At 39.0% G+C, this 144,179-nt stretch overlaps 4 protein-coding genes and 3 long non-coding RNA genes across 11 annotated transcripts in view; 2 read left to right on the forward strand and 5 right to left on the reverse strand.

Moving 5' to 3' along the window:
- Window positions 1-8,500: 8,500 nt before the first annotated feature.
- Window positions 8,501-11,627, reverse strand: LOC309476604. 3 transcript variants are annotated; one of them, XR_014198294.1, is made up of 4 exons: window positions 11,563-11,627; window positions 11,186-11,338; window positions 9,891-10,087; window positions 8,501-9,698 (listed from the first exon to the last, which is right to left on the reverse strand). It is a non-coding gene; the product is annotated as an uncharacterized lncRNA (long non-coding RNA). The 3 variants fall into 3 exon arrangements; XR_014198295.1 differs by lacking the exon at window positions 11,563-11,627 and having other exon boundaries at window positions 9,891-10,093; window positions 11,186-11,451; XR_014198296.1 differs by lacking the exon at window positions 11,563-11,627 and having other exon boundaries at window positions 11,186-11,450.
- Window positions 11,628-16,245: 4,618 nt separating this feature from the next.
- Window positions 16,246-88,381, reverse strand: LOC309481316 (uncharacterized protein). The gene is made up of 6 exons (XM_082146193.1): window positions 88,099-88,381; window positions 87,768-87,885; window positions 87,601-87,692; window positions 87,376-87,493; window positions 86,980-87,098; window positions 16,246-16,453 (listed from the first exon to the last, which is right to left on the reverse strand). Exons 1-5 carry the CDS (start codon window positions 88,255-88,257, stop codon window positions 87,013-87,015), a joined length of 573 nt encoding a protein of 190 aa, XP_082002319.1. The 5' UTR covers window positions 88,258-88,381; the 3' UTR covers window positions 16,246-16,453; window positions 86,980-87,012.
- Window positions 17,072-18,901, reverse strand: LOC309481310 (uncharacterized protein). The gene is made up of 5 exons (XM_082146178.1): window positions 18,773-18,901; window positions 18,336-18,405; window positions 17,907-17,998; window positions 17,556-17,767; window positions 17,072-17,236 (listed from the first exon to the last, which is right to left on the reverse strand). Exons 1-5 carry the CDS (start codon window positions 18,872-18,874, stop codon window positions 17,134-17,136), a joined length of 579 nt encoding a protein of 192 aa, XP_082002304.1. The 5' UTR covers window positions 18,875-18,901; the 3' UTR covers window positions 17,072-17,133.
- On the reverse strand, window positions 83,100-86,232 carry LOC309473888. 3 transcript variants are annotated; one of them, XR_014197129.1, is made up of 4 exons: window positions 86,168-86,232; window positions 85,791-85,943; window positions 84,496-84,692; window positions 83,100-84,297 (listed from the first exon to the last, which is right to left on the reverse strand). It is a non-coding gene; the product is annotated as an uncharacterized lncRNA (long non-coding RNA). The 3 variants fall into 3 exon arrangements; XR_014197130.1 differs by lacking the exon at window positions 86,168-86,232 and having other exon boundaries at window positions 85,791-86,066; XR_014197131.1 differs by lacking the exon at window positions 86,168-86,232 and having other exon boundaries at window positions 84,496-84,698; window positions 85,791-86,066.
- Window positions 88,382-88,399: 18 nt separating the features above from the next.
- On the reverse strand, window positions 88,400-92,217 carry LOC309481302 (uncharacterized protein). Its single transcript, XM_082146169.1, has 9 exons — window positions 92,083-92,217; window positions 91,637-91,706; window positions 91,207-91,299; window positions 90,865-91,075; window positions 89,539-89,719; window positions 89,052-89,284; window positions 88,781-88,959; window positions 88,566-88,693; window positions 88,400-88,442 (listed from the first exon to the last, which is right to left on the reverse strand). Exons 5-8 carry the CDS (start codon window positions 89,633-89,635, stop codon window positions 88,591-88,593), a joined length of 612 nt encoding a protein of 203 aa, XP_082002295.1. The 5' UTR covers window positions 89,636-89,719; window positions 90,865-91,075; window positions 91,207-91,299; window positions 91,637-91,706; window positions 92,083-92,217; the 3' UTR covers window positions 88,400-88,442; window positions 88,566-88,590.
- A 22,453-nt stretch (window positions 92,218-114,670) lies between these two features.
- On the forward strand, window positions 114,671-125,222 carry LOC309481279 (uncharacterized protein). Its single transcript, XM_082146153.1, has 5 exons — window positions 114,671-114,800; window positions 115,115-116,252; window positions 121,853-121,933; window positions 122,696-122,894; window positions 124,310-125,222. Exons 2-5 carry the CDS (start codon window positions 115,947-115,949, stop codon window positions 124,399-124,401), a joined length of 678 nt encoding a protein of 225 aa, XP_082002279.1. The 5' UTR covers window positions 114,671-114,800; window positions 115,115-115,946; the 3' UTR covers window positions 124,402-125,222.
- A 13,826-nt stretch (window positions 125,223-139,048) lies between these two features.
- LOC309481421 overlaps window positions 139,049-144,179 on the forward strand; it is a 6,627-nt gene continuing 1,496 nt past the window's right edge. Inside the window, exons 1-2 of the long non-coding RNA XR_014200010.1 lie at window positions 139,049-140,995; window positions 141,580-144,179. The exon at window positions 141,580-144,179 is cut by the window's right edge and continues 1,496 nt beyond it. This is a non-coding gene — a long non-coding RNA (uncharacterized lncRNA). The remainder of the gene's footprint in view (window positions 140,996-141,579) is intronic.

The following is a 144,179-nucleotide window of genomic DNA, read 5'->3' on the forward strand; positions in this document are numbered from 1 at the left end:
AAATAACGATATTAATATAACGGACGAGTCGTATTAGATCACTTTTATGATACTTTTGTGATGTTTTTTTGTCTTTTATTATTATTATTTGCGTGACAGCCCCCAGTAGGCTAATGTTACTCATTCACTTTCATTACATCGACAAGAAGAGTCTCCATTAGGCTACATATTCAAAAATGTCCCTTTGTCTTCCACGGAAAGTAAACTTAAGGATTTGCACATGAAGGTGAGTAAATGACGGCAGAATGATCATTTTTGGAAGAACTAGTCCTTTAATATTCATTTCAAGGCTGAGATTATGCATCGTCTGCAGAGCTAACGTTAACGTTACTTACACAAAATAACATCTAAAGCGCATGTGACGAAGACAATATCTTTATGAACTTCAGAAAAAATATTTATTAGATTTAGGTAGGTATTAACTAACAGACAGACAGGCAGTTATATTCAAAACAACCCCAAATCTTACTAACTTACCATGATAAAGTGCATTTAAACAGATCCAACAATAAAATGAAGACAAAACATTATCTGTCGATATCTGTCTGTATAATGTTGGCCACTGAGAATATAATGTAAATATAATTAACCACAAACCAACATGAGACTTCAAGTCTTTTAAATAAATGATTCTCTCTTCTCTCTTCTTTTGGTATAGAATAAAATACCAGTTCAGGGTTCCTCTTTTGGCTGTTGTTGCAGCCAACTGCACAACATATTGCAGGCATTACTGAGACCGGCGGTCGCAAAGATGGCGGCGTAAAGCTACAGTGACGTCATGTGAATCGAATGAATTAGTCGTTATATTTGATTATTACATGGCTTGTTTGAATTCTAATGTAGAATGTGGTCTGTTATTTCCAGACCGCTGCTAAGTATAACACAGCGTTGCCATGGACGCAGGATTTAAACCGTAGAGACGGAACAGACTATTTTCTTTAGCGGAAGCAATATAAATAGTTTTTAAATCAATAAACTCCTTCTTAAATTAATATTTTGTGTCAAATTATTGATTTATTTGGTAGGTAGCCATGTAATAAGCGGGATAATGTATAGCGAGGCGGTTGTTATAGCGAATACAACCCCTTCAGGCTGATTCAAGACGGGCTCCTAATCAGCCTGTCGGGGTTGTATTAGCTACAACAACCACCTCGCTACACATTATCCCTTAATAAATAATTAATTTTATTAAAGGATCAATCACATCGAAACATTTTACAATCCTACTAGCTTTTTATTTAGATTAAAAACCACTCTCATTCATTTGGTGAGGAACAGCGTTTTGAGCAGGATTTGCAGACCCTGTCAAGGCTACGATTAATTGATCGTTAATTTAAAACGACGATCGATCATGGGAATTTGTGAAAATTGACATCCCTATACAAATCACAACAAATTTACTTAAATTCACAATAAAACCTAAGCCACCTAACCCAACCACAAAAGGCCTAATTTAACACTATATAACAGTTACTGTAAGAATGACAGCAAAGTAGTCTGTATTCTTTTTTATAATTATCTGTAATAAATAATTTTATATTATAATATATAAACATTCCTGGCAACACCATAACGCTCTCGGTGCAGTATTTTCTTGCAGTATTTTAAGGTGCTTTATTATTGGAAAGCTAAACTGGAAAAGAAGAAATTTGGGATAAGTAGGCTCAGAAGATGCCACTTAATTAATGGCTATATAATATTGAAATAATTAATATTGAAATAATTTTAAATATTTTATAACACAAACTCCTTTCAATGCAAGTCACGCTAACATTGCCTTGCATTTGTCTTTGAAATGCCTCTGGGCAGCTATTTTGACTCATGCAAACATGAAAAAAAAAAAATCATCTGCAAGAAAAACTGACACAAACACGGTTTAAATTTGGTCTTTCATATTAAATCAGCCAGTACTTGTGCACCTTTTACATGCACAACACTGTACATGTCACGTCATATACCGTTATCATTTTGAGCTTCAAAATTGGTTTACACTGTATGGACTAACAAAAGAGATATTTTTCTGAAAATCAAAAAAGGCACATGCATTCGGAATGTCATAAGGGTGAGTTAATGCAAATTTTAGTTGGAAAATTCTTAATGAGGATAAAATGCAAGTCAATAACATTAGATGGAATTTACTCAAACATCCAACATTAGTAATTAGTATTATCTATTATAGAATAAATTACTTAAATTAATAGAAATTACTTACCATGTAACGTTATAGCAAAGTGTCCTCAGTCGTCAAATATAAAAAAAAAGCTTTCGGTTCTAAGGGGAGAAAAATTTTGTAAGTTAGTATTTAAGTGGTAGAAAATGGTTTGCTACAGGTCAAGTAATTAATTAGTTGTGAAAATACTATTTCTACAAAAAAGAAATCATAATTTTCTACTAAAGAAAACCCTGACATTATTTCCTGGATGAAGCTAGCACCACGAGCTATAGGCAAATGAAGCGGGTGCGTCTCAGGCCCTGTTTACACGAGAACGCTCGCGGGTGAAAACGTAAAAATATTTGATCAGATGTGCCTTTCGTTTTTGGGGCTTAAAAACGCAAAAAAGTGAAACCACCCTCCAGAGTGGAAATCTTAAAAACGCTCCACCGTCGCGTTCCCGTCTAATGGGCCTTTCGCTGCGCACACCGCGTCCTGTGTGAAAGGCCCATAAAGGGTAAAAACGCAAAAGTCTGCTAGACAGTGAAGGCACCGATCTGCTCACGGTGGCTCTCGTCGCGAACGTTTATTTCACACACTTTTTCGTCACCATATGCACGCAGATTCCCCCCGATGGGCTGACTCCCTGATCAGTGCCCTTGATTGCTTAACTAGGGAGCTGATTGAGACGCACCCAATGACTTTCATATTTTCTGGACGAAAAAAAATGTATCGATGAATAAATCAGAGCTAACGTTTTCAAAGACAAATAAAAGAACAGACAAACATTACTTTAAAAGCATACTCAATATTTTACTGCAGGAAATCAAATTCGAGCATTTTATCCCGCTCCCCGAGCACTTCCCGCCCAAAGTAACTTATTCCAATATCTCGCGCGGCACAGACAACCGTAAGGAGGCATCAATTAAAAAAAAAAAATATTATACACACACTCCCAAGATCCAAACTGAACACATTTTTATCAAACAAACGAGTAAATGCAACATATTGTATACATAGACGATATAGAGCATGTTCAGTAACGCTATATCGCAAACGTACGTTCAAAAATTCGGTTAATTACGATTTCGTTAGTATTCATGTTCACAAACAACATTAATTAACTCATAAACAACTAAAACACACGTCCAAAAGTTGCATTTTCGATTATATTAATTAAAATAAACTTCCAACCTACCTTTTTCATCCGAGTCCGGAGAAAAGAAAATGGCGGTTGTCAGTTATATAAGCAACAGAAGTTGAAATCAGGTTCGTGCGTCATGACGTCAGAAAAAAACGTCTGACGCGGAGATCCTTTTAAAGGGAAATTATACTTTGGGTGAAAGTGAGATATTTGAGTGTCTGTGAATTTCTATGCCCTCAAGTTGAATGAGTGTACAATAATCAATTACGATTAGGAAAGCAGAAATACTAAGTAAATAGACTCAAATAGTTCTAGTAATCCAACTTAGACACATGTTCACTTTTTACAGTGTATACTTATTGCATCTAATTCTGACATATTTATAAGTGGCAGTTTATTACATTCATCAGTTGGTAAAACAAACATTTGCAGGCCATAATTAAATAATTAAACATAATGTTAAATAAAACTTTTTTTTTTTTTAAGTCGCTCTTTGAAGGGTAGCATAACTCCCGCCGACAATCTTGAATTCATGTCTACTGTAGCCTACCAGCTAAAACCACAGATTTGAAGTCTTGGCGATTTTTTATTTTTTTTTATCCTAATCATATATAAATATAACATAATGTATGTTTCAGCTGTATAATGTATGTTTCTTAATATAGAATAGTAAAGACACATTTTTATAACATTATTCCTGGTCGGGAAACCAGAAGAACTACAAGTATATGGTGACTGATTTGTACACTTTGTAAGAAGTTCAATGGCGCGTCTCTCGTGGGAATTGTAGTTTATACAGTTTTTTTCCCAACTGCTTACACACAAAATCTTTTTTATGTCACACGATTTTTTGAAACCTCTCACTCAAAGTGCAAAACTTCACACCACATCTCCAAAAACAATAAACTATTTCTCAGCCTTTGACTCAGTTTTCAATTGCATAAAACACTTTTTTTCAAAACACTAGGCTACACACAATTTTGTGTGTGCAGTTTTGGGAAAGTTTTGAAAAAAGGTGACATAGTTTTGAAAATGTGTGCAAGCAGTTGGAAAAAAAATGTAAATAGTGTACATTGGAGACGGCCCTGATGGTTGTTCTACAACTACAATAACAGTCAAATATACTCAATGACCTGATAGCCTCGCGATTTTTTTCATCTTGATCATTTAAATATAGTATAATGTATGTTTCAACTGTAGGAGATTGTTGATATATACACTCACCTAAAGGATTATTAGGAACACCATACTAATACTGTGTTTGACCCCCCTTTCGCCTTCAGAACTGCCTTAATTCTACGTGGCATTGATTCAACAAGGTGCTGAAAGCATTCTTTAGAAATGTTGGCCCATATTGATAGGATAGCATCTTGCAGTTGATGGAGATTTGTGGGATGCACATCCAGGGCACGAAGCTCCCGTTTCACCACATCCCAAAGATGCTCTATTGGGTTGAGATCTGGTGACTGTGGGGGCCATTTTAGTACAGTGAACTCATTGTCATGTTCAAGAAACCAATTTGAAATGATTCGAGCTTTGTGACATGGTGCATTATCCTGCTGGAAGTAGCCATCAGAGGATGGGTACATGGTGGTCATAAAGGGATGGACATGGTCAGAAACAATGCTCAGGTAGGCCGTGGCATTTAAACGATGCCCAATTGCCACTAAGGGGCCTAAAGTGTGCCAAGAAAAAATCCCATTACACACCATTACACCACCACCACCAGCCTGCACAGTGGTAACAAGGCATGATGGATCCATGTTCTCATTCTGTTTACGCCAAATTCTGACTCTACCATCTGAATGTCTCACCATTCTTTGTAAACCCTAGTAATGGTTGTGCGTGAAAATCCCAGTAACTGAGCAGATTGTGAAATACTCAGACCGGCCCGTCTGGCACCAACAACCATGCCACGCTCAAAATTGCTTAAATCACCTTTCTTTCCCATATTCTGACATTCAGTTTGGAGTTCAGGAGATTGTCTTGACCAGGACCACACCCCTAAATGCATTGAAGCAACTGCCATGTGATTGGTTGATTAGATAATTGCATTAATGAGAAATTGAACAGGTGTTCCTAATAATCCTTTAGGTGAGTGTATAGTAAAGCTACAATTTTATAACCCTAAAACTGACCCTACTCTGGAAACTGGAAGAACTTCAAGTATGGACGCTGATTTGAACGCTTAGTAACAAGTTCAATGGCACGTCTCTACAGGGGGGAGCGTGCCTATGTTCCCACAGCCCTATGTTCCCAGAGCCCCAAGTGCCCACAGCTCTTTGTTCCCACAGAGGGTTAGGCAAGGCAAGGCAAGGCAAGTTTATTTATATAGCACATTTCATACACAATGGCAATTCAAAGTGCTTTACATAGAAGAAATTAAAATAATAAAAAGAAACAAGAATAATTAAAACAGTTTAGAAAAATCAAATGAAATACAATACATAGAAGAAATTAAAATAATAAAAAGAAACAAGAATAATTAAAACAGTTTAGAAAAATCAAATGAAATACAATACAGTACAGTCGGACGAACAGCGGCACAGTGCTCATTCAGTAAATGCATAGCTAAACAGAAGTGTTTTGAGTCTGGATTTGAATGTGACCACTGTAGGAGCACATCTGATCTCTTCTGGAAGCTGGTTCCAGCTGCGGCTGGCATAATAGCTAAAAGCAGACTCACCATGCTTAGAGTGAACCCTTGGTATTTCTAGCTGATATGATCCTAATGATCTGAGTGATCTGTTGGGTTTATATTCAGTGAGCATATCTGCAATGTATTGAGGTCCTAGGCCATTGAATGATTTATATACCAGTAATAATACTTTGAAATCAATCCTAAATCTAACTGGGAGCCAGTGTAAAGACCTGAGGACTGGTGTGATATGTTCATATTTTCTGGTTCTGCTCAGAATCCTGGCGGCAGCGTTCTGTATGAGCTGCAACTGTCTTATGGTCTTTTTGGGAAGGCCAGTGAGGAGACCATTACAATAATCCACCCTGCTGGTGATGAAAGCATGCACAAGTTTCTCTAAGTCTTGTCTGGAAACAAAGCATCTAATTCTTGCAATATTTTTCAGATGATAGTATGCTGATTTAGTTATTGCTTTGACATGACTACTGAAACTAAGGTCTGACTCTAGTGTCACACCAAGATTCCTGACTTGATTTTTAGTTGTTTGACCCCTAGAGAGAAGGTATGCGTTCACCTTGAGAACTTCATCTTTGTTTCCAAAAGCAATAACTTCAGTTTTGTCTTTGTTTAATTGAAGAAAGTTTTGACACATCCAACTGTTGACCTCATCAATGCATTGGCACAGGGAGTCAATGGGGCTGTAATCGTTAGGCGATAGGGCTAAGTACAGCTGTGTGTCGTCTGCATAGCTGTGGTAAGCGATTTGGTTGTTTCTCATTATTTGGCTCATTGGGAGCATATACAGGTTGAACAGGAGTGGCGCAAGAATTGAGCCTTGAGGGACTCCGCATGTCATGGATGTCCACTCAGACTTATGGTCTCCTATACTCACATAATAACCTCTCCCATCTAAGTATGACCTGAACCATTTTAGGACTATCCCAGAAAGCCCCACCCAGTTTTCCAGCCTGTCAAGAAGTATGTTATGATCGACAGTGTCAAATGCAGCACTGAGGTCGAGTAGTACCAGCACTGATAATTTGCCTGAATCAGTATTTAAGCGAATATCGTTTATTATCTTTATGAGCGCTGTCTCTGTGCTGTGATGCGGTCGGAAAGCAGATAGAAAATTATCAAAGTATCCATTCGAGCTTAAGAATTTGTTCAGCTGATTGAAGATAACTTTTTCAATGATCTTGCCTATGAAAGGAAGATTTGAGATCGGTCTATAGTTGCTTAATATGGTCTTATCCAGATTGTTCTTTTTCAGGAGGGGCTTGACAACTGCAGTTTTCAGGGAGTTTGGAAAACTCCCAGAGAGAAGTGAGGCATTTACCACTTCTAGAAGATCTGCTTCTAAACTGTTTAACACACTTTTGAAAAAAGATGTGGGAAGTGTGTCAAGAGCGCATGTTGATGTTTTAAGGTGCTGTACGGTTTCTACCAAAATTTTGCCATCAATTTTTTTGAAATCAGACAAAGTTACTACTTTTTCAGGTGGTCTGATCTGTCTGACCCCAGCACAACTCAAGGATGTGCTGATCACCTTTCTGATATTATTGATTTTGTCAGAGAAGAAAGAAGCAAACTCACTGCACTTGTTGTCTGAGAGCATTTCACTGGGAATCTGGCTTGGTGGGTTTGTCAGTCTCTCTACAGTAGCAAAAAGAGTGCGTGTGTAGTTTAAATTGCAGTTTATAATTAGGGTTACCCTAACCCTAAACCTAACCCTAACTAGCTGTAGCAGTGTAGAATAGCTGTAGTGTAGACTAGCTGTAGTAGTATAGACTAGCTGTTGAAATTATAGGGAAATGTATGAACACAATACTCAGTTTTGAAAATGTCCTAATGTGGGATCATAGAGTTCCTGACAGATTTCTCCTGACCTTTTGGTGACTTGGCGCTTCTTGCTTACAGTAACTGTTTGGGGGACAGGGGAGGGTTAAATGTGGTAAGAAAATTACTTGACTTAGAGTTTCATTTTGAGAAAAATCTTTGAAATTTTAAAAATATTGAGAGAACATAGGACTGTAGGAACATATGGTTGTGGGAACATAGAACCTAATTTTCAAAATTTTCAGTAAAAAAAAATTCTCAGAAATGTGGGAACATAGGGCCGTGGTAACATAGGGCCGTGGTAACATAGAGCTGTGGGAACAGAGGGATGACCCCAACTAGGGAGCTGGCACAAATCTCATCTGAGACTGCTTGTCTCTTAGCCCTTTCCCTTTCTCCTCCCTCTCTCATCTTATCCGTTTCATCGATCTGTTGAAGGTTCTGATTGCTGTGTGATCAGTTTTGACTCTTTGTGTAGTGCTTTCTAAATTACAACATTGTGTAGGCAATGATAAATGGATAATGTGTGTAAAGTTTTGCAGTGAAAGTTTAACAAATCTGACTCATGTGTCAAAACTGGGGAGTAGTGTTTATAGTTTGGGGAAAAGGGTGTGCTTTTTGATAAACGGTGTTGTGTTTTTGAAATTTGAGTTCAAATCCATAGTTACAGTGTTTCAGCAATCGAGAAAAACTGTAACATATACACCTAACAGATACACATTACTTATTATGATAGATCTTGTTTAATTACAAACAAGGTTGATTGTTTGAAAATAAGTAAAAAGACATGCATTAAAGTAATTAATTAATAATGCAGTTTGATGTTAAACAGAGTTTAAACTGTTAAACAGTTTATCTGTAAACAAGATTCCACAGTGTGATGTTTTTTTTAATCAACTATACAAATACAAAATATTGTTTTTCAATAAAGTATGAAAAAGTAAAAACAAAATATTCATCTTTTGTCTTTCACAACAATACCAGTAAAAATACACCAAATGCATATTTGTCAAACAAGCCATAAGGCTGTATTTAAAAACATTGGAATGTGAGGTTATTAAGTTTACTTGCAAAAAGCTCCAGCAGAACAAAGAATTAAGTCATCTGTCAACTGTAATAATATACAATATAAATTAGAATCGTAAAATAAAAAACGGTGTATTTTTCTGTTACATACTATAATGCATCTTTGCAGTAATATAAAGTTACACAAGTTATATACACTCAATTAAGTAGTGATCCATATAGGCAGCCTCCTCTGGGGAAAAACAAAATGTCATAGACTGACACAGACACTGCTGCTGCACCACAGAATAAGTGAATATTGAGAAATGCAATCAAGAATGAGTTTTTACATTAAGGCCTAAATGTGATGATAGAGGAATTGTCATGAGGTCACCAAAGTCATCATGTGCTTACAAGATTTCATGGCAATCTGCCCAATTAGACAATATTCAATTTGACATTCTGGTCTAATGATTGTGCTACAGGGAATGTCATAAGGTCAACATGACATGATTCATTGCTCAGCAAATTACAGAAATCGGTTCATAACATTTGTTGTATGCAAGTCAAAAGTTTGGCCTAACGTTGGTGCAAAAGGAAAGGTCACAGGGTCACCACAATTAAGGGGAGTCTCTCTTAAAAGAGTATACACTACCCTAATATCATATGAGCCCAGTAATTACATCTGGTAATATCATACATGCAAAGTTTACATTTTTGGATAAGATTGGTGCACCTATACTGAGAGGTTTGTGCATTTTCAATGAACTGTGCAATGTGCTTACTAAATTGCTTTGAAAATCTAAAGACACAGTTTGAATTTTTAACAAGATTTTGATGTGGTTAATCAATCAGCATACTAATAATACACAGATATAGGGCAAGTCCATTTCCTTCAACATAGTCCTTCGTGCAGCTTCCATCTGGGGAAATACAGAAAAACAAAAAAGCAAGAATTAGGATAAGAGGGTGAATTTCAGCTGTTTTAGAATAAGTAAGGTGTGTAAAGCATTAATAAAACACACAAATAAATTATTAAGAATAACAGTAACAGGGGGTTATTCCAAAAAACAAACAAACAAACATAATAATAATAATAATAATAAATAAATTACCTAAATTGTGTTTTCCTCTTCATCCTCACTGGTGTCTGGACTACTGAGGCCACTTTGATCTTCCTCTTCAACATGTAGAAGGACAGAGGCCTCAGGACCTAAGGCAGTCTTGTACTGTTGGAGGACCACTTGGAACCTTTCTGACACCTCTGACAGTCTTCTTCTCAAGAGACAGCAAAGTCCCTCATTTCCCTGGTCTACGTCTCAAAATACAAACGAGATTACATTAAAGACAAACTATATTAAAGGTTGTATCAGTGATTTCAGGCCCAAACATAAAAGATCACATTCATCTAATCTTTCCTAATGATCCGCTAGCATAAGCAAGCCGTCAAAAAACGCGTCTCTGTAGGCAGCCTAGGCTCTGAGATCTGCACACAAAAACAATTGCACTCACCACCACTCAAAACCAAAACAAATAGTGTTCCAACCAATCACCGACAGGGGTGGGTGTTGTGAGGTTTTCGCGTGCAGCCGTCATAGGCAGCCTTGCACGAGCGCAAAACCTCACAACACCCGCCGTGATTGGTTTTGAGTGGTGGTGAGTGCAATTGTTTTTGTGTGCAGATCTCAGAGCCTAGGCTGCCTACAGAGACGCGTTTTTTGACGGCTTGCTTATGCTAGCGGATCATTAGGAAAGATTAGATGAATGTGATCTTTTATGTTTGGGCCAAATAACTTAAATGGAGTAAAAAGATATCACCAATTCAAATCTACATAGCAGGATAATTGGCATTTTTATGTGTATCGCTGACATGGGACCAGGCTAGCTTCTGTATAAAACAACTTAAGGCAACATGGCTCACTGAGGTGACTTTATGGAGGGAGGCCCAAAGCAGCATATATATGTCTGATAGCTGTTTTAAGTTAACAGTTTTCTTCTTCACTACAGTTGTGCTGAAGTAACACATTTTGTTACTTGCTGACCAGCAAGGTTTTCTATGTTGACTGGAGGAGATAATAATAAGATTAATCTTGATGTTATGCTAACCCCATGTAACACACCAGGACACAAATTCCAATGTTCAAATTCTTTTGTTCATTTCCGCTTTCCAGTAACAGACATAGTACAACAAATCTGCACATCTTTCAAGCAAATGTGAATCTGTATAGCCTTACTGACTTGTTACCATAGCTACAGTAACAACTTTAATCCCCATTTTTTATGTATATCCCAAAGGACCACGGCAAAGAGAGCCATAACCGTTCTACTCCATCCAAGTTCTGTGACTGATGTGTTTTTTTGTATGTTTTTTTTAAACACATTAGATGGACAGGGTTTTAATTAAACTTACCCTCCTCAGCCAACTTGTTCTTGAGAACCATTGCCAGGCTCTGCAACCACGTGCAGTGTTGTGCCATCTCCAACACCAAAACGCTTGTTTCCTCATGCAGTCGCCTTGTTAACATCACTTGGTCGTGCACTCGTTTCTTGATCGAAATGTTTGCTAAGAATCAATAACAGTTATATGTATACATGAGACAATCTTGCATAATCACTAAAACATTGACTTTTTTTTTTATCAATTGATACATAAGAAAACTGAAAATACACCATTAAACTAAATTAATATTACAACACTCAATATGTAACATGCATGCCTTAGTTCAGTATACTCTATAAAGCAGAACTGTATATAAATTCCTGTGAAGCATCTAAAAACAGACATACCACTGCCATGAACCTCCCACGGCCATATTTGAGACACAGTACTCTCTCCAATTAGGGAATGCTCCACTACAGCTACGTCAATGGTTGTTGCCGATTCTAGTACAAGATCATTGTATTTCTGTTACTGTATCTCCTGAAGAATGAGTTTTTTGTCTTCTGCCAGCTTCCTTCGAAGGCGATGGCGAAACTCGCTGCTGTCTAGAAAGACATGAAGTACAGAGGCAGAGGTTTTTGACAGAACTCTTCAACAAGAAAAAAATTATAGCACCAAAAAATTGAAAAGCAAAGCTGCAGTTATTGAAGTATGTGAATATTATAATGTAGACTGACATGGGAAACAAATTGTCCAGTGTGTAACATTTTGGGGGGAACTAAATTAATATTACAACACTCAATATGTAACATGCATGCCTTAGTTCAGTATACTCTATAAAGCAGAACTGTAAATAAATTCCTGTGAAGCATCTAAAAACAGACATACCACTGCCATGAACCTCCCACGGCCATATTTGAGACACAGTACTCTCTCCAATTAGGGAATGCTCCACCACAGCTACGTCAATGGTTGTTGCCGATTCTAGTACAAGATCATTGTATTTCTGTTACTGTATCTCCTGAAGAATGAGTTTTTTGTCTTCTGCCAGCTTCCTTCGAAGGCGATGGCGAAACTCGCTGCTGTCTAGAAAGACATGAAGTACAGAGGCAGAGGTTTTTGACAGAACTCTTCAACAAGAAAAAAATTATAGCACCAAAAAATTTAAAAGCAAAGCTGCAGTTATTGAAGTATGTGAATATTATAATGTAGACTGACATGGGAAACAAATTGTCCAGTGTGTAACATTTTGGGGGGAACTAAATTAATATTACAACTAGGGCTTGCATAGACTAGTCGAGTAGTCGATAGATCGACTACTTCAACCACTAGTCGACGCTGTCGGAAACAATCGACTACTCGAGCGTCCATTAACCATAAATGAATTAAAAATGGCGAACGTCACCAACAGACGCCACACGTCAGATGTGTGGAAGTATTTCATCAAGGATGACAAAAATATTGTAATTGGCCAACTCTGCAAGAGGCCGTTCACATATTGCGTTTAAAAACGTGTGGAAAGCGCGGCCGCTGTCTCCTACAAGCGCTCGCGCTCCCATGGCGTCTGTCGGTGCTATGCAACCGTGAACTGCGCTCTCCATGATGACGATGAAGAAGTATCAGCAAAGGATTAATTGATTTCTAGCCCTTGCATTAGCTTTACTACTAGATATATTTCTGGAGATGAGAAGGAAAAACCCGCCTGGAAAAACTAGCGCACCACGTTGTTTCCATGAGCGCGCTCGCCGCGCTCCTACATTTGAAATAACGACCTTGAGCGCGAAAAAGACGCGATATGTGAACGGCCCCTAGAAGCAGACGTCTGAAATGAAAGGCAAGAACGGCTATTTATTTGGCTTTAGACTGTTACATGAAAATTTAAAAATGAAATGTCATAATTATAATGTTTTGAGAGTTTACTTATGTAATTGTTGCATTAGGCTATGAATTAATAAATGTTTATTGATAAGATCTAGCTATTTCATGTCTTTTCATTTAAAGTAGCATGAACCACGAGTAGTCGAGTAACTCGAGTATTGTTTTGATAAGGAATCGACTAGCAGAAATCAGTAGTCGTGCAACCCCTAATTACAACACTCAATATGTAACATGCATGCCTTAGTTCAGTATACTCTATAAAGCAGAACTGTATATAAATTCCTGTGAAGCATCTAAAAACAGACATACCACTGCCATGAACCTCCCACGGCCATATTTGAGACACAGTACTCTCTCCAATTAGGGAATGCTCCACTACAGCTACGTCAATGGTTGTTGCCGATTCTAGTACAAGATCATTGTATTTCTGTTACTGTATCTCCTGAAGAATGAGTTTTTTGTCTTCTGCCAGCTTCCTTCGAAGGCGATGGCGAAACTCGCTGCTGTCTAGAAAGACATGAAGTACAGAGGCAGAGGTTTTTGACAGAACTCTTCAACAAGAAAAAAATTAAAGCACCAAAAAATTGAAAAGCAAAGCTGCAGTTATTGAAGTATGTGAATATTATAATGTAGACTGACATGGGAAATAAATTGTCCAGTGTGTAACATTTTGGGGGGAACTAAATTAATATTACAACACTCAATATGTAACATGCATGCCTTAGTTCAGTATACTCTATAAAGCAGAACTGTAAATAAATTCCTGTGAAGCATCTAAAAACAGACATACCACTGCCATGAACCTCCCACAGCCATATTTGAGACACAGTACTCTCTCCAATTAGGGAATGCTCCACCACAGCTACGTCAATGGTTGTTGCCGATTCTAGTACAAGATCATTGTATTTCTGTTACTGTATCTCCTGAAGAATGAGTTTTTTGTCTTCTGCCAGCTTCCTTCGAAGGCGATGGCGAAACTCGCTGCTGTCTAGAAAGACATGAAGTACAGAGGCATAGGTTTTTGACAGAACTCTTCAACAAGAAAAAAAATTATAGCACCAAAAAATTGAAAAGCAAAGCTGCAGTTATTGAAGTATGTGAATATTATAATGTAGACTGACATGGGAAACAAATTGTCCAGTGTGTAACATTTTGGGGGGAACTAAATTAAACTAAATTAATATTACAACACTCAATATGTAACATGCATGCCTTAGTTCAGTATACTCTATAAAGCAGAACTGTAAATAAATTCCTGTGAAGCATCTAAAAACAGACATACCACTGCCATGAACCTCCCACGGCCATATTTGAGACACAGTACTCTCTCCAATTAGGGAATGCTCCACCACAGCTACGTCAATGGTTGTTGCCGATTCTAGTACAAGATCATTGTATTTCTGTTACTGTATCTCCTGAAGAATGAGTTTTTTGTCTTCTGCCAGCTTCCTTCGAAGGCGATGGCGAAACTCGCTGCTGTCTAGAAAGACATGAAGTACAGAGGCAGAGGTTTTTGACAGAACTCTTCAACAAGAAAAAAATTATAGCACCAAAAAATTGAAAAGCAAAGCTGCAGTTATTGAAGTATGTGAATATTATAATGTAGACTGACATGGGAAACAAATTGTCCAGTGTGTAACATTTTGGGGGGAACTAAATTAATATTACAACACTCAATATGTAACATGCATGCCTTAGTTCAGTATACTCTATAAAGCAGAACTGTAAATAAATTCCTGTGAAGCATCTAAAAACAGACATACCACTGCCATGAACCTCCCACGGCCATATTTGAGACACAGTACTCTCTCCAATTAGGGAATGCTCCACCACAGCTACGTCAATGGTTGTTGCCGATTCTAGTACAAGATCATTGTATTTCTGTTACTGTATCTCCTGAAGAATGAGTTTTTTGTCTTCTGCCAGCTTCCTTCGAAGGCGATGGCGAAACTCGCTGCTGTCTAGAAAGACATGAAGTACAGAGGCAGAGGTTTTTGACAGAACTCTTCAACAAGAAAAAAATTATAGCACCAAAAAATTGAAAAGCAAAGCTGCAGTTATTGAAGTATGTGAATATTATAATGTAGACTGACATGGGAAACAAATTGTCCAGTGTGTAACATTTTGGGGGGAACTAAATTAATATTACAACACTCAATATGTAACATGCATGCCTTAGTTCAGTATACTCTATAAAGCAGAACTGTATATAAATTCCTGTGAAGCATCTAAAAACAGACATACCACTGCCATGAACCTCCCACGGCCATATTTGAGACACAGTACTCTCTCCAATTAGGGAATGCTCCACCACAGCTACGTCAATGGTTGTTGCCGATTCTAGTACAAGATCATTGTATTTCTGTTACTGTATCTCCTGAAGAATGAGTTTTTTGTCTTCTGCCAGCTTCCTTCGAAGGCGATGGCGAAACTCGCTGCTGTCTAGAAAGACATGAAGTACAGAGGCAGAGGTTTTTGACAGAACTCTTCAACAAGAAAAAAATTATAGCACCAAAAAATTGAAAAGCAAAGCTGCAGTTATTGAAGTATGTGAATATTATAATGTAGACTGACATGGGAAACAAATTGTCCAGTGTGTAACATTTTGGGGGGAACTAAATTAATATTACAACACTCAATATGTAACATGCATGCCTTAGTTCAGTATACTCTATAAAGCAGAACTGTATATAAATTCCTGTGAAGCATCTAAAAACAGACATACCACTGCCATGAACCTCCCACGGCCATATTTGAGACACAGTACTCTCTCCAATTAGGGAATGCTCCACCACAGCTACGTCAATGGTTGTTGCCGATTCTAGTACAAGATCATTGTATTTCTGTTACTGTATCTCCTGAAGAATGAGTTTTTTGTCTTCTGCCAGCTTCCTTCGAAGGCGATGGCGAAACTCGCTGCTGTCTAGAAAGACATGAAGTACAGAGGCATAGGTTTTTGACAGAACTCTTCAACAAGAAAAAAAATTATAGCACCAAAAAATTGAAAAGCAAAGCTGCAGTTATTGAAGTATGTGAATATTATAATGTAGACTGACATGGGAAACAAATTGTCCAGTGTGTAACATTTTGGGGGGAACTAAATTAAACTAAATTAAATTAATATTACAACACTCAATATGTAACATGCATGCCTTAGTTCAGTATACTCTATAAAGCAGAACTGTAAATAAATTCCTGTGAAGCATCTAAAAACAGACATACCACTGCCATGAACCTCCCACGGCCATATTTGAGACACAGTACTCTCTCCAATTAGGGAATGCTCCACCACAGCTACGTCAATGGTTGTTGCCGATTCTAGTACAAGATCATTGTATTTCTGTTACTGTATCTCCTGAAGAATGAGTTTTTTGTCTTCTGCCAGCTTCCTTCGAAGGCGATGGCGAAACTCGCTGCTGTCTAGAAAGACATGAAGTACAGAGGCAGAGGTTTTTGACAGAACTCTTCAACAAGAAAAAAATTATAGCACCAAAAAATTGAAAAGCAAAGCTGCAGTTATTGAAGTATGTGAATATTATAATGTAGACTGACATGGGAAACAAATTGTCCAGTGTGTAACATTTTGGGGGGAACTAAATTAATATTACAACACTCAATATGTAACATACATGCCTTAGTTCAGTATACTCTATAAAGCAGAACTGTAAATAAATTCCTGTGAAGCATCTAAAAACACTCGTCTGACGGCTTAAACCCGTACCAAGTCCAAATAATGGATGTTGCACCGATCTTTTTCACCAGCTTTCACTTTCAGCTGTGTTTACTTAAGATGACGACGAATACGCGTTGCAGCCGGGTTTACCTCGCGGCCGCGGGTAGATTGCGTCATCATAGCTTGTGTAGTATAGAGCCATCTCCCAACCCAATTTGGAGAATAGATTAACGGCGATATTTTTTTTATCGCGCGATAAGAGTCTCGCGTTAACGCAGCACGTTAACGCCGATAACGGCCCACCACTAATATATATATATATATTTTTTTTATTTTTTATTTTTTTTACCATTGATGGTAATTAAAATCACTGGTTTGCCTGGTAACACAGTGAAGTTTGTGCCTCCACAGGAGCAGTCTGGCACCTTCACAGTTGGCAAACGCATTCCCTGTTGTGGAGTGGATGTTTTTTGTGATGCAATACATCACAGTCCCCACAGAACCACTCCTCAGGAAGACACTCTCTGCACCTAAGGAGAAAATAAAACAATATTATAATATAATACATTATTTCAGGTGAATAACTTATATAAAGTACTGTACACTCTATTTAAGCTATTTCACTTTTACTAGGTTCGATTTTATTGTAAAGGATTGCATAGTGGCTCAGTGTTTAGCATTGTCACCTCACAGTAAGAAGGTCCTAGATTTACTTTTCTCATTAATGTGTTTTTTATCTGGGTATCTAAGTCTTCTCCCATCCCAAAAGACATGTATCTTAGCCTATGAAGCAGGGCACTCAGCAAACCCACCCTGGGTAATTGAAGTTTGGTATTAATGAAAACCAACCTAATAACAGCAGGCTCGTTGCAAAGGCAACACAGGGGATGACCAACAGCCTCTTTTGAAATAAGGCATTTTAGGTGGTATGGTCTTGCTTCCTTCCAGCGCTCTGAGGCTTTCTGCTGCCGAAAAGACCATGATGATGCAGAGCTACTTTGAGGCTGAGCAGCAGGAGGACATGACGCCAAAATATCAGAGAGCCTCTCCATATTTTTTTTCTGTAAAGAAAATCCAAAAATAAAGCAGTAGGGGGTAATTTAGATAAGGAACAATTAAAAGTCAACTGATCAGTATTAGAATGAACACTTTTTTTATACTGTACATGCATAAATTCATCACTGTGAATTACCAAATTACATTTACATTTTGAGGATTTAGTTTTGTTGAGGTTGCAGTAAGTGGAACCTCCACACTGGATGACAGGGAGCACTCAACCGTGGGGTATGTGGCTGTAAAACAGCACATAGAAGAATAAGAAAAAAGTTAGGCTATCACACTCTATTCTTGTTCTTCTTTTCAAACTATATACTAAACAATTTATGAAATCAGACATTTTTTTGTTAAGTTCTTGGAAATATCTTCTACAATAGCGTCACTGAAAGGTTTATCTACTTTTTAATGTCTTTTTAGATATTTGAATATTTTAAACTCTCAATAAACAATTACAGTGTTCTAATTTGAGTTGGTCCAACATTGTCATAGTAAATTCCTACAAATGTCAAATAATTCAGATATAACCTGTGGCGGAGGCTTGGCGTCGCCCTCCTCGCCTCCCCCTCGGCTTACCACGTCCTACAGAGTCCCTTTTAGAGGTGTGTGGAGGGTCTCGTATACGTTTCCTCTCATCAGCTGCTCTCTGTGTATTGGAGTGAATATTTCTTGTAAGACTGATGTTGATAAAAGTAAGGTAACCAAAAGGCAGGTAACTTGTGAAAGGAAAACACAACATAGGGTGTTAGTAAGGTGTTGAACAGCTTAAATGAGCCTTGGAATAGATTCTCCAAGTATCTGTAACTCAGAGGGATGGAACTGCATATACTATTATTATTATTATTATTATAATATTCCCTTATTAACACATGTCACAGAGCATGGCAGGATGCATCATGCAATATACCTGTATTAAATCTTCTGCACTCATCATTCTTACATATTCCTCATCACATTTTACTTTAATTTGTTATGTTTGTTATAAAATGATTGAGGTGTACAAAAACTCTAACCTTGGCTTCAGCTAGAATGTGTTCATGTTTCAGCTCCAGAGCCATGCGTCTCCCCTCTTGGTAGTGGGGATCCTTTGAATCAAGTTTATGCTTGGTGGCCATTGCAATGCAGTCAGATACAGACAGACAGACAGATACAAACAGACAGTCAGGGATGGGCAGTATTTCAGATACATGTATTTAAAATACGTATTTGAAATACAAAATACTATTTTGTATTTTAAAGCCTTTGGAAAAAATCAAATGTAATTTGTATTTAAATACATTTAAGATGAGTATTTTTGTATTTTCAAAATACATAAAATACTTTTTGCCAGTCAACCTCTTTATCAGGGTATTGATTTTGTGCATCAACTAGTTCAGACATTCACTAGCTCAGCATTAGATCAGTGATTTTTTTAATTTATTTTTTTGGAATAAGGTGAGAATGTCATGATCAATTCTACTTGTTGATTAAAGTTAAAATTAGGGGTGTGAACCGACACTGGTCTCACGGTTCGGTTCGATTATGATTATTATGTCATCGATCCGGTTCAATTCGATATCACGATGCATCACGATGCACCGCATGTGCTCGCTTGTTCGGGAAGTTGCAGTGACAGAAAAAGTGACATTCCAGTTTAAGTTTCAAGGGATTAAAGCTTGTTTATGACACTAAGAAAAGGAAAATCTGTCAAATAAATTTTGTTTTAAAGAAATGTTCATTTAAAAGCAGCGCTCATTAAGCAGTGTATTATGTTACCATTAAAGATGCGCGCATCAACCGTCGCCGAGTCCGCTGTTGAAAGTGATGATCATCCATTTATAATCACGCGTAACAACACAGAATAATTGTAATTTGACCATCGGGTGCGGATACTTAAATCAGAGAAAGTTATTGGGGCGGGTGGGTGATTTGTTTTTGGCTGCGGATTCGGGTTACGGAGCTCATCCACTTACTCTAAGCAGTCAGACTCTGCCGGGCGATAACAGCTCGGGGTGAAAACGGCTAACGTGGTTTATCAAGTTAGTGGTATTACCTCCTGCATATTCTATTTGTGCGTGACATGAGCGCACACAGCGCGTGTCTTCTGCAGGTTGTGCTTACCACGTTGTTCATAAAAGCCGAAATGTGGCCAGATGTTGGCTTTTAAAGTAGTTGGAGCATTTTTAATTTTCTCTCACTCGCGTCTCACCTCCCTCTGCCATTGTATGCTACCGCAACAAAGCACGTACCCGACAAATGACGTAAGAAAAGCGTCAGTACATTATAACCGGTTATGGTCTATTACTGAACCGATACCGAATCGTCCTTGTCTGCATCGCGATGCATCGTAGAAACGATTAATTTTGACACCCCTAGGTAAAATAGTGCATTATTCACTTCAGTTAACGTGAAAGAATAAAAGAGCAGAGACAAGTGGGAAAATAGCGTAAGCCAATCAGTCTTGACCGGTTGTTTATTTTGATCAACTAGCTTGTCAAATGTGTTTAAAGCATTACTGCATGTTAGGGCTGGGTGATATGACACTACGGGCCCCATCTTGCACCCAGCACAATTGACTTTGTACACCGATGCATGTATCATTCCTATTTTGCACCCGCGCTCAGTAGCCTGGCTAACGTCAGACCAAGTCTCATTTGAGACTTGGTCTGGGAACCACATGTTCATTTTCTCGTATTTGAGGCGTGGTTTACGAATGCCCAGAGCCGTTTATTGGGCGCTATGAATGTCTATCAAATGCGCCTGTACGTAGCTCATAGCCAATCGTTTCAATTATACCAGATGACATATGTAGAGTGACAGAAATTCGACGAGGAAAAAGACGATGGGTCAAAGATTTATTTGTACACGATGGCGTTTAGCGAATATTACCGTTTGTGCAAGATAAACATGAGGGTAGAGGTAACGTCGAGTCTGATGCCATGTTGGATCCATAGATATAAACAAACTGCTTCGGTGTCGTCATCGTCTTGCTGCTCCCTCCCCGTTCTGTGATTGGTTCCCCTTTTCAGGGGAAAATCTGGTCCATGGTGTCCAGGCTGCCTTGCAGCGTGAATAAAATCGCGCTGCGAGCAAGGCAGCATCGGGAAACCCAGGCTACGCGCTCAGTGGACTTCAGGGGAAATCATTGTTGTGTCCATGAAGATGTGAAAAAATAGGCATAAATCTAGCTTACACATTTACCCAAATTATCATACGCCTGTTTAACCGAAGCTAATCTGGGTGTGTTTCTCCATCCCCAATGTCACTTCTCTGTGTTTTACGGCCCTGACGAGAACGTCGCTCTCCTCGGCTGTGAACCGCTCCTGGCGTGCGTCTAGCAAATCCGCCGTTATAATAGCAAATCCGCCATGGAACAAGCGCGCCTGCTCTTAAAGGGAATGTGAGATGACGCTCTGATTAATTATTTATTTAAAAAAAATCAAAAGAGTTTGAAATTCAGTCTATGCTGTGGAATCAAAACTGATATGGAGAATTGTGAAACCATGATATTGTTACAGTGAAGTAAAATTGAGATTTTGGTCATATCCAGGGCCGGCGCTCCGCACACGCACATCACGCACTGCGCGTAGGGCACCAAGTGCTTGGGGGGGCACCAAAAAATCTGGGTCGTGAAAAATCATCACAATAGGGTACTAGTATAAATAACAAATAAAATATGTCTAAAGCATGTTAATATTGGGTTTAAGTGGTCGTTCAATGAGGCCTATTATATGTTGATCCGACAAAAATTATGTGTGTATTTAAGTGGTCCAGTGGTAGAATTTTTGCCAAGCGTGTCAGAGGTTTTGAGTTCTAATCCGCACTCATATAGTTTTTTTTTTTTTTTTTCTCATCAAAACCGATTATGTTTTTTAGTGGTTGTATATCAGGCAGGGACACTTTTTGTGCTTTTTGTTTTCTAATTGTACCGGAGCGAATAGAGAGTCTCTCCACAACGGATTGAAACGCGCGTCTGAGTGAAGGCTGTGCGCGAGCCAGAAACAAACATAGTATCCGCGCCACTGATCGCTCGGCAACGAGCACTTTGATCAGTTGATTTAAAAAAACAACACATTTCAGCGCTAGATCGACTCTTATTTAAAAAACGAATGAAATGAATGCTCTGCTGGTTAACTGGAGATGTTTTGTTTGTTTGTATTGGTACATTCGTGCCGCGAGATGTTTCAAAAGTGGTGGGAACATGTCCTACCCGCAAATTACGCCTATGCGTATGCATGTCCAGGGGCGTCGCTATAGTAGTGCAAAAGATCCGGGGCTTTAGCCCTGCATGGCTAAAATCTTCTTTTTTTTTTTTTTTTTTTACTTTGAAACTGCAATTAGAAGAAAAAACCCCCCCACAATCTCAGTGTTTGTATATTTTCATATTCACAGAGTTGTCAAATTATGTACAGAATTATTATATTGTGCCTGACCTTTGCACTTTTAACTTTCTGTGTTTACATTGTTCAGTTCCAAATCTGTGTTTTTAGTAATTGTGGTGGTATTTGGTATTTATAATTTTAACCTTTATATTATTTATTTCTTTTCATGTTTGGTGCCATTGTTAATGTAAAATTATTTATTTGCAGCAGTTATTTTGGAAGTAAAGAGAACCTAACTAAGAAATTCTGAATGGTTGTTATTCCCTTGGTGGGTGGTGGGGGGGGGGGCACCCCCAAGCATTTGTGCTTAGGGCACCCAAATGGCTTGCGCCGGCCCTGGTCATATCGCCCATCCATATTCTTTGCTAATTAGCAGAAAAGGTTCCCACAGTTTTACATACAGTATGAATTTTTTAATAGTGTTCACCACAAGTAATAGACTACATTGTAACCAGAAATAAGTATATAAATGGCTGCTATTTTGCATAAGTTTATTTGTAATTGAAAGAAAGAAAGAAAGAAAGAAAGAAAGAAAGAAAGAAAGAAAGAAAGAAAGAAAGAAAGAAAGAAAGAAAGAAAGAAAGAAAGAAAGAAAGAAAGAAAGAAAGAAAGAAAGAAAGAAAGAAAGAAAGAAAGAAAGAAAGAAAGAAAGAAAGAAAGAAAGAAAGAAAGAAAGAAAGAAAGAAAGAAAGAAAGAAAGAAAGAAAGAAAGAAAGAGAGGGCAGAGATGAGGTTAGGAATGATAAGTCAGTAGGCCTATGTAGTTTCTTCATTCACTGTGACCTATCCCTGCACTGGATGGCCAATTTCACAAGTATTTTGTGTATTTTCAAAATACAAAATACTGTATTTGTATTTAAATACATTTTTCCCCACAGTATTTTGTACTTGTATTTTAAATACATTTCCATGTATTTATGCCCATCTCTGCAGACAGTCAGATACAGACAGACAGACAGACAGACAGACAGACAGACAGATACAAACAGACAGTCAGATACAAACAGACAGACTGACAAAGATGGGTAAGACAGACAAGTAGACAAAGACAGACAGGGAGGAAAGAAAGAGCAATAGATAAAGACTGTGAGATAGATAAAGATTGAGGATGAAAGAGAGTAACAGAGAGGATGTAAGATATAGAAAATAATGAAGAGATAGAGGTTGGCTCTTAAAAAGTGCCTTTGGGTTTTGAAAATCAGGTTCGGATAGGTTCGACAGGTGATGTTTGACAGGATCTGCAGGGAGAACAACATAAAATGTTAATTATGTAGTGTTATGTTGATATAAGATTTAAAAAGTGTACTCTAATAGTGAGTGATTCCCATTTTCTTGTAAATTCTTAGGATAAATAAATACAGATTCACGTTGTTCCTATTTCCTGTGCTACTGTTAAAAGTCGCGTAACATTTTTTTTTTTAATGGCGTGTATGTGTCTAGGGTTCGCCATCCCAGATATAAAGGCAGCGTTATGTGCAGTAACGTTATAACGTTAGATCAAGTGATAATATTATTACGACACATTACAGTGACGTTGTGTGTGAACCACGATGATCGAGAGAAAATTACATCATCTAGATGTCCCCAATTAAAGTTACTATTCCCCCAATAAATTCTCAATAAGCATTTACACGTCAAAAAAAAAAAAAAAAAATGTTGATATATATATATATATATATATATATATATATATATATATATATATATATATATATATCAACATGTTTTTTTTTATATACCTATATATACATATATACATCTAGAACCTATATCTAGGCTTAGAACATGTTTTTTTTTTTTATAAACTCGTAATTTTATTAATTTTGGACGTGTAAATAATGCTTATGAATTCATCTTGCTTATTAGGCTGTTGTAAGCGACTTACCGTGGTGGAATCGCGCTGGGCAATGGTTTCTGCGATGGTCACACACACAGTGACGTGTTGCACAAAATTGCGCCAAAATATCAATCATAATTAAAAAGTACAGTCTTAATATTTTATATCCGTGCTAAACATTTTAAAGGGGTCAGCATAAATGTCCAAGTGAAGGAAACACGAGTATGTAGCCATTACATTTAAACACATATCACTTCCCAGAATGCATCCATCTCTTTGCCAAAGGATATGTCCATATAAAGTAATTTAAACATTTCTGCAGTAGGCTATATAATTAATTTATTACAACTTCATAATCAGTATTGAGATGAAAGTTCTATAAAAGTAGGCTATTCTTTTTTTCTTTTCTTTTTTGCAAAAAAAAAAAAAAAGCAAAGTAGGCTCACTATAAGCCATTGCAAATTGAAATACCATCGACAATTATAAAATATCCCACAATAAATTAAGGCATGTTTTAAGCATATAGAAAATATACCGTCCTGTAATTATGTAATTTTAATGTAGCCCAAAATTATATAAAAAAGAGAGGAAAAATTCAAAGATGAGGGATTTGCACTCAAATCTATCGGACGACCCTCTCCGTTGTCAAGTGACGAATAGGGGGGTACCCTCAACGTCGGCTTTGGACGTGAGGGGGAAATGACCAGACGGCATAGCCTATGTGACGAATAGGGGTGAGACGATGTTGCAAAGAAAGACGTGGTGCAGGCACGAAAAATACGTCCCATTGAAATACATTAGATTGGAAGTCGTGTTGTGTGGCACGAAAAAAAGAAGGAAATTCGTGCTCATAGACACGAATCAATTCGTGTTGAGTAGCCTACCGAATATAAAGCAATACAACAAGGATTAAAATCTCCTGATTAAATCTTGAGTAATGTAGCCCTTAAAGTTTGCAAAGGGAATAGCCTAACATTTGAGAAAAAACAATAGTGTGCTCTCGAAAGAAAGACGTGGTGCATATCTACGCCCCATTGAAATACATTAGATTGAAAGTCGTGCAGAGTGACACGAAAAAAAAGAAGCAAATTCGTGCCCATAGACACGAATCAATAGATTCATGTTGAGTAACCTACCGAATATAAAGCAATAAAAACGAGGATTAAAATCTCTTGATTAAATGTTGAGTAATGTAGCTCTTAAAGTTTGCAAAATGAATAACAATTGAGAAAAAACAATACTGTGCTCTCGAAAGAAAAACGTGGTGCAGGCACGAAAAATACGTCCCATTGAAATACATTAGATTGAAAGTCGTGCAGAGTGACACGAAAAAATGGGGAAATCAATAGATTAAATTTCGTGACTATGTCACGAACTGCCGTGAGACTGGGTTGAAACATGAGTGAGTTAGAGCCAAAATGGCGACGTACATGTAAAACACGAGGATTGCTTGAAGCAAAATGCAATATTCATTTGTGACAGTTCAAAAATTAGAGTAATGTCTCGTGAATGTTATTGTGATGTGAAATACATGATATTCGGTTGAAAACCCTGTAAAAGGAGAATGTATCTCTGAAAAGCCTTGATTAAAATGTATAAAATCTCTATTGAAATATGTTAATGTTGTTAATGCATTGAAATGAACGGAGTCAATTAAATATTGTCGAAGACTGCAGCCAGTACTCCAGTTTTACAGCGTCTCGTTATTATTTTACAGTGCTGGCCAGTGTTGTACATTCAGCTTACTCTCTCAGGCTTCCGAGACTTGAGGAGGGTAACATTTACATACATACAGTAATATGATATTTTTTACACAGGAAAAAAGAACCTACAAGGTTGAATATCTTAATATATATTTTCTTAAATAATTCATTATAATACATTTAAAAAATGCATTTTTTGTTATTTATAGGCCTAGGCCTGAGGGATGAACAAGAAAAAGAGGAAAACATAAAGCAATAAGCCACTTTTGCTTGTGGATGAAAATGTTTGGATATAAAATAAAGAAATTAACAACATATTCAAGAGATGACAACTTTGGGATTTCGTAATAAAAATAAATAATATCGTTAAGGATAAAACGGTGGGTCACATTAGTAAATCAACCCTAAATGTATTCACAAAATAAATGGGCAGCAGTTTCTTCAAAAAGACCACAAAATGAGCAAGTTTAATCAATATTTCCAGCTGAAAGTTTTCGAACAGCTTCAGACAGTTCTTTCAGCTGAAGGCCAGAGTCAAGTTGTTTACTCTGTTCATCAGAAAGTTTCAACAAGTCTTTATGCAACTCCTCAATGCATCCGATATCACATTGTCCTTCTCCAAATAAGTCTTTATAAAACTCCAAAGCAATATTTCTCATTTCATTTGGATCTGAAATGACATTCCCATTTACATCTTTCAAGTGCAACAATTTTTTTTTCTCTTTCTTTCTTCTCTAGATTAAAAAAAGGAGGAGCTTGGTGCATCCATTTCTCTCAACAATGCAAAGCGAGCTCTAATTAAAGCCCCTTTTGCTTTCTCGTGAAATAAAGAGGCTAAAGCTTCTCTTTTTTTCAGCTTCCCAACTGTCACAACATCTCCAACAATTAACTCTCTTTCAGTCTGTTTTATCTATTTTTCTAGTTCAAAAACTGTTTTTTTTATCCTACCATTTGTTATATAATTGACAAAATATTCTAATTTGTGCTTTTCCTATATCCCACCACTGAACTATATCATAATTACTTTTTTGTTTTTTTCACTCCATCCAAAACACATTAAACTTTTCACAAAAAAAGCATATCATGCAACAATTTCGCATTAAAATGCCAATATTAGCTATGACTTTGTGACTTTCTTACATTTATTTCAATTATACATAAATGATGATCAGAGAACCCATTTGGACAAATTGTAGATTTCAAAATTCTATTACTTTTACTCTTATTAACATAAAATCGGTCTAATCTGGCAGTACTAATATGATCATGAGAAACCTTTACCCACGTACTGTTTAACTGTAGGGTGTTGCGGTCTCCATCAACTAAATTAGAATTACTAATAACATCATGTAAAAATTTGGCAGAAGAGGGATGAGGTTCTTCTCCACTTCTATCTAAAGTAAAATGTTCTGTACAGTTCCAGTCACCCACTAAGACCAACCATACATTTTCATCACAATTTTGTTTTAAAAACTCATATAACTTTTTAAATATTTGTATCCTCTCTGCTCCAGTATTTGATGCGTAAATGTTAATAAAAACAGAAACAAAACCATTTGCTTGAACAGCCAAAATTCTTCCTCTTTCTATTTCATCAACAGACACATTGGTTATATTAATCGTATTTGGAAATAAAATAGCAACTCCTCCACTAACATTTGTACCATGACTCATATATAAATCACTTCTCCATCTCATTTCCCATTCCACTTCATTCTTCACATCACTATGTGTCTCTTGTACAAATATTGCATCCATATTCTTGTTTTATATATTCATTTAAACATGCTCTTTTCCTGTAATCTCTTCCCCCATTGATATTTATGGATCCTATTCTAAGGCTGTCCATGAAAAAAGAGGACAGAAAAAGAGGACAAGACAAAAAGGGACAGATAGTTCACCACTTGTGCTTCTTTCATAACTAAACTATAAAGAATTTAAGAACTTTTTCTTTTCTCAGGTTTGTTACCATTTTTTTCCAATCTGAATCTCTTTCTTCAACTTAATTCATAACCGGCAGTCTTTTGTATCTTGATCACTGAAGCCAAAAACTTTTTTCACATCAGGAAAAAATTCCTTTACTTCAGCTTTTCTTCCAAATTGTTTCACCAAGGAAATCGTTAATCTCTTTTACAGTATACAACTGATCCTCATCATAGTATGAGGGAATATCTGAGATTTCAGAAAGACAATCATCATCAGTCATGTCTTCAGTCACATCAGTGCTTTCAGAGAGCTGAGACAGAGGTATATTCTCAACAGTATGTATCCGAACTTTCAAGATGAGATTTTTTGGCATCACTTGTCCCTGCTTCTTCAAAATTCCTCTTTTTTTTCCTCCATCACAATTATAATTTTTTTCCTTTTTTTTCCCCTTGAGTTCTTTTCACCCGATTCCTTCTGGCCTATATTTTCAGTAGATTAATTTTGTTCACGAGTATTCGATTCACTCTGTTCTTTGTCGGTTTCATTACCTGTCTCTGTTTCTTTATTTCTTTATTATTGTAATGCTCTACTGGGTGATTGCCCTGCACGCTTAATAAACAAATTACAGCTGGTCCAAAACGCAGCAGCTCGAGTTCTTACCAGAACCAGAAAGTATGACCATATTAGCCCAGTTTTGTCAACAATGCACTGGCTCCCTATTAAACATCGTATACATTTTTTAATCTTGCTGATTACTTACAAAGCACTAAATGGTTTAGCTCCGCAGTACTTGAGCGAGCTCTTAACGCATTATAGTCCTTCACGTCTATTGCGATCTCAAATTCCGGCCAGTTGATAATACCTAGAATATCAAAATCAGCTGCTGGCGGTAGATCCTTTTCCTATTTAGCACCAAAACTTTGGAACAGTCTTCCTAACATTGTCCGGGAAGCAGACACACTCTGTCAGTTCAAAGCTGGACTAAAAACACATCTCTTTGACCTAGCATACACATAACACATTATAGACTTCTATAATTCAATGTTAGGCTGCATAGATTAGATCAGCCGGAACCGGGAACACTTCCCATAAATCCTGATGTACTCGTTACATCATAAGGAGAATGGCATCTACGCTAATTTTAGTGTCTTTGTTTATCCCGAGGTTTTCCCGCAGCCTGCCGGATCCAGACCTGACGAGGACCTTCGCCTGGACCCGATGACAACGCAGCGATGAAGTGCCAACTAGTCTCTCCCTATGGAGGATCCCTTTACCACTCTTCAGATAAAGCGTTGTCGGGAAAATTTGTTTCGCGTACCTACCCCGAAGTGACAAAATCTACATTGTTAAAAGCACTATATAAATGAAGATGACTTGACTTTACTTTTATCCACATTCTCTACTAGGCCTACTTCACCATCGACCGCCTGTTCACTTTCATGTGTTTTGTTGATATCGTCTTCAACTTGTGTTTTCTGCGGGCATTCCATTTTTTTATGTCCGATATTACCACACTTGAAGCATTTCAAATGATTGGTGTTCGCATAGATCATGATTTGTCTTCATGTCTAACCCGAAACGAGATATCTAACGCCGGCGATTCTAAAACCATAAACAGCTGCCGCCTAAATGACAGCACATGTTTTAAGGCTTCCACCCCAGGTGGCCCCCCTATAAGATGTCTTGTGATTGGTTCATTTTACGACCAATCAGTTTTATAGACTCTACTGAAGTTTGCTTCAAAGAAGTGCAGCGCCAGATAAACAACGGTCGTCGCAGACTTGGACTTTTACTTTATCAATCAAGAGTGGGAAGTCAAGACACCAAACAAAGAGCTGCCAGTCACCACCGAAACAGAAGTTTTAGTTCCAGCTGTTTTAGTTGAGGTCTGCCTTTTTCAACTGTTTTCCTCTATTTCTGCTACTGTTTTTACAGTGCTGCTGCCAACTCTCACGCATTCACCGTGAGACACGCAATTTTCATACTCTCTCACGCCACACAACCATTTTCTCACGCACAGAAAAATCGCAAAGCAAAGAGGACACGGAGACCGACACACTAGACAGAACAGGTTACTTATGATATACAAAAATCTCAGCTCTCAGATTCTGTCAATTTTATTACGAAATTCAAACAATAAATACCGTTTTGGCGCTTGTAAATGTTACGTGACAGATAGTAATAGCTAATAGTAAAAAAACTTGAATGAACACTGAAAGATACAGTACAACTTACCGAAATGTATATTCCTCATACATAATATAGAAAAATCTGTGTTTTTCATCAGCGTGAAGAGGTCAATAACATAGCAGAACAATTGTCACATTTACCTCAGGAAAGCCATTTAATGAACATAATATAGGCTATAGCACATAGTTGGCAAGAAAAAAAAATAGCTATAGAGAGTATTTAGCTAAATATGTGTTCTATATTACATATTTATTATATTTTTACTTATATCATTAAATAAAGTTGTTATTATAATAATAATAAAAAAACGCATTATATTTAATTTGAGTTATTTTTAACCTTAAATAATAGCCTACTACCAGCTGATAGGGCAGTATGTTTACAGCATTAGGTGAGTTGTTTTTTTCTTGAGGAAAAATAACGCCTATCTTGTATAGCCTACCTAATATTTATCCAAATGAGTCAATATTAAATCAAATCACAATAACTGAATTGAATTGAAATAATAAAAAAAGCGTAGCTTACCAGAAATTACACCATGTAAACATTGTAACATGTTGTCACTAAACTTGTTAGTGACAATGTTAGTAAAATGTTTTTTGTATTACTTATTTTTTTGTCTATTTATTTATTATTATTTGAAAGAGATTGTGAATAAAACTACTGTATATTGTAATGGCCACACTACTTATTAAAAGAAAATAATTGACATCGTTTCTGCTTTTGCTCATTATTAAAAAAATATATATATTTTATAAACTTGTTAGTTTTATGAAAACACAAAAAATAATAAACACTGGCTCTCAAATTTAACTTAATGGATATATACAGGGATAACAAAAAACTAAATGAATCAAAATGTGCTTTATTACTACATTTGTTTACAAGTAACTTTATTCAAGTAAAAAAAAATAAAAAATCAATAGGATTTACGTAATATACTGTAGAATTTAGCTCTTTTTTTTTTTGGGGTCACTGGCGACCACCCCGTTTGGAGGCAGTGCCCCAGCATGGCCCCCCCCCCCCACTGAAAATGCTCTAGACACGCCCCTGCCACAAGCACGTTCTCGACTGTCACACTAGCGTCAGGCATATACACCTGACTCCATGGCGGAGCGACACAGATGAGACCTCCATCTCAGCCCTCCGCCACGAGGAAAAACCTTTTACCTGGCGACTATTTTTCCTCAATTCTAAAAAATTCGAAATAAACCTATAACTCAACAACAACAACAACAAAAAAATGAAAAAAGATAAAGAAAACGAGAATAGTAAAGAAAAACTATCCCCAGAAACGCTCCTCTCACCTGTGAGACGCTCACATTCCCCAAACTCCCAGCATGCACTGAGAGAGAGAGAGAGAGAGCTGTATTATTACATAAAAGGGCATTTCTCAAATGGGGTGTGGGCAGTTATATATAATTTGTAAATAAAGTTATATAAATATTAGAATATATATACACATACATATTTACAAGTCATTACATGTTATCAATCCTTTCTGCCAAATATGTTTATGAAATTTGTTAAATTTGTTTTACATTGTGTGTGTGTATATACACAAATGGAAGCGATCAAACATGCCGGTCCGTACCGACTGCTGTCAGGGCTCGTCGTTGGCCTGCAAAAATTTAAATACTGGCTACCAGTTTGTCAGCTATTTTGGACTTAAAACCTACATAGTGGGGGACTTCCGGTTAGGCGAACATGTGAACGGTAGGGTGGTCTCGTCTTCCCACAAAGTTATTTCGAAAGTTTACTTTTTCATTAACCCTAATAGTCTGAAACAACATAGTGTGCTTCATTAAGTTTATATAAGCTGGCAGGATGTCAAAATTAGGGAAGAATGTTAAAAAGAGCACTGAAGGTGAAGCCTCAGCCGCATGCAACAACACCTGCGTTGCTAGCATCGCTAGCTTACTGGAAGACCATAGAGCTAGCATCTCCGCCGATTTCAAAACCACTTTTGCGGCTTTAGAGGCGAAATTGGACTGCACACAGGCTGTGGTGACGGAGCACGGTCAACGGATTGACTCTTTGGAGTCCGGAGCTGAACTGCAGGACCAAAGAATTCATGCTCTGGAGGACAGGTGTGCGGCATTAGCCGAGAGTAACGCTAGACTAATGGCGAAGACATCAGATCTCGAAAGCTGCAGCCGCAGAAACAACATCAGGATAATCGGGCTCCCTGAATCTATCGAAGGTCCGCGGCCTACAACCTTTTTTGCAGAACTCCTTGTCGAATTGCTCGGCCAACAGACCCTTTCATCACAGCCTGAACTGGACCGAGCGCACCGTGCGCTTACTGCTAAGCCACAACCGGGGTCGCGGCCGCGGCCGGTAATTATTCGACTCCATCGGTACCAGATAAAGGAGATGATTGTACGTGAGGCCCGCAAGAGACGAGGCGATCTACAATACCGAGGGTCGCCGGTACACATTTATGAAGATTACACACCGGAGGTCCTTGAGCAACGTGCTAAGTACCGTGACGTCATGTCAACGCTATACAACCGGGGCCTCAAACCATCTCTCCTATTCCCGGCCCGCTTGCAGATTACGTTACCCAACGGAGCTAAGAAGAGGCTAGCTTCGCCCGAGGAGGCAGCGACTTTTGTGTCTAACTACCAGCAGAGACCAGACACGGATGCCGATTGAGTTAACGGATTCCAGCGGGGCTGGCTGCACTAGCTGTGTTGACTAGCCTTTTCCTGGGACAGATCTAATGTTACTCCGCTTTACTGCGAGTTATGGACCCTGAGTCTGGGTTGAACTGAGACAATGTACAGCAGGTGAGCCCCCAGCTAGTTTTTGAGTTAAATGGCTGATATTTAGCAGGCTAAAGGTCTATGCGTCACAGTGGATGACTCCATAACTTGGAGGGGTAAACAATGAAGACGTCACGCTGGACCAGAGACACAGTAAACGGAGTTTGTAGTGCACTCGGACACTTTATGTTGTTATTAAGTATGCCTTTTTATTTATTTATTTTTTATTATTAATGGTGTTGAGTTGATGTTTTTGTTTCGCTGCGGTGTTTTTCATTTTTATTTATTTTATTAGTATTATATTATTATTTTTATATAGCTGCGAACTAATGTTTACAATCCTGATCGTGGTGATTGACATATATTATAGGCCCTCTTCAGATGCTGGGCCAGAGACTGTAAATTGAGTCTGTAGTGCACTCAGACATTTTATTTTGTTAAGTCTGCCGTATTTGTTTTTTCTTTTCCTTTAATGCTGCTGGGTCAATGTTTTGTTTTTGTTTTTCTTTGTTTGTCATTTAAGCTGTGGGCTAATGTTTACAATCTCGAAGGTGGTGATATGTTATATTATCATATCATATTACAGGTACCATAGTTTAGCTGCCTGCACCATATGCTGCAGTGAATTTTTATATTCACTTTTGGACGAGTTCAATTAAAATTGTCTGACTTCTTAGCCTTATAATTGTATTGTATATATATGTCCGCAAAGCTACGGGATATTCCTAGAGCATACTCTGATATAGTATAGTGTATACAATGGCTGACATATTATTTTGGTTATTGGGGTTTTAATTAGAGATGTGGGTTTCGAGATAAAAAGAAAAGGAGATTCGATATGGAAAGGGAAGTGCGGATGAGTAGAGTAAGTATGAAAGGGATGATGTGGGCGGGGAGAAGAGTTGGGGTGGGTCAAGGTGGGTACCTAGATTTTTCCTGGACATTGATCTGGGTGGGAGGAATGAAACAATGTGGGAGAGCCAGTGTTTTTTATTTTGGGAAACTTTTGTTTATATTTTTATTATTTGTGAGGACTGTTTCAATTATTTGTTTTACAGTAAAGTATGTTGTTTTTGCACAGCTAATTCTTTTTCTCTCTATTTGCTGCTCACACCGTAGGATGTCTCTGATACGTTGCAATTGTTCTCTGCGCCATGGCTGGAGTGACTAAAAAGGGGGCAAATGGTGGGCAGGCAGTGAGGATTGTTTCACTTAACACTGGTGGGTTAAACGTTCCGGTGAAACGTACTAAGATCATGACGCATTTTAAAGACTTGAACGCCGATATAATGCTTTTGCAGGAGACACACTTGTGTGATTCTGATCATCGGAAATTAAATAGGCCCTGGATCGGACAGATCTTTCACTCTAAATTTAATTTGAAAACGAGGGGTACAGCAATATTGTTAAGATCTAGGATTGACTTTGTACCCGATACTATAATTACAGACTCGAATGGCCGTTATGTTATTGTCTCGGGCACGCTTTACTTTACTGGTGCTGGGAGGGGATATGAACTGCGTCATGGATCCGGTACTAGACAGATCTAATCCGAAACCTGTCCCGCTCTCGAAAATGGCAGCAACTCTTTCCGCCTTCATGGACCGGTATGGCTATGTTGACCCCTGGAGGCTCTCATACCCCTCTACTAGACAATACTCTTTCTTCTCACATGTGCACCGTACATACTCGCGTATAGATTACCTAATAGTAGACAGGGCATTTATCCCATCAATTTCCTCCACCCAGTATTCACCGATAACGGTATCAGACCACTCAACTGTTATTCTGGACCTTCATTTTGACCACAAGCCAAAGGGATTCAAATTTTGGCGCCTGGATCCTCTTTTGTTAACTGAGGTGGACTTTTGCAAGTATCTATCAGAGACTATTAAACTTTTCCTAGACACCAATCAGAACGATGAGACTTCACCTTCCCTTCTCTGGGAAACCCTTAAGGCTTTTGTTAGAGGCAAAATTATATCATTTACATCTTATGCAAATAGAGCTTGTAAGGCTCGACAAGTAGAACTAGAAAAAGCTATCGCGGACTTGGACATTTCACTTTCTACCAGCGAATCACCTGACTTGCATAAAAAAAAGGATGGTACTTCATACTGAGCTTGACCTCCTCTTGACAAAGAACGCTGAACAAAATCTCCTTCGTGCACGGGGATATATGTACGAGCATGGGGATAAAGCCAGTCGCCTCTTGGCCCACCAACTGAAGGCCAAGATGGCCTCAAATCAAATTACACAGATAAAAGACGAAACAGGCTCCCTTACATCTGACCCAGAAATGATCAATGATATTTTTAGGAAGTTCTACTCCCAGCTATACAAGTCAGAATGCTCCTATGATGAAGCTCAGTTGTCTCAGTTTTTTGAAAAATTGGCCATGCCCAAAATATCTGATTGCAACCGTGAGATGTTAAACGCTCCTTTGCAGCTTTCAGAAATCAAAGAAGCAATACAGTTAATGAACAACGGTAAATCCCCGGGACCCGATGGGTACCCAGTTGAATTCTATAAGAAATTCTCAGACCAACTGGCCCCATTATTATTAGAAATGTTCAATCACTCATACCGCCTGGGCTCCCTGCCGCCCACCCTCACACAGGCTGCGATTTCTTTGATCCATAAAACAGGCAAAGACCCCCTGAATTGTACATCGTACCGCCCGATCTCGCTCTTATCCGTAGACGTTAAAATACTTGCAAAGGCTCTGGCCCGCAGAATGGAGTCGGTCATGCCCTCAGTTATATCAGAAGACCAGACGGGATTTATAAAGGGGAGGCACTCGTTTGCTAATGTCAGAAGACTTCTCAGCATCATTCACACACCGCATTCTCCTTTAGAACCGGAGGTTGTTATATCCCTCGACGCTGAGAAGGCTTTTGATAGGGTGGAGTGGGCCTACCTGTTCTCCTCCCTTCAACAGTTTGGTTTTGGGGCAGGTTTCATCTCTTGGATTAGGTTACTCTACTCCTCCCCCTGCGCATCAGTCTGTACTAACACCCAGCGCTCGGGGTACTTCCCTCTCTTCCGCGGGACTCGACAGGGATGTCCGCTTTCCCCACTCTTATTTGCGGCTGCTATTGAGCCACTTTCGATTGCTTTGAAGGCAGAGGAGGGAATCAAGGGGATTCAGAGATGGGGCACAGACCACAAGGTGTCGTTATATGCCGACGATCTCCTTTTGTACATCCGCGACCCTCAGTCCAGCATCCCACCTGTTCTCTCAGTTCTGAAGTCCTTCAGCGAGTTCTCCGGTTATAAACTAAACATCTCGAAAAGCGAGTGCTATGCTATTAACCAATTAGCTGTGGAGCTACCCCCGTCTTCAGTCCCCTTTAGAATATCTAATTCAGGATTCAAATATTTAGGTATTACAATCACAAGATCCGTTCGAACATTACGAGAGCAGAACTTTACTGCCTTAACGACAACAGTCAAGTCCGATCTGCAGAGGTGGAACCGTCTACCGCTATCCCTGGCCGGAAGAGTACAGACTGTTAAGATGAATATACTTCCTAGATACCTATATATTTTCCAATATCTGCCTATTTTCTTACCCAGGTCATTTTTCACTGCCATAGAAGGTATTATCTCCTCATTTATTTGGGCTGGCAAATACGCCAGAGCCAGTAGATCACTTTTGCAGAGGAGCAGATCCCTTGGGGGTCTTGGCCTGCCTAGTCTTATTGGTTATTACTGGGCTGCAAATGCTCATAAGATTATGCTATGGTTTACCTCAGCTCAGAGCAACTGGTGTCAAATCGAGGCCAAGTCATGCTCCTCCTCTTCGCTCCAGGCCCTGGTTTGCAGTAGCCTTCCTTTTTCCCCGTCACTTTATACATCTAATCCTATAGTAACTGGCACTCTGAAAATCTGGGCACAAATTAGACGCAACTCCGGCTGGCTCACCCTTCCTCAGACAACTCCTATTTGCAATAACCATTTATTCCTTCCTGCTAAAATTGACCCTAGATTCAAGGTTTTTGCTAGGAATGGCCTCCGATATTTAAGCGATATGTACGTTAACGATTGTTTTGCTAGCTTTGAGCAATTGCGCACAACTTTTAATTTCAGCGGCTCTGATTTCCTAAGATACTTCCAGTTACGGGATTTCGCTAGGACCCACTCCCCTCAATTCCCTCAAATCCCACCCCCTAGTGGCATAGATCTAATTATTAAGGCTGAGACTTTATCCAAAGGCCATATTTCTTACTTCTATAACCTACTTTCCCCATCTTCTGATTCTGTTGTCAATAAAATTAGGACCAGCTGGGAGAATGAACTGCAGATTTCCCTGTCGGAAGACTTTTGGGAAAAAGCCTTGCGAGCAGTCAATTCTTCCTCCAGCTGTGCTAGGTTTAGTCTTATTCAATTTAAAGTGGTACATAGGATTCACTTTAGCAAGGCCAGGCTTGCCAAGATTTATCCGGGTGGCCAGGATGAGGGATGTAATAGATGTTCTCAGACCCCTTGTGATTTGACCCATATGTTCTGGTCATGCCCCAAATTGTTAAACTTTTGGCAGTTATATTTTGATGCAATCTCAAAGATTTTGTCGTTGAGGATCTGTCCTTCCCCCCATATAGCGATTTTTGGCAGACCTCCGGACGGACTCAAATTGACAACAATTCAAACGAATGTTATTGCTTTTACCTCTCTAATTGCTCGTCGGAAAATTCTAACTCTATGGAAGTCACCCTTACCACCGTCGTTTAAAGCCTGGTTAAGTGATGCATTGTTTTTTTTTAAACTTGAGAAGATAAAGTTTATTCTCAGAGGCTCAACTGATAAATTTTATTCTCATTGGAAACCACTAATAAATTATGTAAACCAACTCTCTGTTAGGGAAATGTCACTGTAGTGGCGTATTTGGTATCTGTCTGCATAGGTTCCTACCTCGACATACCTCACTGTCTGCCCACCACACACTATAAGCTACTTTATATGGGAAATTGAGCCAGAGCCCTCATGATTCCTGCTGATTCCTGCAAAAATGACTTTTGTTTTGAAGAATTCTGAAATTGTTCATTCACAAAATGGAGACTTATATTGTATCATGTTGCAAATATTGTTTGAACGCTGTATCCAATAAAATATATAAAAAAAAAAAAAAAAAAAGAATACCCATAACTCATTTAAAGGAAATACTGTAACAAGTGGCACTATGATCCTAGAGAAACAATCATTTGTCTGTTCTCCAGAGTTTGTGTTCTCTGTTGACGCCACTGATGATTTCCTGAAAAAACGTGTTCTGAATCTACCCGAGACTGTTGTAGAGGGAACTTCCTACACCCCTGAACAGTTCCCACGCCACTTGGCCCGTTTCAGAGAGAAACGTAGAGGATCAGACAGTGCTGAACTTCTTTGAGGGCCTAGAGATTCATCCTGAGCACTTAGAGATTACAAGCAATGATGACAATGACTACTTGCTGGTCACTGAGAAGATTTGCAAAAAAGTAGGCAAACCAAAGAACTACAGGCAGATCTCAGAGGAGGTGGAGGAAGAAGAGCGACGGCAAGCTGAAGAGCAGCTAAAGAAACAGGTGGCACAGAGGGCCGAGGCAGAGCGGCTGGAGGAAGAAGAGGCCCAACAGAGAGATCAGCGTTGGGGGGAGTGGAATCAGAACCTTGAGGAGGTGAGGAGACAAGAACATGACTTGTTGGAATCTCAGTCAGAACCTTTCAGGAACTACCTGATGAGGGATGTGATGCCCACTCTCACCCAAGGCCTCATCGAATGCTGTACACTACGTCCTGATGACCCCATAGACTTCCTGGCTGAGTACCTTCTCAAAAATAATCCTGAAGCGTAATAAACGTGGACATTTTTGTGCCCTGGGTTTCATCAGCAAGTATAACTTCTGTTGGTTTGTTTTGTTCTAGACAGTTTTATTTCAGTCTTAATGTTAATTTGAGTCCAGGGAAGACTGGAGGACAGCCAGGAAAGACTGGATGGCAGCAGGGAAAGACTGCACTGGGAGTGGTTGGCTAGTTACCTAACCCACTAGTCTTTTGCGAGAGAGACACCCAAACCTAACTACAAAGAAACATAATGAGAAACAACCCGCGGGCCCTCCGAGAGGTGGGACGAAAGATGGGCCCAACAGGACAGACCACACGGTGACGACGGCAATGAACATGGACAACGAGAACACCAGAACTCCAGTAAATGAGGAGAAGATCCTCCGAAAGTGTGCATGTGGATGGGAGAAAGTGACCACGTTTAGAGGCTTACGGATCCACCAGGGGAAAGCAAGGTGTGGACAGAAAGGCCAACAGCAACCTTGCACTGTGTTAGCAGGTGAGACAAGAAGGACCAAAAGCCAGGGAAAAAACCACAGAGCCGAAGGACCTAATGTTGCTGAAGGCATGAGAGTCACAGAGGAAGGCCCCCTGGTGGAGGCTGAGCCTCCACGTGAGCATGAAGGCCCAGTCCCCAACACGTTAGACAGAACAGAGCCAAATGCAGAGACCAAAGAACCAGCCAGAAGGAGCAAGCTGAAATGGCCGAAGTCAAATGAAGCAGAGGCATGGCGCAATTTGGACTTGGACCTGATCAAGACCCTAGAGGGATCACTGCGTGGAGGGGCAGAGACTAAGCTTAACCAGATTGGAGACATAATATACCAGACCTGCAAAGACAGGTTTGGCGAAATTGTCCCCAAACAGAGGACCGCCAGGAGAGAGAAGGGAAGGAGGGAAAGGGAAATCCTCCAACTTGTGCAAAGGCGTCGGCAACTCCGCAAGAACTGGAGGAAGGCAACCCACGAAGAGAGAGAGGGTCTGAAAGTCCTGTGGGAGGAGGTCCGGAAAAGGCTAGCCGGGCTTCGCAGAGCTGAACGCATCCGCAAGCGCAGCCAGCGGAAGCAGAAAGAGCGAGCCAATTTCTTCAAGGATCCCTTCAAGCATGCCAGACAACTACTGGAGGAAAAGAAGAGCGGCAAGCTTGAAACTACCAGGGAGAAATTGGAACAGCATGTCAAAGAGCAGTACAGTGATCCACAAAGGAGCGTCCCTTTAGGAACTCCAGGATACGTACCCCAACCGGCAAAGCCAACAGCTGAGTTCAACATCATGCCCCTCAAGCTTAGCGAAGTCAGGCAAGTCGTGGAGAAGGCAAGGTCCTCTTCCGCACCTGGGCCCAATGGGGTCCCTTACAAGCTCTATAAGAACTGCCCCAAGGTACTAGAGCTGCTATGGTATCTGATGAGAACTGCCTGGAAAAAGCAAATCATTCCATCTGAGTGGCAAAGAGCGGTAGCAGTCTTCATCCCCAAGGAAACGAACTCCAAAGACATTAGCCAATTCCGAAACATTGCACTACTGAACGTAGAAGGAAAGATCTTCTTCTCAGTGCTAGCCAGGAGGATGACCAACTATCTGCTCGAGAACGGCTATGTTGACACCAACTGCCAGAAGGCAGGAGTTCCAGGTTTCCCAGGATGTGTAGAGCACTCAACTATGATCTGGGACCAGATCCAGAAGGCCAAGCGGGAGAAGACCGACCTGCATGTCATCTGGCTTGACCTTGCCAATGCGTACGGATCAGTTCCGCATCAGCTGGTCAACTATGCCATGGAATTTTTCCACATGCCCACCTGCGTCAAGAACCTGGTAGCTCAGTACTTTAGCAACTTGCAGATGTGTTTTTCCCTCCAGGATTTCACCACCGGATGGCAGCGGCTCGAAGTAGGAATCGCGATGGGGTGTGCCATTTCTCCAATACTGTTTGTTGCAGCCTTTGAAATAATTCTCATCGGGGCAAGGCAAATGGTTGGGGGGATCAAACTCCCAACCGGTAAGAGGCTTCCTCCACTGAGGAGTTACATGGATGATGTCACCAGCCTCCTTCAGACAGCAGCATGTACATCAAGACTGCTGAAGAGGATGGACGAATTGATGTCATGGGCAAGAATGAAGATCAAGCCCTCCAAGTCCCGGAGCTTGTCCCTCAGGAGAGGAGTCAGAAATGACAATACCATCTTCGTCGTTGGAGGGGAAAAAATCCCACTCCTATCAGAGCAACCCATCAAAAGCCTGGGGAGGCAGTACACTGTAGATCTATCTGACAAACAGATGGGGAAAACTGTCATGAAGCAGCTCTCTGACGGATTGGCAAGGATCGACCAAAGCCAACTCCCTGGGAAGTATAAGGTCTGGTGCTACCAGTTTACACTCTACAGGAGGGTAATGTGGCCCCTGAAAATGAGTGAGATTCCCTCATCAACCGTAAGTAAGATGGATGGAAAAGCCAACTCATTCATCCGAAAGTGGTTGGGGCTGCCACGGTGCCTATCTGAAACCGGTCTTTTTGGAAAAAACATGCTGCAGCTGCCACTGCAGTCTATACAGCTGGGCTACATGCAAGAAAAGACCATGTTGGTTCTCGAGCTGAGGGAGTCCACAGACGAGTCAGTAAGGAACGCAAATGCCAAGGTTCCTACTGGCCGCAAGTGGAATGCCCAAACCGAGGTCGATCAAGCTGTCGGTCGGCTACAACACCGGGAGATCATGGGCAGAGTTCAGGCAGGAAGAACAGGGCTAGGATGGGGAGAGACGCCACGCTTTTGGTCCAAGGCCAATCGCAAGCAAAGGAAGGAGATGGTGGTAGCAGAGGTGACGAGGATGGAGGAAGACCGCTACAAAATCAAGGCCGTGTCGCAGGGTCGACAAGGAAGCTGGACAACCTGGGAGGGAATCATGAACCGGAACATCAGTTGGTCAGACGTGTGGAAGATCCCACAGGCAAGACTTAGCTTCCTCATTCGTTCAACCTACGACACGCTTCCCTGCCCTCGGAACCTCCACCAGTGGTTTGGGAATGAAGAATCCTGTGCACTCTGCAATGCCCCCAACGCAAGTCTCCAGCACATATTGTCAGGCTGCAAGATTGCTCTTTCACAGGGACGCTACAGATGGCGCCACGATCAGGTCCTGAGAAAGCTAGCCGAAGTACTGGAGGAGTGTCGACAGGGTAGCACACAACTACCATCAGCAGAGGACCCCATCATCTTTGTGTCGGAAGGAGGGGTAAGGAGAAGCACTTGATCAAGAGAAACAGCAAGGCCCTTCTCCCCCAACCAGGAGTGGAGCATGAGGGTTGACCTGGACAGGCAGCTCCGGTTCCCCACGGAGATAACCACCACATCTCTCCGGCCAGACATAGTGGTGTGGTCAACCAAGGCAAGATCGATGTACCTCATTGAGCTCACTGTACCACTGGAGGAGGGGATTGAGGCCGCCTTCGAACGGAAGAAGGCGAAGTACTCAGAGCTCGCTGCTGAGTGCCGGGAGGCTGGCTGGAAGACTACCATCTACCCAGTGGAGGTCGGATGCCGAGGTTTCCTCGGGTTGTCAACCATACGCCTCTTGAGGGAAGCAGGAGTGACCGGAGGGAGGCTAAGGAGGGCAACAAAGGAACTGGCAGAGGAGGCAGAGAAAGGTAGCTTTTGGCTCTGGCTGAGGAGGAAAGATAGGTGTTGGGGGAAGAACATCTAACCCCAGACAACAGCTGCAGGGAGAACAGCTATCAGCTGCAGGGGGTGACAGGGAGACGTCCCTGTCACTGCTCCGCCACCAGGAGACGTTCCAGAATTAAAGGAGCGAAACGTTGGTGAATGGTGGTTTCTGGCTGATGACCCTGCAGCTGACCCATGGGCACTGGAGGAGGTGCGACAGGCAGCAATGCCCAGCAGGTGGTAACATCTTCCTGTGCAATTACTAAAATCTGAATCTTTAATATACAATCCATGGTTATGTATAATAGCATCAAATGGAAAAACTAATTTCTTTCACTGTTTATCTACTTGTGCATTTAAAATGTGAAAAACATCATAATAAAATAAAAGCTTGGTAGAATGAAGCTGTTAATAAAAATAAAAAAAATAATAAAAAAAAAACTACATTCTAGGCAGCCTACATGTGGTCTAGGTAACCAGCTCACTATATTGTGAGAGTAGCCTATGAACTTCAGCCCATATGCTGTTTGTTTGCTTGTAGGTAGCCAGACTACTATGTAAAATGTCCAGCATAGGCCTACTATGTGTCTAGTTTACTTGTGTGATTGCAGTGCTCATTGTGCAATGTGTCTATTATTGCATGTCAGTGAATCTGGATATTTAATCGGTATAGATCCGTTACCCATTTTTAAGGAGGGCATCCAGAGAGAGTCGTATCTTTATGTTTGTGTCCAGATTAGTATTTTCAGAGTTTTTTGTTGAATGTTATTAACTGACCCACATTAGCAGATCTGTTCTGGTGGTCTGGAGTTGTGCCAAGTACACCATTATAGTGATTTTATGAAAACCCTTTGCTTCTGACCCACAGCATGTGACCATGGAGGACTAATGGACTTAATTGGGCAACTAATTTATTGATCTGCATCTCAGTTGCTGTGTGTCAAAGGAAATATGACACTGTCCGGTATTTATCTTGATATTTGTGTCAATTTCCTGAAATTTCTTAAAGCAACACTATGTAACTTTTCAACCTTCATAATATATTTCCAAGATCCTTGTGATGGTACATCAACTTACAATAGGTTGAATGACACGTCTGCCATAGCCTGACAGGGTCTGTATCGCTTTTACTGGCACTATGTAACTTCGGGGTTCGGGTTAGAGGTCTTCTCGGGTCCTAAAAACTGTACCCGACCCGAATCGACCCGAATCACTACTTACCCGAACCCGACGTGCATAAATTATTTTTTTTTAAAGAAAAACCCGACCCGAGACAGACCCGATAAAATTAGACCCGAGTCCGACCCGACCTGACGCCATTTCCTTTAGAACCCGACTGGACACGAACGTAAACGGCATTTACATTGTGCACAGCCTGCAGCCCTGCGTTTCTCAAAAATGCACTTAACATAGACGCGCAAAGGCCTACGTGCTGAAGTGCTGAAATGTCAATCACACATCACTGTAACCCATTACATCCTATAAAATTTGGCATAATGTTATTTACCGGACCATACGATGATTAACATTAGAACCACCACAGGGTAAAATTTACCGATGGCTGTTTTTCAAATGTAGCCTATAACAGATTTTCAATAAAATATCCAAAGTCTCCCAGTCATTGACTTTTACTAAAATGTTCTTATTTAGCCTACAATCCCGTTGTTAAAAAGTTGTTTAGATAAAACCAGAGTAAAAACAAGGCAAGGCCATAGAAGATCAAATACCATGTAGGCATATGTCTTTATTTTTGCAACTTTTCTTTATTTGAGCAACGTGTCTGCTTACTGTAAACAGTCACACAACGCACGTTCAAAATAAGATGTTTTAGCCTACTCATAAATGTTCAAACTTTGGATTAATTATTAAAACAATTTTTGCAATTTTTATCATTTATTGTTTGCTGCTATTTATTCAAGTCTGCCAGTTTCCTGAAGAAAATTCCGATCTTTAATGTAGCCTAATGAATAAAAAAAAATTCTGATTACCCCAAGTTTATTGGGGTTGTTCACGTATTCAAATTATAAATTATATAACTAAGCAAATTAATAACTGAGTAAATAAATGCGGAGGCAACCGTGCTTATAGCCCATTGCACGTAGAAGCGCGGATTCGCTCTCTCACTTAGAAAAAGTGAGAGAACGGTGTCATAGAGTTGTTTTAAATAATGCAATTTTGTTAAATGCCCAACATAGTTTGGGTCTTCTCGGGTCCATTTGGAATAAGCATATTTATTTTAAATTACCCGAGACCCGAGGCCACTAATACCGAACCCGACCCGTGTCCGAGACATTCGTCTGAGTTTTGGACCCGAAACCGCTCGGGTCTCGGGTCGGACCTCGGGTTTTCGGATCCAAGTAGACCCGTGAAGACCTCTAGTTCGGGTAGTAACCAGAGCACAAAAAGAACTACAAAATTCGACTGCTTTACGGCATACGTCACTTCCCCCACCACTTCGTCAAATTTGGACGTGAGAGGCCAACCAGCGTTTGTTTTCGGCTTTCGTGCGTATGTTTTTGTCATGGGGGTTGTTTACACCTGGCCACTTCATGCATTTTCTCAGATCGGATAGCTATCCGATCGTGAAAAGACCAGGTTTAAATGCCCTCCGAAACGCATTTGAATCCGATCCCTCAAACCACTTCAGGAGGAGATGTGAGACGCATTCCAGACGAAACTGGACAAGTGTAAATGCATATGGTTGTTGAAACCACATATGTAAATTGTACTCCTCCCAAAAATGCAAAAAAAAAAAAAAAAAAACGTGTGAGAGCGTGTTATAGGCTATATGTTATATCCAGATATGACGACGCGCTGGAACACGCATCACCGCAGATGAGCAACTGCATCAAGCCAACGTGCAAACTATCGCAAATCAAAGTGAAAGTAAGTCGTAGACGCTTAACACACAATCTTCATCATTAAAAGTAAAGAAACGAAATGATCTTACCAGGGCTGTTACTGCTCTCTCTTATTGCGGTCTTTGATTTAGAAATTTTAGCTGATGATCTATAAAATGCAGCTCATATCTGTTGCTTTCGGTGACGTGCACACCATTAAATCTGCATATAGCGCGAGAATTGAAGATCGAATTTAAATCCGTTTTGCAAAAATACATTTATGTGACCAGGTGTAAATGGAATCGTTTTGATAAATCAGATAGCTATGCCTCACGAATTAGTTTGCCAGCTGAACTCAGGTGTTGTGAGGTGTATTTATCACGTAGTCCTGAGGGATATCAGACGACGCTGTTGACGTTGATTCCTGCGATTATCATGAGAACAGCTTTCAATATCTCACATAATTATCATAAATAAGCCTAACGTAGAGGTTGTAAATAGTGTAAACGAGCACAATTTGCAAACTATTATGATAAATTGCAATAATCATGTCTAATGACATCATAACGGCCAATGTCATGAAATAATGCGACGTACATTTAACTTAATTGATGTTATCTGGCATTTTGTAATGTTTACATTCCAATAAAAACAACACAAATTAAATTATACAGTAGGCCTAGACTATAGACTATTTACTTGTGATTTAGTTGCAATCATGTAAAAACATTATAATATAATATATTTACGACAGTGCAAGTATTCCACAACGACTCTAGGGGGTCGCTGTTTGACAAAAACACAATTTCTACATATATATATATATTCTTTTTTTCTTTTTTTTTTATCAATCTTCAAACAAGTAGATTCAAAATGTTAATGCAAGAACAAGAATGATCATTTTCACTTATATGCACCAATATAATAGTACAGAGTAATAAACATCATTATACTGTTCAAAAGTTTGGGGTCGGTAAGATTGTTTCAATGTTTTTGAAAGAAGTCTCATGTTCACTAAAGCTGCATTTATTTGATTAAAAACACAGTAAAATAGTAATATTGCAAAATATTATTACAATTTAAATGAACTTTTCTGTTTTAATATATTGTAAAATGTAATTTATTACTGTGATCAAAGTGCATTTTCGGCATCATTACTCCAGTCTTCTGTGTCACATGATCCCTCTTATATTTATTATAAATAGAAATATTTTGTAACACTATAAATGCCTTTACTGTCACTTTTGAATAATTGAATGCAGCCTTGCTGAATAAAACTATTAATTTCCTCTTTTTTTTTATCTTCCTGAATGGTAATGTATATTTTTATTAAAACATTCCAGTACAGTATATGATACTACATGCTTCAGCAAACATTTTTGGGTTGGTATGCGAGTGAATAATTGAATCAGAGTTTGAATCAGTCATTTTAAATGGACACTTTGAACTTATTCATGGAAATGAATTGGACTTGCCAACTTTAATGACATAAGTTTAAATGATAGACGCTATTACAACATCACGTGACAAGGAAGTATATCACAGTCTAATCAATGACACACTCTTTAGAAAACGTATCGGCCACATAAAAAGTGGCCGATATTCAGTATAGATATTCACGATTTTATATTTCCATGAACATTTGTGTGAATATATCATTGTGTCACTCATCCTGCTCTATTGCTCTCTGTAGGAATATCCCACTCTCACTACATTCTTTGCCGATAACCGATATATTGGTCGATAAATCTAAATCCGAATTTTTTTTGAGAGCCTGATCACAAAAACAAAAGTCTCACCATTAAAAGCCACGTCCTAAGCACACAATTATAATGTTCTCATTATCATTTTATGTAGCCTATATGACAGACTTGCACTGCACGTTGCACTTAACTGTATTTTCCTTTTTTGAAGTGATTCAAATCATATTTCAAGCAATTGAAAACCATCACAACAGTGCACAGCTGAAGGAATATTTATCGGCTTTAATACATTGGCCAAATTTTCTTATTGGGCCGATATCGATAACTTTAAAAATGAACATATATCGGCCGATACGATATGGTGGCAGATGTATCGTGCATCCCTACATCAAATGAAAGACAATAGTTTTGGACCCCACTGAATTTCACTGTGCAGATAAAACTAGTTGTAAACATTCTTCTTTCAAAGAAATTCAGACGTTTTATGCTTTTCAACGTCAGCTGTAAACGGTCTAAGAGGAACTGTGAGAACCCATTACTGCTGGAGACGCTACGACAGCACATTCCCAGTCAGTCTGCTCTGAATGAGTCCGTGAGAGTCACTGTGAGTCATCAGCAAGATCTGTGCGCATGTGTTTATGTCAAGTCAAGTCAAGTTTATTTGTATAGCGCTTTTCACAATACAGATTGTATCAAAGCAGCTTCACAGTATTAAATTAAAATAATACAACAAGGTTTGTTTCAAGTGGAATTTATTGATTGATCAAATTTAATTAAATATCCCCAAAATATCCCCAACTGAGCAAGCCAAAGGCAACAGTGGCAAGGAACCAAAAAACTCCATCAGGTGACCTAATGGAGAAAAAAAAACCTTGGGAGAACCCAGGCTCAGTTGGGGGCCAGTTCTCCTCTGGCATTTATGAGCTAGAGGCCGGATTGTAGTTTGAACTGTAGGATTATATGAATGCCTGGCTGAAGAGATGCGACTTTAATCTAGTTTTAAACTGGGAGAGCGAGTCTGAGCAACGAACAGTATCAGGAAGACTATTCCAGAGTTTTGGAGCCAAATGTGAAAATGCTCTCCCTCCTTTGGTGGTTCTGGATATCCTAGGTATGACCAAAAGCCTTGAATTATGTGTGTGTTGGTCTCTCACCCTTCCTCGGTCTCATTAATGATGTCACAGATCTCCATGTTGAGTGTCCAGTCTTCATTCTGCAGGGAGCCATCTGTGGCTTTTTCTGTGAGAAACAAATCACACACGGATCAGCGGCCGACTCAAATACTGACGCAAACTCAATTATGAGTTCCAGACACAGGACCACGTCTAGAACTCAAATCCACAGGGTTTCCCTACGTAGTGTTCACTGCTCACTATTCCCTGAGCACGGGGTATCTGTTAGAGTTCACTTCACTTGACAAAATGTGTTCATACGGAACAACACCCTGCAGCAACATCAAACATAGAGATAATATACATCTATAAATATAGTATAAATATCATACTTTTTTGCATGTACTGTATAGATCAATGTGTATTAATATAAATATACATTTATTATACATTTCAAATTGAGTGATCTGAAAGGTCTGTTGCGATGTTTGAAATTAAAATAAATGCAATTGGTTATATTAGATATTACTTTCAAACATTTCAACATTTGTAATGAGACGTTTGTAAACTTTGTTTTTCGCCAAAATAAAAGCTCACAGGTTTATCTCTTGCATGTACAGAAATAGACTAAACTAATTATGAAAGTTTCATTTATTTTTCAGTGCATTTGTTTTACAATATATCAAGCGTAGCGTTAGTTCTGGCAGGTCACGTTAGTCAAGCTCGCATCAGCTGACTATCAGCTGATCCACATCTACCTATAGGAATACGACGCCTATCACCGTATACATATATAAGCTGCTTCAGTATTATCAGCAACTATCGCGTTTCTCAGGAGCGAATTACCCTCCTCCATCCCCAGCTCCTCCTCTCGTCAGTCAGGATTTGGCATTCTGATTCCCTTCGAATCAGAATAAATTCTCGAATTATGTCGTACTTTAAAATCTTGAATTAATGATATCTGCAATACATTCATGTTGGTTCTGTTCTGTTTACCCCAAGGGGGGTTATTGCTGCTCTCCCTGCTCTTATCCATGCTAGGCTGCATGGATGCGCAGGGAGTTCTCGCCCAGAACGGAACCATACCGCCAATCCAAATTGTATGCTTATTGTCAATCATATATGACAATAGTGGTCCTGACAGAAATGGCTATATTACTGTCATAGGAATAATATTATTAGTAGTAGTAGTAGTCATAGTAGTATGTAGAGTAATGTAGACTGAGACACTATATCACAACTAAAAAGATGTCTGAGTCCCATTTAAATTTCAGGTACAAGTCAATGCACTGACTTTTTCTTTGTTCAAGTTGCACACTGAATATGGGCTGGAGCTCTTAATTTTGAACTTTGCGCCAGATTTAGGAATTTAACTTTAAAATGTAAAAAAAATTTTTACACTCCTCCTTGAACTGCCCCCTTATCTTGGTTGAGGGGTTTGAGTACCCGAATGATCCTAGGAGCTAACAGGGTTCCCACTCTTTTCTTGAAATGATTTTCCAGGACTTTTCCAGGACATTTTCAAGACTTTTTCAGCTGCTACAGTGCGAGTCAAGTTATCACAACTATGGCTGGGCGATATACCGATATTATCATATCGAGATATATTTTGAAACAGATGTGATATTGTACCTATACTGTTATATCTGTATTATAGTTGTGCAAAGATTGTTGTCTTTCACAATGCCACCTGCTTTCCTCTACTTGCAATGCCACACTACTAAAACAGAAGTTATTCTCTACTTTAGTTCATACACTGCTATTTTACTTGCTGATATCAGTTTAAAAGTCCAAACTCTCACAGTCAAGCTGTATTCGCAATCAGTCACTAACGTTAGAAAATATACTATTATCGGACTTCTAAATTAATTGCATCTGCTCGCACCAAGGCACATTACGCATCTGGTATACATAGGCATAAACTGATGAGTTATGTGTTTTTGACTCTAAATTATTTTGATTTATCAAATCTTTGTAACCGTTTTTGTCAATTATATTGCTGAAATGGATAGACCTTTTGTAAAGCTAAATGTGTTTAAATGCAAAATCCATTTAGCCTACTGGTGTTGTGTATGAAATGGATCTGAAGTAAAATATTCTGACAAACTAGGGTAAAATACCGGTATATATCATATATCCCAAGCTTTGGAGAATTGCTATTTTCTACAGTTGTACCTTATATTTTGTACATTTAACCAGATTGCTTAAATGTTTATTCATCTCAATCTTTCTCTCTTGTACTTTCTCCACAAAATATTTTATGTTCAATAAATCACCAAAACAAAATTTACGTTTAAACAACTGTGTTCAAATGAACATGCAAGTCTTCAGTTCTCACTGCCTCTTCTCTGCGGTCTGTGTATCTAGCTAAAAACAGCATGAAAAGTTGGGGCTCTGTGCACATACACAGTATTTTGATAGAGCTGAATTCATGACGTTTTTCTCATTCACATGTTTTTTGTTTCTGCTGTCGGACAATAGAACAAGTATGAAATACTTAGTGGAACGTGGCCCGGTAAGACTACCTGTTACCCGTCGCTATCTCGAAGCTGTCATCGTGCTCGCTACGGCTCCACTAAAACCAAAAATATATTTCACGCAAAGGTATGAGTAACGACACGCCCACAGCTCTCCACTGCTCCTCTGTCACTCAACAGAGAGAGGGAGAACAACCTCTCACTCGATATACTGCGATACAGCAACACTCTTTAACAGAAAGTCACTAGCTTTTGGCAGACTTTTGCAACTCCATTACTTTGCACGTAGTAATTTCCCCATTCACTGGCTAGAAATTGGTTATAAAAAAAAAAAACAATAAAACCTATATTTTTTATTACAATACTTTTAATAAAGAAAATATAGACATTTTGTACTGTACTGGCCACAATCTTTAAATGTTTTTTGCCCTCCACATGGCGTCGACAGTCTGCAAAACAAACACACACACACACTTGTTCAGAAGGGCTACTGCTGAACATGATTGATAGATTTGCTAAGAAAAAACACCTCCCAAAACTTTATTTTTCTTTTTTCAGACTTCGGCTCGAATGTTTCCACAGTGAAAGTAACCTTACGCGTAACGGTTCACATTTACCAAAAGCTGCCAGGTCCGCTCACACACACACGCACTCCTGTCTTGCTATACTTGTGTGGACATTGTATTGACTTCCATTGATTTTACTATGTCTAACCCACACACTTTCCCTAAACCTAACCATTACTGGCACATGCCTAACCCTAACCTTAACCTAATTCACACCATACCTCTAAACCTAACTGGTAGAGTTTAATCGCTTGTTAAACATTGTGTGGACCAGGCAAAATGTCCTCACAACTACAAATGTCCGAACAATGATGGTGGCCTGTCAAAGGTTGGTCCACACAAGTATAGCAAGACACACACATACACACACAGTTTACCTTTTTAAGCCCAGCTGCAGCAAATGGGGAACGGGGTACAGAGAGTGAGGCAGAGCAGTGCCATTGAGTAGAGCGATGCTGAGGCAGAGGGCAGGAGGAGAGGGACGGGAATGTTACGTTGTAGGTTCGGAAGACTCGTTATTCTCCGCTTTTCTACAATGATTAGCTGAAACTGCTTCACCACGCTGCTGCATCGTGTTGTCAGACAGGAGTACCGCACGTGCACATTTGCCACAGAACCCACATGTCCGTAGTTTAGAGGGGCAAGTTTTACCAGTGTACTGAGATGTCAAATTGCATACTTGCTACGCAGGTTTGTGTCACGTGGGCCGCTGTGCTAGCTACATGCAGAAATGAAAGCAGACAAGCGCTCCAGCCCAATATTACCCTTTGAAGGCAGCTGAAAACAGGCATTCATGCGTAAAATGTTTAACCCGTTTGCGTTCATCCACAAGGAGGGGAAATTATTTTCCAGGACAACCCAAACGTTTCCAGGACATTTTACTTTTTTTCCCATTTTCCATGTGTTTTCCAGGACTGGAAAATTGGTCTTTCATTTTCCAGGTTTTCCAGGACGTGTGGGAACCCTGGCTAAGTTGTCCGGGGGCCTATATGCCCCTGGTAGGGTCTCCCAAGGCAAACAGGTCCAGGTGACGGGTCAGACTTCTGAAGAGCGGTTCAGAAGCCCATGAGACACAATCTAGAGAAGATAAGGAAACGTTTTTTTTAGTACAATTCACACCCCTCGGTAATTCAAGAGAAAAAAATTCCAAATGCTCCACATGAAACTGGTCTTCCGACCTTTTACTATCGTGTCAATAGAGTCCGGGATCGTTGCGTCACGCCGCAATGCATTGTGGGAATCACGGTACGGAAGTAGATGTACTGTATAGTAGGCAGTAGGTAACGTTGATCATTTGGTCATTCATTTAGGTTATTTTTTGGAAAATGGTTCAGTATTGCTGTATTGTGAACTGCTGTAATCGGTCTCATGATCGACAGGGCAAACGCCTCATAAATCATATTAGTTTTCTCTATTTTCGTCGGATGGCTTGGGTCGCCGCTGGTCGTCAATATACTACCGGACGAAAACAGTGGATTATTGCACGTATGATAAATTACTCCTGAAGTGTAACAAACCCGCATAGACAAGCTTCGTAGCTCACAGAATCTGACAAGTGTGTGTGTGTGTGTCACCACTGATGCTTGGTGGTGGTGGCGCAATGGATAAGACACATGCCTTTGGTGTGAGAGACCCGGGTTCGAATCCACTGTGAGACACCAATGTGTCCCTGAGCAAGACACTTAACCCCCTAGTTGCTCCAGAGGCGTGCGACCTCTGACATATATAGCAATTGTAAGTCGCTTTGGATAAAAGCGTCAGCTAAATGAATAAATGTAAATGTAAATGGTTAACGGTGCGAACGATTGTTTTCTCCGCGTTTACTTTGTAGATCTGCAGATCTTGCACTCATTCATTTGTGAAATGCAAGTGAGCCTCCAGTGACAAGTTTTAAAATTTATCGGAGCAGAGACTTCAAACAGAAAGCACAAAGCCTTTCTTTAAAGTGAATTTCGTTTTGCATTAATTTGTATTTTAATAAATATATTTATATAGAAATGTCTACTTTTAAACAAACAATTCAAAACGAAAGAAAACAGACAGCTCTCTGCTTATGTACGTTAATCCGTATGCAATGTGCATTTCTCTCTGGCGCGTTCACTACAGCGAAGATCGCCAGTCGTCAACCTCATCTTTGCAGCCGACTGTGACAAAAAAAAAAACCCCACAATTAAAATGTGTGTGTGTGAATGTTGTTGAGGGCACATGAAATTGTTAATCCGGCCCTGGATAGGAGAAAATATCAGGGAAACTGAGGCTTGGTAAGTTTTCATATTACTCCAGGCTTTGTTCATAGGGATCGATTCCGCCTATAATCAAATTTTTTTAAAGTAGCGTTGTTTGGCTTCATTATGAAGTTTGTCCGTATATGGTATAGACAACTTTTTTTTGTCACGGTCCATAACTCTTTCTGGATACCGGCCGGCTACGCTAATATCTTATAAACAGGCTTTTGCGGTGCCTCTAAAATCAAGTGGTACTCGATGCAGAGCCAAATGGGAGGAGCTAGAGCTCCAGCTCCTCCCCTCGCTAGAGCTCCAGCTTCACCACGCTGGATTTAGTGGGCGGGGCCGCGCATGCGCAGGTTAACTTTCTCGCTATCAAAGAGTTACGTCACGATATTTTCCCGCAGCGTTGCATTCCGGGAAGGCGCCGCCATTTTAGGTGGTAACTCTATCAGTTACCATGGTTACTTCTACAGGCCAAGATAAAGATATGGATTAGGAGGAAGCAACGGGCTCTATCGGGAGAGACTAAATAATTATGCTAGGCAGCGTTATTTAGAGAAACTGCTTGTCGCTAAATTGACAGCAGCAGCGACTACGAACACTCAGCATGATTTCAAAAGCAACATATTTCAGCGCCAGATCGATTTTTATTTAACACAATACACAAATGAACAAAATTAATACTCTGTTAGTCAACAAGAGTTGTTTCATTTGTTATAGATATCTGTACCGCGAACAGTTATAAAAAGACACATTTTTAATGACGTACGACTCGCATTGACAGAATGTACGATCTGTCCGCTTAAATGGCAGGTCAAAAATGCTCATCCAATTCATATCAGATTTATTTCCACACATAAATGACGCCTGAAACCTTCCTTTTTACCGGAGTCTGATTATGCCCTTAAATGAGCCATAAAAACAATGAATGGGATAGTTCACTCAAAAATGGTTCAAGTTGTTCCAAACCTGTATGAGTTTCCTTCTTCTGCTGAACACAAAAGAAGATGTGTTGAAAAATGTTGGTAACCAGACAGTTGACCGTACCCATTGACTTCCAGCAGGAAAAAAAAAAAAGACTGAAAGTCAATGGGTACGGTCAACTGTCTGGTTACCAACATTTTTCAACACATCTTCTTTTGTGTTCAGCAGAAGAAGGAAACTCATACAGGTTTGGAACAACTTGAACCATTTTTGAGCGAACTATCCCTTTAATATATTCTTAGGGTGTACTCACACTAGGCACGGTTGCCATGAACCGGGCCCGAGTACGATTGTCCCCCCTCCCCACTCCCCCTCTGGCCTGCACTCACATAGGGTTTCAGCATTCGTGCCGGAGCACGCTTACTTCATTATGGTGCGACGGTTTCGGGATAAACAGGAAGAGCGGCGCTCTCACTGAACACAATGGAGTCCAGCACGGTTAGCGCTCACACTGCATGCGAACCGCGCCCGAGTCCAACTGAACCGTGCTCTGGCCCACCTCTTCCAAGCGGGCCAGGGCCGGCTAATCGAGCCGCGCCCGGGCACGGTTCGGAGCACTCACACTAGTCAAACGAACCGCGCTTTGGTGGTCAAACGCACTCGGGCACGGTTCAAACTGGCTAGTGTGAGTACACCCTTAAAATAGAGCCATATAAGAACAGCTTACAGGTAATGCCCTAAACTGAGCCATGTTTTTATAATAAAAAAACAACATCAAAACAGATCATGGACAATGTTTTTAACAGCTTAGAGTTATAGGTAACTACCATTTCACCAATGTAAAGGGAACCAATCAACTACAGATTTGAACAACTACACATTCATACTAGACATATGACTGAACAAATGGATAGTCTTGCAAACATAAGAACACATGAAACATCAAACTAGAGACATTCTTTTGAATGCACATTCAAACATTACTGCAAGTTCACTGTAGTCTCCTGAAAAGACTTTGAACTTTTGGTGACATCTTGTGCTGATCAAGCTGCAAGAGAACTTTCTGGAATACCTCAAATGTAAAGCGAAGTGGTTTTGGATAAGCCAGATTGATGATGTATATCATCCCGAGAAGCAAGGCACAAGCTGATGTGAATGAAGGTAGCTCATTCAGAACTTTAACACCCTCGATGACGACACCTATGTCAGCCGGTGGTTCGTGATGTTCTCCCCCCTCCTTCCGAATAACATACACCGCCATGGTGAGCTGCTCGAGCTCACCCTCGCAATCATCTTGCTGGTTCTCCTAAAGTAGTGTACATCTTTTTTTTTTTTTTCATTTTTCATTCATAACTACAAAACACAAATTTGTACTTTCTGAAAAATCAAATCAAAATAGAATATGCGGACTTTCAACTCACAAAGTACTCCTTGATAAGATCTTGGGGATTTTCCCCCAGGAAAACGATGAGGGCCTTCAGGACACACTCTCTTTTCACGTGAATGTTTTCAGTCTGTGATAAAGCAATCGATAAAAAAATTATTTTTCTTTTAAAAATTCGGAGTAATCTGTAATAGAGAATCAGATTACGCAAAGGACAAGAAAATATAAACATTTACAAAACTATAAAAGTTTGTATTAAATGACTGGCCAAAGTGTGTGTATGTATATATATCACAGAAGTATACAAAAGTTCATTATTCAGATTCAAACGCTGATGTCTATGTTACCGTTCAAAATAGAAGAAATCACCTTTTGAAAGTAACTGTGTGGTTCAAATAACAAATATATTGCATTGACTAAAGTGGTTCGGCACAGAGCTTCCGGATTCCATGTCAGAATGCCGGCTCATTATTGGCCAGCTCCTGCGTTAGCATCATACATGTGTCGTGCTGCTCACGTCTACAGCGTCTGCCAATACTGAGCCAGCATTCTGGCGTGGAATCCGGAAGCTCCGCGCTGAGTTTACTACATGAACAGCATAGGAGACTGACAGGAGAGAAAAGAAACTGTTGAACAAAGTAATTATTTTTGTTTTGTTTTTGCGCACAAAAAGTATTCTTGTCACTTCATAACATAAAGGGATAGTTCACCCAAAAATGAAAATTCTGCGATCATTTACTCACCCTCAAGTTGTTCCAAACCTGTATGACTTTCTTCTGCTGAACACAAAAGAAGATATTTTGAAGAAAGTCAGTAACCAAATGTCTGATGGACCCCATTGACTTCCATAGTAGGAAAAAAAAAAATACCATGCAAGTCAATGGGGACCAGCCACTGTTTAATTACCAACCTTCTTTAAAATATCTTCTTTTGTGTATAGCAGAAGAAAGAAAGTCATACAGGTTTGGAACAACTTGAGGGAGAGTAAATGATCACAGAATTTTCATTTTTGGGTGAACTATCCCTTTAAGGTTGAACCACTCTTTCTGGGCCTTGAAAAGTGCAATGATGTTGCTGCCTATGTGTGGTTCAGATTCCAATATTTAAATTTTTGTTCTAAAGATAAACAAAGGTCTTACGGGTTTGAAACGACATGAGGGTGAGTAAAAAAAATAAAGGAATTTCATTTTGGGGCGAACTAACCCTGTAAAGGATTAGTTCACTTCAGAATTAAAATTTCCTTATAATTTACTCACCCCCATGTCATCCAAGATATTCATGTCTGTCTTTCTTCAGTTGAAAAGAAATTACGGTTTTTGAGGAAAACGTTCCAGGATTTTTCTCCATATAGTGACTTCAAAGGTTAACAACAGGTTGAAGGTCCAAATTGCAGTTTCAGTGGAGCTTCAAAGGGCTCGACACGATCCTAGACGAGGAATAAGGGTCTTATCTAGTGAAACAATCGGTCATTTTCAAATTTTTTATATTTATATATATATATATATATATAAAAACTTTTTAACCACAAAGGCTCGTCTTGCACTAGCTCTGCGATGCGCATCTATGACTTCAAGCAATACGTTATCACACTGGAAAGGTCATGCGGAAGTACCGATCCAGTGTTTACAAAGCGAAAGTACAAAGACTAACTCAAACGCCCTTTCACAAAAAAGGTAAAACAACGATGTCAGGCGATTTTGAAGCCGCTGGGTCGATACTTCCACCTACGTGTCACGAGTGACCTTTCCAAAGTGATTGCATAAATGTGCATCGCAGAGCTAGTGCAAGACAAGCCTTTGTGGTTAAAAAGTATATACATTTCTTTCTTTATTTTTTTAAAACAGATCGTTTCACTAGATAAGACCCTTATTCCTCGACTGGGATCGTGTCGAGCCCTTTGAAGCTGCACTGAAACTGCAATTTGGACCTTCAACCTGTTGGTAACCGTTGAAGTCACTATGGAGAAAAATCCTTGAACGTTTTCCTAAAAAAACTGAATTTCTTTTTAACTGAAGTCAAGTCAAGTCAAGTCAAGTTTATTTGTATAGCGCTTTTCACAATACAGATTGTATCAAAGCAGCTTCACAGTATTAAATTAAAATAATAACAACAAAGTTTGTTTCAAGAGGAATTTATTGATTGATAAAATTAAATTAAATATCCCCAAAATATCCCCAACTGAGCAAGCCAAAGGCAACAGTTGGAGTAACAAAGACGAAAGACAAATTCGATGACGTGGGGGTGAGTCAATTATCAAGAAATTAATTCTAAAGTGTAGTAATCCTTTAAATTATAAATGCAACTAATGACTGATTCAGATGCATTTCCTAGTCTGAAAATAAAACATGCATCAACAAATCATTTATTAGCTTTACACCCTAATTTAATCATTCTTGATTAAAGGGACACAGTAGTTCACCCAAAAATTATAATTTGCTGTTCATTTACAGGCCATCCAAGATGTATGTAGGTGACTTTCTTCAGTATAGCAGTTTTTTAGCTGAAACCGTAGTCCTCTGTGATTCATATAATGCAAGTCAATGGCTACAGTCACTCTGAGAGTCAAAAAAAAATTATTCTTGCATAGACCGATCGTTTCGCTTCATAAAACCTCAATGAATTGTCAGGACCCACAGGTATTAATTTTGTTTTGCCTGTATGTTTTTTTTTTTACTCTTTTTGACTTGCATTAAATGAATCACAATGGACCACAGTTTCAGCTAAAAAAATTTACTGTTCTACTGAAGGAAAAAAGTCACCTACATCTTGGATGGTTAATTAACAGCATCTGTTTACTTTATGAGTGAACTATCACTTTTAAAGTCCAACTGAAATCAAAATTGACCCTATTTACTTTGTTAGCGCATATTACTAGTCTTGTGGTGAAAAATTACTCAGTGCAAGTTAATGCACAGAAAAAAATTGTTTGCCGTGGTAATCTTTAATCAAAATCTGAAAAGTTACTTCCGGGCTTGGGTTGGGAAACGCTTAACCACTCCCCTCAAACCGTTAGTTTGCTATGAGCGAGAGATGGAGAGGAGGAGCGCTAAAGTAAAACCATGCCCTCTGTTCAATATTCCGTTTTACTGGGAAATACATCACAACACTGGAGAAAAGTCGTTTGCAACTTCCGGTTCACGCAGACTTTAAATTGTCCATTTTGATTGGGTGATGATGACAACTTCAAATTTCTATGCTATAAAACAAGTATTTAATAATTAAATGTTACTGTTAAACATACTGTGACTAAAATAAGATTGTGTAGTTGATATTAAATGTAAAACACAGATGTACCTGATCCAAAATGTGAAAAATTTCAGCAGTCTTTTCACGAGTTGACTCATGTGTACATCTAACTTGGCAAAGAATGTGTCTTCCAGTGGAACAGCCGTAAGTCTATGGAACTCTGCATTGATCTGAAATCAGAAAAAAAAAGAAAAAAACTGTCAACAACAGTCAAATTGCACATGCAAAATTGTATTATATCAACTCAAATAATGTATTTAGCCAGTAAAACTAGAACTTTAACTTCTTTTTTCAATACCTCGTAATGTCTGAAAAGCGCAGGCCATCTCGCCCTGAAATCCCTGACACTGAGCTCCTGGTTCACTACCTCCTGCCGTCTGTAAGCAAACGTGAGAGCCATTTTCTCCCTGACAACACTTTCATTTTTCCTTTTTTCAGCCTCTGTTAAAAGTTCAAGTCTTTCTTTTTCAAGACTCTCACAAGTCTGTCCAACAGGAAGGGAAGGGTAAAAGTTTGCTTCTGCACGTTTCGGCTTCTTCATTTTTTTTGCAGGGAAACCATCTGTGGCTGCTTTGGCTTTCAGCGAGTTAACAGACACCTCTACACACCCCTGCATTTTGAGTTGGGTCCTGTAATTTCCCATTTTATACTTCAGTCGCTGTTTCCAACCAGACCATCCACTGGAAGAGCCAGGTTCTTTCAGACAAGGGTGCTTCTTGATCAAGGCCTCTGCAACTATGTAGAAGTGTGTATCGTCTGGGTAGGCCTTGTATTTGAAAATTTCCTCTGCTAGTCGATTTAGGATATCAGACTTTGTACGAGAGCTGACAGTAAGCAGTTTCCCACTTGCAAGGTATTCAGAATTCCCATGCTCTAGCTGGAGTTCAGTCTCAAAGGAAAAATGAGGAATTGCAAAGTCCTTTGGCCACTGCTCTTTTCGTGAAAACAGAGATTCAGGGGATGACATTTGATGTGTCATTCGAAGCCATAGAAACTGTGTCATCCAAGTCAAATGATGTGGAATGAGACAATACAACCTCAGTGGTTTGATGAAGAATCACCTTGACTGTTCCCAAATCCTTAAGGTCATTGGTAGAATTCAGATCACTGAAGAAGAAATCACTGCCAAAATCTTGATCCATGTACTGAAGTCTGATGTTGCCCTGTATCCCAAATGTCGTCTTAATTGAGCAGTGAAGGTCTTCAAGTGACTCCGGTATGCCATTAGGAAGGCTGAGTTTTTCGATGTTGTCCTCCCCTAAAATCACCTTCAGTCTTGCAGGTTTTGATACAGCCATGGCAATCTGAAAGACAGAAGTTACTCAATTAGTATGTGCCAAATGGGAAGACATTAAATCTTTTTAGTATGTAAACATTCAGAATACTGACATAAAAAATTCAGAATGTTTATATTTTTGCACTTTTTCCAGCAGTTAAACCTTTAACAATTTAAATTCACTATACATGCCTTCAGTCACATTTACTGCAAGTGATAGACCACAACAAACTTTCATGCCAAACCCATATTGAATCTTCAGTTCACATACACATGTGGGGCTATCTAAATACCTTGAGTAATATGCAGATAAACCCCTGGTTTCACAGACAAGGTTTAAGCTAGTCCTAGACTAAAATGCATGTTTGAGTGGTTTTAACTGAAAGCATCTTATACTGACATATTAAAATTTGTCAGTGCCATACCATTTTTTTGTCTCAAGATGTACACCAGTTATGTTTTTTTTCCTAGTGTATGTTTATAAAATATACTTAAATATCCTAATTGAACTAAAGCCTAATCTAAGGCTTAGGCTAAGCCTTGTCTGTGAAACCGGGTCATAATGCTTTAAATCTATACAGAAATAATTGCAGTGGTTTACTTCAATAACCAACCAGATACTGACATCACAATTGTCTCTGATTTTGCATTAGCTCTTAACTCAAAATATCATCAAAATAGCAGGGTCTTTTTTCTCTGGACAAAATCATAGGCCTTACCCTTTACAAATGGACGTATCTTTTAACCCTCTGGGGACCAAGCTGTTTTTGGGGCCCTTGAGATGTTCTGACATGCTCTGACATTTGTGCTTTTTTCAGTTATTTATAAACATGTTAATGGCAAAGGTGTAAATTCACTCTATATAGCACAAACAGGCCTACCATAATATGCGAGCAACATGTATGTAGATGTTTGTATTTTTAAGAGAATAATGTTTATGCGTGGTTATTTAAAAAAATAAAAATGAAAGTTGCTGAAATAAGACCACAAAACTCATACAAAATATGTGCCCACAAGACTTTTGACTAATGGATGTTGTCCCTTTCAGTTCTAGCTTCAAAATTATGTGAAAATAGTCTTGCTTTATCGTTCACAAAAAAAAAATACATTGATTTAAATGGTGTAAAACAGGTTTTGCTTGGAAAGCCAATATGCGAGGGGGAGGAGTAGTTTACACCTTAGTCCCACCCACTCTGCATAATGACTCTGCATAATTAGCCATTCATTCAGGTGTGACACTGACTGAGCCACAATGCAAGGACAAAATATATATTTTGAAGAAGACTTATATTGACCATTTAAGATTTTGCTTACATCTATCTTGTAAATATGTTTTGCTATTTTATTAAAAAGGTTACAATTACAACAATAATTACAATTTCAGCAATATTTCTGCAAAAAAGTACTCTTTCTTTGTAAAAAAAAAAAAAAAAAGATTATAGGCCTACATTTTATCATATGTATTCATTAGTTTGAATATAGCCAACATTGGAACATCTTAGTCTATGACTTTATTTTTGACAAAATAGTATTTTATATATATGAGCAGAAAAGCTTATTTGATGTGACAGTATATTCTACAGTAAAAAATGTACCCAAATCTAGTCAACAAAATGTTGTCTTTCATACTTCGCCTGACTGTAACGCAGTAACTGTAACTGTAAAAGCAGTTTATTCTTTCACACACAGACGCGCGATTCATATTTAGGCTAAACACTCTTTACAAATATGTACCCTTCATTCATCTCACAGAAACGCGATTCATATTTAGGCTAAACAGTCTTTACAAATATGTACCCTTCATTCATCTCACAGAAACGCGATTCATATTATAGAAACGCGATTCATCTTTTTGTTTACATAAGCCTACAACGTTATTCCATAACGTTATTCCACATTAACACTTGAGAAAGGATAACTTAGCCTACCTCACTCCTCAGCGGGATCTGCTCCTCATATCAGCACGGAAAATTTTCTCCATAAGGTAGGCTATATTATGCCTCTTTGTTTACAGCTGATGTGGGGGCGTTTCACAGACTGAAATGGTTCTCAGAATTTGCGTTTGAATAGCACGCGCTCTCCGGGGCGTGGTCAAATTACTTTTGAATGGCTCGTAATGAGCTCGACTGGAGTCGCTCTCTTTTTATACAGATTACAGAAGCTGATAATATTTGTTTTTTATATAAATTACTTCATTTAAAAGCTGCGATCTCAAGCTTTATGCCCGTGGGTCTGTTTGCCTGTTTGACTGAATTTTCGCAGAGTTATAGATCATTTTCGAACGCGTTTCAAACGGGAGTTCACTGACAGAGAGAAGGCAGAAATCGCATCATGTTAAAGTTTCTTTATTTGTCAAAAAGCAAAACACTTTATTTTTATTGTGAATATACAGAAAAAAAATAGAAACTGAACAGGATCGATTGATGTATTACACGAAAATGAAAGATCAAAATTAACAGAGCATTTAGTGTTTATTTTCATTGCTAAAAAAAAAAAACGAGCAAAACGCGCGGGCGCGTTTTTGGTCCCCAGAGGGTAACAAGACGCATTCCTCCAACTCTGTAATCAGCCAGGGGATATATATCTTGCAGTTCCTGAGGCTCAATAAGGTCCACTTCCTTAACGGGTGATGTTTCGAGTTTATAAGCTCTGTAGTGTTCAATGTACCACCCACTGAGTCTCTTGACAATGAAGATCAATCTTTGTTCCATAGTAACCATTTGGATTATTTCACAAAAGTCTGGCAGTCCTCCAACAGATCCATGAATCAAGATCATCCCCATTTTGTAGTTCAAACCATTATGCGTCACATTGTTAGCTAGATGCACGGTGTCCACATTTAAAAACTTGTCCCTCAATCCATTGGAGATCCCTTTGTCAAGGACATCAATGTGAACTGCGGAATAGGGATGGCTCGATACCACAATTTTGGTTTCGGTACGATACCAGAACCTAATACCTCGGTATCGATACTAAATCGATACCACAGGTGACAAATAACCGGCCTCAAAATTTAAGTGAATTGAAACTAATTTATTAAAAAACACTGCTTGAAACTCTGCAGTACCGAATATGCAAACAAAAAGTATCAAAATGTAAAAAATTAAAAAAAAAAAAAAAAAAACAGTCAGGGAACATACAGTAGCCTAGGTTAAATTTTGATTTTGGAAAGAAAAGAAAAAACCTGAAATGATACAATTAAAATAGGTTAATATCTATAATAATAAATTAATATAGAATAATAATAGAATAATGAAATGACATGTTAACCATTAGCTGTCAACAGAGAATTATCAACATTTATAGCATTTATTCATCTTGGTTTGAGTACTGTTTGGGTTCATATTAGTTTAATGCATTGCATAAAGTAGGCTAATGTTAACATGCTAAACATGTATTAGTATATTTAAATAATAATTACTGATTGATCTAGATTAATACATGTTATAAAATACTGTTAGGTCAGGTTACCTAATGAATGTTGACAAATGTAGCTTAATTGTAAAGTGTTATTCTAACATTCATATTAGTAATATCCATATTACTACTATTACTCTTTCTCTCTCGGCTGATTCCTAGGGGTCGCCACACTAGCAATTTTACTAGCACTAATACTAAAATGAATATTACTAATCTCTTTATTCATTCAAATTCAATTAATATATGATTGTTTGAATGTGCAAAAATTATGAGACCTAAACTTCATTGGTTCTAGCGTGTCATGCAAGCACATTTGAGCTTTCGTGTTTACCGTATCATATTTAATTGATAAGCTCTTATGTATGTGCGCTGATCAGTGTTGTGAATAGAAGTCTAAATTAAATCAGTTGAATGATGCTCACCTGTCGATCTCTGAACTCTTTGAACAAGTCAGGATGAGCAAGTGACAAGTGCTTAGCCAGACTGTGTTGCCTCCCGTGGCTAATTTAAAGCAGCGTTTGTAGAGTGGTGCATTGAGGTCTGTTGCTTCACCTTTCTCATTACTTTTGTAAGCAAAGTAATGCTATATTTCACTCCTACTGCTCTCTTTATTTATTAATTTCGGGCGTGTAGAATCATAGACAGTATGTGTAGAATGAGCTTCATCTGTTTGATCCATCGTGTTCCTCCGTTGTCACGTTTGCCGGTTTTGCGTGACCCGCGTCAGTTTGGGTAGCGCACTGCCGCCTAGCGGTGAACTTCGAAACAGCAGCGCATCAAATACCGGATTGAGCAAAATTATGATATTGTACCGTTTGAAATATAATATATACCGGTATTTTTGCAGTACCGGTATACCGCGCATCCCTACTGCGGAAACATCTGACACTTCCAGTTGATGCCTGGGAAAAGTGCATGTATACAAGTGATGTGCCGTCTGATACTGATGTTTCTCAGAAAGCGAAAGGAGCACATTTTTAAAGTTCTTTATATTTCTTGCAACTCGCTTAAAAAAACTGTGTTTCGCTTCAAAACGCATAGTCCATAACGCAACAAGCGGTCCATATTGACGAATAAGGTGTGGATAATGCTCCAAGAAGTGGTGTTTAGGTTTGAGATTTAAGTCAGGGAAAACCTCTTGAAACCGAATTCTGTGCTCTGAAATCTTGAAACTGAGATAAGCAATGGACTCCTCTGTATGAATTGGACAAACAACTAGATCAACAATATCTTTCAAGTCCGTTAAAACATGCCAAGCTGGTTCTTCACAGGGGACTTTCTGACCAATCAACAATGGCACAAATCGGATTAAACTCCAGTTCTCATGGGCATTCCCTCCAACAGTTTTTTTTTTAGCCAAAATGAAGAGGGATTGGATGTTTATTTGTTTTGTCTGTCCCCTTAAAATCGAAAGATCTTATTGCTGCATTCAGTTCAAGTAAGGTGAAGTATTTTTTTTTTTATAAATACACTAAAGCCTGGAACACACCAAGCCGACGGTCGGCCGTCGGGCAGTTTCCGTGCGTCGGCCGACTAAATCTTCTCAGTGTGTTCCGCACCGTCGGCTGAAATTGGTCCTCGTCGGCTTTGTAACGGCCGATTCGACATGTTGAATCGGCGTCGGGCCGTCGGTGAAAGAGGGAACTCTGATTGGCTGTTCAGCTTAGTGACCGAGTCAGTGCACGAGAATAATAGCAAAATAGCGAGCAAAGTCAAAACGGTACAGATAGAAGGCTGTTCTAATGATATGTCATCTTATCTGAGTGTTCCTTGGCGAATATTTCAATATTAACACGAGAGGAGTGGAATAAAGACAGTGTTTAGCAGGATTGATATTCAAAACGGTAAGCACGCACTGCTTTGTTTACGGTTTGTGTAACTGCAGCCGGCAGCGCCGGTTTCCCTTTTTGAATGACGAATATAGACGAATATATCTGCAGAAATAGACAGCTGTCTCATTTACACGCAGGCGCAGAACGCGCATTCTAGCTGACAGTCGGCTGTAGTTCTCTCAGTGTGTTCAAGTGCAGCTTTTTACCCCGACGCGAGGCGACAACACAGTCGGCTTTCATCAGCGCTAGTTCGTCTGCGTCGGCTTGGTGTGTTCCAGGCTTAAGACAAAGCGACAACTCAAACGGTACAATTCCTTCAAAAAGATCATGTACAATGTCCGGTGGGAACCCAGATGTCACATCAAAATATGAAAGGTGTTTCGACAAAGTACATTGTTTCTTTACACCATAATAGTTTGCCAGTCCATTGTCCTGAAGTTGTCTTAGGTGTTCTTCATGAATTTATTTGGTCCTGATACAAAAACATCCACTGTTCACTTCTGTAGTCTGAATTTGAACTGTTTCCGCAGTGCAAAATCTACACACATGAGACCCTGTGAAATTTTCAACGAATCCAGCAATGCTGTGAGCCCCAAGGTTGTCAGCTACCACACACTGAACTCTCCCCTTTACTGTTCTGCCTAACTTTGACACAAATATACCACTCTGTTCTAAAATGACAAGATCATTAATCAAAGGCTTTAACACGTTTTCATAACCAAAGGACTTAACCAGTGGTTCCTTGCCACTGTTGCCTTTGGCTTGCTCAGTTGGGGATATTTTGGGGATATTTAATTTAATTTTATCAATCAATAAATTCCTCTTGAAACAAACTTTGTTGTATTATTTTATTTTAATACTGTGAAGCTGCTTTGATACAATCTGTATTGTGAAAAGCGCTATACAAATAAACTTGACTTGACTTGACTTGACTTAAGATCATCACTTTTGATTAAAGCAGCCAAGTAGATGGAAGACAAAGATGAGTGATACAATGGTGGCAAATTGCCCAGAACCCAATAAATGCCACAGATTTTATGCTTCCGTCGTGACGTACCCAGCGGATTACAAATTTCAAAATCATCAACATATAATATCAATGAAATACTTTTCTGCTGGCATAAAAAAATCATTCTCTTTGAAAAAGGCACCATCATAAAATGATTTGTAAACCTGCACAGAACCATTTTGTTCAGTTGGTTGATTCAGTTCATCTGTGTCATTCAAATTCCTAGCCTGATCCAATACAGTCTGGCATTCAAGAATTTGCTGCAAAGATTTTAGAATAGAAACATACTGGAAAGTTTTCTTCTCCTTGGGATCAAGTACAAATTCTACAGGTTCAACCACATTAAAGTGTCTCTTGAAGTAACTTTTTCTTCTCCACGCAGTAGAAAGCGGCCATTTGTGTCCTAATGCTTTTTTAATTGCATTAGACTCACACAATGCATTAGCTAATTTTTCAACGATTGATTGGTCAAACTCACAACTATGTTCCTGTAATATTTCAGTCAAAGTCTTCTGTGTGATAGGAAGTGATACAGAGCCAATCAAATAGCTTAACTCTTGTAGCAGTTCATCGATGGCTCTGTTAGAAACAAGATAGATGTTTTCTAATTTTAAAAGGACCAAAGCAAGTTTAAGTTCTATTTCTTTTTCCAAGTTCACAGGATCACTGTCAATCGCAGGGCCAACATGCTCATCATCTGAAATATCACATGAAATACTTCTGAATGACTCACTGCCAGAGTTTAAAATTTTGTTTTCAACAATCCCAGGCTTGAAATCACTTGCTCCAGAGTGTCTTCTATGTTTGTGACTTTTAAAATTGACATAAACATTAGTTTTGTAGGTACAGTCCTTGTACATACATGTTATGGACATGTTAAAGATGTGTTGAAAATAATCCTTTTCGGCTGAAAGTTGATGAAAACAAATATGACAGCTGAAAGTGGTTAGGGGATCTTTGGGTAACCTTTGGACAGGGTGGTTTCTGGATAAATGGCTTAATAAGGCATTCCAAGTCTTGAATCTGCATACACAGTTTAAATAAGTGCATGGATATGTGGATCCACGTCCATAATGCTTGTGGTTAAGTTTGTAATGCTTGAGCAGTTCAGATCTTCTTGTATAGACCCCCCCACAGTCTTTGCATTTCCACATTAAATGCAACACTGGAATGAAAAATTACTTAAAAGTAAATTATTTTGGCAAAAACTCAGCCCTGTCAGCCCTCACTACTGTAGTTCACTTGTGCATTCGCGTCATTTTGTGCAGATATAATTTGTATTATGTTTATTTTGAATATATCTGATTAATCTCATATAGGATGTGTTTCTTTTAGCTAAATAACGCGCTAGCAAAGTGCTCCAGTTTTTCATTCAGCGCGTGCAGTTGTTCCAGGAAGAGCACGTCCACAACAGTCACACATTCGGCGGCGTTGGTGACACGTTGTATTCATAGATGCCACCTACGTCACTACAAATAGAACGCCGCCATATTTGCGACCGACTCGCCCGGTATGGCCGCCCAAACTGCCCATTTGAATGAGAGAGAGAGACAGATATACCTGGAGAAAAATTCTATTTTAGGCTCCGATCCTTATTTGTTACCCCCAGTTTTCTTTAGTCCATTATTATCTGCCCCAGGCTTGCCCCAATTGGCCTTTCATGATATAGAAATACTTAAGTCATAGAGCTTCATGGCGCGCGTTCATGAGAGTCGAGGCGATGTCATGAATGAATCTATGAATCGGCAGCTGTTCGGCTGGCATGAATGAATCTATCTAATCCGTCCATCAGCACAGCCAGAGACATCAGCCGAATATCATAAAAGACTGCCATATCTGTCCGAAAGAACAGATGTTCAATTACAGAGAGAAGGTTTAATACACACAAATATCGAAATGAAAGAATCTTTCGAGTCGAATCTTTTTGAATGATTCGGCTACGATTAAAAGCTATCAAGAGGTAAAGCTCATCAGTGATTATAATATAACGACTTAAATTGCAGTTTGTTCGTCACATAAAGCCATCATATGAATAAATAACGATATTAATATAACGGACGAGTCGTATTAGATCACTTTTATGATACTTTTGTGATGTTTTTTTGTCTTTTATTATTATTATTTGCGTGACAGCCCCCAGTAGGCTAATGTTACTCATTCACTTTCATTACATCGACAAGAAGAGTCTCCATTAGGCTACATATTCAAAAATGTCCCTTTGTCTTCCACGGAAAGTAAACTTAAGGATTTGCACATGAAGGTGAGTAAATGACGGCAGAATGATCATTTTTGGAAGAACTAGTCCTTTAATATTCATTTCAAGGCTGAGATTATGCATCGTCTGCAGAGCTAACGTTAACGTTACTTACACAAAATAACATCTAAAGCGCATGTGACGAAGACAATATCTTTATGAACTTCAGAAAAAATATTTATTAGATTTAGGTAGGTATTAACTAACAGACAGACAGGCAGTTATATTCAAAACAACCCCAAATCTTACTAACTTACCATGATAATAGGGCTGTACTGTCCCAGTCGATTAGTCGATTAATTAGTCGATACGTTCTGGTTCGACCAAAATTCTGATTGGTCGATTTTTGGCCGCGTTCATTTCATCAGTTTTGCCGCGTTTGTTTCATCAGTTTTGCCGCGTTTGTTTCATCAGTTTTGCCGCGCTGAGGCGCGCTCATTTCATCAGGTGGAAAGCACTAACTGCTAATGGGGGTGTTTTCAGAGTACCCTTGTTTCACTGTAACAGTCTGTCTTCAGAACACCCCCCTTGTTTTCACCTTTTTTGGATTGGCCCAACCCAAGAGAGAGAGCGATAACTATAGAAGGTTTGATGCTGAATAATATTTATTTAATTGTGAGAGCGTTTAATAGTCAGTCCTCTTCTAACATGTCAACAACAAAGAAATCGACAGTGTGGCAGCATTTTGTTCAAATTGATAACAGGAAAAAGGTCGAATGCAAAGTTTGCAAGCAACAGTTTTCCACAGCTCGACGACAACATGATATATCATCTAAAAGTGGTAAGCTCACTTGTCTGCGTTAGCTTGCCCTGTCTGTTTTGAGTAGGCTATATGAACATATCAGAATTAGCATATTTCAATGTTTTAGTGTGATAACCTAACTTTTTTATTTTTTATTTGGAGCCTAATGCGCAATTGCGCTGTGCTGTTGGTTGTGTTAGTTTTGAGCCTAGGATGCTTTATTTTTCAGTTATGCACTTTATTTCGTTTCTGCTCTTGATCTGGTTTGTTTAATAAATATTATTTTTTTATTAAAGTGGACGTGCCTTTTGTATTTAAAGCTTTAAGTTAATAGTCTATTCGTGTCTCAGCTGCGAAGCTGAGCTCATGCTCAGCCTCGCTCGGTGCGAGGACATGCACGGTGAAATGATAGTGTCTGACAGTTATAAATTATTATTATAACATATTACAAAAATAATTGACTAAATTATGTTGCATATTCCTCAACAGTTCTTGTGATGATATCACTAGTTGACAACATAGTACTATTTTCGGAAATCATAAGCTATGATATTGTGCAGGTGCACGTGATGCAACGCTGTCAGAGCCGACAGACTCGAGTGACTCATTTCAGTGCAAAATAATTAGGTCAAAAACGATTTAATATACTGTAAATAGCCTATTAGTTTTTTGTGTTTATTTATAATTCATTTAGGCGGACAACAAGGCTACCAAGTACTGCGCACAGTGCGCATCTAATTAATTTAAAGTTTTTTTTTTTCTACCGTCATTTTTAGTCGATTTTTAGTCGAAAATTTCAGGACTTCAGTCGACCAAGATTTTCTTTGGTTGAGTACAGCCCTACATGATAAAGTGCATTTAAACAGATCCAACAATAAAATGAAGACAAAACATTATCTGTCGATATCTGTCTGTATAATGTTGGCCACTGAGAATATAATGTAAATATAATTAACCACAAACCAACATGAGACTTCAAGTCTTTTAAATAAATGATTCTCTCTTCTCTCTTCTTTTGGTATAGAATAAAATACCAGTTCAGGGTTCCTCTTTTGGCTGTTGTTGCAGCCAACTGCACAACATATTGCAGGCATTACTGAGACCGGCGGTCGCAAAGATGGCGGCGTAAAGCTACAGTGACGTCATGTGAATCGAATGAATTAGTCGTTATATTTGATTATTACATGGCTTGTTTGAATTCTAATGTAGAATGTGGTCTGTTATTTCCAGACCGCTGCTAAGTATAACACAGCGTTGCCATGGACGCAGGATTTAAACCGTAGAGACGGAACAGACTATTTTCTTTAGCGGAAGCAATATAAATAGTTTTTAAATCAATAAACTCCTTCTTAAATTAATATTTTGTGTCAAATTATTGATTTATTTGGTAGGTAGCCATGTAATAAGCGGGATAATGTATAGCGAGGCGGTTGTTATAGCGAATACAACCCCTTCAGGCTGATTCAAGACGGGCTCCTAATCAGCCTGTCGGGGTTGTATTAGCTACAACAACCACCTCGCTACACATTATCCCTTAATAAATAATTAATTTAATTAAATGATCAATCACATCGAAACATTTTACAATCCTACTAGCTTTTTATTTAGATTAAAAACCACTCTCATTCATTTGGTGAGGAACAGCGTTTTGAGCAGGATTTGCAGACCCTGTCAAGGCTACGATTAATTGATTGTTAATTTAAAACGACGATCGATCATGGGAATTTGTGAAAATTGACATCCCTATACAAAACACAACAAATTTACTTAAATTCACAATAAAACCTAAGCCACCTAACCCAACCACAAAAGGCCTAATTTAACACTATATAACAGTTACTGTAAGAATGACAGCAAAGTAGTCTGTATTCTTTTTTATAATTATCTGTAATAAATAATTTTATATTATAATATATAAACATTCCTGGCAACACCATAACGCTCTCGGTGCAGTATTTTCTTGCAGTATTTTAAGGTGCTTTATTATTGGAAAGCTAAACTGGAAAAGAAGAAATTTGGGATAAGTAGGCTCAGAAGATGCCACTTAATTAATGGCTATATAATATTGAAATAATTAATATTGAAATAATTTTAAATATTTTATAACACAAACTCCTTTCAATGCAAGTCACGCTAACATTGCCTAGCATTTGTCTTTGAAATGCCTCTGGGCAGCTATTTTGACTCATGCAAACATGAAAAAAAAAAATAATCTGCAAGAAAAACTGACACAAACACGGTTTAAATTTGGTCTTTCATATTAAATCAGCCAGTACTTGTGCACCTTTTACATGCACAACACTGTACATGTCACGTCATATACCGTTATCATTTTGAGCTTCAAAATTGGTTTACACTGTATGGACTAACAAAAGAGATATTTTTCTGAAAATCAAAAAAGGCACATGCATTCGGAATGTCATAAGGGTGAGTTAATGCAAATTTTAGTTGGAAAATTCTTAATAAGGATAAAATGCAAGTCAATAACATTAGATGGAATTTACTCAAACATCCAACATTAGTAATTAGTATTATCTATTATAGAATAAATTACTTAAATTAATAGAAATTACCATGTAACGTTATAGCAAAGTGTCCTCAGTCGTCAAATATAAAAAAAAAGCTTTCGGTTCTAAGGGGAGAAAAATTTTGTAAGTTAGTATTTAAGTGGTAGAAAATGGTTTGCTACAGGTCAAGTAATTAATTAGTTGTGAAAATACTATTTCTACAAAAAAGAAAGCATAATTTTCTACTAAAGAAAACCCTGACATTATTTCCTGGATGAAGCTAGCACCACGAGCTATAGGTAAATGAAGCTAGCCTTAAGCACAATGGGTGCGTCTCAGGCCCTGTTTACACGAGAACGCTCGCGGGTGAAAACGTAAAAATATTTGATCAGATGTGCCTTTCGTTTTTGGGGCTTAAAAACGCAAAAAAGTGAAACCACCCTCCAGAGTGGAAATCTTAAAAACGCTCCACCGTCGCGTTCCCGTCTAATGGGCCTTTCGCTGCGCATACCGCGTCCTGTGTGAAAGGCCCATAAAGGGTAAAAACGCAAAAGTCTGCTAGACAGTGAAGGCACCGATCTGCTCACGGTGGCTCTCGTCGCGAACGTTTATTTCACACACTTTTTCGTCACCATATGCACGCAGATTCCCCCCGATGGGCTGACTCCCTGATCAGTGCCCTTGATTGCTTAACTAGGGAGCTGATTGAGACGCACCCAATGACTTTCATATTTTCTGGGCGAAAAAAAATGTAGGCCTATTCGATGAAAAAATCAGAGCTAACGTTTTCAAAGACAAATAAAAGAACAGACAAACATTACTTTAAAAGCATACTCAATATTTTACTGCAGGAAATCAAATTCGAGCATTTTATCCCGCTCCCCGAGCACTTCCCGCCCAAAGTAACTTATTCCAATATCTCGCGCGGCACAGACAACCGTAAGGAGGCATCAATTAAAAAAAAAAATATTATACACACACTCCCAAGATCCAAACTGAACACATTTTTATCAAACAAACGAGTAAATGCAACATATTGTATACATAGACGATAGAGCATGTTCAGTAACGCTAAACGTACGTTCAAAAATTCGGTTAATTACGATTTCGTTAGTATTCATGTTCACAAACAACATTAATTAACTCATAAACAACTAAAACACACGTCCAAAAGTTGCATTTTCGAGTATATTAATTAAAATAAACTTCCAACCTACCTTTTTCATCCGAGTCCGGAGAAAAGAAAATGGCGGTTGTCAGTTAAGCAACAGAAGTTGAAATCAGGTTCGTGCGTCATGACGTCAGAAAAAAACGTCTGACGCGGAGATCCTTTTAAAGGGAAATTATACTTTGGGTGAAAGGACACAGAGATCGCGAAGGGCGAAATGGCGATGGTGTGAGTCATGCGGGTAGAAGGATCCCAATAATTAACTCCAAAACTTACAGAAAATCCTCACACTCTTCAATTATTTTTCAGTATTCATAAGAAAATCTTATGTGGTTTTAGTCTTGACCAACTTGGACTATTTTTTTTGTTTTTTTTTGGTCAATATTTATTTTCGTCGATCTCATGCTTTTAACATTGCATTCTATGCTAACACACCAGGACTTGCTTTGTTAAGATCTGTGTAAGTTTATAACGTTAGAACTGCTGTAGCCTACGCCTTCTAAGTGAAGTGATGCCAAAAACCAATAGCGCCAGACAACAGCCATGACAACAGCCATGCAACCAACTCCCGACGTTGGTGCAAATCAGTGATGCGCGGGTTGATCCGAAATGAGCGGGTGCCTGCGGTCACCCGCGGTTACCCGCGGTTACGAGTCATCCAAAAATATTTTTAATGATATTCGGGTCGCGGTCGGTCGGGTCGTTTGAAATAAAGATGCCAATTAAACCTTTGTAATTTATATAGTACTAGAGAGCATATGAGCGGAGTGGAGCGGTGAGAATCTCCGCTCATCGCTCACGGAACTGTCCACCCCTCCGCTCCCCCGCTCAAACATCAGGCCGCTCCGCTCATTATCGCTCAGCGCTCAACGCAGTTTGCTCCGCGCTCCACCAAAATCGCCCCCCGCTCGCTCCAAAAAAGGAAAAAAAATCTACATGTATATCACTGTTAGCTTAGACCACAGCCTTACCTCCTAAAGAACTAATGAGCAACAACAACATTTTTCAAATAGAAATGTTTTATTTCAAATTAGGCCTAGGCTATAAGGAATATAGCCTACACAAAGTCCTGTAAAATTTAACGAATAAATGGGCCTAATAATATAAATAACAATTATATAAACAAAAATATAGCCTACATACATTTCTTTTAAATAAATTTACTATTAGGCCAGAATTTTGATAAGTTAACTTTTGCGCAACGCGCACGATTAAAATTTAAATGGGCTTATATCCATTGTACACATAAACTGCTGTAAAATAAAACGAATAAATGGGCCTAATAATATAAATAAAATTTATATAAACAAAAATATAAAAAAATATACATAAACGTTTTAAAAGTTGGCTAAATGAACTATTAGGCCAACATTCTTATAACTGAACTTTTGCGCAGCGCGCAGGATTAAAATTGAAATGGGCTTGTATCAATTGTTTGAATATTACGCTATATTTAATTTACACTTTGTTACAAGTTATACCGTAGGCCATTCAATTTGCTAACCTTTTGCTTTCTTCCCAGCGTGTTCAGATAGCACACTGCATGTTTTCGAGAGATGTGTCTTTTTAGATTCCAAAATGAATCTTTACTGACTGAAACGATGTCTCCACATTCGTTTTCTTCTACCACATTATAGTTAGTTTTATATTATAGTGTAGCCTACCTGTATGACTTCTTATTTTCCTTTTTGAAGTAGCCTACTTTTTGAACTCCATTATTGAGCCGAGTTTTGACTGAAAATAGAATCCATCTTGCAGTCATCAACTGAGTCAGGCTGAGCATGCTTCAGAATCGTGGTGTGCGCGGAGCGAAATTGGAGCGGGAAATAGGGCGACGCTCCATCCTTTTAAAAATGCCGCTCTGCGCTCTGTCCAAGATCCGCCCGCTCGCTCCCGCTCCACTCCGCTCACATGCAATTTTCTATGAAATACATAGGCCTGCTACACTTTATTGGCTGAATAACTGGCGCGAAGGCACGAGCTCAGTCTGCAGGTAGAGATGGAGGCGGCAAGAGAAAAGGTGAAGACTGGGGAGTGGAAGCTCCGCAAATACAAAAAACAGAAAGAGCAAAATGTGGGAGACATTTGCCGAAATAATGAAAGATGATGACCAAAGTGCTGGCTTTGTCATGTGTACTTCTTGCTATGCATTTACTACTTTTAAAAAATGCGGGTCAGGAAGCGGGTCGGGTACAATATTTTCTTCTTTTTTTTTTTGCGGTCCGAGTTGCGGGCGCGTCGGTCGGGTGCAGGTTGTTTATACATTGACCCGCGCATCACTGGTGCAAATGTTATTGTGGATATGGATGAGCTGGAAGCGGCTGATTATCTGCTCCCAGATACGCCATCAAAAGAACCAGCTCCCAAAAAAGGCAGGTGCAACGACAATTCTGATGAGCTAAATTCAGCCATGGCGCTTGCCATCATCTCTTCTCTCAAGACTGTAATTAACGACAGAGCCGACATTCTCGACAAAGGTATTGAAGGTCTGAAAACTTCTGTTGAATTTCTACGGAAGAAATGAAAGACATTAAATGTAAGGCTGAACGCACTGATAAACGAGTCGATGCTGCCGAGATTAGGATGAACGATCTAGAAAGCAAAGTTACGGAGCTGGCACGTTACAAAAGACGCTGGAACCTGCGTTTATATGGCCTTCCAGAACTACAGGGAGAAAATGTCCGACAGCGTGTTTTGGATGTGTGCACATCCGTGATTCCTGCTTATGCAGACAAAGTCAGTGATCTCACCGACTCGGTTCACAGGCTTGGGAAAATAAAGAACAGCAATACAGCCGGCGCTACTCCGAAACCACGAGGTGTCATCGTCCAATTTACAATGCGTCACTTTCGCGATGCTCTTTGGAAAGCTGCAAAGAACTCCGCCTTCTTGGCAGACAACCATCTACGCTTCGCCGAGGACCTCTCACCTGATGACCGTGAACGTCGCCAACAGCTATGGCCACTCGTTGAGAAAGCTCGTCAAGAGGGTCACCGTGCATACTTTGTTGGTCCGAAGGCTTTTGTGGATGGTAAAGAGCTGACGCCTCCTAGTAAGATCTCAGGCAATGACTGACTGCAATTAGTTCACACGCATCTAACCTTAAAGTTTTTGCTTAATGTTCCTGATGCCTTACTACTTTTGCTCGAACGTCACGTCACACACTTTCCTTATCTACTTAAGGTTAACAGCAATGTGTTAGGTAGCCTAGGCTATGTAAGGATTTGTTCTCAGTTAATTTTATTCATAGGCCACGTTAAGTGGTTTGGCTATCTCAACTTTTACAGCTATTTTACAGCTAACAATGTTTTCTTTCCATTACTGTCCTAGTTGGTTACATTAATATTTTGAGGATAGACATTTTTTACAATGGGTTTACTCCTTCTTTCTAATTGAATTATTGCTTGCTATTCAATGTTCCCTAGCATCTCGTTATGTTCCTTTAATACAAGAGGGGGGTTACGTAATGATCTTAAACGGAAGGCTATTTTTCTGTATGCCAAAGGGCTAAATTCTGATTTTTGTTTCTTTCAAGAATCGCATGCTAGCCCAGATGATACTAAATTTTGGAAATCTCAGTGGGGAGATGAAGTTTTCTTTTCCTTTGGGTCAACCCATTCTGCAGGGGTTATCATTCTGAAACACAAATTCCAAGGTAAAATTATTGAAGTGATACCTGACCAAGACGGTCATTTTCTGTTTCTTGTCGTGTCTTTAGGTGACATTCTCTTCCTACTGATAAATGTATATGGCTTTAACTCCCCTAAAAATAATCTTTTCCTGTTTAATCTATTAGAGGTTCAAATAAAATCCCTTTGTTGTAAATATCCCAATATACATGTAATTTTAGGTGGTGACTTGAACGAAACATTATGTGACACACTTGATCGTTATCCCCCGAAATCTTCGCATAAAGTTTCTCATCTGTCTGATTTTGTTTCTCGCCTTGGGCTACTGGATATTTGGAGAGATAAGAATCCTGCATCCTCTCAATTCACTTGGTCCAATAATTCAGGGTCTCTCAAATCTAGAATAGACTATTGGTTAATCTCATACTCAGTATCACAATATGTATCTAGAACTGATATTTTACCATCTCCCTTTTCTGATCATAACTGCATCCTGCTTAGCTTAAACGAACCTAGTCATATCCCGCGCTATTTAAATTCATACTGGAAGCTTAACGCCTCTCTGCTTGAAGATAAGATTTTAGTTGATGCTATTAACAACAAAATTAATATTTACTTTAAGAAAGCTCAAATGGAAGGTAAATTCAGCACTAACTGGGAACTTCTCAAATTTGAAATTCAAACAACCTTTAGAAAGGCTGGTGCTAAAAAGTCCAATTTGAGTAAATCATTTGAAGCTGACTTAATCAAGGAAATTATAAATTTATCTAATATTCCTTATGATAACTTAACTAATAATCAAAAAGCTATTATGACGGATCTTCAACATAAGCTAGATAACTTGTATTATGCAAAAAGCAAAAGGTGCCTTTGTTCTCTCTAGAAGAAGATGGCTTGAGGAAGGGGAAAAGAATACTGCCTATTTTTTTAAGTTAGAAAAGCATCGTTCGCAATACAATTCTATTAACAAACTATCTTCAAATGGTGTTATATTAACAAGCCACAAGGACATCTCCCATGTCTGCAGGGAGTTTTATGAAGGCTTATATCAATCAAAATTTTCTCAGTTGAATCTGGATAACTTCTTTAACTCACTGAACTTAAGTAGTGTTACTACTATTTCGGAAGACGATAAATCATTGTGTGAATCTCCTATCCAGCCAAAAGATATCGCGGAGGCTATTGACCGGTTAAAACTTAATAAATCCCCTGGCAATGATGGTTTAACTGCTGAGTTTTTTAAGAAATTTGCTAAAGCCATCATCCCTTTCCTTCATAATGTCTACGCAGAATGTCTTCACAATGGTGCTCTCCCCCCATCCATGACACAAAGTGTTATTTCACTACTCCCAAAACCCCAAAAAGATCGTTTATATATAGAGAACTGGCGGCCTATAAGTCTCCTGAATATTGATTATAAAATCCTGGCCTCTGTACTGGATAAAAGACTAAAGTGCGTCCTGGATTGTATTATAGATGAATATCAGTCGGGCTTCATTCCAGGAAGACTAATTTCTAACAACATTAGACTTGTTCTCGATTTAATAGATTATTCACATTTATTGGCAGATGACAGTTTCTTACTCTTTCTTGATTTTTACAAAGCCTTCGACACCATTGAACATCCATTTCTTTTCAGGGCCTTAAGTGTCTTTGGATTTGGGCAGAATTTTATTAATTCCATTCAAACTATTTATAAACACATTAGATTTGATTATTTTGTCAATCAAATTACAACAACATGGTACAACAAAGAGATTCAACATACAGAGAGGTATCCGCCAAGGCTGTCCCATCTCACCCTTTCTTTTCCTTCTTCCGATGCAACTTCTAGCCACTCACCTTAATTCCTGCAATATTGAAGGAATTTCTATTGCTGAACACTCCTTATTAATTAGTCAACTTGCAGATGACTCTACCTTATTTTTAAAAAATAAGGATCAAATTCCCATAGCTCTGAACAGCATTAAATCCTTTTCTGAAGCTTCAGGCCTTAAGCTTAATATAAATAAATGTGAACTTTTTTCCTTAGGTTCTTCAACTCATGACACGTTATACAATATTCCTGTAAAAGCAGAGCTAAAGTATCTGGGCATAACGGTATGCAGAGATCAAAAAAGGAGAACGTCAGTAAATTTTGACCCCCTGATAATCAATATTCAAAGAAAATTAAATTCTTGGTTACAGAGGGACCTTTCAATTTCTGGTAGGATTTTGCTGTCTAAAACGGAAGCTTTATCCCGCGTTATATATCCTGCTATGGTCTTAGATGTCCCTCTGGAGGTGTGCAGGAGATTAGACAAATTAATTGTCAACTTTGTTTGGAAATCTAGGTCTCACTTAATTAAAAAAAGTGTAATGTTAGCTGATCAGACATCTGGGGGTTTCAATCTTATTGATTTCTCTCTACTTAGTAACTCTTTTAAAATCAGGTGGATTAAATCATTCCTTAAGAACCCCACTTCTATCTGGAACTGTATCCCTAACTTCCTGTTAAAGCCTGTGGGAGGGCTTGAATTCCTTATACATTGCAATTATAATATTTCCAAGCTCCCTTTGAAGTTAGCAAACTTTCACAAACAGATGTTATCCTGTTGGTCTCTTATGTACAATCACAATTTTTCACCTCACACTTATTTTATTTGGAACAATAAGGATATTACATATAAGAATAAAACACTATTCTATCGTTCTTGGTTTGATAAAAATATCCTTTTAGTGTCACAGCTTCTTGATGAAAATTGTAATTTCTTGTCTTATAGAGACTTTATGGATGCATTTTCTTTTCCGATCCCACCGAAAGAATATGCAGTCATTTTTGATGCTATTCCCTCTGGTGTTAGAATGCTACTTCAATCCAGTCCTAAAGGCCCTTCTTGTTCTCCTCCCTCTTTAGACTCCTCTAACCTCTATATAGATAATTGTCTCTTTATAAGTAGTGAATTCACCAACAAGAAAATCAGATCAATTCTTCTCAAACCTTGTGCTACTGTTCCCCCTTGCATCAGTTTTTGGAATAATAAGTTCGAAAATATCGATTGGAAGAGATTTTGGTCTCTAAAAAAAGAGTTCTTGATTACCAACAAAGTTGTTGAGGTTTCCCTCAAGATTATTCATAAATGTTACCCTTGTAACTATCGTCTGTCTAAATTTCATAATAATATTAAAGAGGAATGCTCTTTTTGTCTGTGTTACCCAGAAACTATTGATCATATTTTTTGGGAGTGTTTATATTCAAGGATCTTCTGGCTTGATTTTTCGAACTATGTGAATAAAAATATTTCCAAAGATTTTACTTTAACTTTAAAAAAAGTTTATTTTGGGGTCCCCAAAGTCCAAAGTGATATTTCTAATAGAGAATTTGTTATCAATCTGCTTCTTTTCCTAGCAAAGTTTTTTATCCACAAATGTAAGTTTATCGATAGAAAACCTCTTTTTTGTATCTTTCTAAAGGACTTTAACCAATACTTGCTCTCTCTTGAACACTCTTCAAGCCCTTTGGCTATAAATACACGTCTACAATGTGCCATGTATAAGCTATTGAATTCCCCGTAACCTCTTGTATGTTTTGTCATTTGTCATTTTATACTTGATATGTATTTTCTTTTTGCAAGTACTTGTACTTATTCTGTTATCACTTTTTACAGCTTCTGCTTGTTTATGTACTCGTACTGAAATTTATAATAATAAAAAAACACAAAAAAAAAACACAGAGATCGCTGTAATATGCAGATACAGACGTTTTGAAAACAATAAACATAATTGCAATGAAAAAAAAATATATATATATATACTTTGGGTGAAAGTGAGATATTTGAGTGTCTGTGAATTTCTATGCCCTCAAGTTGAATGAGTGTACAATAATCAATTACGATTAGGAAAGCAGAAATACTAAGTAAATAGACTCAAATAGTTCTAGTAATCCAACTTAGACACATGTTCACTTTTTACAGTGTATACTTATTGCATCTAATTCTGACATATTTATAAGTGGCAGTTTATTACATTCATCAGTTGGTAAAACAAACATTTGCAGGCCATAATTAAATAATTAAACATAATGTTAAATAAAACTTTTTTTTTTTTTAAGTCGCTCTTTGAAGGGTAGCATAACTCCCGCCGACAATCTTGAATTCATGTCTACTGTAGCCTACCAGCTAAAACCACAGATTTGAAGTCTTGGCGATTTTTTATTTTTTTTTATCCTAATCATATATAAATATAACATAATGTATGTTTCGGCTGTATAATGTATGTTTCTTAATATAGAATAGTAAAGACACATTTTTATAACATTATTCCTGGTCGGGAAACCAGAAGAACTACAAGTATGGTGACTGATTTGTACACTTTGTAAGAAGTTCAATGGCGCGTCTCTCGTGGGAATTGTAGTTTATACAGTTTTTTTCCCAATTGCTTACACACAAAATCTTTTTTATGTCACACGATTTTTTGAAACCTCTCACTCAAAGTGCAAAACTTCACACCACATCTCCAAAAACAATAAACTATTTCTCAGCCTTTGACTCAGTTTTCAATTGCATAAAACACTTTTTTTCAAAACACTAGGCTACACACAATTTTGTGTGTGCAGTTTTGGGAAAGTTTTGAAAAAAGGTGACATAGTTTTGAAAATGTGTGCAAGCAGTTGGAAAAAAAATGTAAATAGTGTACATTGGAGACGGCCCTGATGGTTGTTCTACAACTACAATAACAGTCAAATATACTCAATGACCTGATAGCCTCGCGATTTTTTTCATCTTGATCATTTAAATATAGTATAATGTATGTTTCAACTGTAGGAGATTGTTGATATATACACTCACCTAAAGGATTATTAGGAACACCATACTAATACTGTGTTTGACCCCCCTTTCGCCTTCAGAACTGCCTTAATTCTACGTGGCATTGATTCAGCAAGGTGCTGAAAGCATTCTTTAGAAATGTTGGCCCATATTGATAGGATAGCATCTTGCAGTTGATGGAGATTTGTGGGATGCACATCCAGGGCACGAAGCTCCCGTTTCACCACATCCCAAAGATGCTCTATTGGGTTGAGATCTGGTGACTGTGGGGGCCATTTTAGTACAGTGAACTCATTGTCATGTTCAAGAAACCAATTTGAAATGATTCGAGCTTTGTGACATGGTGCATTATCCTGCTGGAAGTAGCCATCAGAGGATGGGTACATGGTGGTCATAAAGGGATGGACATGGTCAGAAACAATGCTCAGGTAGGCCGTGGCATTTAAACGATGCCCAATTGCCACTAAGGGGCCTAAAGTGTGCCAAGAAAAAATCCCCCACACCATTACACCACCACCACCAGCCTGCACAGTGGTAACAAGGCATGATGGATCCATGTTCTCATTCTGTTTACGCCAAATTCTGACTCTACCATCTGAATGTCTCACCATTCTTTGTAAACCCTAGTAATGGTTTAGCGTGAAAATCCCAGTAATTGAGCAGATTGTGAAATACTCAGACCGGCCCGTCTGGCACCAACAACCATGCCACGCTCAAAATTGCTTAAATCACCTTTCTTTCCCATATTCTGACATTCAGTTTGGAGTTCAGGAGATTGTCTTGACCAGGACCACACCCCTAAATGCATTGAAGCAACTGCCATGTGATTGGTTGATTAGATAATTGCATTAATGAGAAATTGAACAGGTGTTCCTAATAATCCTTTAGGTGAGTGTATAGTAAAGCTACAATTTTATAACCCTAAAACTGACCCTACTCTGGAAACTGGAAGAACTTCAAGTATGGACGCTGATTTGAACGCTTAGTAACAAGTTCAATGGCACGTCTCTACAGGGGGGAGCGTGCCTATGTTCCCACAGCCCTATGTTCCCAGAGCCCTAAGTGCCCACAGCTCTTTGTTCCCACAGAGGGTTAGGGTTACCCTAACCCTAAACCTAACCCTAACTAGCTAGCAGTGTAGAATAGCTGTAGTGTAGACTAGCTGTAGTAGTATAGACTAGCTGTTGAAATTATAGGGAAATGTATGAACACAATACTCAGTTTTGAAAATGTCCTAATGTGGGATCATAGAGTTCCTGACAGATTTCTCCTGACCTTTTGGTGACTTGGCGCTTCTTGCTTACAGTAACTGTTTGGGGGACAGGGGAGGGTTAAATGTGGTAAGAAAATTACTTGACTTAGAGTTTCATTTTTTGCGAAAAATCTTTGAAATTTTACAAATATTGAGAGAACATAGGACTGTAGGAACATATGGTTGTGGGAACATAGAACCTAATTTTCAAAATTTTCAGTAAAAAAAAATTCTCCGAAATGTGGGAACATAGGGCCGTGGTAACATAGGGCCGTGGTAACATAGAGCTGTGGGAACAGAGGGATGACCCCAACTAGGGAGCTGGCACAAATCTCATCTGAGACTGCTTGTCTCTTAGCCCTTTCCCTTTCTCCTCCCTCTCTCATCTTATCCGTTTCATCGATCTGTTGAAGGTTCTGATTGCTGTGTGATCAGTTTTGACTCTTTGTGTAGTGCTTTCTAAATTACAACATTGTGTAGGCAATGATAAATGGATAATGTGTGTAAAGTTTTGCAGTGAAAGTTTAACAAATCTGACTCATGTGTCAAAACTGGGGAGTAGTGTTTATAGTTTGGGGAAAAGGGTGTGCTTTTTGATAAACGGTGTTGTGTTTTTGAAATTTGAGTTCAAATCCATAGTTACAGTGTTTCAGCAATCGAGAAAAACTGTAACATATACACCTAACAGATACACATTACTTATTATGATAGATCTTGTTTAATTACAAACAAGGTTGATTGTTTGAAAATAAGTAAAAAGACATGCATTAAAGTAATTAATTAATAATGCAGTTTGATGTTAAACAGAGTTTAAACTGTTAAACAGTTTATCTGTAAACAAGATTCCACAGTGTGATGTTTTTTTTAATCAACTATACAAATACAAAATATTGTTTTTCAATAAAGTATGAAAAAGTAAAAACAAAATATTCATCTTTTGTCTTTCACAACAATACCAGTAAAAATACACCAAATGCATATTTGTCAAACAAGCCATAAGGCTGTATTTAAAAACATTGGAATGTGAGGTTATTAAGTTTACTTGCAAAAAGCTCCAGCAGAACAAAGAATTAAGTCATCTGTCAACTGTAATAATATACAATATAAATTAGAATCGTAAAATAAAAAACTGTGTATTTTTCTGTTACATACTATAATGCATCTTTGCAGTAATATAAAGTTACACAAGTTATATACACTCAATTAAGTAGTGATCCATATAGGCAGCCTCCTCTGGGGAAAAACAAAATGTCATAGACTGACACAGACACTGCTGCTGCACCACAGAATAAGTGAATATTGAGAAATGCAATCAAGAATGAGTTTTTACATTAAGGCCTAAATGTGATGATAGAGGAATTGTCATGAGGTCACCAAAGTCATCATGTGCTTACAAGATTTCATGGCAATCTGCCCAATTAGACAATATTCAATTTGACATTCTGGTCTAATGATTGTGCTACAGGGAATGTCATAAGGTCAACATGACATGATTCATTGCTCAGCAAATTACAGAAATCGGTTCATAACATTTGTTGTATGCAAGTCAAAAGTTTGGCCTAACGTTGGTGCAAAAGGAAAGGTCACAGGGTCACCACAATTAAGGGGAGTCTCTCTTAAAAGAGTATACACTACCCTAATATCATATGAGCCCAGTAATTACATCTGGTAATATCATACATGCAAAGTTTACATTTTTGGATAAGATTGGTGCACCTATACTGAGAGGTTTGTGCATTTTCAATGAACTGTGCAATGTGCTTACTAAATTGCTTGGAAAATCTAAATACACAGTTTGAATTTTTAACAAGATTTTGATGTGGTTAATCAATCAGCATACTAATAATACACAGATATAGGGCAAGTCCATTTCCTTCAACATAGTCCTTCGTGCAGCTTCCATCTGGGGAAATACAGAAAAACAAAAAAGCAAGAATTAGGATAAGAGGGTGAATTTCAGCTGTTTTAGAATAAGTAAGGTGTGTAAAGCATTAATAAAACACACAAATAAATTATTAAGAATAACAGTAACAGGGGGTTATTCCAAAAAACAAACAAACATACATAATAATAATAATAATAATAATAATAAATAAATTACCTAAATTGTGTTTTCCTCTTCATCCTCACTGGTGTCTGGACTACTGAGGCCACTTTGATCTTCCTCTTCAACATGTAGAAGGACAGAGGCCTCAGGACCTAAGGCAGTCTTGTACTGTTGGAGGACCACTTGGAACCTTTCTGACACCTCTGACAGTCTTCTTCTCAAGAGACAGCAAAGTCCCTCATTTCCCTGGTCTACGTCTCAAAATACAAACGAGATTACATTAAAGACAAACTATATTAAAGGTTGTATCAGTGATTTCAGGCCCAAACATAAAAGATCACATTCATCTAATCTTTCCTAATGATCCGCTAGCATAAGCAAGCCGTCAAAAAACGCGTCTCTGTAGGCAGCCTAGGCTCTGAGATCTGCACACAAAAACAATTGCACTCACCACCACTCAAAACCAAAACAAATAGTGTTCCAACCAATCACCGACAGGGGTGGGTGTTGTGAGGTTTTCGCGTGCAGCCGTCATAGGCAGCCTTGCACGAGCGCAAAACCTCACAACACCCGCCGTGATTGGTTTTGAGTGGTGGTGAGTGCAATTGTTTTTGTGTGCAGATCTCAGAGCCTAGGCTGCCTACAGAGACGCGTTTTTTGACGGCTTGCTTATGCTAGCGGATCATTAGGAAAGATTAGATGAATGTGATCTTTTATGTTTGGGCCAAATAACTTAAATGGAGTAAAAAGATATCACCAATTCAAATCTACATAGCAGGATAATTGGCATTTTTATGTGTATCGCTGACATGGGACCAGGCTAGCTTCTGTATAAAACAACTTAAGGCAACATGGCTCACTGAGGTGACTTTATGGAGGGAGGCCCAAAGCAGCATATATATGTCTGATAGCTGTTTTAAGTTAACAGTTTTCTTCTTCACTACAGTTGTGCTGAAGTAACACATTTTGTTACTTGCTGACCAGCAAGGTTTTCTATGTTGACTGGAGGAGATAATAATAAGATTAATCTTGATGTTATGCTAACCCCATGTAACACACCAGGACACAAATTCCAATGTTCAAATTCTTTTGTTCATTTCCGCTTTCCAGTAACAGACATAGTACAACAAATCTGCACATCTTTCAAGCAAATGTGAATCTGTATAGCCTTACTGACTTGTTACCATAGCTACAGTAACAACTTTAATCCCCATTTTTTATGTATATCCCAAAGGACCACGGCAAAGAGAGCCATAACCGTTCTACTCCATCCAAGTTCTGTGACTGATGTGTTTTTTTGTATGTTTTTTTTAAACACATTAGATGGACAGGGTTTTAATTAAACTTACCCTCCTCAGCCAACTTGTTCTTGAGAACCATTGCCAGGCTCTGCAACCACGTGCAGTGTTGTGCCATCTCCAACACCAAAACGCTTGTTTCCTCATGCAGTCGCCTTGTTAACATCACTTGGTCGTGCACTCGTTTCTTGATCGAAATGTTTGCTAAGAATCAATAACAGTTATATGTATACATGAGACAATCTTGCATAATCACTAAAACATTGACTTTTTTTTTTATCAATTGATACATAAGAAAACTGAAAATACACCATTAAACTAAATTAATATTACAACACTCAATATGTAACATGCATGCCTTAGTTCAGTATACTCTATAAAGCAGAACTGTAAATAAATTCCTGTGAAGCATCTTAAAACAGACATACCACTGCCATGAACCTCCCACGGCCATATTTGAGACACAGTACTCTCTCCAATTAGGGAATGCTCCACCACAGCTACGTCAATGGTTGTTGCCGATTCTAGTACAAGATCATTGTATTTCTGTTACTGTATCTCCTGAAGAATGAGTTTTTTGTCTTCTGCCAGCTTCCTTCGAAGGCGATGGTGAAACTCGCTGCTGTGTAGAAAGACATGAAGTACAGAGGCAGAGGTTTTTGACAGAACTCTTCAACAAGAAAAAAATTATAGCACCAAAAAATTGAAAAGCAAAGCTGCAGTTATTGAAGTATGTGAATATTATAATGTAGACTGACATGGGAAACAAATTGTCCAGTGTGTAACATTTTGGGGGGAATCTATTTGCAGGAATAACTAACACACACACACTTTTCATGATTGCCTGAAAATAATAATTGTGCATTAATTAATTTAGAATTGGCAGTTTTTTTTTATCTAAATACGTTCCCCTTTCACGGAGGCCGCTATGTTGCACCTCCATGTTCCTACAGTAGCCCACAACGGACAAACAAACACTGGATTTAGATAGTACCTCTCACATTTTCTCGTCGGCTACCGTAGCTTGGAAAGATAGAGGTGAGGGAAGCTGGTTGCAATCGTCAAACCTCACTGATAGATACCACTAAATCCTACCACTAATACAGACTGGTCATTTAAAGAACAGAATTCAATGATTGAGCTGAACTGTGCTACTACATTATTTGCTAATTCCATGTTGGTGGAGTAGGATGCATACAGTAGCCTGAATTTATCAACCTATTATATTATATAGTTATACCATTCTGACGGTAGAGGGTTCGCTTCCGGTGCCTCACACTAAGGTAGAGAGCCCCTCAATTGATTGCTGAAGTCCTCTGTGTGTGGTGCCTTGACTGGGACGAGATGTATCAGGTGTCTCTGTAGAAGATATAGTGAAAGCAAATTCACTGTTAAAACAACACAGAACCGTTTCTCTGCTTGAATTTCATGTAAAACCTTTTAATCCAACTTATTTAAAAACTTTGTATGTGCACTTCCTGCAGGGAACTGGGAATATACTAATAAACCTGACATAAATGTGGCATCACATTAGATGATGATCCGCCTACAATTTTTTGCTGCTCTTTAATATCAAACATAAAATTTTGATTGTAGAAAGGGATGTTTGTTGTTTCTTTTATCTGGTCATGCTTACCACCAGCTGCCCATTCCTTTACATCAGATAGACACTGTGACACCACTTCATCTGTGCAATCTAGCTCTGTTTTTAGGTCAGCTAGCCTTGCAGTCTCATCATGGAGTCTCTGACAAGTCTGATGAACAGTGTTATACAATAATCAGGATTAAAACTTTGTATGATTAACAACAGGCCAAGTAAACACAACAAAAGGACACACAAAACAATTAATATGAGACTTACCTTCACATATCTTGTGGAAAGTGCCTGATGTAAAGAGATATTTTTTTTCTCGTTCCACCCCATTGCATGCAATGTAAGCATGTCCACCCGTGCTGTTGAAAGCAAATAATGAGGTTACGATGATCAATCTAAAAAAAGTATACACGAATATTGCAAACTCCGGTCACCTGCTTTGGACATATATTTGGTCGTCAGGGCACAACGTGAGAGGTAACTGTTCACTTGCTCCACCTCCTCACCAGCGGTTGTCCCTGCTCCTTCCTGGTTCCTGCCACTCCAATTAATCTGTTAGTAAAGGGTGGAAGAAATTCAATTAAATGTTATTTATATAGCCCAATATCACAAACCACAATTTGCATCAAAGGGCATTACATTCCATGCAAGAAATGGTTATGCAAAAAGACAAGATAATATAGTGTAGCTTAACTTATATTTCATATTATTAATGTGCTTGTAAATATTACAAATGTACATTTGATGCCAAAATATTATACACACCTCACACTTAGTAGCATGGGCTCGAGCATGCATTACACTGAGAAAGGGTTTCATAGTGGTCAGTTCCTGAAGAGCAGGAAGGACACTAGCAACTTTCTCCAGGTATGGCCAGTATTTGCATGCCACGTCCATTGCGAAGAATTGTGCCTTGGCTGGCATGAGCTCCCTTTGAAGGTACAGAGGGTAGGCAAATATCTCCCCCTGTACATATTAAGGGCTTTCAAAAGGAACCCATGGCGACACACAGCAACCTCCATCCCCTCTTCATCCAATTTTGAAGCCCTCCTTGAAGTTTCCCTCACTGCTGTCCACTGGGAGTCCCCACATGTGCCTCTTCCCTGTGTCTATGACACACAAAACAAACACGACAAATCAAATAAAAGCAATGGCGTCATTCAATATATGGCATTTATTCTCTCAATTTGATTTTGTAATTGGTAGGCAGGAGTAATTGAAGTGGGGGTTACGTTTATTATTGTAACAACTATTTTGTCAACTTGCATTTTTCACTGCTTTCTGTATGGTGTCGACAAATCTAGACACCGCACTGTCTTCAGCCACAAAGAGCCCCTCAAAAAAGCCAGGATCATCAGAGCTGAGGAAGAAAGAAAAATAGAAAATCCATTCATGAAATATATGAAGTAAGAAAATGAATCAATAAAAAGACTGGAAGAAAGATCACCTTCCGTTTCGGCGAAAGCGATATAGCTTTCTGTTTCCATCTGCTGAAACAGCCAACATTTCCGGCGTGCAGGCTGGGCAAGTGAAAGGAGCACTACAGCAGAGCTGGTCTTCCTCAAATGATGCATACGAAAGCTCTAAGAAGCTGCGCTGCAGTGCATCGCCGTTGATAGGTCCAGACTGGAAAATATATAGAATGAAATAGTATTTTGATATTGTCTGCTTATGGATTTTTTTTTTTATTATAAAATGGTAATAACATTTACACTTACTCTTCCTCCACACTTAGTGCGATGCTCCAGCAGTTTTGCGAAGGCTTGTCTGGAGAATCCCGGAGAGATGATCTTGAGTTCCTGAAGGGAGCTCAAGAGGTCCAGTGTATAAAGTGTGGAATTGGTGACGGAGGCTGGCCAATATCCACTTCTTAGGAGGTCTTTTAAGTCAGGGGTCCACTGCTGCTGGCATGTTTGACATTCATACAGTGGCTGATGCAAGTCAAAACGCCCTTGGAACAAAAAAAAATTATTAAAAATATAATACACATTTACCACATACTTAATTTTACAACACTTAGTTCATTATGCACATTGTGAATGGTTGAGAGACATTGCACAAGTTCCTATAATCCCACATTTATATTTTCAAATTCACTAAATTCCACACTGCTGTGTTGATTGGACATTATGCTGGAAAGATGCTAATAATTTTTTTCTTTGCAGAGGACAAAAAAAAAAAGAGATATATATATATTTTTTTTACCATTGATGGTAATTAAAATCACTGGTTTGCCTGGTAACACAGTGAAGTTTGTGCCTCCACAGGAGCAGTCTGGCACCTTCACAGTTGGCAAACGCATTCCCTGTTGTGGAGTGGATGTGTTTTGTGATGCAATACATCACAGTCCCCACAGAACCACTCCTCAGGAAGACACTCTCTGCACCTAAGGAGAAAATAAAACAATATTATAATATAATACATTATTTCAGGTGAATAACTTATATAAACTACTGTACACTCTATTTAAGCTATTTCACTTTTACTAGGTTCGATTTTATTGTAAAGGATTGCATAGTGGCTCAGTGTTTAGCATTGTCACCTCACAGCAAGAAGGTCCTACACTGTAAAAAATGATTTTTTGGTGAAGTAAATACTACTGAAAAAAAACAATGTAATTTACATGAAAAAGTTAGTCCAGGCAAGAATTTAAAAAACTAAGTAAATTCCATATCAGTACTTATTTCAAGCGAGTAGAAATGAAAGCGTAAATATCAACTCAATAAAATTAAGTAAAAATTACTCAACTTTTCTGATACTGGGGTTCCCATCATGCACTGGACCTTGAATAATTAATGAGGTTCATTTTTCACTGTTTTCCAGCTGTATTTACACTGTTTTATCATTGCTTTTGTTGTCAGGATTAGTAACTTGCCATTTTGTGACATTTTGAGTAAATTTTCTGCTCAAAATGACACATTCAAACACAAAAATGATCCATCAAATGTTACCGTCATTGTGTATTGTCTACGAAGTATTGAGGTACTGTATTTGCATTCACATGAGACTTAACATCTGACATGATGTCTTATAAATTACTTAGATAATCTAAGTAAAGCACATACTATAAATGATTGGTATAATTCAATATTATTGTTTGAGTGAAATGTAATGCAAAGGAATATTCAACTAAATCGATATCAATCAACCTTTTACTAGCCAAGTTAAAATTACTTATTATCTTTGTTACTTTCACTTAACTAGGTTAAGTAAAGTTTACTTAATTCCATATTCCAAGTAAATTTAACTTAAAGATTTCTAATTAAAGCTACTAATAAATGTTTAGGTTTTTACTTGGCAAACTTTGTAAATTTACTAGCATTTTCAGAGTGAAAAAAATTAGCAAGCTTTTTTCAAGTAAATCCTACTCCAAATTTTTTACAGTGTAGATTTACTTTTCTCATTAATGTGTTTTTTATCTGGGTATCTAAGTCTTCTCCCATCCCAAAAGACATGTATCTTAGCCTATGAAGCAGGGCACTCAGCAAACCTACCCTGGGTAATTGAAGTTTGGTATTAATGAAAACCAACCTAATAACAGCAGGCTCGTTGCAAAGGCAACACAGGGGATGACCAACAGCCTCTTTTGAAATAAGGCATTTTAGGTGGTATGGTCTTGCTTCCTTCCAGCGCTCTGAGGCTTTCTGCTGCCGAAAAGACCATGATGATGCAGAGCTACTTTGAGGCTGAGCAGCAGGAGGACATGACACCAAAATATCAGAGAGCCTCTCCATATTTTTTTCTGTAAAGAAAATCCAAAAATAAAGCAGTAAGGGATAATTTAGATAAGGAACAATTAAAAGTCAACTGATTAGTATTAGAATGAACACTTTTTTTATACTGTACATGCATAAATTCATCACTGTGAATTACCAAATTCCTCTTGAGGATTTAGTTTTGTTGAGGTTGCAGTAAGTGGAACCTCCACACTGGATGACAGGGAGCACTCAACCGTGGGGTATGTGGCTGTAAAACAGCACATAGAAGAATAAGAAAAAAGTTAGGCTATCACACTCTATTCTTGTTCTTCTTTTCAAACTATATACTAAACAATTTATGAAATCAGAAATTTTTTTGTTAAGTACTTGGAAATATCTTCTACAATAGCGTCACTGAAAGGTTTATCTACTTTTTAATGTCTTTTTAGATATTTGAATATTTTAAACTCTCAATAAACAATTACAGTGTTCTAATTTGAGTTGGTCCAACATTGTCATAGTAAATTCCTACAAATGTCAAATAATTCAGATATAATCTGTGGCGGAGGCTTGGCGTCGCCCTCCTCGCCTCCCCCTCGGCTTACCACGTCCTACAGAGTCCCTTTTAGAGGTGTGTGGAGGGTCTCGTATACGTTTCCTCTCATCAGCTGCTCTCTGTGTATTGGAGTGAATATTTCTTGTAAGACTGATGTTGATAAAAGTAAGGTAACCAAAAGGCAGGTAACTTGTGAAAGGAAAACACAACATAGGGTGTTAGTAAGGTGTTGAACAGCTTAAATGAGCCTTGGAATAGATTCTCCAAGTATCTGTAACTCAGAGGGATGGAACTGCATATACTATTATTATTATTATTATTATTATTATTATAATATTCCCTTATTAACACATGTCACAGAGCATGGCAGGATGCATCATGCAATATACCTGTATTAAATCTTCTGCACTCATCATTCTTACATATTCCTCATCACATTTTACTTTAATTGGTTATGTTTGTTATAAAATGATTGAGGTGTACAAAAACTCTAACCTTGGCTTCAGCTAGAATGTGTTCATGTTTCAGCTCCAGAGCCATGCGTCTCCCCTCTTGGTAGTGGGGATCCTTTGAATCAAGTTTATGCTTGGTGGCCATTGCAATGCAGTCAGATACAGACAGACAGACAGACAGACAGACAGACAGACAGACAGACAGATACAAACAGACAGATGGGCAGTATTTCAGATACATGTATTTAAAATACGTATTTGAAATACAAAATACTATTTTGTATTTTAAAGCCTTTGGAAAAAATCAAATGTAATTTGTATTTAAATACATTTAAGATGAGTATTTTTGTATTTTCAAAATACATAAAATACTTTTTGCCAGTCAACCTCTTTATCAGGGTATTGATTTTGTGCATCAACTAGTTCAGACATTCACTAGCTCAGCATTAGATCAGTGATTTTTTTTTTTTTTGGAATAAGGTGAGAATGTCATGATCAATTCTACTTGTTGATTAAAGTTAAAATAGTGCATTATTCACTTCAGTTAACGTGAAAGAATAAAAGAGCAGAGACAAGTGGGAAAATAGCGTAAGCCAATCAGTCTTGACCGGTTGTTTATTTTGATCAACTAACTTGTCAAATGTGTTTAAAGCATTACTGCATGTTAGGGCTGGGTGATATGACACTACGGGCCCTATCTTGCACCCAGCACAATTGACTTTGTACACCGATGCATGTATCATTCCTATTTTGCACCCGCGCTCAGTAGCCTGGCTAACGTCAGACCAAGTCTCATTTGAGACTTGGTCTGGGAACCACATGTTCATTTTCTCGTATTTGAGGCGTGGTTTACGAATGCCCAGAGCCGTTTATTGGGCGCTATGAATGTCTATCAAATGCGCCTGTACGTAGCTCATAGCCAATCGTTTCAATTATACCAGATGACATATGTAGAGTGACAGAAATTCGACGAGGAAAAAGACGATGGGTCAAAGATTTATTTGTACACGATGGCGTTTAGCGAATATTACCGTTTGTGCAAGATAAACATGAGGGTAGAGGTAACGTCGAGTCTGATGCCATGTTGGATCCATAGATATAAACAAACTGCTTCGGTGTCGTCATCGTCTTGCTGCTCCCTCCCCGTTCTGTGATTGGTTCCCTTTTTCAGGGGAAAATCTGGTCCATGGTGTCCAGGCTGCCTTGCAGCGTGAATAAAATCGCGCTGCGAGCAAGGCAGCATCGGGAAACCCAGGCTACGCGCTCAGTGGACTTCAGGGGAAATCATTGTTGTGTCCATGAAGATGTGAAAAAATAGGCATAAATCTAGCTTACACATTTACCCAAATTATCATACGCCTGTTTAACCGAAGCTAATCTGGGTGTGTTTCTCCATCCCCAATGTCACTTCTCTGTGTTTTACGGCCCTGACGAGAACGTCCAGGGCCGGCGCTAGCCATTTGGGTGCCCTAAGCACAAATGCTTGGTGGTGCCCCCCCCCCCACCCACCAAGGGAATAACAACCATTCAGAATTTCTTAGTTAGGTTCTCTTTACTTCCAAAATAACTGCTGCAAATAAATAATTTTACATTAACAATGGCACCAAACATGAAAAGAAATAAATAATATAAAGGTTAAAATTATAAATACCAAATACCACCACAATTACTAAAAACACAGATTTGGAACTGAACAATGTAAACACAGAAAGTTAAAAGTGCAAAGGTCAGGCACAATATAATAATTCTGTACATAATTTGACAACTCTGTGAATATGAAAATATACAAACACTGAGATTGTGGGGGGGTTTTTTCTTCTAATTGCAGTTTCAAAGTAAAAAAAAAAAAAAAAAAGAAGATTTTAGCCATGCAGGGCTAAAGCCCCGGATCTTTTGCACTACTATAGCGACGCCCCTGGACATGCATACGCATAGGCGTAATTTGCGGGTAGGACATGTCCCCACCACTTTTGAAACATCTCTCGGCACGAATGTACCAATACAAACAAACAAAACATCTCCAGTTAACCAGCAGAGCATTCATTTCATTCGTTTTTTAAATAAGAGTCGATCTAGCGCTGAAATGTGTTGTTTTTTTAAATCAACTGATCAAAGTGCTCGTTGCCGAGCGATCAGTGGCGCGGATACTATGTTTGTTTCTGGCTCGCGCACAGCCTTCACTCAGACGCGCTTTTCAATCCGTTGTGGAGAGACTCTCTATTCGCTCCGGTACAATTAGAAAACAAAAAGCACAAAAAGTGTCCCTGCCTGATATACAACCACTAAAAAACATAATCGGTTTTGATGAAAAAAAAAAAAAAAAAAAAAAACTATATGAGTGCGGATTAGAACTCAGAACCTCTGACACGCTTGGCAAAAATTCTACCACTGGACCACTTAAATACACACATAATTTTCGTCGGATCAACATATAATATGCCTCATTGAACGACCACTTAAACCCAATATTAACATGCTTTAGACATATTTTATTTGTTATTTATACTAGTACCCTATTGTGATGATTTTTCACGACCCAGATTTTTTGGTGCCCCCCCAAGCACTTGGTGCCCTACGCGCAGTGCGTGATGTGCGTGTGCGGAGCGCCGGCCCTGAGAACGTCGCTCTCCTCGGCTGTGAACCGCTCCTGGCGTGCATCTAGCAAATCCGCTGTTATAATAGCAAACCCGCCATGGAACAAGCGCGCCTGCTCTTAAAGGGAATGTGAGATGACGCTCTGATTAATTATTTATTTTAAAAAAATCAAAAGAGTTTGAAATTCAGTCTATGCTGTGGAATCAAAACTGATATGGAGAATTGTGAAACCATGATATTGTTACAGTGAAGTAAAATTGAGATTTTGGTCATATCGCCCATCCATATTCTTTACTAATTAGTAGAAAAGGTTCCCACAGTTTTAAATACAGTATGAATTTTTTAATAGTGTTCACCACAAGTAATAGACTACATTGTAACCAGAAATAAGTATATAAATGGCTGCTATTTTGCATAAGTTTATTTGTAATTGCCAGAAAGAAAGAAAGAAAGAAAGAAAGAAAGAAAGAAAGAAAGAAAGAAAGAAAGAAAGAAAGAAAGAAAGAAAGAAAGAAAGAAAGAAAGAGAGGGCAGAGATGAGGTTAGGAATGATAAGTCAGTAGGCCTATGTAGTTTCTTCATTCACTGTGACCTATCCCTGCACTGGATGGCCAATTTCACAAGTATTTTGTGTATTTTCAAAATACAAAATACTGTATTTGTATTTAAATACATTTTTTCACACAGTATTTTGTATTTGTATTTAAATACATTTTTCCACACAGTATTTTGTATTTGTATTTTAAATACATTTCCATGTATTTATGCCCATCTCTGCTTACTATGTAGGTTTTAAGTCCAAAATAGCTGACAAACTGGTAGCCAGCATATTATTTTTGGGCTTCATATTCTCACAACATAGTCGAGCACCCATTTTTTTTACTCAAAAGCTACATAGTAGGCTCATACCTACAAACAAACAGTATGTGTGGGTTCAAAGTTTCACAACCAAGTGAGTGAGCACCCTATCTAGACAGCATTTCTGGACTCAAACCCTACCTAGTAACGTTAGGCTGCCTACCAACAAACAAACAAACAAACAGCATTTTTGGGCTTCATAGTCCTAGTGAGCTGCCTAACGTTACCCTAGACAGCAGTCATTTGAATGCCTAGGTAGGCAGCTCACTTCTTCCTGAGCATATCCACAGAGAGCAAAGTGTTTACCTGCAGAACCACCTCGACATCATAGGAGTTTCCTTTGCTCTTCTGGTGCCCGCGGAACTGGGAGCCGCTGTAGAGCAGAGAGGTGTTGACGCCGGGCTGACGGGTATTGATCGGCGGGGGCGGAACGAGAGAGGCCGAGGCAGTAGCACCTCAATGCAGAACACGAGATCCGGGGGGCGGAGTTGGATCCAGATAAAGGGGTGGAGATTGGTAGGTTTAGGGGTGGGTTTAGGGATTAAGGGGTGGAGATGGGTAGGTTTAGGGGTAGGTTTAGGGATCAGGGGGTGGAGATGGGTAGTTTTAGGTATATGTAAGGTGGGAGGAGTTGGATCTAGATCCGACTCCTCCCCGTGGATTTCATGTTCTGCAGTGAGGACCATCTCGGCCGAGGCCATGCAGGCCAACGACGAGCCCTGACAGCAGTCGGTACGGACCGGCATGTTTGATCGCTTCTGCGGGGAAGTCCCCGAACACAACCAGCTGAGCGTCGCTTATCCGAGACCCGGGAAGAGAAGAAAACGCGACACTGACAGCGCAGTGCGTGAGTTTCGGAGTTTCTCCCGCAGGACGCGCGGATGAGTCCCTCAGAGCAGAATGAAGGCGCTCAACAGCGAGTCATGTGATCCAGCATGCTGTTCTCTGATTGGATGACGAACATCGGGGAACTATGACGCTGGATGTTCATTGGGTACTCTGGAAAAGGCATGATGGGATTTGCAGTTCTATTACAAGAAAGCAGTACTGTAGAAATGTAGAGAATCGTTTATGTTGTGACAGCTGTTTCTAAACAATAAATTTGCTAATAAAACCTGTTTAACGTGGTATGTATATATATATATAAAATTCCATTTGTGTATATACACACACACAATTTAAAACAAATTTAACAAATTTCTTAAACATATTTGGCAGAAAGGATTGTGTTAGCTATGATAACATGTAATGACTTGTAAATGTGTGTATGTGTGTGATATATATATATACAATTTATATAGCTTTATTTCCAAATTATATATAACTAGCCCACACCCCATTTGAGAAATGCCCTTTTATGTAATATACAGCTCTCTCTCTCTCTCTCTCTCTCTCTCTCTCTCTCTCTCTCTCTCAACAAATGGAATTGCTGCAGCACTCTTTACTCGTCTGTAGATGGAAGCATTGCATAAAGTACAAAAACAAACCCTACAACATTCTTGTAAAACTGATGATCTCAAAATTTTATAAACAAAACAAAGATAATACAGCTGCATACTTATCAACATCTAACAACAAAATAAGCAAAAATAGTTTATATATATACATACATAACTGTATATATTCTGGATCTGACAAGAGAAACATTTGAATTGTCCTCAGATGATGCCATGTCCTCCAGCTCATCCTTTACTAAACGAATGTAGTTTTGGATCTCTGAGATGCACTTGTGATTCCTCTTCACCTCGTCATTGTGTAGCCTATCTAACTGAAACAAAAAAGATTTACATTTTATTTAATAACAAAAGGTAGTTCTGATCCTGAACAGCTGCATGGTAGGTTACAACGTGATATAATATAATATAATAATATTGTTAAGGAGTTCACAGGAAGTGTGTTAATAATCAAGTACCGATTTCAGCAGAGCGCTCATCCAGCTGTTGACCCGTGCCAGTAGCTCATCCTCCCTGTCATCAATCTTCTGCAGGTGGGTGTCGTGAGAAGCACTGACTGCATTGGTCACTGTGTCTTTATTTACCAAGAGCTACAGGGCAGCATAGGAAATGAGGACGAAGGATCAGTCAATACTAAAAATAAGTGTCTGGCATGTAGTTACGATGGCTTTTGACTTCTTAATTATTCATAATTATACACAAATTAAGTGATCATGAAGACAGTTTTCCACTGACCGTTGCCAGATCATCCGGTATTATCTCGCACAAATTCAATGAACCATCCAACCATGGTCTTTGAAGATGTCCTCTAAAAAAATAAAAAAAATAAAACATATTTGTGAAACTTCCACTTGTTTAGGTGATATGTTCCGTAATTACATTAAAAATATTGGTATTTTTATTCTGACCTCCAGTTGGTTCACCAGTGGCAGTTCAAGACTCATGACGGTCGGTTTAAGAGAACTGCTCAGCCTGTTCATGGCAGGAAGTGATGTGAGCTTCAAGAAGATTGGTGTCTGTGATCTGTTGCCTTTCCACAATCTTCTGCAATAGAACAGAATTTAATTTGTGAGCGTTTTGATGTGTTCAACTGGTCAGAAACAGGTTGTCTGTTAGCTCCAAATGGGAATTTTTAAAATTCAGAATAAGACATTTTTCAATCTCTTTCAGTAAACAATTGCAACAATCTGCCCTTTTAGATGAGACCAATTTAACAAGAGAGATAAGTCTCTGCTGTAACAAACCCACGCTTACAGATACTGACAAAAGGAAACTACTTACTCTACAAACCAAATTAGATCATATTTATACACGAAAAGCAAATGTAGCATTTATTAGATCCAGAGCAAAATGGATCGAGGAAGGAGAAAGGAATTCATCTTATTTCTGTAGATTAGAAAAATCTCGCCAGGAAAGGAATAATATAGGAACACTGATCATTAACCTCTTCAGACCCGAGCTTTGGTTTGGCGTACATTTTAGATTTCTTCTAGCTTTTTGGGGTTAGGAGGGACCAATATATATAATAACCAGATATTATCTTTGAACATGAAGCACTTTTTGAAAAAAATTATGTCCACATATGTGGACACTGGGTCTGAATTCACAGAAAAAAATCAATACACCATTGTGTAACAAAGTGCAAATCTCTTTTATTTACAGCCTGTGCCTGAACATTTTTCGTTGTTACTCTTGTATCACTTCTGAACATACATACATACATCTTCCGCTTATCCGGGGCCGGGTCGCGGGGGCAGCAGTCTAAGCAGAGATGCCCAGACTTCCCTCTCTCTAGACACTTTGTCCGGCTCTTCCAGGGGGACACCGAGGCGTTCCCAGGCCAGCTGGGAGACATAGTCCCTCCAGCGTGTCCTAGGTCTTCCCCGGGGTCTCCTCCCAGTGGGACGCACCCGGAACACCTTCCCCGTAAGGCGTCCAGGAGGCATCCGGAACAGATGCCCGAGCCACCTCAGCTGGCCCCTCTCGATGTGGAGGAGCAGCGGCTCTACTCTGAGCTCCTCCCGAGTGACCGAGCTCCTCACCCTATCTCTAAGGGATCGCCCAGCCACCCTGCAGAGAAAGCTCATTTCGGCCACTTGTATCCGGGATCTTGTCTTTTCGATCATGACCCACAGCTCAGCCCAGGTGAGTTGGAAAATTTATCCGGGGCCCCACCCTGGAGCCAGGCCCGGGGTTGGGGCTCTTATGAGAGCGCCTGGTGGCCGGGCCTCCCCTCCCCCCATGGGGTCCGGCCGGGCTCAGCCCGAAGAAGCGACGTGGGATCGCCCTCCCGTGGGCTCACCACCCGTAGGAGGGACTGTAAGGGGCCGGTGCTTAGAGGATAGGGCGGCAGTCGAAGGCGGGGGCCTCGACGACCCGATCCCTGGTCCCTGGAGGGGTGCTGGAAAGCGCTCTTACTGGGGACTCTGTCGTTCTACTTGGGGACTTCAACGCCCATGTGGGCAGCGACAGTGACACCTGGAGGGGCGTGATTGGGAGGAACGGCCACTCTGATTTGAACCCGAGCGGGCTAGTTACAGCTTGTCCATAACGAACACCATGTTCAAGCATAAGGGTGTCCATCAGTGCAAGTGGCACCAGGACACCCTAGGCCGGAGGTCGATGATCGACTTTGTGCACGTTTCATCTGGCCTCTGGCTGTATATCTTGGACACTCGGTGAAGAAAGGGGCGGAGCTGTCAACTGATCACCACTTCTGAACATTGATATGGAAAAACAAAATTTCTATCCAAATAAAAAACATATCCAAAAAATGTGCTTTCTTTTTTGTAACACTCCAAAACTTCAACTTCTCCAAACTAGGAATGTTATTTTTATTTGTGTATGTGTGTACGCGCTCGATCGCAGTGAGCAAGAGTGTGTGTGTGTGTGCGCGCACGCGATAGTGAATGAGCAAGAGAGTGTGTGTGTGTGTGTGTGTGTGTGCGCGCGCGATCGCGAGCGAGCAAGAGAGAGAGAGTGTGTGTGTGTGTGTGTGTGTGTGTGTGTGTGTGTGTGCCACGAAGCTCTGCAACTACAAATTTTCATTTTTTTGCTAACATTCTTATACAGTTTCATCGAAGCTAAGTCCCAGTGTCCACATATGTGGACATCAAATTTAGCAGCCTAGTAAATCTTTCCTTTTACAAAGTTCGTCAAATGTGCATTCCATTTTAATTGTCACGGGGTGACAAAAATAATTAGAAAAGAGATTAAAAACCCTTGTGAATACAGTGCTATTTGGAGACCTCCTGTGGATGCCCGTCTCATTACACCGCAAATCTGTTGCTATGGCAGCGAGGCTAATGGCCCGATTGACCGCAGGTGTGGAGTAATTAACAGAGAGCGTTGGGAGAGGAACACGGATTCAGATGGGGCTTTAAAAAGAGAGAGGAAGCAGACTGCTGTGTGGTTCTCCTCCCGTGAGGGTGGTTCTCTTTCTGTGAGATACTGTGTTCTTTTCGGCGGGTTGTTTGGATTTGAGGCTGGGCTGTGAAATGAGCGAAGACTGAAGCTGAGAAATGGACAGAGGAGAGTGAAGTGTTTGTCAACAGAAACCCAAGGAAGATTGTCAGCGGTGGGAAAGACGCAAAGTGATGAGTATCAGATCCGTTGTTTATATGCACTAACACTGAAGTGGTGTTGAGAGTTTGGAAAGTGTGTGGCACGAGTGAACCAGTACACCGAGTGAATTGTTGATCTGTCTCTAACTTTGTCCTCTCCTTGCTGGATGTGATGATTGCTGTACCCGTTTTCTGCTGTCTCTGGAGAGAAGTTGAGCCCTTGTGAGAGACGAGCGTTTTATCCGGTGGGAGAAAGACCGGTGGGCGAGTGCTGGCCCGAATGCACGGTGTGCGAGTGGAATGCAGTGCCTGAAGTGACGATTCCCACGGTTTGTGGCATGGAGTGAAGGTTATCGTGTGGATAAGTAATAGTAGTTTGCTGTGCACTCTCTCCTTACAGTCTTTCACCCGCTGTCCCCAAGGAAGGTTTGATATCAAGCGCCCAACGTACCCTGTGAGACAGCCTGGCTTTATTAATGTTGAATGTTCATCTATTGTTAAATGGTTACATCCTGCGGCATTATTACAGTGTACAGCTGAAGTGAAGTGTCTCGCTTAAAGCATCCTTCCTGCCTGGTGGTCTCCACACGCCCCTATCGAAGCCGCTGCCCTGTTCAGAACGAGAGAAGGTATTGCAGCCGAATGTTTCATCTACTGTTGAATGGTTGAATCCTGTTGAAGTGTTACAGTGTACAGCTGAAGCGGAGCGACTCGCTTAAAGCATCCTTCCTGCCTGGTGGTCTCCACACGCCCCTATCGAAGCCGCTGCCCTGTTCAGAACGAGAGAAGGTATTGCAGCCGAATGTTTCATCTACTGTTGAATGGTTGAATTCTGTTGAAGTGTTACAGTGTACAGCTGAAGCGGAGCGACTCGCTTAAAGCATCCTTCCTGCCTGGTGGTCTCCACACGCCCCTATCGAAAGCTGCTGCCCTGTTCAGGACGAGAGGAGGTATTGCAGCCGAATGTTTCATCTACTGTTGAATGGTTGAATCCTGTTGAAGTGTTAGTGTACAGCTGAAGCGGAGCGACTCGCTTAAAGCATCCTTCCGCCTGGTGGTCTCCACTCGCTCCAACGAAAGCTCCTGTCCTGTGTAGGAAGAGAGAAGGTATTTCAACGGAATGTTCGCAGATTGTTGAATAGTTAAAACCTGTTACCTGGTTACAGTGCACTGTTGAAGAGGAGTGTCTCGCTCAAAGTGTCCTCCCCGTTTGGTGGTCTCCACATGCCCCATCGAAGTCCCCGTCCTGTTCAGAAAGAGAGAAGTATCCTTGTCAAGTGTTCGCATACTGTTGACTGACGAACCCTGTTGTATCGTTGCAGTGCACAGCAAAGAGGGAGCGTCTCACTTAAAGTGTCCTCTGGCCTGGTGGCCCTCCGTGCTCGCGTTACAAGCGGCCGCCGCTGTTGAGAAGGAAAGAGAATAGCTGTGGTACTTACCTCGATCGAAGTGTCGTCCGGTTGTTCAAGGTTCCCTCCCGTCCCGGCTCGAGGCCCCCGTCTCACTTGGCGTGGCCCAGAGGACATCTGTCGGAATATACTCACCTGCTTCTCCTCCTGGCCCGGCCCGCTCGCCACCCTGTGATCCGTCCGAGTTTGAGACCATCACTCTCTGGATACTTACCTCGGGCAGCACCCGGGGCCAGCTCCATCCTCGCCGTGAGTACTTACCCAGTGACCTACCTGACGGTGTGAGTCCCCCTCCGATCCCTCTCCAACGAGCTGCAGGGCTGTCACGAGCGTTCCGTCCTCCTTGGCCCAGGAGGGGCCATCGAATTGCCACTGGCGACCAGAAGGAAGATTTTAATTAGGACTTTTCAAATTTTGCTTTTAACTCAAAGAAATTGTTATTCCTTACTCCTCTTGTCCGTCTTGTTCCTTGGCACGCTCCTCGAGGTGGTACCCGGTCTCCAGGGGTGGGTGCAGTCTGGCTCGGCCCACCCCGACCTGTGACATAATCATACAACACTATTATGCATAACTTAACAAGAATCAACAATGAAATGTTATTAATTTTTTTACCTTGTGGACATTTTGGTCTGATGTGGCTGCGTGACATTTCGCCTGTGTTCTCCGCCATCTTGACATTATTTATGTTACGTTTTTTTTTTCTCCTGTCACCACCAGATGGCAGTGTGAGTGTCCGTGTTTGTGAAAAACATGTTCCAGTTACACAGAATTAAGTATTATGCATAGACAGTATAAGATGCTGCACACAGCCAAAAATGTGATGTCCACGTATGTTGACGATGTGGACACGGGGTCTGAGGAGGTAAATGAAAATGAATGCTCTGATCCTAAAACTATAATCAATGAAGTTTATTCCTTTTACAGTAATCTAGATTCTTCTAGATTATCAGCTGATGCATCAGAGGCTTTCTTTAATAAAATTAAAGTTTTATTCCCCAGATAAATGAATAAACACTTAAAGAAGCTTTAATTAACCATTCACTTCCAGAGACGTTTAGGCAAGGGGTAATTGTTCTCATTCCAAAACCAAACAAAGATCCCAAAGTCTTGGACAATTGGAGACCGATAACATTATTAAATAATGATTATAAATTGCTAACACACATATTCTCAAATCGTCTTAAAGAGGGTCTTCCTCAAATAATAAGTGAAACTCAATCAGGATTTATGAAAGGTAGATCAATACACAATAATGTTCGCCTTGTCCTTGATCTACTTGAGTATAATGAGCATGTTAAAGATGATGGCTTTGCCATCACTCTTCATAATTGCAGCTGAAATGTTGTCAATCCTCATTCAAAATTCAGATAGCCTATTGAACAGTCAGCTGGCCGACGACACCACTCTATTTCTTAAAAATGTTGAGCAGGTCCCAAAGGTTATAGAAACTATAGACTCATTCTCAAAAGCAAAACTTAACTTCAAAAAGTGTGAGTTGTTATCTATACATGACTGCCACCTTGAGGCAGCTTATGGTATCCCTATTAAAACTGCAGTCAAACACTTGGTATACATATAACTAAAGATACTAAGTTGAGTGAAACATTAAATGTATGGAACAAACTGGATGAATGTAAATCAAGATTAGACAGATGGTTAAATAGAGATCTTTCTCTGTTTGGTCGAATCTTTATAACCAAAAATAGAAAGCCTTTCAAGGTGTATTTACCCAGCCTTTTCTCTGTCTATCCCCCCAAAAAAGCCGCTAAGTCCATCAATACATTAAACTTTGATTACATCTGGAAAAGAAAACCACATTATCTGAAAAAAAGCAACTATAGTGAAAGACTATGAAGATGGTGGACTACAAGCCATAGACTTTGATTGTAAGATTAAATGGTTAAGATGCTTTCTAGCAAACAGTAATAGCTTCTGGTATTATGTCTCCAGGGGTATTGATTTACTTTTGCGCTGTGATTTTGTTATTCCAAAACTTCCTGTAAAGCTGTCTGCATTCCATTCACAAGTTCTGTTATTTTGGAAACTATTGTACAAGCACAATTTTACTCCCCATGATGTTCCCATCTGGAATTGCAGATTCATTCTCTTTAGGAATAAGTCCCTGTATTTCAATGAATGGATGGAAAACAACATTTGGTCTGTCACACATTTACTGGACAGTTATGGCAATGTTTTATCTTTTGAAGATTTTGGTACAAAATTTAATTTTCAGTGCAATCGTAAACATTATGATATGGTTATACAAAGCATCCCTTCTGCCTTCCTTTTGATGGCAAAAAATGCACTACCTAATTTGCTCAACCCTCCTCTTCTCCCTTCATTGATGATTGCTGGTCACCAGTTCTGTAGTTGGACTTTGCAAAACAAAGTGTTCCGTGATCTCTTTTACTCTGACTTTATACCCAATGCAATACAGCCGAAATGCAGCTTCTCTTATTTTCACTCATTCTTCTCTGAAGAAACTGCGCACAGATTTTTTAAAGTTACCTTTATCACCAAAAGCTAAAGAGCTTCACTTCAAAGTCATGAATGACATTTATCCTTCAAGAGAACTCCTCTCACGTAGATTTAACTTTGATCTAACCAACTGTATATTCTGTGATGAGGAAATAGAGACCACGGATCATTTGTTTTTCTTTTGCCCTTATAGTAACACTTTTTGGTGTGACATGTATGATTGGCTGGAGCCTTATCTCCAGGCTCTCTCCAGTTTCACCAGAGATAATCAGTGGTGGACGAAGTACACATACCATGTACTTGAGTTAAAGTAAAGATACTCAAGGTGAAATATTACTCAAGTAAAAGTAGAAGTGCTGCCTTTAAACATTCACTTGAGTAAAAGTACAAAAGTATTTGCCTTCAAATGTACTTAAGTATCCAAGTACTATGATTTTTTTATTGCTATAATGTCCTATTATAATTTTTGTCACAAGACTCTTGCTTAACTCAGTCTACGTGAAGACTCTGTCACTCTTGGCACATCAATCTATTAATAAAATGACATTAATTAGTCTATATATATATATATATATAGTTCGCACTTTTTTGCTTAAAAACTGTCTCAATAACAAGCGCAATAAAGCACCTTTTTGCAAAATAAAAGCAGCTACATGATCCTTAGGACAAAGATGGTGAACTACAACACTCTCCACAATCGATCAAAATGGGCAAATATTGTTTTAATGGCATACAAAGTTGCGAATGTTCACTGAATGTCCAATGTGTGTGGTACAGAAGATAGGGAACGTCTAAAAAGTTCTTTTTTTTTTCCATTGTGTGCAAACAGACAACTACATTTTTGCAAAGTACAGATGTACCAGCAAATCTCTCTCACATTATGTGTTCTAATGCTATTGATTGTACTTTAGCAACAATAAAAAGTGCATTATAATGATTGTATTTAGGAAACCTGCCTCACTGTACATAATGTACAAAAATATTTTTAGAATAAAATTACATTAATTCACCAAAGGGATTTTTTACTATCCGAAGGTTGTAGCATGTTCCTAGTGACCAGACTGACTTACTACAGGTGAAATTTTGACAATACCTCCCTTACTGTACAATTATCAAATATGTTTATGTAATGAGCATATTATTACATATGTTTATGAAATAAACTGTAAATCACCTATAGTGTTTTTTTATATATCCCAAAGGTTGTAGTACTTTCCTAGTGACCAGACTGACTTACTACAGGTGAAATTTTGACAATACCTAATAATACTGTTTTACATAATACTGTATTTTTGTTTTGTTTAAGGTTGTAGTACATTAATAGGGGCTACATTATTATTAACAGTAGTGACTGAACCTGTACGCATTGGTGCAGCAAATCTGACAGATAATAAACAGCAAGATCATGGAGGCATTCAAGATACTGTACAGTGCACTGTTTTATTTCTATTATCTTTCTAATTGTGAATGGAATACCACTGGGATTATACATAAAAGTTGTAACTAATTCCTCGTGGTTAGAGTAATATTTCAATTTCACCTCTTCAAAATTTTGCTGTTGTTGATCCTCTCTTGGTTTAAGTTGTTCTTATATTATCATAAGCCCTTTAACTGATTGTTTTGTCAAGTACTTTTTACTTTACTATATTTTCGTTTAGTGAAGTGACGTAAAAGTTTAAGTAAAACAAATGTGTGTGTTTGAATACAATTTTTTCAAATGTTTTCAGTCAGGACTACTTTGGGTAAACAAAAATATTTAAGCAATTGAACATGTTATTTAATATTTATTCATTGCATTATGTAATTGGTTAACACACATAACTATAACTGTTAGTGCAACGTTTGGTGCAAAATGAAAATTCAATTATATAATTTACATGTGCCATTTCATACACTAGTTTTAATATGTAAATTGAATACATATTTTAACGCTTTATAAGTTGCAAAATTAAAATTAAAATGTATTACAGAAATGATTAGATATGTTTAACACGTTCAAGCAAAAACTGTGGCAAAATTGTAATTTAAATGTAATGTTTTCTTAATTGCATTTACACTCACAATTAAGACACTTGCGATTGCATTTCCATTAAGTGTCCGCAATGAATGTAGCAATTTGAAAATGCATTCTGAGCCGATCACGTGCCCACCCCACCCTGTCAATCACTGCGTGAAGGCGTGGCTCGGCAACAGGTAAACTTAAGGCCAATTTATACTTCTGCGTCGGGTGCGCGTAGAAGGTACGGCGTAGCATACGCATTGACGTGTACCATACGTCGTACCCTTCGCCGTACCCTGACGCGCACCTCCTCAAAAATGTAACTACGCGTCGCGGCGACGCGGACCGCAAGATCTGTGATTGGTCGGCTGGATAGCATCGCGTTTCCTCCTACGCATTTCCGGAATGATCTTCTGCACTCTGCACCGCCCGCCCGCCATTTTTAAATTCCGAAGATCAGTGAAGAGCCATGGAAATAGACCAAGTGACCGAGAGATTGCTTGAAGAAGTGCGGAAATACAGCCATCTGTATGACTCCTTCAGTCGCCATTGCTCGTAGAAAACTAAACTCAAAATAGCCGCGAGGAATGTAAACACAGTGGAACTGGAACATTAAAACCCACCCGCGCCAATAGCGTTTCGGCGGTGTAACTGCAGAGCAACACAGACATTCGCAGAAGTATAAATGCTCACGACGGCGTCGCCTACGTGCGTAGCCTACGACGTACACTACGGCGTACACTCGACGCAGAAGTATAAATTGGCCTTTAGGCTATGGTGCGTATTTTGAGGTGTTGGAAGGAAACACGGCGGCGGCGGCGCTGATACGAGCGTTACATTCACTAGCAGATGAAGTGAAGCGTGGACAGAGAAATGGTAGTATTTCCGAAGATTATTACATGCCTGCAGGTGATAGAACCAGTACGATGTTGTTGGACCGTCTGGGTCTGGTAGAATGTTCTGCCTTATCAAGCGTCGACACCCATGTCAACATTCTTCTGCGCTGCTGTTGTCTGATGCTGGACTGTGTTGATGGTTTCGTTTTTTATAAAATATTATCTTTGTCTGATACATGCTTATCTTTATTCTTATTAGCCTACTATTAACTGTAATACCCAATAATGTTGGAGATCCTATAGTTTTTTCTTACAAATGCATAGGCCTATTACTCTGAGATCACACAAAGCTCCATTGTTATTCGGTATTAATAGCTACCGGAAAATGTGACCGCTCTTTATTTATTTATAACTGACTGTAATGTTCAATAAAGTGACGAATGTGATGTGTGACCATCTCTGTTTATTCAGCTGTATAATCATAAAATGTAAGGCAGACATGCGAGTCCCTTTCCATTTTATAAAGCATATTGATAAGGTATTAATACAAATGTACATGGTCACGGAATCTGACAGGTCAAATTCATCAACCTTTTTTGGGGGAATGTGGAGCAGGTCGAGGGCTGGTGACGTCATCGTCTATAATTCAGTGTCTAATATTTTAAACATTTTAAACAACTAAGCAGCACACGAAACTTTAAAACATATGAGTCTATTTTGGGTGAATGTGGACTACTTTGCCGACGTTTTGCGTTGGGGGCGGGGCCAACTTCACGCAGTGATTGACAGGGCGGGCCGGGCACGTGATCGGCTCAGAATGCATTTTCAAATTGCACATTGAATTTTGCTACATTCATTGCGGACACTTAATGGAATTGCAATCGCAAGTGTCTTAATTGTGAGTGTAAATGCAATTAAGAAAAAATTACATTTAAATTACAATTTTGCCACAGTTTTTGCTTGAACGAGTTAAACATATCTAATAATTTCTGTAATTAGTGTATCTGTATCTTAATTTTAATTTCGCAACTTATAAAGCGTTAAATTATGTATTCAATTTACATATTAAAACTAGTGTATGAAATGGCAAATGTAAATTTTATAATTGAATTTTCATTTTACATTACTGAAATTCTCATAACTACTTTTGAACAAATTGCCAATGCTTTGGTAAATTCATGCAACTGATTATGAATTGCCTTGCTGCTTCCTAATTTATCAATTCATTACTTCCTTCATTAGTGAAATTCTAAATACACCTCTGCAATTCATCAATTCAGGACACATTTACAAAATAAAGTCTAATAGAAATGTATTGAAAACATGCTTGACAGTTCGTGACAACTAGTCAACCATTTTGCATTTAATGACTTATGCAAGGAACTAATACCTAGATGTTTTGAGGAGTATGACAATTCAACAGAGAAATAGTATAATAGGCCAATATTTTGATCAACATGACATAAAGAGTTGATAATGTAGGAAACAGCAGACAGTTGTACATTATCAATTGCATGAATGTACCGAAGCATTTGCAATTTGTATAAAAGAATGAGAAATTGCTTTTATGATGTGCACAAGTGACAAGATGATGTGATTTCAGTTGTGATCAGAGAAATGCACCAAAGCAACTGAGATAAACTATAAGACTTATTGGAGACCCTGCAGAATCACTGTAGACCATGTTATAATTGGTCGTTATTAAATCTAATAATGATATCGATGATGTCATGGTCAGACGCGTCCTTAACAGGATGGGGAGCCACGCAAGAGGACAGAACAGTGAATGTGGCCAAGTACACTTCACTCAGCCCATATAAATTATTTGGAGCTCCTCACTGTGTGGAAAGCTCTGAATCACTTTCTGCCCCGCCTGCAGGGGCATCATGTGCTGGTGCGCTGCGACAACACGACAGCTGTAGCATATATCAACCGCCAGAGGGGGATGCGCTCCTCCACGCTGCATACTCTCGCTCACAGGCTGTTAGTATGGAGCAGGTGGCACTTTCTGTTGTTACGGGCGACCCATGTCCTGGGCATATTGAACAGGGGCGCAGACCTCTTGTCAAGGGGAAACCCTCTCTATGGGGACTGGCGCCTCCACCCTCAGATAGTGGGTCTACTGTGGAGGAGGTTCGGCCAGGCAACCGTAGATCTCTTCGCCTCGCGCGAAAACACCCATTGTCCTACGTTCTTGCTACGGGACGGGTCCCCCCTCGGCGTGGACGCACTGGCCCATCCATGGCCCAATGTGCTGCTATATGCATTTCCTCCCCTTTGCCTCATAACGCTGTCTCTGGCCAGGGTGAGGGAACGGGGCTTGACCATGATTTTGATCGCTCCCAGGTGGCCCAGGGCACCGTGGCTCTCAGAGATTATCCCTCTGCTGTATGCCCAGCCGTGGCCCCTCCCACTTCGCACCGAACTTTTGTCCCAAGCGAATGGGGAAATCTACCACCCGCACACAGACAGGGTGGTCCCTTTGGGCCTGGCCCGTGCGAGGGCCAACTTAAACACATTGGGGCTCCCCCCACGTGTTGTGGCCACCATTCAGTGTGCCAGAGCCTCTTCGACATGGTCCCTTTACGACTGTAAGTATGGAAGTAGAATAATGTCAAATGTTTTTGAAATAAAAAGCCTGTTGAATTGCACTACTTGAAAAAAAATAGGCATTGCATTAACCATGCTTGCATTTTAATGCATTGTATTTTTAGTGCTTACATTTTTATGGGCTGAAATTCAACATGGTTGAATATTTAAGCTGTGAATATTTCAATTAAAAACATTTCAAACACATTTTCATTATTAAAAATTCAATAATCCATATTCACCTTTCATATTTCACTTCCAAAATATTCAAACTGTTTAAAAATACAACCAATAATATTCAACAGGCAATTTTCGGTCCATTTTATTTCGCTTTGCAAATTCGCTTCCACAAATTCAGTGGTTCAAATTCAACAGTAAATTCAACATTGACATCCAGGAACTGCAGGAAAAGCAGTAGATTGCCGAGCATACTCTCCATCTGCTGTTAGTCTACCTCACCAGCAGATGGTGCAAAAGCGCGTGTTGAAGACCAGCAACAGTTAGAACAAGTCGTTCGTTCATAAAACTCATTTACAGCAATGTAAGTGTATTTGTGATTATTATGACGGCTGTTTTATGTTAAATTCAGTGTCTTCACGGTTACTTTTCCTGTGTAGCCTACATGCATCTTTCTCTACCGTGAATGAGATTATAATGTTATTCCCTGATGCGGATATACAGATCCAATGTTACATTTTTGAGGTTGATATATATTTCTCTTGGTTGTTTAGTTGCCTTAACTTTATATTGTGGCGATGTGCTGCATGCAGGCTATTAGGGTTTCCCTCAATACTTAAGGATTCCCCTGCTGGACATATACAACGCTTAACGTAGCTTAATGGACTACAGTGATGTAAAAGACCAAACTCGCAGGCAAGCAGATGGACTCAGAATAACGCGCAAAGCTTAATGCTGAGCGTTTCCCAGTGATAGACTGGCATACAGATGGCTTGATGTTGGACATTCGCACATTTAGGGACCGTCTCTAAAGTGTATACGACTTTGGTATACACGTTTCTAACTCCGATAGCATTTGAATAGAACGACTTACAGTCATAAAACCTACTGTAAAGTGTTCATTTAGTGTCAGGCATAATGCGCACCCTTCGGATATTTATTCAAATAAATTTAAGTTTGCTATTGAAGTTAGAAACGTGTATGCCAATGTTGTATGCAACTTTAGAGACGGTCCCTAAATGTGCTAATGTCCAATATCAAGCCAATTTTTACATTTAGTCATTTAGCAGACGCTTTTATCCAAAGCGATTTACAGTTAAACTAACAATAGGAGGACAATATGCAAGTGCTGTGACAGTTTAAGCTAATGCAATACACGTATGCATACTAATATATATATATATATATATATATATATATATATATATATATATATATATATGTATGTGTTGATTTTATGCCAGTATATCACGAAACGCTCAGCATGAAACTTTGCGCGTTAAGTTCATATTGTGAGTCCATCTTCTTGCCTGTAGCCTATATAATAGCCTACAGCCTGCTTCCCTAATAAGGTGCAAGATTGGTCTTTCATATCACTATCAACGGAAGGGAAATCCTTGAGTATGAGGTATTGAGGGAAACCGATTATAATCCTGTTCATGGTAGAGAAAGCTGATGACATGTAGAATACACAGGGAAAGTAACAATGAAGTTATTGAATGAAACATAAACACAGCTTTTGTGTGTTTATCATCTTTTCCGCATATACTGACACAGATAATCATTTTCATTTTATGAATGAATGTCTTCGTCAGCAACAAGCGCTTTTGCACCATCTGATGGTGAGGTCGACTAACAGCAGATGGAGAGTATGCTCGGCAATCTACTGCTTTTCCTGCAGTTCCTGGATGTCAATGTTGAATTTACTGTCGAATTTGAACCACTGAATTTGTGGAAGCGAATTTGCAAAGCGAAATAAAATGGACCGAAAATTGCCTGTTGAATATTATTGGTTGTATTTTTAAACAGTTTAAATATTTTGGAAGTGAAATATGAAAGGTGAATATGGATTATTGAATTTTTAATAATGAAAAGGTGTTTGAAATGTTTTTAATTGAAATATTCACAGCTTAAATATTCAACCATGTTGAATTTCAGCCCATAAAAATGTAAGCACTAAAAATACAATGCATTAAAATGCAAGCATGGTTAATGCAATGCCTATTTTTTTTCAAGTAGTGCAATTCAACAGGCTTTTTATTTCAAAAACATTTGACATTATTCTACTTCCATATGTAAGTGGCGTGTGTTCGAAGAATGGTGTGAAGGGCGACAGTTAATATCATATCAGTGCTCAATCACTGATATTTTATGCTTTTTGCAGGACCCTATGGATAAGGGAAGATCTTTTTCCACTATTAAGGTCTATTTAGCGGCTATCGCTGCATGTCATGTGGGGTTCGACAGTGCTACGGTGGGGCAACACCCCCTTATGGGGACCTCTCCATGGTGCTTGAGGCAATGTCTCAACAGCCGTTTGAGCCCCTGGGAAGTATTTCCCTGAAGAATTTGTCTTTCAAGACAGCTCTTCTCCTGGCCTTGGCTTCTGCCAAGTGTGTCAGTGATCTTCATGCACTTTCTGTTCATCCCTCATGCACTAAATTCTCTCTCAGTGGAGATAAGGTTTTTCTCAGGCCCAACCCGGCCTTTATGCCAAAATGCTTCCCGGCATTCACGTGTGAGGTGATTGAGCTTTCCGCGTTTCACCCAGCTCCTTTCTCCTCCACAGAGGATCAGAGGTTGAATGCCTTGTGTCCTGTTCGTGCCCTGCGGGTGTACTTAGACAGGACCAGCTCGTTTAGAAAAAGCGACCAGCTTTTCATTTCTTGGGGCCCCCCGTACTCAGGGAACCCCATTTCCAAGCAACTCCTTTCTCATTGGCTTGTGGAAGCTATATCTTTGGAATATGAATCTAAGGGAGTGCAGCCGCCTGAGGGCATCAGAGCTCACTCCCCTAGAGGTATGGCTGCCTCTTGGGTTCGGTTTAAGGGAGTCTCTTTGCAGGACATATGTGCCGCTGCAAGCTGGGTCTCTCCCCATACGTTTGTCAGATACTTCTGGCTCGATGTCACCAGAACTCTGGTTGCTCATTCCCTAAGTTAGCCTAAAGTGTTTTATACACTTGGTAAGGGGCGAGTTAAATGTGAAAAAAACATTGCATATTCTTTACTGTATAAATTAAATATAGCCTAGATGGATCTTTTTGTAAAGTTGAAAAGGGTAGCCTATTTAGTCAAGACGTGAAAGACAATTAAATTCAGTATTCACGCGCTGTCTATCAAGACGTTGCCCGCCAACATTTGTATGTGGGGCCCATGTGGGTATGAAATGGGCGTGACCCACATTGTGAAACCCACATGGGACCCACATCAATTGTCCATGTTCAGCCCATGCCCACAAGGAACCCATGCTGCCTGGATATAACCCACATGGGGCCAAATTATCAATGTTGGCTGGGAATTGTGTGACAATTATTAATCCTAGCACCTTTACAGGTCTGCCTCACACAATTCTTCCCCAGGTCCTAGTGTCCCCTTCTCTACCAGATAGATATAAACTCACTATTCTGAGAAAAAGTCACAATTGCTAGATATAAACTTGGAATTGCGAGGGGAAAAAAAGTCAGAACTTTGAGATAAAAAGTTGTAATTTTACCTTTTTTTTTCATTTATTTTTTATTCCGTTGCGGAAACAATAAGCTTCTATAAGTGTTAATGCAAATCTGAGCAATGAAACATCATTTATATTCACTACGCTGTGAGACTGTCGAGGAGAACTATGACTAGGCCTATAGATTACATTTTTATCTTCCACAATTACAAAACATGAAACACTCAATGCACAGCCACAGTCAGTTTTAACTCTTTTTGCCAGTTGGTTAGCTGAGCTTAAGTCTACAAGTCATAAGTACCAGTAAATATGAATGTGCTGAGAAAGGGTTCAGAAAGAGCTTTTTTAATACATTCACAGCACTTACGCTACAAGCTCATTTGCATGGGAGCAGAAGCTACATGTGTTATTTGGTCCAAGCCAATGCAATCAATAGGATGTTGAGGGAAAATCAATAGGATGTTGAGGGAAAATGTTGAGGAATGATGAGGGAAAATCAATAGGATGTTGAGGGAAAAGATGAATATCTGGTCATTTACTTGAATGTATATTTCTGTAAAAATGGTAACGGCACCTGGTTCTTTAAGATCTCATGATAGTTACAACACCTTGATGCTTGACAATTTTATTATACACAAAAATAAAATGAATTTACAAGTTTTGCTTTGGCTAAATGTATTGCTTTATTATTTTATTTGATGTTTGTATATGTGTGTAATCCACATTTGACAGAAAAACTGCCATATATGTGTGTGTGTGTGTGTGTATATATATATATATATATATATATATATATATATATATATATATATATATACACACACACACATATATATGTATATGTATGTAATTTAGTTCCATTATATTCTTGATAAGAAATATCTTAATATGGTGAAACAGAAACAGCTATTATGGAGATTTGTGTTTCTGCAACAAATTATGAAGAATTTTTGACATTCTTTAGTCTGTTTTCTTTTAGACTTGCGAACTTGTTCAGAGAGAAGTCATTCAAACGAGCATATCTGTGATTGTCGATTTTGACAGCATCGTATTTGCTTAGACCATGTCGACAGACAGCCTGTATAGGCTGCTGGAGCTCTCCATCGGGACGTCTGATGTCGGAGCCATGGCTGGACTGGCCATTGGGCATACGGGCATTTTCCCGGTGGGCCGACTTGCTTTTTGGGCCGATAAATCTCATACTCATACATAATTTTTTTTATTATTATTATTATATATATTTTTTTTTTAACGGCCCATAAAATTTTTACATCGGCGGCCCATTCGTTTTGTTTTGTTTTGCTTAATTGGCGGCGCTGGGTTTGTGCCGGTGTAATGCATTGGTCAAAAAAAGTCAGTGTTAGTTTTTTTTTTTCTGACAGACCAGCCCATGAAACACGTAGATCAGCGGCCCATTGGTTCTTTTCTTGATTGACACTGGGCTGGCCCAATCACAACTTTAAACGAGTGAGCGAGAGTGCAGCAATGTCAGTGTGTATCTGTCAAAATAGTCAGCGAGATGGAGAAGAAACGCAAGGAATGTGCAGAGAAATAGCGTGAAAAAATAGAACCAGGCCCTTAAAGCAGACGCTTTATGTGTCAAAATATATGTTTTCTGCCCTTCATCAGCTCCTGTGGCAGATGATGATAGTGAGGAGGATCAGGAGGAGAGAGATGAGAAAGTGTAGAGCCTGCGGTAAGCAGAACTACTTTCAAAACACTTAGGCTATGTCATGAGTGTAGGAATCCATAACCCAGTTACAGATTATTTCCACATCTGCATAGTTGACGATTACGCAATTCACTAGAAATTTAATGAGAGGCGTTTGTAAACCATGTTTTCCGCCAAAAAAAAAGCTTGATGCAGTTTGCGTCAAAATAAAAGATCATGTGCTTATCTCTTTCAAGTATAGAAATTGGTACAGAACTAATTATGAAAGTTTCCTTTATTTTTTTGTGCATTTGTTTTACAAAATATGGCTATTACTGTCATTGGATTAATATTATAACTATTATTATTTAGTAGGTGTAATGTAAATAGACACTAACTAAAAGAGGTTTGAATTTTTCTTTGTTTAATTTGCACACTGAATATGGGTTGGAGCTTTTAATTTTGAACTCTCAAAGTGCACCAGATTGATGAATTTAACATTAAAATGCACAACATTTTCTCACGGGGGAGCATTCCCCCGAACCCCCCTAGAAGAACCGAGGTCCACCCACCACAGTTTTACTAAAAATCCTGTAAGAAACACTTGTATTGCTATGCCAATGCAGCTTATAGCTTATTTTAGGATTCACCACTGTGGAGTATAGTTCAACTGTATTAATAAATGTCAATTTTTTACTTATTTCATCTGTTAACTCTCACTCGTTCCTACACTCACTCATTACATGGCATTAGTGGTTTTAACGAATAGGAGTTGGTATGCATATAATTAAGGGGCGTGCAAAGATGGGTGGTGTTTATGATCATATAGTGGGCCGGTCTGGGCCAAAATGCCCGGGCCGGTTTTTTGTCCCAGTCCAGCCCTGGTCGGAGCGGTCAATTTCAACTCCCTGCACACTTTGCTACACGCCATCCTGGAACACCTGAATACCGAGAGGGTCAAAACTGAATCGAAAGATTCGGTCAAGGACCTTGACAGCCCAGCACAGAGCAAAGCTTCCCTGCCGGAGGCGTCGAGCCCGAATGGGGCGCTGGAGCAGAGAGTGCGGGATTTGGAGGAGCAGCTGCTGGCACTGAAGGCTCTTTCCACCGCCTCCGAGCTCATGGGCTCCTCCGACACGGCGCTCAGCGACAAGGTAAGAGACAGGAGGAAACTACTACTGTGAACTAGAAGTAACGTTATATGCTTTACAGGACCATGGTACCTCCACTACACTGTAGGTCTATCACCACAGAACACAGTTAATAACTTCCCTTGCTGGTAACACTTTACAATAAGGTTCATTAGTTAACATTAGTTAAAGGGGTGTTATAATGCCGTTTCCACAAGATGTAAAAGAAGTCTTTGATGTCCCCAGAGTGTATTTCAACAGAAATATGAAGCAGCACAAATCCTCTCAACATTAATAATAAAAAGAATGATTTCTGAAGGATCATGTGACACTGAAGACTGGAGTAACCTAATGATGCTGAAAATTCAGCTTTGATCACAGGAATAAATTACATTTTAATATATATGAAGAGTTCAGATGCAAAAGCCTCTAAGTGCCATCTGACATTTTCTTCAAGAATGATCATTTTTATCAAGCTCGTATATTTAAGTTCAATAATTTCACTTAAATGGCAATGAAGATTACCTATTAATTGTCATTTAAGTGAAATTACTTAACTTAAATATACGAGCGTTTATAAAAATGATCATTCTAGAAGAACATTTCAGATGGCACTTAGAGGCTTTTGCATCTGAACTCTTCATATATTACAATAGAAAACGTTTTTAAAATTGTACTAATATTTCACAATATAACCGTTGGCGTTTTTACTGTCATTTTTATGAAATACATGGTAAGTATTAGAGACTTTCAAAAAAGACAGTCTCTGACAGACAGACAGACAGACAGACAGACAGACAGACACACACACACACACAAATTGTATCGACCCCAAACTTTTGAACAGTAGAGTATATGTAATGGAAAGTTGCATAAATGTACATCTTGTACTTTTAAATAAATATTTGTTTCAAATTGTTTTCTAAACATGTTACATTAAGGCAACAAGCAAAATTCCCACATTATTGTAAATGTATAATACTAAATACGTAAAACCATAGAATTCAGTAGGGTATCCTTTCTTTTTCACATGACTGTATATCATAATAATAGAATTATAAATAGTATTTTACATGGTACTCCCAAAAGCTATAATATTACCATGGTAGTTTTCAATATTGTTTTGTTGGTGTACTATTTGGTGTGCCATCACATAATATGGAAATAGAACTGACTAATTACTATATTCATATACCATAGTGTTTACAAGGTACTACAAGGTGACAGCCATAGTATTTCCATTGTTATATGCCCCAACACTACCAACATAGATCAATAAATAAATAAAAAGGGTATTACCTTAAAGCACGTATAAAACAAAATCCCATATAACAATATTATATATTGCCAAGGCACATGCTCAAAAACATGATATTACCATCTAAAACATAATCATATTTTCATGCTATGTGTCCACAAACACTGTATAACTCTTTGTCTTTGTCCAAAAACATGTTAATAGCTTGTTCTTTTTTCTAGTTTTATTTTCATTGACAAGGAAGGATTGAACAGTCAGTAACTGTCTTGATAGTCAGTATAATAATCTAATTCATGTTTGTCATCTACACATCTACACTTCCTCCACGGAATAAAACAATTCAGGAGATATTTTGCGACTTTTTATCTCACAATTCTGACTTTTTTTCCCCTCACAATTGTGAGAAATAAACTCGCAATTGCAATTAATAAAGTCTGAATTGTGAGACATAAAGTCAGTATCCCCGCAACTGAGAGTTTATATCTCGCAATTCTGACTTTTTATCTCGCAATTTCAGACTTTTTTTTTTGCATGTAAACTCGCAATTGAGAATTATAAAGGTCAATTCTGATGGAAAAAAGATATACTCGCATTTCTGACTTTATAACTCACAATTCTGACTTCTTCTTGTGAGATATAAACTCGCAATTGCGAGTTAAAAAGTGCAATTCTGAGGGGAAAAAAGACTGAATTTCTTTTCTTAGAATTGAGTTTATATCTTAATTCTGACTTTATAACTCACAATTGCGAGATATAAACTCACAATTGTGCCAGAAGTCAGAATTGTGAGATTAAAAATCAATTACCTTTTTTAATTTCTTATTCTGTGGTGGAATCAAGCTTCCATACTCTGTACGCTAGTCATCCCTTCAGTTTAATAAAGTTACAAACAAGATAAATTTGTCCATCAAACAGAGCCTCACAGGGAAGCAAACAGCACTAAGAGTAACACAGGTTAGACATCAGGAATTACACAAACATTTCAGAAAGTGGGCGGACAGTGATGCCACATCCTGTTTGATTCAAGGGTGATTCCCAGGGCTGTGTGCCGTCATGGCAACCTCTGGTGGGGTTAAACATAGATATCATATAATAAAGGCTAGAACTGTGTCTGAAATCGCTCCCTATCCACTATATAGTGCACTATTCAGGGTGTCGGCCATTTTGTAGTGGTGTCCGAATTCTGAGTGAACGACATCATTCCCTACATTCGTTCACTACTTTTACCCACAATCCTCTCTGAATTCGAGTGTACATCCGATGTACACTTGCTGAGACACTATTTCCCACAATCCAACACGATAAGGCGATAGAGCGTGAATGAAAAATAAACAACAATGTCACCATGGCAACGGCGCACGCGAGATAGAAAACAATAATTTATAAGACCCGGGGCCTGTTTCAGAAAGGAGGTTAAGTGAAAACTCTGAGTATGTTAACCCTGAAATGAGGGAAACTCTGAGTTTTCTGTTTCAGAATGGGAGGTATGTTAAACCTGAGAAAGCAGAGTAAGTCAAGCCTGTTTCTGAAAGAGAGGTAACTTATACTCAGAGTCAGTTACCATGGTAACTTACTCTGTGAACCTAACCTGGTCGGGAGCAGGTTTTCTTCGGTAAACCCAGAGTTTATTTCGGTCTCCTCCCCTTTTTTAAAGAGGAAGTGGTGTTTAAACACCTCATTCATTCTTTCAGTACATTTTTATTAATAAAAATAATAAATAAAATATTGCTATTTTTACTGCTACTGGGGGGGGGGGGGGGGGGGGGGGGGGGGGGGGGATAAGAACACCTGTTTATACTTGGATATAAACTTAGATTCTATAGGCTACTCCACATAAATATGTGAAAAAAATCTGAATGTGTAGATTGTGTGATGTGTAGACACATAATATTAACATTACCTCTCTGTGGCAGCAGAAACTCTTTATCCCCATGTGATGAGCATTTGGTTGAGTACACTTTATAACACTATTTATCATAATTTCTGGTGTATTGAGTAGGCTACTTACAACTGCCTGGGGTTCTGTTGGGACAGGAGGCTCCAAAAGACAGATATTACCATCAGAATATGTTGGGACCAACAAAAAACCCAACCCAAAGTAAAATAAATGGAAAATAGCCTATATAAAAAATGACACATGTAAACCTCTTACATTTTATGAAGGCCCTTGGATCTTCGGGAGTGACTGGCTCTGAAGTCCCTCCAGGAATTCCCTCAGCCAAAAATGCTGCTGCACTGCTTGACACTGGATGCTATTTAGTTATTTATGTCAAATGTAAAGTCAGGTAGCCTACACCCATGATATGCTCAAGCCTTACCTAATTGAATTATGTTTTTATATTTCATTTTCAGCTGCTGCCATGTTCTTTTAATGCCTGCAGGATTGCCCCTACATGAAAATTTAAATTAGGTTGAATAACATACTGTTCTTTCACCTCTGATAATATAACAGTTGGGTAAGTACTTGTATTACTAACTACAAATGACATCTTCAACAGTGTAATTAGATTAATGTCTACTTATTACTAATTACTAAATCCCATATCAACCTCAACCACTTGAACAATACAAGGAGAGACAAGAAACTGCACTTTTAATGCTTTCAAATAAACAATATAAAATTGCATGAATTATTCTTGAATTGACCAAAGTGTGTAGAGGGAGAAGGTTACATAAAAAATATACCTTTTAAAAATGTATGTTAAATATACAGAATTGTTCTATAGTCTAATGCATTTACATCAGATTTTACTTTAAATTACAGAAGAATTAAGAGTAATCCCTTTAATTAAATTGCAGTATTTAGATTACTTGGTAATTAATTACACCCAACACTGTATAACTAATTAAAATGTTAAAGGTGAGAAACGTGCAGACCTGTTTTTGTCTGGCGCTGTTGCCATGGTGACTCATAATATCTGTGCTCCATTGATAATGGCTTTTTATAGTTGTGGTGCACGCGCTTAACTCAGAGTAGGTCAACTCAACTCAAGTTTTAACTCAGAGTTGGTTGAACCTCCTTTCTGAAACAGGCCCCCGACGCCTGGTTATTTATTTATATATATACCGTTATATCTATATTTGAATAAACAAATGTGTTGTGTAGTGTTTTGTTCTCTTTTATTTTCACATATAAATGTAAAAAGTAAATAAATATGACAAGCAAGTGTTTTTCTTATCTTTAAAAAAAAAATCAAATAACGCAATAAACGTGAAAAAAATATACATACAATTGTTACATACAATTCATACAGCCAAAAAAGGAAATATTAAAGATGGGTAGGTAATGTTTATGACGAAATTGTCCGAGCTCTCTGGCGCGTGATAATTATGCCAGCGTCCGAATTCGCTCACTCATTTTCGTTCACTCTTTGCTGATGTAGTGCATTCAACTGCCATTCACTATGTAGGGATTAGTGAATGAGTGAACGAGTGAACGAGTGAGCGGTTTCAGACACAGCTTAAATGTCTCGTCCGCGCTGGTGGCCAATGGAGGTCGACGTCCGCACACGGCGGCCATCTTGCCACAGGGAGCTCGCTCACTCGTAACATTGTGTTTTAATGGTGCATGTACTTTTAAATAACCATAACTTGCTCTATTTTCTACCGATTTTCAAACGGTTTGGTTTGTTATAAACGTCAGAGATGTAGTTATGACACTGCATACATATGAATAATTACAACAATGGACTTCCATATGAAAGAATTATTGCCACATTAATAACGTTTGTAAGAAACCAAACCGTTTGTAAATCCGTCAAGATTTCAGCGAGATAAGAGGATTTGTGTTCGTGCTGATCACAGAGCTCGCCAGAAAGCTTCCCTGTGGCAAGATGGCCGCCGGTGATGCCGGAAGTGACTCCGCCTTAAGACATCTAGCCTTTATATGATATCTATGGGGTTAAAGATCAAAAGTTCAGAAAGTATATTACTTGCCTTTTCAAAGAAAGAGACACGGAGGATGTGCTTAACTGATTCAGCAGTGCTCTTATAGAGTTTGATCCCTCTTCAAAGTTCAGGCAAAAGGGATTATGGGCTTTTTCTCTGAAGAGTGTGTTGGTTTCCCAGTTACAGTATGAGGTATGAAATGAAACCAAGTAAATCTTCAAAGACTGTTTCCTCCTCAGTGTATGGACTTAATCCAAGACCTGCTGAAGGAAGTCCAGGCGCTCAAAGAGTCCAGAGATGATCTGAGACAGGAAGTTGAGGTGTTGAATGGTCAGCTCAGCCAGGTGAACACACACGCACAAACACACACGCACACGCACACGCACACTCTCACACACACACACACACACACACACCAGTATCACTCACATTTCTGCTAATTTATATTCAGCACTTGATAACATGTTGTCATCCTCAGCTGAACATAAATGAGTTGGCTGACTGTATTGTGGCAATGGAGCAGTATTGCAACCAAGTGCAAGAACTGGACAACACCACGGTGAGTGAGGAATAGTTCAACCAAAAATAACTTTTCAAATTCACCCTCATGAAATTTCATAAACAAAGAAAGTCCACTGTCAAAAGTGTGCCAATGTATGAAGCCTCTTGTACACAGAAGTCACTTCACATCCCTCACACGATCTCCAGATCACATCGATTTGAAATAAAAGTATTAAAGGGGTCCGATAATGCCCTTTTCACAAGATGTAAAATAAGTCTCTGATGTCCCCAGAGTGCACAAAATACCCCACAGATATTTTTTATAGCATATTAAAATTGTCCCTTTTTGAGGGTGAGCAAAAGCCCGCCGTGTAAGCATCTTCGATTACCTCACACAGACACGCACTGAAAATTTTTATGTTCAAACCGCAGTCAGACAAAGATGGAGAGACTCAAGAAGAAGTGACAACATGTAGACAACATTTCTGAATGGTTAGTTGATGAATTTATGTAGCTTATGTGTAGTTATCTTCTAATCTAGTCATTGATTAGCATATTCTTGATAATCTATAAATCGCAGAAGCCAGTAACCTTTCACAACCATCCTAAATCTCACAGGTTCTTATCGCAGTCATTGTTTTGTCAGAGCAGGCGGCAGCTGCAGTTGAGGCAAACATTGACCTGAATGAAGGATTTGCTAAATGTAAATGCATAACCAACATCTACAAACAGAAACTGAGGCCAAAACGAAGACATTCATCTCAGCCTCAGGTGGCATGAACTGTGCTTTTGTAAATGACATTCCCTCTTGCATTCCCAGGGGTTGCAGGGCACAGTCTCCGCCGCTGAAGGCACCGTACCCGTCCTCCCTTTGAACCCGGAGACCATAGAGGCTCTGAAGGAGGTGGGCAGACTGAGAGACAGGCACGAGAGTCTGGAGACCCGTGTGGGACAGCTGGAAGCAAACAAGGCTGATCGGACCCAGCTTAATCATCTGCAGGATCTCCTCACTGCAATGGGTACGACATACACAGCAGGGTCTCAACCGACAACATCCTGCGTTATTTCTATTATTCATTCATAATTCTAATCACATTTATATTTTATGGTGACCACACAAAGAGGCTTATTGCTTGAAAAGATGCCGATGTTAAAACAAGTTTTATCACAGACAGCAACATAGTGTCGGCCCAGATCCGGCCCACATCGAATTCACATGTACCAGATGTGGCCCGGATCTGGGCTGACACTACGTTTTTTGCATAAAAGCGTCTTCTAAATATAGCCTATTAAATGTTATAATAAAATATTATAAAATTATTATTATTTGCGTAGCTATACATGGACCTCAAAACCACCGCGTCTTCTAAGTCAGGTGACTGTAAATGCGCAAAAACGGTTTCCATTGCAGTTTTGCGAAATATTCCTTTTTCGAATTGCCTGAAAAACCTCCTCATGAGAGCGTAAAAACTTTTTTGCGATAAACGGGAGTTTTTGCGAAATTGACGTGTTTCCATTGTGCATATTTTCAATTCGCAATTTCAATTTGCGCAATTTGAAGGGTAATGGAAACGCGGCTACTGTCTAATGCGGACAGGTTTTTTCAACGGTTCGGCAGTAAACGAGGCACTACGTAACTGCCAATAACCAATCAGCAAACCTCAAGATGACTGACATTTAATTTAGCTAATTAAATTACATTTTTCATGGCAGGGCAGGGCCAGGTAACAATGCTAGACCAATCAACAAACTTTAAATGAAAAATTAAATGACTGACATATTATTGAAAAAATCTAACGTAAACGGGCGGGGCCCCCTATTGGGCGGGGCCCATGGGCTTGAGCCCAGTCAAGCCCAATGGTAAGTCCGGCCTTGCTGGCCACTCTCCATTGACAAGCGTTAACTTCCTTGTAGGTGGGTACTCTGTTGAAGTTTAAAACTATTGGATCTGCCCAGAGCCACTCTGGATCTGTCATAACCAATCGCTAACCTTTGGTCGTGACGTAACCCTACAACTCAAACTAGCGCACGACCTTAATGTCATCGTTCTCAGCCACTCCCTCTGTTCGCTGATTGGACCGGTAAAAATTTGGCTGGAGAAAACCCACAAATATACCACAAACCCAGACGGAGTACTAAAGGAAAAGGAAAATTGAGCGGAAGTACGTAGGAGGGCGGAGCCAGGCTAGAAGGTTAACAGTGTAATTATAGATGTGATTACAGAAATGAACTACAGCTGTAATTACATGCAGGTATTTTTATAAAAATTCAAGGTCAATGTAAAAATGTACACAATAAGTGCATAGTAAGTACTAGTTAAATACACTTAATATGAAGTGGGTCCCAATTTTTATTCACAGGCAAGTTACTTTTTGTTAATATGCTTGTGTAAGTATGTTTCTGACATTTTGTTTGTGACGTCTGTCGTCTGCAGGAGAGCGGCAGATTCCTGACCATGTGCCGGAGCAGCTCAATCATCTGAGGACTCTTGTGGACAGTCTTCTAGAAGATAAAGAGAAGGTATGAGAGAAAATAATCCAACCTAACCTTTCCTCTAACCCTCTCTTTAAAAACACAGTTTAGGGTTATCAGATTATATGATAGTCAAGTTCCTCTAAAGGCTGTTTTCATCGGTACAGTTTATGTAATTATCTAAACAGAACTTCCCCTAGACTTCTATTGTTGTAAAAGGTGAAGTGTGTCATTTGTGTCAGTCAAATAGATAGTCCAGCCTAAACTAATGCCGGTGACTGAGCAACCAATGTTGAGATGCTCAAACAAACAGAGCAATGTATTGATTGAGCCACAGTGACACACTGTACACTTTTCAGCGCAATCAATCTAACTGGGATAGGAGAATATATTTGAGGTACACTATGTAACAACATTTAAATAATGAGTCAATACATCATCAATCCTTCCTCCAAAACATGTTTTTGTCTTACCGTGATTCACTATGGTAACCCTGACACCAACATAGTGTCGGCTATAAGAAATTATGGTCTGTTCCAAACCACTTCAACTCCAATATATATATATATCAAAATGTTCCTTCACTTAAAAGAGCTTAATTATCATATAGAGACGATTACATCCAATCGCAGTAATATGAAAATAGTATCACAGAGGCACAGGTGTCACCTATAGCTTGGGAGTGACTGAGGGCAATCGAGAACCATCTTGATTAAAGGGACTTCAAACAATCTTATCACTTTAACCTTTGGCTGTTCTTATTTGAAAGAATAACAGAGAACCTTCTGTGGGACACTAGGGACCATGGGGTGTCTCAATTTCATTAACATACAGACCACAGCTGTTGCAAGAAGAGCAACTTCATTTACATTAAGACCTGGGGCCGTATTCACAAAGCATTTTATCTTACCACTAGGAGTACTCCTAAATCGCACTAAAAGATTTTAGCTAGGAGTTTTCTCTTAAAAGTTATTCACAACGCCTTTCAGACCTACTCTTAGTAAAGAAAAATGAAAACTCCTAAACTAAGAGAGAGTCTTCGTTGCTATGGATGACGTCATTACTCATGCACGAGCTTGACTGAAGTGACCACCTTGATTGGCTGATGATTGTAACGCGGGAATGATTCCAAACACCTCCCCTACGATGATGAGTGACAGGTGACAGGTCTGAGAATGCGTGCGCTACACAAGTAGTGCGAAGGACGGAAGATGGTGAATAACTGAATAAATAGCCTAAATGAATAAAGAGTAAGGCAAAACAAATATATAGTAGCCTAATGAAACATATGGATTGATGCAATATCTTTGCAACATTATTGAATTAATCTGTCACTATATGCCTCTGCCTACGTTTGCAAAGAGAAGAACATTTTAATTTGATTCACAATGAAACGTTACAATTAGTTTACATGCAATGAGTAGCCTAGGTTTGGTTGTTGTTGGCGGCGTTATTGCATCCAATGCAAAATTGTTCCCTCGCGATTGGAAGCTCCTGTTGCCGCCGCATACGCATTTCAAAACATCGCAACGTGAAATGCCACAAAAAGCGGTTTGTGAATAGGTCTTAGTGAGTTAGGAGTCCTCTCGACTTCTTTTAAGCTGTCCCAGGCTTAGGTGCTACTTTTAGGGCTAAAATGCTTCGTGAATTACTCTTAGTCAAAAAAATTAGGAGTCCTAAAGTTACGAGTGACACGCCCATTATTTTTAGGAGTTGCTCCTAAATTCGCCAGTTAGGAGCTACTTTTAGCCTTAAAATTCTTTGTGAATACGGCCCCAGGATAAAAGGTTTAGGATGGGGTATGTTCGGGGTTCATTCTGACGCCGGTGAACCCAAGGTGCTTCGTGTACCTTGTCACTACTATGCTGTAATAAACTTCATTTTTTGAGATCTTCGACGTCCACTTCATTTTTTCTTACATTGGCGAGCCAGACCCAGTCGACGGATTTCCAACAAAAAAGGGAAAAGGTAAGAAAAAGCTGTTTTCTTTCATTTATGCTGTTTTTGTCAAGGAATTCCTCGGTTTAAAAACAAATCTAGAAAAGAAAAATTAAGGACAGAAGAGATCGAATTTGGTTTCTATTCAGTATTAGCAGGAGGAGTTTTAAGCCTATTCCGTACAATTTTGTTTAAGATTCTAACGTAACTGAATAAGCCCGAAGCAGTGTGGTAGCAGACTTGTATTGGAATTGTTGTTTCTAAAGTAATTGAAACAAAGTGCTTAAGTGTAAAGTTTCTAAAGTAACTGAAATTTGGTGTTGGTCTGTTATAATTCTGTTAAGATTCTAAAGTAATTGAATAAACCCGAAGTAGTGTGGTGGCAGAGTTATTTCAGATTGGTTGTTTCTAAAGTAACTGAAACAAATGTGTATGTTTCTAACGTACTTGAAACCGATTGTGAAGTTGTAATAATTCTGAGGAAATTCTAAAGTAATTGAATAGACCCGACGCAGTGTGGTCACAGAATTATTTCACAACTATTGTGTGTTATAGCATAGGCTAGACTAGTGAGTCTGATGTGCCGTGACTTTGTGAAGTTTAAAACAAAAGAACCCGAAGCAGTGTGGCTTTGCCCGACGTACTGTGGCATTGTTTTAAAATTCATAAATATAGTTTGAACCCGAAGTACTGATAAGCAAGCTGTTTTAAGAAAATAACATAAAAACCCGACGTAGTGTGGTTGTGTCCGACGTACTGTGACAGTGTTCATTTTTTTTATATTGTTTAAGCCTGACGTACTGTGGCCAAGTTGTTTTAAGAATATAACATGAAACCAGACATAGTGTGGTTTTGTCCGACGTACTGTGACAGTGTTGCATTTCTTAACTGTTTTGCGTAACGAAATTTAAGGACCAATGGATTGTGGCTGTGGTTAAGTTTAGAAGCCTCAGGTAGTGTGGCTATTTTTATCATTTGTGTCCGAAGTACTGGAGCTGTGAATAATTAGACTAACAGATATCTTATAACATGTAGTCATTTAAATCAGATTTTGTGAATAACTATTAGATCACGAGATATTTTAAAGCTTGATAAGACTTTTGAAAATGGAAGAAATTATTGTTAAATGCATCGCTAAACACGGTTCTCAGGGAATGTTTGACGGAATAGAGAATATTGTTGATAAACCGTACAAGTGGGCTATCTCTAAGTTTTAAAAATTATCCCAAAATGCCTAAGAACAAAAATGGGAAAATTGCTAATGCGCTTCAAGCACTTTTTGCTTCATACAAAGTAACTAGGAGGAGAGTAGATGAGTTAGAGGCTGAAAATGAGCGACTCAGTGTTGGGGTAATTTCTGCAAAAAATTACCTGGCTAGTGAAACGATATGGAAAGAAGAAAAGATCAAGATGCAGAATGAGATTTCACTTCTTAGAACTAACAATAGTATGCTTAAATCATCTGTGGAAACATTGTCTAAAAATTTGGAGGAAGCGAAGGTGACTTGTCAGTTTATGATAAAGAATGGCTCAACAGAGAAAAACCCTGGTAAGACATTGTTAGGTGTCACGTTGTGTAACCCAGTTCCAGAGATGCCAGATTTGCAGGAAGACAGTGCTGTGGGTTGGGAAAAAGATTATCAGTCATTCAGTAGCCAATACTCTGACTGTAGAGTTAGATTTCCGATGGCACCAGTTCATTCTACTACGACTACGCCTGCTGGAGAAGGAAGGGAGGAACCAATGACCACTACCATAGTCCGAGGATTTAATCCAACTGAACTAGATGCTGTGATCAAGAATATTGGGAAATTTGATCCTGCCAAACAAGATCCATTAGATTTTCTAAAAAACTTGGAGGAATATACTGAAGTTTACAATTTTACTGATGGTGATGCATGCGTTTTGTTAAGAATGTGCTTGCCTGAGACTTTGTCTGGAGCCTTAACTAAGAAAGTAAAGGACAGAAATGCTAATAAGTCAGAGAGGAAAAAGGCACTGCTTGAAGTCTTAGGTGTGATGTCAGTTAATTGGGATAAAATATCTGAGATGCACATGAGGAAAGGGGAGCATCCAGCAGCATTTTCAGAACGATTATTGGAGATGTTTAAAACTTTCAGTGGCAATCCGGACATTACTAAGAATGATGTCACTTTCAAGTCTGCCTTGATTAACAAATGTGACAAACTTACCCGGTCTGCTGTGACAATGCATGTGACACCACTATCTGAATATAATGACATTATTGCTAAAATGACACAGTTTTACAACAATAATGTTCATGCAAATAGTCAAATGAAAGCTGCCAAATCTAGACATCCAGTTGCTGCCTTTGGCGAGAGAGAATGTTCTATTACATTGCCTAATGGTTTCTATCAGGGACCAAGGAGATTTGCAAGAATAAATTCAGAAGGTGTTATTCTTTGCTATGCATGTGGAAAAGCTGGTCACATTGCTAGACATTGTCAAGACAGTGAGAGACCTCTTCAAAACTTTGTCTGTCATGCATGTGGAAAGGATGGTCACATTGCAAGGCACCGTTTAGAGATAAGAAAGGAAGATAAGGAGGTTGTTTGTTTTGATTGTGGAATGATGGGGCACAAGGCAAGACAGTGCCAATTTTCACACAAAAGAAAGATGGACTATCGTTGTTTGCTTAAGAAAATAGGCAATTTAGAAACCCAGTTGGCACTGTTGAAAGGAAATAAAGAAGTCATTCACACCTTGTCAAATATATCACTGCACCAGCAACATGACTGTAGCTCAGTCACAAGCAAATGCTGATGCAAATTAGAATAAGTTTTTGATAGTAACACATTGTAGAGAAAGGTTTACTATCAAAAGGGGGGTGATTCTTTATGATTCTTTGATTCTTTATGATTTTTGATTCATTATGATTTTTTTTTTTAGCATTGATATGTAGTTATAATTTTTTATAAATGTTTAAATAACATCAATTGTAAAGTGAAATTTTATGACATTAATGATGTTTGATGTTTATTTGATTAAACCTTTCACTTTAATGTTTTGAATGTGAAAAGATGATTGTGGGGAAAAGGGGGGGGCAACTTCTTTTTTGATTATCATTTCAGATATAAGCATAAAGATGTTTGCCTGAAAGGAGTTACCTCATGTAGAAACATGACATGGTCGTTTGAAGGAAGAGAAGGAAGTACTGTAGAACCAGTGGAGCCAGGGGATTTTCTCATGAAAAATTACAGAATACAGAGATTTCCAGACCTGCAAAATCATGAACTGCAGGCCTAAAAGACCTAAAAACCCTGAAACCCACCAGGGGATGGATGGAACTGATGAAGAGGCACAGACTCGAACAACACCAGTGACTGCTTCTTCTAGAAGGACTTATGGTCCAAGTGGAAAAGAATTGACAATGAGAAGAGAAAGAAAAGGAGATTTCAGAAACAAACCATTTCTGAGACTATGGACAACAGTCTTTCCACAGAGGGAAAACAAGTGGATAAAGGATGTCCACACGGAGAAAATGGACACAAACACACACGTGCACAGTACACACACGCACATTTTATTGTCTATTGATTGTTGATAGTTTGAGTTATCAAAACTAAACAATATGCTAATATCACTGAGGCAAAGGAAAGATTGAGACATTGTGAGAGCCCAACAAGGCCTTGAAGAAAGAAAACAAATGCTTGATGGACACTTTGAGATATGCCCTATTCTGGTTTAATTTGGAATGTCACATTTAAAACGGCTGTATGTATCTTTCTTATTATTTGCCAATGCATAATGTTATTTGTTCCATGTTGAGACGTAAGATTGAAGATAATTCTATGATCAATATTGAATGTTCCAATTGGATATGATGGTTTTTGATTACCTCTTAAAACATTTTTTTCTTTCTTAACACAAAATATGATAATTCTGCTCAAGTGAAGCCATAACTCAGTGTGCAGGAGGTGTTTGACCCTATGACGGGTAAGATTCTCTGATGGCCATAGATGGGAACGACCTAAGCCATGGGCTATACCGCCACTGGGGCACCTGCCCACCAGGTTTCGGGAGGTGTTATCTATGAAAAGGGAGTGGTTGTGATGCTACTTTGGGCCTAGAGCATCAAAGGGGGGTCTATAAGAAATTATGGTCTGTTCCCAACAACTTCCACTCCAATATATATATATATATATATATATATATATCAAAATGTTCCTTCACTTAAAAGAGCTTAATTATCATATAGAGACAATTACATCCAATCTCAGTAATATGTAAATAGTAGGCCTATCACAGAGGGCAACCGACAACCATCTTGATTACAGGGACTTCAAATAGTTTGTCACCTTAAACATTTGACCGTTCTGTTTTAACAGAAGATCCACTTCAGATAGATTTTATCACCTAAACCTTTTGCTGTTCTGATTTCATTTACTTTAAGAGTGTTGACCATTTGGGTTGATCACATCCTGAACAAATGGTAGTCAATTGTAGAATGGGAATGGGTGTGGGACACAGAGAATCTTCTCAGACAATACTTCATTAACATACAGACCACAGCTGTTACAACAAGAGCAACTTCATTTACATTAAGAGTTGTAAACTGTAACAGGATAAAAGGTTTGAGATTTGGATGTTCGGGGTTCATTCTGACGCCGGTGAACCCAAGGTGCTTCGTGTACCTTTCCACTACTATGCTGTAATAAACTTCATTTTTTGAGATCTTCGACGTCCACTTCATTTTTTCTTACACAGTGTTATTAAATGTTTAATGGATGATAAAATAAAAATTGATGACAGGAAAAATAAAAAAAATCAAGATATCAAAGAACAAAGAATATTCCCCAAAATTGGCTTTGTCGGCTATTTGGCCATCTTCCGGACTGTAAGCGTTGTGATCCGAGTGGGGAAACACAGCCCATATTGTCAAAAGTTTGATTGATTGACTTTGTCTTTTCATTCGTTACAAGAAAAATAGGAAAATAATAAAATGTGTGTGTGTGTGTGTGTGTGTGTGTGTGTAGCACGGCGTAGCACGGCGTGTGGGAGAGCGGCTTTGTGTGTGTGTGTGTGTGTGTGTCAGAGCAGCACGGCGTGTGGGAGAGCGGCTTTGCGGGTGAGAGTGGCTTTGTGTGTGTGTGTGTGTGTGTGTGTGTGTGTGTGTGTGTGTGTGTGTGTGTGTGTGTGTGTGTGTGTGTGTGTGTGTGTGTGGCTCTGAGTGCGACTGTATGTGTGAGGCTGTGTGACTGTGTATGAAATCCCGGGTGTATGAGTGTACGTTATAGCAGATTGAAAGCGTTTGTATTGAGAAAATGAAATAAGGAGGGAGAGAAGTGACAGAGATAGACTTTTTTGACCTTTTGACACCTGAAGAAAAGTACACATGTTGTCTAAAGTGGGAGATAATTATGAGGCAGAGGAGACTATTGCAGAAAGAAAGAAAAGATGAGAATGATTTTCAAGAGGCATTAAAACTAACCAAAGGTATTAAGAATAACTTCTGGTTAGAAAAAGAGTTCACAGATAATGAAGGACAGAGACAGGAGTTAACAGACCAAGGGAAGAATGAGCTTTTGAAAAAATTGACAGGGATAACAAATTTGAACCAGGTTGAACGAAAGTGGCCCTGGGTGGATTGGCGTGATGTGATAAAAAAAAAAAAAAACAGGTAACTCTTGAAGCCCTGAGACCACATTTGAACAAATTTAATCTTCCAAAAACAGTTCTTTTGAACCCACAGCTCACAGCCATCGAAATAAAGATAGATCCAATATGGATTCCATATGTGAAAAGGAAGGAAAGGAGGAATTTGCCTAGAGAATTGAAAGTGGCAACCATTCTGAGAAATGTATACATAAAGGTGGGTTTGTGCATTAGGTCAGTGAAATGGGAGAGTGACACAATCTTTGAAGTCAGACAGGGAGGAGAAATCAGACCAGCACAGGTAGATAATTGGACACTGGAAAAAATGGTGGTAGTGGTAGTTTTGAGGAGCAACCCCAAACATACCAGTCATATGTTGGTAGAAATTCATGAAAAAGACAGAAGTGCAGTCAGTTGTCAAAAAGAGCAGTCAGTAACAACTGAGAATGTTGCAACGATGGACAAATAGGAGGGGCAGGAGAGGAAACGGGGAGACAAATCTTAAACAAAAATTAATTAGAAATAATTCGGCTTTGCCTCTTCATTGTTACAAGAAAAATAAAGTAAAAGTGTGTGTGTGTGCGCGTAAGTAAATGGTGACTGTGATATGAGAAAGAGAGGCAGAAAGGAGGGGCTGTATGGGAAGCCAAACAAACCAAAAGAGCACGCCAACCTTCTGGTAATTATATCGGACAGTTTACATGTTCAGGTAATGTATTTTATTATTGTAGTAAGTTTTGCATTCAGCCATCATTTGTAGACTTTAAGCTTTTTATTTAGATTAATTGGAAAAAGTGTCCCTCCCAATCAACCTGAATACACACACACACTAATATATATATATATATATATATATATATGTGACCTTTGGTTTTTTTCCTCTCTCTGACCCGGTTTGTCTCACCCCTCATCAGCACACACACTCACTCAGAATAGATGAAATCAGGATTCTTTATTTTCCTGCATACTGCATACAGAGCAGTCAAAGAGAAAAGACAGGCAATCGTTATGCAGTTCAAGCTCCACCTACAGCAGTTTTCTCTAGCTCTGCTGCACTTAATATCACAGTAAACATTACTCAATATTTGAAATGTCAATATTTCTTAACACAGAGAATACAACTAAGTTAACCGAGTACATTTTTAAACACTATGATAAACATTTACCTGCATACAGAGCAGTCAAAGAGAAAAGACAGGCAATCGTTATGCAGTTCAAGCTCCACCTAATCAAAATACGTTTCACCTCATTAGAAAGCACATGGAGAATGACGCAGATAGAAAGATCGTATAATGCATACAAACAGACATGAGCTCTTCTGCAGATTACTCGAACACAAGTGTCCTATAGCGCCACCGGTGCAGCCAATAGGAACGCTATCCCATTATTGCAGGATTTACTTAAAGGGACCTCCACTTACAATATTTATCTCGTTACATACAAACCTGTTGACACCCCCCTTAAATCCTGCCTAATGGGGACACCCAATAATAAGAAAAACCAACAGCAAATAAAGGGAAGGAGAAAAAAAACGGGGTATTGAACTCCCACTTCATGTTTTCAATCAATAAAGAAGAGAATAAAAGGTACATGGAGTATGATTAACTGTCAATCAATTGATTCTCCCATAAGGAGTACATAAAGACAAGGAAGGCGCCTACTCCCAATCTTACAGTAGACTAAAGAGATGCCTGTTACACCTCAAAGGTTCATTATATTCGAACTCCCAATTTGATTTCAAATCTCTGTATCACTATGTTTCCTTTGTGTTCTCAACTATGTATGAAATCAAATGTCACTGTTTATGTGAAAATACTTTTAATGAAATAAACAAAAGAACTCACTGTAGAGTCTGAACTGTGTATGAATTGATTGTTCATTTCATGAATCAGTCTTTTAGGAGGCTTAATGACTCTGCCAAGTCTTGTTTGAGTTACTGAAGCATCAACATGTCTTGGCTGTGTGCACACCACAGGTTCCTTAGCGACCCCATGCTTAAACTGTCCTCCTTGAGTCGAATCAGAGTCTTGACCATTCACTTCAGGTAAATTGACATCACTTGTTACATTTTCATCACTTCTGTCGACATCACGTTGCACTTTGGAATCACTTCTCTCATTCAGGTTCCCAGCGTCAACACTCACAGAGTCCAGGATCTCTGACACACAATCTGATACATCAATCTGACATCTAAATTGCTCGAGCTCGATTGCTCGATTGCTCCTGTCTGCCTCGCTGCCTGTTGTGAGTTTGTCTGCTTCGGTGCTGTAAGCTCCGTATTAGCCTCGTATTAGCCTCGTATAGCCTCGTATTTCCTTGTTTTGAACCATCATTTACTACAATTTCTAGTTGTTTATACTACTACTAAATACAGCTTACCCAACATCGCTGGCTTCCGTTACAACACGCTAGTAATTCACTAGCCTGTTATCACGCCACCCGTGCGCTCTGCTATTTTTATTTATCTATTTTCTCTCGCGCCTTTGAGTTCATAAAAGCTCAGGTGAGTAAGAAACACTCAACAAACACGGTGAGTAATGTCTTGTCCTGTTATTATCATGCGTTGCGTCTGAATGCGTTGTTGTTTTTTTGAGCTCTATCGATTTGATTTATAATTCTTGATTTTTCTCTTTAAACTCGCTTACAACGAAGATTTTCTACTTTTCCTCACTGAAGAAGCACTGCTCAAACCTCATAGTTACAACGCGGACTGTTGAGCAGACGCGTCTCAAGCCTATTAGTGATCCAACGCTGCATACTCTTAAAGGTTACGTCCGTGGATCACGGCTGAACGCGTCTTCTCCACACTCACTTACAAACAAACAAACTTATAATATAAATTAGTATTAATATTGATAGCATCACTGGTAGCTTCGTTGCTAACTCACTGTCCATCTGTTAAAATGGCGAATATATCAGATGTAAGTAGTCTACCGTTTGGTGCAGGTGAGGACACATTTGAGCTGCACGCACTGCAGTCTGAGCTGGAAGCTGTTGAGAAACAGATCCACAACCTTTTATTGAGACAGGCCGAGCTGAGAGACCGGTGTTTGGCTCTTGAAACATCACGTGCCGATGCACACAAATCAGTGTTTAACGTTACTAACCCGCTGACTCCGACCGCGTCTACTCCGTGCGTTCCTCAGCATCGGTCGCAATCAGCCATGGTCTCGTTCACTCCGGCTCCAACACGCCACCACGAATCCTGGGTGGTTCCGCAGCGGAAGACGCGAGTCAGGTTTAGACCAAGACTTTCTCCGACCCTCCCGGTTTTCGAGTTATCCACACAAAACCGCTTCTCCCCTCTACGCGAAACAGAACACGATGCTGTGATCATCGGCGATTCCATCGTTCGGCACGTACACGCTACGTTAGGTAAAAGTAAGGTGCAAAGTCACTGCTTTCCTGGTGCTCGTGTTTCTGAAATCGCTGCTCGCGTTCCCGAGATCCTGAACGGTGACGAGCGCGTCGGAACTGTGGTCCTGCACGCGGGAGTGAACGACATCAGGCTGCGCCAGACGGAGATTCTGAAGAAAGACTTCAGGAATCTATTCGATACGGTACGCAGCACATCGCCTGAAACAACGATCATTGTGTCAGGACCGCTTCCCACGTACCGACTAGGGCATGAAAAGTTCAGCAGATTATTTGCGCTAAATGAATGGTTAATGTCATGGTGCAATGAGCAGAAACTGCTCTTTATAAATAATTGGAATCTGTTTTGGGAGCGTCCTAGGCTTTTCCGTGCTGATGGCTTACACCCAAGCAGATTCGGAGCGGCTCTTCTGTCAGATAACATCTCCAAAATGTTAAATACCCTTTGACTAGTAACCAAAAGTCCAAATCATAGTCTCTGCTGCACCAATTCAACTGATATAAATACTAGTGTAGAACATTGCATAGAAACCGTGTCTATTCCTCGTTTAGTGAGATCAAATAATAAATCTAATGCAGGATCTAGGAAAAATCTAATTGTTATTAAAACAGAAAATGTTGCTATTAGTAAACAAAAACTATTTCTAAAGCTAGGTCTTCTAAACATTAGATCACTCACACCTAAGGCAGTTATTGTAAATGAAATAGTCACAGATAATAGCTTCGATGTACTTTGCCTTACTGAAACCTGGCTTAAACCAAATGATTATTTCGGTATTAATGAGTCTACTCCTCCTGGATACTGTTATAAGCATGAGCCCCGTCTGATTGGTCGTGGCGGAGGTGTTGCAACCATTTATAAAGATATTCTAAATGTTACTCAGAAAACGGGTTATAAGTTTATTTCATTTGAAGTACTTGTACTAAATGTTACGCTCTTAGATGTTAGAAAAACATCCCTATTATCTCTAGCCTTGGCTACCGTATATAGACCGCCAGGGCCTTACGCTGATTTCCTAAAAGAGTTTGCAGATTTTCTCTCAGACCTATTAGTCAATGTCGATAAAGCATTAATTGTTGGAGATTTTAACATACACGTAGATAATCCAAATGATGCGTTAGGAGCTGCGTTTACAGATTTATTAAATTAATTTGGGGTCAAGCAAAACGTCACCGGACCAACACATCGTCTTAATCATACACTCGATTTAATTATATCACATGGAACCGATCCAACCGATATAGATATCATTCCACAAAGTGATGAAGTCACTGATCACTACATGGTAACTTGCATATTACGTACTGCTGTAATATGTCACGCAGCGCCGCGTTATCGACCAGGCAGAACAATCCTTCCATCCACCATAGATAATTTCTCAAATTGCTTATCTAATTTGTCTCAGCTGCTGCCTGAACCCAAACAAACAGATGAACTAGAAGAACTAACTAGCACTATGAGCACCATTCTCTCTAGAACATTGGATGTGGTTGCACCTATTAAATTAAAAAAGGTAAGAGAGAAAAATAAAGCACCATGGTATAACAATACTACGCATGTTTTAAAGAGAGAAACCCGTATTTTAGAGCGTAAATGGAAACAAACTAATTTAGAGGTCTTTAGAATCGCGTGGAAAGACAGTATGTCACGTTATAAAAAGGCCCTAAAAGCGGCCAGGGCTGAGCACCTCCGCAAACTAATAGAAAACAACCAAAATAATCCAAGGTTTTTATTTAACACCGTGGCTAAACTAACAAATAAACAGACGTCACCCGAACAAAATATCCCGTTACAGTTCAGTAGTAATGATTTCATGAACTTCTTCACTGAGAAAATAGAAAGCATCAGAACCACAATTGTAAACGTTCAATCTTCAATCGCGCCTTATAATTCAGCTTCAATTATCACCCCGCAAGAACAATTACAGTGCTTTACAACTATAGAACAAAAAGAGTTAAATAAACGTATCACTTCATCTAAAACAACAACATGTTTATTAGATCCTATACCAACTAAACTACTGAAAGAAGTGTTACCTGTAGTGGAAGAGCCTCTCCTCAATATTATTAACTCGTCTTTATCTCTAGGTCATGTTCCAAGAACATTTAAACTGGCAGTTATAAAACCTCTCATTAAGAAACCGCAATTAGATCATAATAATCTAGCAAATTATAGACCCATTTCAAATCTTCCATTTATGTCAAAAATATTAGAAAAAGTGGTGTCCGCTCAACTGGGCTCTTTCTTGCAACAAAATGATATCTATGAAAAGTTTCAGTCTGGATTCAGACCGCATCATAGCACTGAAACTGCGCTCGTTAAAATCACAAATGATTTACTTTTAGCTTCTGACCAAGGCTGTATCTCAATACTAGTTTTACTTGATCTTAGTGCTGCGTTCGATACTATAGATCACACAATACTCTTAGATCGACTACAAAATTATACTGGTGTTCAAGGACAAGCACTAAGCTGGTTCAAATCATACCTATCTGACCGCTACCATTTTGTCAATTTAAATGGAGAAAAATCGATCATAACTCCAGTAAACTATGGAGTGCCGCAGGGATCTGTGTTAGGCCCTCTGTTATTTTCAATATATATGATGCCACTTGGAAATATTATAAGGAAACATGGAATTAGTTTCCATTGTTATGCTGATGACACTCAAATATATATTTCATCAAGGCCGGATGAAAACGCTAAATTTTCCAAATTGACAGAGTGTGTTAAAGATATAAAAGATTGGATGACGCGTAATTTTCTTTTATTAAATCCAGACAAGACAGAGGTAATACTTATCGGTTCAAAAAACCGCCCACAAAACCTCGCACAATACAACTTTAACATCATAGGATGTCCTGTTACTTTATCCGCTACAGTAAAAGACCTGGGTGTTACACTCGATTGCAACCTGTCTTTTGAAAATCATATTTCATATGTTACAAAAACAGCCTTTTTCCACCTTAGAAACATTGCTAAGCTACGTAATATGCTATCAGTTTCTGATGCAGAAAAGTTAGTTCATGCATTCATGACCTCGAGACTGGATTACTGTAATGCCTTATTAGCTGGTTGTCCTGCATCCTCAATAAACAAGCTACAGTTAGTCCAAAATGCCGCCGCTAGAGTTCTTACGAGATCAAGAAAATATGATCATATAACACCGATTTTATCATCACTGCATTGGTTACCTATAAAGTTCCGTATTAATTACAAGGTATTGCTACTGACTTATAAAGCCCTAAACGGCTTAGCTCCAGTCTATTTAACGGATCTTCTATCGCCCTATAATCCATCGCGCTCTTTAAGATCACTAAATTCAAGGCTTTTGGTCATACCTAGGATATTCAGAACCACCAAAGGAGGGAGAGCATTTTCACATTTGGCTCCAAAACTCTGGAATAGTCTTCCTGATACTGTTCGTTGCTCAGACTCGCTCTCCCAGTTTAAAACTAGATTAAAGTCGCATCTCTTCAGCCAAGCATTCATATAATCCCACAGTTCAAACTACAATCCGGCCTCTAGCTCATAAATGCCAGAGGAGAACTGGCCCCCGACTGAGCCTGGGTTCTCCCAAGGTTTTTTTTCTCCATTAGGTCACCTGATGGAGTTTTAGGACACCATTAGGTCACTTGATGGAGTTTTTCGGTTCCTTGCCACTGTTGCCTTTGGCTTGCTCAGTTGGGGATATTTTGGGGATATTTAATTTAATTTTATCAATCAATAAATTCCTCTTGAAATAAACTTTGTTGTATTGTAAAAGCAATTTTCAGAGATTAATAAAAACAGCATCAAAGGTGTAAGAAACTTTCAAGAAGCAAAAATTGTTTTAAAGAGAAAAGGTTTATTCTTTGAGGATTCTTTTCACAGCCGCAGCCACCCAGATGTGAAATAGAATGACCTAGTGGACTCAATGAAACATAGACATTTTATACAGGTTTCTGACATTCTTGACTCCTCCTTTCCCAGTTTCTGTAAATTTCCTTAAAGACATCTTATATCTCAAGCTGGTATGGACTGGTCCCCCCCCCCCCCAGAACACATGCTGTTCTTTGTCCCTGAGAAGTCAAAAGGCCTTCATCTACAATCTAAATGACCTCCTGCTTCCCTCAGGAGGGGGCCTGGGACCCTATTATTATACGACACCCTGTATTCCTTAACTAAAACTCTTTCTCGTGCCCCAGGTGGTTGTTCTCTTTCCTGGCCCATCTGGCATTATTGTGTTTGTTCTTTTATGTCCCCTTCAGCTGTAAGAGATCCTCACAGAAACATATGACTAAATGATATTAACAGTTAGGAAAACGATGAAAATTAAGTAATACTGAATTTTTCCATCACAATATTCCTCCTCTTTATCATTCTCTGATAAACTATATATATAAAAATTCAGCCTTGTTTTCTAATTTTAATTAAACCCATTACGCTATTAAATCTTCAGAATAGAATCAATTCAAGTCTTTACATAAGACTAGAATTAATTCAAGTTTCTTACATCACAGTTATGCCCTTCATGTCTTATTCTCGTATACCTGATCACTCTACTTGAACTTTGAAAAAGTAAAAAGCTTGTATCAAATAAATAAGCATTTTGTCTGAAACCGGGCTAAAAATGAACAAACATTGTTATCGCATTTTCCTGGTTGAGAACCAGACCCTCAGTCATCCCAGACATAGCTCAAAGCATATAGTAAGAAAAACGTAAATGATTATAATTGCAACTTCCGTCACTCGTACCATCTGCATATTTTGTTCATCCCTAGGATAGACTGTACCCATTAATAACAAAATTATCAGAATAACACATACAATCATAACACTATGTATTTGTATATGTAGCTTTTTCAATTAATCACAATATTTTGTCAGGAAATGGTTTTACTTCTAAAGCTGTATTTAATTAAAATCTATTTAATAAAATCTAACCCGACTTTTCCATTACATACCGTTTTTTTTCTTATCACCATACTTCACATTAATTAATAAATCTTCTACCTGAAAACACATTTTTCTTTGCACAAGTCAAATGATTAGATTTATATCAATACTAAGCCCTAATTTGATTCAATCAAATAAAAATCATAAAACTTTTCTTCAACCATTAATTGGTCAACATTTTCTCCAGATATGTTGATCATCTCGTTGCCTCATGGACGTTCCATCTTCACCAATATGACACTTTGCATGCCGTAGAGAGGATTTTTCCAACGTTGGCGGGGTAGATAGTTTCTAGCACATATCATTGATCCCCCACTTTATTCTTTGCGTTGGTGTTTTGGGTTGCTGACGTTGGTTGGTGTGGTTAAGGTCAGATGCTTCGACCCAGGTCTAACACTCTTCAATCATTTTCAAATCCTTACAAGATTTTCCCTTAGATCACGATCGCACCCCCACTGGAATGAGTCATTTACTGTCTGCTGTCACCTGCGAAAGCAGACCTTAAGTGATTTTGTTAGTGACCGCTTGTCTTGCCGTCCCTTTGGTGTGACCTGTGAAATTTTCAACCTGAAACATATCACCGGATAATTTTTGCTCATTGAATAGCACTCGGGGTCCTTGTTCCCCAAAAAAACATTCAACCCATGTTGCTCATGTTAACAAAACAATACAGAATCAGTTCTGTTTGGTTCAATCCGTTCTGACATCCTGCAAAATGAAAATGTTAAGTTATGCGCTGCGCAAGGTGCCCCCCTGAAGAGTTCAGGCCCCCCCTGAAGAGTTCAGGCTCTTATCTGACCATTGTGTGTGTGTGTGTGTGTGTGTGTGTGTGTGTGTGTGTGTGTGTGTGTGTGTGTGTGTGTGTGTGTGTGTGTGTGTGTGTGTGTGTGTGTGTGTGTGTGTGTGTGTGTGTGTGTGAAAAGTCTGCATCTTCTGTAAAGAAAAACAAATGTTGAGGTTATTGTCACATAGTTTTTTTTTTGTCTGCTGTGCTGCCGCATCTGCCCTGGCGTTTCCTGTCGAAACAATTCTTGTTATTAGCACACTTAAAATACAAACAATGCACACAATTAAACCCAATGTCCTCCCAACATTTATCTTCCCACCTGTGCGATGGCTTTCAGCAAATGTGAACCCCTTAGTAATCCAGATCTGGCTGGTTAAGACAAATAAAGTTCTTCTAACCTCTCCTGGACTTTCCTGAATGCAAATGGTCCTTCTGATCCCCTGAAGAGTTGAAAGGCTCTTATCTGACCACCAGTGGGTTCCCCCTGGACTTTTACTGTCCTTACATACCGATGAGGTCAAAGCTAGATAACCTCTCAGCCTGCTGTGAAGACAGTGGGTTTAGCCCCCCTTGTGAGGCCGAAATGTCTTTGTTTGTGGCCTGAATACAAATTATCCATACTAAAAAGTTCAAAGACTCATCTGATCACTTGTTTTACTGTGCGTTCTCTTGTTCCCGCCACGAGCATATTCATCCTCCTCTTTATGCACGACACTCATCTCGTGCATAAATTTAACGTAATAAAATTCTCTTACTTTTATCAGACGTCCATAGTGACTTCCATTTCAAGGTACACATTTACATTCTTATCAGTTCTTGCTTTCCCTCGGAAATTGAACCCATGACCTTGGCGTTACAGGTGTCACACTCTAATGTTTGAGCTACAGGAAAAACTGCAATATTTGTTAATATTTATTTGGTAACATTTGTTTTGGATAAAGTTTGCTAACCCAAACGTTGTCCTTAACTAACGCATACTGTTCAAAACATGAATTAACACTCACACTCATCCCTGACTATGAACCGCTCATATTTCTTATTTATATATTTTCTCTAAAAATATTTACATTTTAAATGACAGTTTAACCTTACATTTTCCTGTATCTTTTATCTAATGTTTTTATTTATGGCCTCTTTACCAGTTTCAAGGCATGTCTGTTCATTATTCATTTGATTTTAGAAAAGTCAGCTGGATTGTTTTTTTGGTTCATTATCTGACTGATAACAGAAAGACAGACAGAGTATCAAGCAGTCTCTCAGCAGTCCACTCAAACAGTCTCTTTCTCTCTCACTATAAGCAAATCATCTTTTCAACAGCCTCCTAGGACTGCAACTAAAATAATCATAGTCATAGTCAATCCTTAATAGTTCACAAATGTCAAAATACAAATATTTGACTCAAATTAGAACCATTACAATAATCTAAAATACATTATGCTATGATCTTTTCTAAGGTTATCTTTAGTTTAAATACTCAATTCACCTAACCTTCGTTTTTTCAGAAATTTCTCTTGACTCATCACAAGCTGTTCTCATCTTTAGCCACCACCATGTCCAACGACCTTCAGAAGTTAAAACTAGTTCAATATCAAACGTTTTTTCCTTGCCCATGAGGCAACCAACATCATGTTCCTTATATAAATTAATACGACTTGTTACGGTCTCCACAACAAATAATGACAATCACCTCACGGTCTCAGTTGGCTCTTGAAAGCCTATTTCCATTAGCTCTTAAGCAATAATTTTCTTTTCTTCAGGGTGTTGTCTCCCTGGCATAGATGCAGACACGTCACAATGGAGGACAAGCCATACAATCAACGCGGTTTCTTGTGAGTGGTATAGGGGCTCACATTTTCTGGGGCAGACTGAACTTCTTACAGCTCATCTCGCCTCTCAATGATCTGCTGAAGCTGATCGCCACTCAGTCAATCAGCGCCACTCTCATATCCATCTCACATAAAAAAACACCTCCATCAGGAAATGCCCAGTGTTTTTGCGTGACCCTTCTGTCTTAGGTTGTCCTTTTGGCCTTAAGATCTTACCCGTCTTTGAAGTAATCACTCGTACACACTGGTAACCGCTTTTCCCCATTACAGAATCTGTGACCGTTTTCTTCAACATAATCTGTTGTTTTCTGGAGCTTAGGAAAAGGCGCATTCAAGAGTCATCAGAGCCATTCGGACTGCCTACTAGTGTTAAACATAGGGAGACGGATTAATAACAGCAGTATTTAATCACTTAAATTCATTATTATACTCAGTGAATTTAGATCACAATCGTACATTCAGTGTACTGTTACTTCTGTAGCCGGAGCCATCAGCCCTGTTTTATGGTGGAGGCTAAAATGAGACAGTCACTGGTCCCAAAATAAACAAGTTCAAATCAGTATTATTTTAAAGACTTCTTTAAAGTCTTTCAGTTTTACTTTTAAAACGTTTTAAGTACAAATTGCCCTTTTGAATGGCAATGATTTCCTTTAACATCTCTGTGTCTATGATTTTCAACTGAAACACTGTGCTTTACACAGGCTCAGACAACAGCTTTCAGCTGACACTGAATGAGAGAGAGACTCTTGAGGCATTCAGGACTGATACACTGCATTCTCATAAACTTTTAACTTCAGACTTTATCTACCATCTTAAGGCATCTTTTCCATAAATTACATGTATTGTAATTTAGACATTACAAATTTCCACTCAGAATGAGTCTCTGTTGCACTGAAACTGTGGCAGTTTCAGTCACAGCACATACCAAATCCAGATAAGCAAACCTGTTTTGGCCAATTCACAATCTTATCTTTTGAACCCAAAACATCGGCTGTTGGCTCTTTTCATAGTCAACAACAAGCTTTTGTTTAATCAAATGCCTTTTTTATACATTTTACATTTTGCAACTGTTAATCCTGTAACACTGCTTCTGCTTATTTTTTCTTAAAGAAATAATAATTATTCTAGTTCTTAATAACGTTTCAAATTTCATTTCAATTTTAGTTGTCAGATTTTCAATTACCATAATTTAATACCCGACTTCAATGTTTTCTCTAGGAGTTGATCAATCTGCTTCTATGGTTCATACTATCTTTTTAGACTGCTCTCTCTGCTTGTCATACATTTTATGATTATCACTATAAATCATTCGTTAGATTTGTCTCTCTATATCATCTAAAACCTTATCAAA

Source organism: Leuciscus leuciscus (genome assembly GCF_965113295.1).
Source record: "Leuciscus leuciscus genome assembly, chromosome: 1".
Taxonomy (NCBI): domain Eukaryota; kingdom Metazoa; phylum Chordata; class Actinopteri; order Cypriniformes; family Leuciscidae; genus Leuciscus; species Leuciscus leuciscus.

Excerpts from the sequence above, each read along its gene's own strand:
- LOC309481302 (XM_082146169.1), bottom strand. The coding sequence starts at position 89,635 with ATGCGTTTGCCAACTGTGAAGGTGCCAGACTGCTCCTGTGGAGGCACA. Across the intron at positions 89,285-89,538 it reads GATTTTAATTACCATCAATG|GGCGTTTTGACTTGCATCAG; the intron begins GTAAAAAAAATA and ends TTTTGTTCCAAG. Across the intron at positions 88,694-88,780 it reads CGCTTTCGCCGAAACGGAAG|CTCTGATGATCCTGGCTTTT; the intron begins GTGATCTTTCTT and ends TTTCTTCCTCAG.
- LOC309481279 (XM_082146153.1), top strand. The coding sequence starts at position 115,947 with ATGCCCGGGCCGGTTTTTTGTCCCAGTCCAGCCCTGGTCGGAGCGGTC. Across the intron at positions 116,253-121,852 it reads ACACGGCGCTCAGCGACAAG|CTGAACATAAATGAGTTGGC; the intron begins GTAAGAGACAGG and ends TGTCATCCTCAG. Across the intron at positions 122,895-124,309 it reads GGATCTCCTCACTGCAATGG|GAGAGCGGCAGATTCCTGAC; the intron begins GTACGACATACA and ends TGTCGTCTGCAG.
- LOC309481310 (XM_082146178.1), bottom strand. The coding sequence starts at position 18,874 with ATGGCCACCAAGCATAAACTTGATTCAAAGGATCCCCACTACCAAGAG. Across the intron at positions 18,406-18,772 it reads ACATTCTAGCTGAAGCCAAG|AGAGCAGCTGATGAGAGGAA; the intron begins GTTAGAGTTTTT and ends TCCAATACACAG. Across the intron at positions 17,768-17,906 it reads TAAATCCTCAAAATGTAAAT|AAAAAAAATATGGAGAGGCT; the intron begins GTAATTTGGTAA and ends TTTTCTTTACAG.
- LOC309481316 (XM_082146193.1), bottom strand. The coding sequence starts at position 88,257 with ATGCCAGCCAAGGCACAATTCTTCGCAATGGACGTGGCATGCAAATAC. Across the intron at positions 87,886-88,098 it reads CCCATGCTACTAAGTGTGAG|ATTAATTGGAGTGGCAGGAA; the intron begins GTGTGTATAATA and ends CTTTACTAACAG. Across the intron at positions 87,693-87,767 it reads CAAATATATGTCCAAAGCAG|CACGGGTGGACATGCTTACA; the intron begins GTGACCGGAGTT and ends TGCTTTCAACAG.